This window comes from Pan troglodytes, chromosome X (assembly GCF_028858775.2).
Source record: "Pan troglodytes isolate AG18354 chromosome X, NHGRI_mPanTro3-v2.0_pri, whole genome shotgun sequence".
In the NCBI taxonomy this organism is placed as follows: domain Eukaryota; kingdom Metazoa; phylum Chordata; class Mammalia; order Primates; family Hominidae; genus Pan; species Pan troglodytes.
In genome coordinates this window covers 55039093-55160903 of record NC_072421.2, presented here as the reverse complement: position 1 = coordinate 55160903, position 121811 = coordinate 55039093, and the positions used below count along the sequence as shown (strand labels likewise).

General features: G+C 40.9%; 4 protein-coding genes across 12 annotated transcripts; 1 reads left to right on the top strand and 3 right to left on the bottom strand.

Moving 5' to 3' along the window:
* Positions 1–27807: 27807 nt before the first annotated feature.
* On the bottom strand, positions 27808–31800 carry LOC107966361 (putative G antigen family E member 3). Of its 3 annotated transcripts, none has more exons than XM_001152656.6 (5): positions 31696–31800; positions 30686–30777; positions 30058–30166; positions 29185–29310; positions 27808–27929 (listed from the first exon to the last, which is right to left on the bottom strand). In XM_001152656.6, the coding sequence occupies exons 2-5, from the start codon at positions 30767–30769 to the stop codon at positions 27913–27915; spliced, it is 336 nt and encodes a 111-aa protein (XP_001152656.2). In that variant the 5' UTR covers positions 30770–30777; positions 31696–31800; the 3' UTR covers positions 27808–27912. The 3 variants fall into 3 exon arrangements, with proteins under 3 accessions (XP_001152656.2, XP_009437418.1, XP_016799822.1); XM_009439143.4 differs by having other exon boundaries at positions 30686–30791; positions 31696–31782; XM_016944333.4 differs by lacking the exon at positions 31696–31800 and adding an exon at positions 31554–31657.
* Positions 31801–41917: 10117 nt separating this feature from the next.
* Positions 41918–92853, bottom strand: PAGE2B (PAGE family member 2B). 4 transcript variants are annotated; one of them, XM_024353330.3, is made up of 5 exons: positions 91207–92853; positions 44797–44888; positions 44169–44277; positions 43296–43421; positions 41918–42039 (listed from the first exon to the last, which is right to left on the bottom strand). In XM_024353330.3, the coding sequence occupies exons 1-5, from the start codon at positions 91265–91267 to the stop codon at positions 42023–42025; spliced, it is 405 nt and encodes a 134-aa protein (XP_024209098.1). In that variant the 5' UTR covers positions 91268–92853; the 3' UTR covers positions 41918–42022. The 4 variants fall into 4 exon arrangements, with proteins under 4 accessions (XP_024209098.1, XP_016803074.1, XP_016803075.1 ...); XM_016947585.3 differs by lacking the exon at positions 91207–92853 and adding an exon at positions 45807–45914; XM_016947586.4 differs by lacking the exon at positions 91207–92853 and adding an exon at positions 45807–45899 and having other exon boundaries at positions 44797–44902.
* On the top strand, positions 89830–111775 carry ALAS2 (5'-aminolevulinate synthase 2). 3 transcript variants are annotated; one of them, XM_016943646.3, is made up of 11 exons: positions 89830–89937; positions 94837–95032; positions 96002–96124; positions 96975–97085; positions 99571–99793; positions 100342–100526; positions 103187–103366; positions 105086–105250; positions 105814–106082; positions 107179–107341; positions 111490–111775. In XM_016943646.3, the coding sequence occupies exons 2-11, from the start codon at positions 94852–94854 to the stop codon at positions 111651–111653; spliced, it is 1764 nt and encodes a 587-aa protein (XP_016799135.1). In that variant the 5' UTR covers positions 89830–89937; positions 94837–94851; the 3' UTR covers positions 111654–111775. The 3 variants fall into 3 exon arrangements, with proteins under 3 accessions (XP_016799135.1, XP_016799136.1, XP_063660325.1); XM_016943647.3 differs by lacking the exon at positions 96975–97085; XM_063804255.1 differs by lacking the exons at positions 89830–89937; positions 96975–97085 and adding an exon at positions 92987–93093.
* Positions 111776–113070: 1295 nt separating this feature from the next.
* On the bottom strand, positions 113071–120880 carry APEX2 (apurinic/apyrimidinic endodeoxyribonuclease 2). 2 transcript variants are annotated; one of them, XM_016943637.4, is made up of 6 exons: positions 120303–120880; positions 119252–119335; positions 118414–118594; positions 117733–117879; positions 116973–117042; positions 113071–114324 (listed from the first exon to the last, which is right to left on the bottom strand). In XM_016943637.4, exons 1-6 carry the CDS (start codon positions 120457–120459, stop codon positions 113407–113409), a joined length of 1557 nt encoding a protein of 518 aa, XP_016799126.1. In that variant the 5' UTR covers positions 120460–120880; the 3' UTR covers positions 113071–113406. The 2 variants fall into 2 exon arrangements, with proteins under 2 accessions (XP_016799126.1, XP_063660326.1); XM_063804256.1 differs by lacking the exon at positions 118414–118594 and having other exon boundaries at positions 120303–120567.
* Between the last annotated feature and the right edge of the window lie 931 nt (positions 120881–121811).

Here is a 121811-nt window from a genome sequence, read left to right as displayed (position 1 = left end):
GGCCTATGGTGTGCTGGGCACTGTGCTAGCTGCTGTGCATACAACAGTGATCAAAAGAGGCAGAGGAATCCACCCTGGAGGAGTCTACGTTCTCTGAGGAGTGACTTTAGGGGAGTGACTGACAATTTAAAAGCACTGAAAGACATTAATAAGCAATGGCTCTACTAATCCAAACTTGATTCTGTCTCTGTAAGTAGCTTTGAAAAGTCCCATATGCTACAAATTCTGTATCACATGCTATATTTCCATTATTCCCTATTCTTACATGCCCACACCAGAGTCACTGAGCTGAGTAGGGCGCACCATGATGCGATTGTGATTACATATCCACCAAAAAACACCCCTGATGGGCCAAGAAAATACAACAGCTCTGTACATGTTACATGAAGAGGCTAGGATGTGGAGAATTTGTTACCTAGGGGAGCCCTTGTGGTAGCTTCCTCCAGTGGACAGCAAACCCCCACGACTATACTTAAGCTATACTAGCTTGTCTCTCTATTCATTCTCATTTTCTTTGAAAACTCCCAGGAATGTTTTATTCTTCTCTAACTGCATTTAAGCTGTAAACAGGAAACCTACAATAATCATATAATAATAACCACAAAACCCACATATCTGAAATTTTTTTTAAAACACTAAGTATCTCATGACTCAGAGGATAGATTTTGCTGAAAGATATGAAATACTTTATTTGGGAGGATATCTGTGGAGTAATGCTCCAAGTAGTAGAGTCTACTGCTGAGACTCTGTGGGGACAACATGTTCCTAATATGTAACTTCCAGACTCTTCAAACACTACTCTGGCCCCAGATAAAATAGCAAAAGGGTGAGCTTCCAATTAGTAGGAGTGCAGAAACAGATAATTATGCAAGCAATTACAACAAACTGATGTGCTCTACCTAACACTTTAAGAGAATGAAGGTAGGCTAAAAGAGGATTTGGCAGGGAAAACTAACCTAATGGAGGGGTGACAGAGAAAGCTTGCCTGAGGAAGTGCTCTGCAAGCTGAAATAACCAGAAGATCCCCAGAGGAAGGCAGAGTGTGTGTTTGGGGGGAATATTAAACAAAGATGGGAAAACATGGCTAAGGTTCTGTGAGCCAAAGACAATACAGATAACCTGGTGGCCTTGATTGTCTCAACCCCTTCTCTACAGGGGCCACATTTTATTTCCTGGATTTGACCTGAAGATCTCATGGCCCACCTAGCGTTTTCAATACATTCCAGTGTTTGGATGTGTATCAATGTTTTCAAGCAACTTCCTTCTGATGGGCATTTAGATCATTTGAAGTTTTCTGCTCCTGCCAAGAAAACTAGAGTGATAACATTGTTCAAAAATCTTTGTATGCCTGTGTTGTTATTTCCTAGGAATAAACAATTTTTTTTTTTGAGACAGGGTCTTCCTCTGTCGCCTAGGCTGGAGTGCAGTGGCACTAACTCTGCTCACTGCAACCTCCACCTCCCAGGTTTAAATGATCCTTTCACCTCAGCCTCCTGAGTAGCTGGGACTACAGGCACACGCCACCATGCCAAGTTAATTTTTATATTTTTTGTAGAGATGGGGTTTCGCCATGTTGCCCAGGCTGGTCTCAAATTCCTGGACCCAGGCAATCCTCCCGCCTCAGCCTCCCAAAGTACTGGGATTATGGGATGACCCACTGCCCCTGGTTGGAATAAATAATTTGAAGGGAAGTTACCGTATCTGAGGGTTTTTGTGCTTATACCATTGGTGCTTATTCCCAGGCTGTACGGTCCTACCTGCAAGGGTGCTAATGCTGATTCACCACATCCTCACTGTGGTAGGTATTCTCTAAATATGGCCACCATCAAGAACTTCCTTCCCTGTCTGCACTCATTGATTGTCATGCTATGAGATGGAGTCTAACTCCCTTCCCCTTGAATATGGGCTGTGTTGGAGCAATAGAACGTGGCAGAAGTGATGCATGTTTCTTCCAAGTCTAGGTCATAAGGAGACTTAATTCCACCCATGTCTCCTAAAACTCTCACTCTTGGAGTGTTCCTTCTGAGAACACAAACATCATGCTAAGAGAACCCCAAGAGATAGGGAAAGGCCAGGTGGAGGATACAAAGTTGTAAACCTCAAATAAGCCAACAGTCAGCATGAAAATCCAGTCATGTGAGTGAGTCTACTTGGAAGTCCAGGCCAGTAGAGCCTTGGGAACACCACAGTTGCCATTCATAACTGACTACAACTGCACAAGAGACCCCAAGTAAGCTGATACCCGCCAACCCATAGAACTATGTGGGACACAGATACATTTTTTGCTTGAAGCCGCCAAGTGGTGGAGCATTTTTTAAAATGTAGCAACAGATAACTGGATCATTCGCCATCACTTTTTCTCTTTTATTTAATTATCTTACCCTGTGAGTAGGTATAAGGAGGATGATCAGATTTTAGCCCATATATAGAATATCTCTTATGCCCTTGTTTAATTAAAGAAATGAGATCCAGGCAATCCTACTGATTAGATATTAGGTGACTGGTATAATGATGAGTCAGAAGTTGTCATCGCCCAGGACCCCAGGACCAAACACTAGAACTTCTAACATATTTTACTATTTCTTGATGTAAGACATTATAGGACAGGGTTTAATAAAACTGGCTTTGGAATGAAGCAGATCTGAGTTAGAATCTGAGCTCCAGCACTTACTACTTCTGTGAACTTAGGCAGTTACTATGATTCTGTGGACCTCCATTTCCTGATTGGCTAACTGGGATGATGGAAACAGTTAAAAGATAAGTGAAGGCACATCTTTTGATGCTGTGTCTGATACATTAGAAGGAGTAAGTAAATGAGAACTGTTATTGTTATTATTAGTAGTAGTAGTAGTAGTAGCAGCAGCAGCAGTAACAATAGCAGTAGCAGCAACAGTATTGTGATTTATTAAATGCCCAATATATTCTAGGTATTGTTATCATTATATAAGGGTTTTTTAGTCAAAAGCAGTTTGAATCTCTTCTTGTCTGCCTGGAACATGGCATCAATTCTAGATCCATATCACCCTCTTCCACGCTTCCTTGATCAGGGAAGATATAGCTTTTCTCTGCAGGATAACTTGTAGGAGGCCAGCCCTGGTTATAGCCTCCATGAGTCTTGTCTGGGTGAGGCCTTGAGACCTAATTCCATTTCTCCTGCTCTCCTGGAGGTGGGAAACATGGAGACCCAAATAGCCCAGCCATGGCCTGGGAAAAGTCATGCACACTGTGCCTGGGTAAGCCACACATCAGCATGGAGGACTATGCCAGGACAGCTGGGCTTCTAGTCTATCCTTGGTCCAGAAAAAGGGCATTGAGTGTAGGGGCAAGATTTATGTCATTTTTTCATTTCCTTTTTTTCTGCAGACCGTACTACTCTTAGTTGTTCTGTGCTAAGAGGAATTAAAATGACAAACTGTAAATGAGTGAAGACCTCACAGACAGATTTCACAGATGTGTCTGGAGAAAATGGTACCATTTCCTCCCTGGGTTTGTGGGACCTTTTGTAAGTGCCAATGGGATGGGTGAGACCTCTTTGAAGTCTCTGAATGGGATCTGAGATTCCTGCCGGACAAACGTACAGAAAGTCTGAGCCCTGAACAAAGGGCTTTTCCTACTTTTAAACATCTTAAGGCGGGAACTACGTGAGGCAGGAAGCAAGTTACAGAAGCAAGAAACAAAGGCAGCATTACAACATTTCTTACATCTTGAGAGAAACATGTCTTGCAACCTAAACTTATCGGTCTTGCGACCCTGCAGCCGTGCAGGAACTCGCTGGGCCTGTAATAAACTTTGAGGAATGTGGGGTTGGGGAGTATAGATAAGGTCCACTGTCCACAGAGAGAAGACAGGCTGTTAATATTCTCTTTTAACTTGACTGTAAGGTCGGCGGGGGGGCGTCATATTTTGCAGCAACTTTAAGAGGATTTTAAAATATCTATTACTACTATTAGGTTATAGTTGATTTCATTAATTCCTTCTTCAATTTAAAGCTATGGAGTTTGTGACAAATTGTTATGGCAGCAATGGAAGGTTAATTCAATAGGGAAACACATTTCTCATATTGAAGTAATCAGAGAATCTCATTCTAGGATATATGAGGTATCATTAGACATGTTTCAATATTTTTGGTCTCCTTCATTAGCTTATACTTCTTTAAACAAGTTTGTCAGGAATATCTAGTGAGTGAATGACTCCTTGGATAACCAGTTTGCCTGTGTGGAGCAGATATTGGGCATCAGAGTTGCACTGTTATTGGAAATTTGGTCATATGATAATATGTCAAACAATCAAGTGCTCATGGCTTTGCTTGGCTCCATGGCTTTGTTTGGCTCCATTGCTCCAAGAAAAATAAGAAAGGATTTCCATATGGCAATGAGCAGTATTTATTAACAATGCTCAATAACTGGTGTGTGTGAATATGGAAAATCAAACAGGTGTTATCTCCTGCAAGGGAACTCCTGACATTTGATAAAATCCACTATTGTAGGGTGTTGTGAATAGATTTAAAGGGGAGCAGTGGGTTTCCAATTGATCACTGCATATGGATAGCATTTTTAATTTGTGTTTGATACTCAGTGTAACAGGCTGGTTAACACTTTGGCAGCAGTGATCCATTCATTTCTCATTAACCCACTCTGTGGATGGAGAATGGATTAAAGCTTAACGTTTTAGTAGCAATCCAGCCTATAAAAGAAGAAAGGCCTCATGTATTTATTATACTTAGCAGATTTGAAGAATGTAAAGGAGTGAACCAAGATAAGGAGGAAGTATGGGTGACGAATGTGAATCAAAACAGATGACCATATCATGATGGGTAACATTCACAAGATTAGTAACATTCACAATGCAAAGGACTTTGCATTTCAAGAGACATAGGTTGAAAATGTGTTCCACCACTTAAGTTGCTTAACCTCTCTGATCCTCAGTTACCTCATCTGCAAGTGGGGATTATAATATTATACATCATAGCATGTCCTGAAAGAAGCTGTTCCCGACCACTTGGGCTAAGGGGCCCCCCTTTGTGTTTCAAGCCTCCCCTTTCTCATGCCCACCATGGTTTTCATCTGTTGTTTTGTCATTATCTTCAATATGGCTCCCCGTCCCCACCAACTGTGAGCTCTTTGAGGTCTATTAACCTGCAGAAAACATGGATGTGTGAGAAAAGTCCACCAAAGCACAGATCCTGGAGCCTGGTGCTCACTGATGCTCTGACACATTTATGTATGAGTGATGATGACCCATGCCACTCAGTACAGTGTAGCTATTTTTTTGTGGGGGGTAGGGGGATGGAGTCTCGCCCTGTCACCCAGGCTGGAGTGCAATGGTGCTATCTCAGCTCACTGCAACCTCTGCCTCCTGCGTTCAAGCGATTTTCCTGCCTCAGCCTCCTGAGTAGCTGGGATTACAGGTGTGTGCCACCACTCCAGGCTATTTTGTTTTTTGTTTTTTTTGTTTTTTTTTTGTATCTTTAGTAGAGGTGGGGTTTCACCATGTTGGCCAGGATGGTCCCGAACCCCTGACTTCGTGATCCACTTGCCTCGGCCTCCCAAAGCGCTGGGATTACAGGCGTGAGCCACCGCACCTGGCCCACTGTAGCTATTTTTATACAACTAATAAACATCAGTTAGTGTGTTGGAAATAATATACCGTAAATGACTGACTACAGCAAATCTTTCAGCTCAATTTTCTATTAATATAGAGGGTTTATGTGTTTTTTATCCCCACACCTTGTTCAGAACCTTATCATACCACTATAAAACACACATTTTCCCTTTCACAGTGCATCTTGGACAATGCAGTTTGGAGCTGCTATGAGTACTTCTTTGGAGCCTTCCTGTATACAATGAATTGATATAGCAGAGTAGGACTGCAATAAATACTATTGGAAGAATGCAACATTCCTGTCTGTTATTTTTACTTTGTAGATGGGAGGCATATATGCCATTTAGGCTTATCTCAGCAGGTTCAAGAACGTGAACCCAGTGATTATGGGACTTGGAAAGTCCAGGTAACATTTTTCACTTCTACAGAAAGGCCACTCTGCTTACTTTCCTCCTGCCTCTTTTGGTCACTCCTTCTCAGTCTGTTTCCTTGAACCCCTCCCCTTGCCATTACATATATATATATATATATATATATATATATACACACACACACACATATATATATATACATATATATATAAATAATTTGAGTATATATATATTTGACTATGTTACAGTATTCTCTAGGGGTCTTACCTTACAGTGTATCAATTGGGTCATGCTCCTGATGATCACCAGTGATGCCAAAAATACAAAAGTGCCACATAACATAATCATTCTAGCAATGGTTTTCAGAAATGTCCTGTTCCCATGCCACCTGGATGTGGAATCCAGATGGTGGCCTGAGAAGAGGCTCTAGTCTTTGGCTCCAGGCATAAGTCTCAGAACATGCCAGAATAGAGATTTACCTTTGAATCATAATTATACTGCAAAATAAGGAAGAGGAACCTTAGACCTGAGAAGTTATGGGCAATTCCTGAATCAGATTGACTGAGAAAACCCCAAGCAAACACTAAAGAGGCATAGGAAAAGAGAGCTGTAAAAGTACACAGTAACTCAAGGGGGAATTACAAATGTGAACTGAGTTCACAGATCAGAAGTTGGGATACTGAAGAAGGGACAGTATTGGGGGCAGGCAGTGGGGCCCCACTCCCCACTATGGAAAGCAGTTGGAAGCATAGGCTCCTGCCTGCAGGTGCAAGTACCTTCCACCTTCACATTAGTGCTGGTGTCCTTTGCTTAGATGTTCCATGTTTCTTTCTTTGTTCTCCAGTGTCTACTATGGATGACTATGAACAGCACTGTTATGACTCTAGTATGGGGCCCAGAGCACCACTGCGCCATTTCAAAATGGTATGAAGGTTAAGATGTGTGTCCTGCTTTTTATGACATGTAAAGGATTAAATCTGTTTTCCTCATACAGCCCTCTGGAAAGTACCCAGCCAGTCACAAGGACAGTCTCCTCATGAGAAAATAAGTACTACTCTGGGAAAATCTGTTTTTGATGACATATATCCAGGGGTCTGTTGTAGCAAAAAAATAACTTCTTGTGTACCCAGAAAAGATTTCTGAACAGGTAAGTTCATGTGAACTCAGTTCCTCTGGTGGGATCTCAACAGAGAGTTTGAGAATTAAAGTGACCCTGAATGGTTCTTCCCCTGTCTCAGGGAAAGATGGGGAAGGATAATAATATATTTACTCCTAATTCAAAGGCCTAAACTTGAACAGAGGACTCAGGCTGCAGGTATGTTGTGGGGAGATGTTATTAATCACGATATGTTGCCCTAAACTGAAGTGTAGCAATTGTGTCCTGTGTGCCAGGCACTTTGCAGAGTATTTCACATGCTTTACCTCATTTAATCATCTCCAATAATTCTATAAGGTAGGTACAATCATTATCCCCAGTTGACAAATGAGCTTCCAAGGCCCAGAGAGGTCACACAACTTGCTCAAAGACACAGCTTGTGAATGTGTGATCTGGGATATAAACCCAGGCTGTGGCTCCAGAGCTTGCATTCCAGATGGCTTTCCCCACTGCCTCTAAGGAATGGATGTTAAGGGCTAAGAGACAGTCCCACGAGTCAGGGTTACACTTGCAAGCACCAACATTTATATTCCTTATATCATATAATCCTCAACACAAGAGGTGTGAGTGTATAAATATGCTTACTTTTTAGAGAGATCTCAAGATAGAATTGTGGGGGAGCTGAGACTGAGGCTCTGGATTGTATGGGTGTTTTCCCTAACATCAGGCGGCTCTGAAGGGATCTACTGCCTCGTTCTAGAAGCCACATTGTGTTAGCCAGTCATCCTTCTTTTATTCCTTCTCTTCGACAAGCTCAAACACTTTTGTACCTATTCTGCTAGATATTTGTTGGGGGCAAAGCCAGAACCAGAAGACAACACAATCCCTGTCTTTGAAGCATAGACATTCTATTCAGGGTCAGAAAATCAATGCACAAAATAATTAATAAACACTTAATTGATTCCTTATGGGTCAAATTCCAGTAGGTCAGAGAAGATATATGAAGTGCTTAGAATACTTCAAACCATTAGATGTGTTACTACTTCTGCAATGGTGTTCGATGCCAACTGTTGCTTATAAATTATAAATAATTTTCCTTGGCATCATTCTCCTCACATCACTCCGCCACTATCACTCCACCCAAGAAATTATTTAAACTTAAATATCCAGTATTGATATCATCAGAACATCTTGTTTTGCTGTTTTTCAAAAATTATTTATATATTTTAATGCACACATAAAAATTGTATATATTTATCAAGTACAACATGATTTTTTTTTTTGAGATGGAGTATCACTATGTTGTCCAGGCTGGTCTCAAACTCTTGGGCTCAAGCAATTCTCCCACCGCAGCCTCCTGAGTGAGGCAGTGCTCCTTTTGCGGGGGCACTAGCTGCAGGGAGTCTGTCCCTTGCAGACCCCTGGCCCAGCAACAGATGAATCAAGTATATTGACACACAGATATTCTGCTTCGCCAGTGCAGCTGAGGGTCCGAGGCCACTCACAGACTCCAAGGAGAGTCCTGTAAACAATGGCAGCCGTGGCCCTGAGCAGCTCGCACTTCAGGCATTTATTTGGAATAGAATTAACAGAAGAAGCTTGGAGTAAACACACTAGTGGATAATTAACATGATTAAGAGAGAAGTTTTATGAATGATTAAAGCTCAGGTACTGTGATCTAAAGTAAATACCACTAGGGTGCAATTTCCCTGGTCGACCTTCCCTCTCCCCGCCCATAGGGCCATCTGGCTCAAAGGTTAGTTAATGGAGGTAGGATAAACAGACTTAACTGGGGAAGCCTCTATTGTCCCTAGTATTTACCCTATGACCTAATGCCCTAAGGTAAGAACAAGCCGCCTTCAGCCTGTTCAATTATTATAAGCTATGTAACCTTTCGGCCTTCCAAAAAGGTTTGTGGCTATTCCCTATAACTTTCCCTAATATTTCTGCCACCATCCTGAGCAAATTCCAACACCTGAGTAGCTAGGATTACAGGGGAACACTACTGTGCCTGGTTTACATGATGTTTTGAGATACATCTTCATTGTTGAATGACTCAATCAAGCTAACTAACACAGGCATTACTTCACATACTTAGCATTTTTTGTGTGTGGAGGGAACACAAAATCTTCTAGCTATTTTCAAGAATACAATACATTGTCATTATTATAGTCAACATGATGTACAATAGATTTTTTTTCAAAGTGAAAGCAAGTTTATTAAGAAAGTAAAAGAAAATGAAAATGGCTACTCCATAAACAGAGCAGCCCCAAGGGCTGCTGGTTGCCCATTTTTATGGTTATTTCTTGATGATATGCCAAACAAGGGGTGGATTATTCACGCTTCCCCTTTTTAGGCCATATAGGGTAACTTCCTGATGTTGCCATGGCATTTGTAAACTGTCATGGCACTGGTGGGAGTGTAGCAGTGAGGACAACCAGAGGTCACTCTTGTTGCCATTTTGGTTTTGGTGGGTTTAAGCCAGCTCCTTTACTGCAACCTGTTTGATCAGCAAGGTCTTTATGACGTGTATTTTGTGCCGACCTCCTATCTCACCCTGTGACTTAGAATGCCTTAACCATCTGGGAATGGAGCCCAGTAGATTTCAGCCTCATTTTACCCAGCTCCAATTCAAGATGGGGTAGTTCTGGTTCACATGCCTCTGACATTTCCCCCCTCCCTTTTATAAGTGAACCCTTAATCCTAAGGGTTGTAGAGGGATGAAGATCCATCTTCTGTAACATCTTCAGGTTGAGCAGGGGCGATGATATTCCTGCCTAACTATTAGGGTCTCTTGTGTTCAGGGTAGAAAGGAACTCAGTTAGAAAGCATCAGTATATTGAGGGCCATTTACGATTCTTGAGTTTTGACAAGAGGTGATATCTGGAAGATTAATACGTGTTTAGTTTAAGAAAACATTCAGTAAGCTTGTCCTGTATTCCTACACAAAGAGTATAACAGCAATATATTCCACAAGAGTAAAGCAAAATAGGTAAAGTTATTCCAAGTAAACTAAATTAGAAAGTTTTTCATGAACTGAGCAACTATTGGAATTAAGCTGATATGGGTTTGTTAGCTGATTGTAATGTGCCCAGAATTAGAATACTGATCCAGATTTTTACATCACCCATCATCCCTCTTGTTTCTTCTGAGCAGCAGTCAGAGATCACTGGTTGGTTTACAGGCATAAGCAGGGTTAGCCTAAATTGCAGAAACAAACTTAAAAACAACTGATGAGATTAGAATTTAATAACAAGTGTGCCACAGTTCTTGAAACATAACTAAAAGGCAGTACACTTTTTACTTTCCTGAAAAAATATTTGATTTAAGCTCTTATTTTCAAACTAACTAAAGCTCTTTCATATATAAACATCACACACATAATACATATAAATACATAGACAGATAGAAGATAAAGGATCATCCCCTAAGCTGGGAATTGAACCCTGAACCCAGGCTGCCATTGTGAAAAGAGAAAGCATGGCCACATCGTTACAAGGTCAAGCTCCCAAGGGCATAACTGACCAGAGGGAAACATCCAGTTTACACACACACATACACACACAGAGAGAGAGAGAGAAAGTGCCAGAAATCTGACTGGTAAGAAATTCTTATCCTTTTGCTGGCATGCCACGCTTCTGAGTTCCCTTTCCCTGAGCAGGCCTAGTGACCCGGCTGGCTACACCATAGCCCTAGGCACCAAGCAACAACACAAAGGAAAATTATCTTTTTCTGTTCTGGCTAGAGCAAAATACATGTGAAAAAATATAGACATTACCCACTCTGGTTAGCACCCACAATTAAACTCGCAAGGTTTAAACTTTTCCCTGGTTGGGCCCTGTCATTGTTAATCCAGCCTCCGGCCAGGAGTTTCAACATGTGGTTTCTGGGCAAGATTGTTGCCCTGAGTAATAGAAAAGAAAGAGAAAGGAGAGAAAGAAAAGCATTGCCTGTGGCAGGGTGGGGAAGGCGAAATGATCAGGGAAGCCAGAGAAAGACCCACCCATTGCAGTGACACTGAAAAGTTCAGGCGGCTGCTGCCAGTTGAGCAGGGATCTTTTCCAGCAATCCTATCAGCTCTCGAGTTTCCCCTTTTAGGGAGGAAAAAGCTTCCCATGTCCCACAATCCTGTACATGCCTAATCCTATCACCCATAGCCATCAGTAAAGAATGCAAGGCAGATTAATCCAAAGAGAATAGCAGTTCACATTCCACAGTGCCGAACCCGTTCTTAGCTGAGAGGGACTTTACCGCCAGGAGCCTCTAACCCCCTGAATCTTAGAAGGGACCCTAACCCTCCTAAGTCAGGCCTCTAACCCAAGGTCAGTCAAGCATCCTTGCCTTTTATTAAGAGGGGCCTCTAACCCACTCTGTCTTAGGAGAGACTCTAACTCCCCTAAGTTGGGCCTCTAACCCAATCCCATTCTTTACTCAAGTACCCCACCACTTACCCAAAGTCATCCAATCAGTGCTGCACTCTGTTTCCTTTGGGTTGGTGGGGGTGGTTTCTTCACTATTGTCCCTTCAGGATTCACCAGAAAGATGTTACAGGACCCCGACACTTACCCAAAGGTAGCCGCTGAGTCAGGGTTTCTGCACTATAGTCCCTTCTGTGGTTGCCAGAAATATGTTACAGGACAGGGGTCTGGATCCAGACCCCAAGAGAGGGTTCTTGGATCTCATGCAAGAAAGAATTTAGGGCGAGTCCACAGTGCAAAGTGAAAGCAAGTTTATTAAGAAAGTAAAAGAATAAAAGAACAGCTACTCCATAGACAGAGCAGCATACAATAAACCTCTTGAATTTATTCCTCCTATCTGAAACTTTGCATTCTTTAACCAATATCTCCCCACTCACTCCCCAGCCCTGGTAACCCCATTCTACTCTTTGCTTCTAGGTTCAACTTTCTAGATTCACATGTAAGTGAGATCATGCAATGTTTTTCTTTCTGTGCCTAGCTTATTTAACTTAAATAATGGCCACCAGGTTAATCCATGTTGTTGCATGTAACAAGATTTCTGTCTTTCCTTCTTTTTAAAGGCTGAATACTATTCCACTGTGTACATATGCCACCACAATGTTCTCCAACTAACTGGCTCTTTAGCCTTGCCACTATTTCTTGCTGAGCTTCATTTTCCCCCTGTATACATTAGGGTTCATAGTTTATATTACAGTGTTGATGTGTTCAACACATCGTGATTGGAAATAATAATCATTGTCATTACTCTTGATAGTCATTTAATAGGAGGGAATGATCAGATTGCACTGGAATTGCATTCATATTTAGAGGGGTAATATTAATATTAATATCTGTTATAAATACTGACAACAGAACAGGGAGTGACTGGGAATTTGAAGCACTTATAAACTTGAGGCTTGATGAGGTGGCATAAAGGAAACTACAAAGGAATCCGGCTCCTACTTCCTGCCTCAGGGCTCCTCTCCATGCTGGGTGTGGACCATTTGACTAATAAGGGTGGCACCTGCTCAATCAAGAACGACTGCTAGGGTGCTGGTCTAGGCAACTAGGTGGATGTTGGTGACCACATCCAAGCAATTTCCTTCCTCAGTGTCTTGGCAACTTGTACTGTTCTCTCATTGACTATCTCCTCTCCTCTTAGCTTCAATCAACCAGGAAAGCAGCAATAATAAAGGCTGTAATTCACTCAGCACCCTCTCTGTGCCAAGCACTTCATTCATTCCAGATATAAACATTAATTGAGGGCCTTTCTTTTCGGTGTATACACAGTAGTGGAATTGCTGTATCATATGATAGTTCTATTTTTTTTTTAGTTTTTTAAGGCACTTCCATACTGTTTAAAAATCAAAATAAAATATTTTACAAATATTTTCAAGCAGACAGACATATCAAGTATAATAAATAGATTCTACTTTTAAGTACCCTTTTCTGAGCCAGAATTAAATCTTGGTCCATTCAGAAAATTTTAAATCCACCTTCTTCATATTCTTTCTAGTAAAATTTAAGTGTTTCTGCTTATAATTTGCAAGTAACAGGAAACTGGCCCAGCATCTAAATCTGTCTACTAACTTCACCCCAGTAACTGACCTTTCACTGTGACCTTCCACAGTTGTTCCCAGCAATGTCAATATCTTTACTTGAAACATGTGATGGAAAGTTCACAGGCTCTAGAGCCATACATTGTCCATTATTACAAAAAAAAAAGGCTACTGTAAACATCTTCGATCATAAGTCTTTTTACATTCAGTCAGTTATTTCTTAGAATCAATTTTAGAAGGGAAAATGTGGCTATTTCTAAAAAGCCTAAAATGGACAGGCCCTGTGCTAATCACTCATACACAATGCAACAAGAAATAGTGGATTTTATTCTTTTTTAATTGAAGTAAAAATATACATATAAAATTTATCATCTTTATCATTTTTACCTGTACAATTCAGTGGTAATGACTACATTTATTTTCTTTTTTCCCTTCATCCCTCTCTCCCTTTAACCTTCCTGGCCTCTCATAATCACCATTCTCCTCTCTACCTTCAGGCCACCACCCACTTTTTTAGCTTTCACATGAGGACATGAAATATTGTCTTTCTGTGTTTTATTTCACTCAACATAAACGGTTCCAACCATGTTGCAGGAAATGACAGAATTTCATTCTTTTTTACAATGAAATGATATTCCATTGTATATATATACCACATTTTCTTTCCATTTATCTGTTGATGAAAACTTGGGTTGATTCCATGTCTTTGCTATTGTGAATAGTGCTGCAATAAACATGGGACTGCAAATGTCATTTTTATATATTGATTTATGTGAATAATGTCATTGGTATTTTGATAGGAATTGCACTGAATTTGTCAATTACTTTGAGTAATGTGGTCATTTTAACAATATTAATTCTTTCAATTCATGAGCACGGAATATATTTCCATGTTTAAGTCTCAATTACATTTATGTATGTTCTGATCTTTATTGTTTATTTTCTTCTACTAATTTGTGGTTTGGTTTGTTCTTTCTTTTCCAGTTCCTGGAGATGCATCATTAGGTTGTTTATTTGAAGCCTTTCTACTTTTTTGACAGGAGCATTTATTGGTATAAACTTCCCTCTTAGTGCTTTTGCCATATCCCATAGATTTTGGTATTTGCTTCAAGAAATTGTAAACAATTTGGAGCATGTTTGTATAAGGTGTAAGGAAGGGATCCAGTTTCAGCTTTCTACATATGGCTAGCCAGTTTTCCCAGCACCATTTATTAAATAGGGAATCATTTCCCCATTTCTTGTTTTTGTCAGGTTTGTCAAAGATCAGATGGTTGTAGATGTGTGGTATTATTTCTGAGGGCTCTGTTCTGTTCCATTGGTCTATATCTCTGTTTTGGTACCAGTACCATGCTGTTTTGGTTACTGTAGCCTTGTAATACAGTTTGAAGTCAGGTAGCTTGATGCCTCCAGCTTTGTTCTTTTTGCTTAGGATTGTCTTGGCAATGCGGGCTCTTTTTTGGTTCCATATGAACTTTAAAGTAGTTTTTTCCAATTAACAAATGGGATCTAATTAAACTAAAGAGCTTCTGCACAGCAAAAGAAACTACCATCAGAGTGAACAGGCAACCTACAGAATGGGAGAAAATTTTTACTATCTACCCATCTGACAAAGGGCTAATATCCAGAATCTACAAAGAACATAAACAAATTTACAAGAAAAAATCAAACAACCCCATCAAAAAATGGGCAAAGAATGTGAACAGACACTTCTCAAAAGAAGACATTTATGCAGCCAACAGACACATGAAAAAATGCTCATCATCACTGGCCATCAGAGAAATGCAAATCAAAACCACAATGAGATATCATCTCACACCAGTTAGAATGGCGATCATTAAAAAGTCAGGAAACAACAGGTGCTGGAGAGGATGTGGAGAAATAGGAACATTTTTACACTGTTGGTGGGACTGAAAACTAGTTCAACCATTGTGGAAGACAGTGGGGCGATTCCTCAAGGATCTACAACTAGAAATACCATTCGACCCAGCCATCCCATTACTGGGTATATACCCAAAGGATTACAAATCATGCTGCTATAAAGACACATGCACACGTATGTTTATTGCAGCACTATTCACAATAGCAAAGGCTTGGAACCAACCCAAATGCCCATCAATGATAGACTGGATTAAGAAAATGTGGCACATATACACCATGGAATACTATGCAGCCATAAGAAATGATGAGTTCATGTCCTTTGTAGGGACATGGATGAAGCTGGAAACCATCATTCTCAGAAAACCATCACAAGGACAGAAAACCAAACACCGCAATGTTCTCACTCATAGGTGGGAATTGAACAATGAGAACACATGGACACAGGAATGGGAACATCACACACTGGGGCCTGTCGTGGGGTGGGGGGAGTGGGGAGGGATAGCATTAGGAGATAAACCTAATGTAAATGATGAGTTAATGGGTGCAGCACACCAACATGGCACAAGGATACACATGTAACAAACCTGCACGTTGTGCACATGTACCCTAGAACTTAAAGTATGTAAAAAAAAACCCATAAAGTTTTTAAAAAAACAATTAGGAGCATGTTGTTTAATTTCCATGTGTTTGTGTATTTTCCAAGGTTCCTCTTGTTATTGATTGCTAGTTTTATTCCATTATGGTCAGAAAAGATCCTTGATATAATTTCTGTTTTTAAAAATTCATTTAGACTTCTTTTGTGGCCTAAGATATGATGTATTCTGGAGAATATTTCATGTGCTGATGAAAAGAATGTGTCTTCTTCAGTAATTGGATGAAATGTTCTATAAATGTCAGTTAGGCCTATTAAATCTAGTGTGTAGTTTAACTCTGATATTGTTGTTATTGTTGATTTTCCATCTAGATCATTTGTCCATTACTGATGGTGGAGTGTTAAAGTCCCCCACTAATATTGTATTGCAGTATATCTCTCCCTTTGGATTTATTAATGTGTGCTTTGTAGACTTGGGAGCTCGCGTGTTGGGTGCATAGAAACTTGTAATTGTTATATCCTCTTGCTGAGTTGACCCCCCTTTATCATTATATAGTGATCTTTTTTGTCTCTCTTTAAAATCTTACATTTGTAGTCTATTTTATCTGATAAAAGTATAGCTTATCCTGACCTTTTTTGGCTTCCAGTTGCATGGAATATCTTTTTCCACCCCTTCACTTTCAGGCTATGTGTGTTTTTATAGGTGAACTAAGTCTCCTGAAGGCAGCATATAGTTGGGTTAACACCCCAACTACTTCTTTATCCATTCAGCCACTCTGTGCCTTTTAATTGGAGAATTAAGACCATTTACATTCAGTGTTATTATTGTTCAGTAAGGACTTACTACTGGCATTTTGTTGCCTGTTTTCTGGTTGTTTTGACTTCTCTCTTCCTTTCTTCCCTTATTACTTTCTACCTTTGTGGTTAAGTGATTTCTCTGGTAGTACGTTTTAATTTGTTGCTTTTAATTTTTAGTGAATCTATTATAGATTTTTGTGCCATTGTTGTCATGAGGCTTACACAAAATTGTACAGATATAACAAGTTATTTTAACGATACAACTTATATCACAAATAAAAATAATAGAAACCAATGAAGGCAAAAACACACAAAATTTCTATACTTTAACTCCACCTCCTCCCCATTTTGCTGAGGTTGGGGGAAGTGAATTCAGCTTGCTTCTATACCACCATGTTAAGACCAGAAGTTATTATTCTTTAGTTACAGGGAGAAAACAGGTTCAGAGAGTTAGAGGGTCTTGCCAAGAGCCACTTCTTCCTCTAATGCAGTGTTCTCAGCTTTTCTTCCATTCATCACCCACTTCATTGGGATCCTGAACACGAACCACCCACTCCCAATGCATGTGTCCATGCCTAGCAATTATAAATATATAACCCATATATTGTCTGGATCAGTTGAGCTTATGCCCAATTCTGTCCCCAGAGATATTGCAGCTTCATGCTGGATGGAGTTTGTTCCAGGCTGTCATATGGTCTGTGCCTTTTTTGCTACTGTTACCACAGCATTCGATGCTTTCCATGACCTAATCCTGACTACATTTTCATTCCCAGCCCCCTTTACTCTTGGATTCACAATTATTATTGACATTGGTTTTGGTATAATATAGAACACAAATGAATTCCAATCCTGGCCCTGACACTTAAGTCATTCTGCCATTAAGCCTCAGTTTCTTCATCTGCAAAATAACAATAATCTTACCTACTTTGTAAGTTGCAGGGAGGATTAGTAAGTTAATGGATCTAAAACTCCCAACTCTCAGTACCTGGCCCACAGGCTACACTAAATAAGTGGTTTTTATTATCTGTCACATATCTCTGTATCACTGACACAGGGGAGGTCATGAGACAGGCACTCAGTAAGTGTGTGTAAGACTGAATTAGAGGGAAATCTTGCAAAAGACTGGAAGAGTAAAATGTAGGAAATCACCCACCAAATGGAATCTGTGGCCAGTGACTTTCTCTTTCGGTTCATTTTCCTTTTTTCAAGTCTTTTGCTTGTCTTAAGAAAGGATGTGGGCTGGTGAAGGAAACTCTAGGTAATGAGCAATTTGAGCACATATTTGTTCCAAGGAATATTGAATATTTAAGCCTCTAGAGTGAGTAACTGTAGCTGAGGGAGAGAGGAGTCATAAGGAACTGAATTAGCTGGGGCTTGCTTTTATTGCTTTCATTCTTCCAGTCCAAATAAATGAAAATGTAAATGCATCACTGTCCCTAGTATCTTACCTCCTAGGATCAGGAATACATTTATTCGTGGGGCCTAAGAATCTCGAGGTGCCCAATGAGATAGGACTGCCTCGTATTACATGCAACTAATGGAGGGAGTCTGAGGTGTTTTTCTTTTTTTTTTTTTTTTCCGAGTCTTGCTCTGTCACCAGGCTGGAGTACAGTGATGCGATCTCAGCTCACTGAAACCTCCACCTCCCAGGTTCAAGCAATTCCCCTACCTCAGCCTCCCGAGTAGGTGGGACTACAGGTGCATGACACTACACCGGATAATTTTTTGTATTTTAGTAGAGACGGGGTTTCACCATGTTGGCCAGGATGATCTCGATCTCCTGACCTCGTGATCTGCCCACCTTGGCCGCCCAAAGTGCTGGGATTACAGGCGTGAGCCACCGTGCCTGGCCTGAGATTTTTTTGTAAGCCAAAGAGTAGGCTTTTTGAGGAGCAGTGCTGCAAAAGATCTCAGTATTTGTAACTTTAGAAATTGTGATATGTACTCTCCACTTGAAGATGTGTGATCCTGAGGTTTCTTGTGGCATGTGTAATCCAGTGGGGATAAAATAGGGTTAAAGCCAATATTTCCCATTTTTGGACTACATTATTTGCTTATGTTGGTGCTTACCAAAAGAAATTACTAAATAAATTTATTAGATTTCAGTTGCTGAAATTATCAGGGATTCTTCCTGAAATGTGTGTAGGTGTTTTTATAGGCATTCCAGGAATAATATGCAACATAACATGTTTTAAACACAATCTTTGTGTTTCTAATATGTTTTTTTCTTTGAGCGGCTGGAAGAAGATCAGCAGTGGGAAAGTTCAAGGTTACCCCAGAAGAAAAAAAAGTTAGTAGAATGCATGAGACAGAGATATATCAAGCCCATGGCACCTTATCAGGTTGACAGAAAAGCAAAAGCCTCCTTCTCATGTGATACACATCAGAAGAGATTCAAATGTGAATGCCACTGCTGCCAGGGGTATATGGGAAACACTTCTGGGATCTCAACCAGGAAGAAAGTAACCTCCCATTCTTCCTGGGATAACCTAACACAAGAACTCAATAACTTGATGCTCAATCCTGGAACTACCCAGCCTACTCTCCTACAAGAAAGGGCACAGGAAAGAAAGAAGAAGAACCCAAAACAGAAGCCCGAAACAGAAGCATCATTTCAGAGGCTCCTATAAACATAAGCAGAAAAACTCTTGAGACTACCATCCTCAGGTAAAGGAAGATCAAAATAAATGGGGTCATGAACGTCAACATTACCAACTGCTTGAGTGGAATCCTTTTGAAAACATGGTCAGGAGGAGTAACAGCATCCAGTCTTATGACAAAGAATCACATCAGCTGGCAATTCAATCCAATTGTGGCATCAGCATCTGTCCTCCAGTATTTTAGCATCACCCTGGCACATACTGGAAGCAGTTGCTTTTTGGCAATGGCAACCGGGTAGCAATGATTCTATACTCTTGGTAATATTGTTTTCATGGTGCAAGCTGTCATTTTCCCTCCTTAGGTTTCAGTCTTTCCTCCCTTACCATGTTGACAATAAGGTATAAAGCATCTATGCAGTGTTTCTGATTTCCTGTTTTTTAAATGGTTTCATTTCACTTTATTGATTGGATCCCAGAAGTACTAGGTCTGTTGAAATATACTTGTGTGTGTGTGTTTGTGTTCACTTTTTATTTTGAAATTATAGATGCACAAGAAGTTGCAAAGATAATACACCCTTCACCTTGTTTCCCCCAAGACAGTTTATAGCTTACATAACTATAGTATAGTATCAAAATCAGGAAATTGACATTGGAACAATGTGTATGTAGTTGTGTCATTTTATCATATGTGGAGATATGTGTAATCACCAATCCAATCAAATTACAAAACTGTTTCATCACCATAAAGATCTTTCTCATGCTATCCCTTTGTAGTCACACTCACCACCATCCCAGCACCATCTCTAAGCTCAGGTAACAACTCAACTGTTCTCCATCTCTCTAATCATTTCATTTTAAGACTGTTACTTAAAAAAGAATCATGCAATATGTGTCCTTTTGGGGTTGGCCTTTTCCATTCAGCATAATGCCCTCAAGGTCCATACAGTTTGTTGTGTGTATCAAAAGTTGCTGATTAGCATTCCATGGTATGGATATGCCATGGTTTCTTTATCCATTCACCTCTTGGTGGACATGTTGGCTCTAAGATTTGGGCTATTACAAACAAAGCTTCTATGAACAAGTCTTTTTGTGGACATTTGCTCTCATTTATAATAGCCAATTCAGCTGCTGTAATAGATATCTACTGATATCTCATTGGAACTCTTTGTAGGCCCCTCCAATACCTGTACCATCAAAACCCACTCTTTTTCAACTCTACTCATTTTTTGTTAATGAATAGGAATTGCTTCATGGCTTGAAACAGTTTAGGTAGGAATATCCTGTTACTTTCATTCAGAATCATCCCTACTAACACAATGAGCAAGGTAGATTTTTTTTAAGGATGCATTTTATTATACTCCAAAATAACCTCCATGAATTCTAATCCCTTGTATGCTATTTTAAAACTCTGCAATCACTTGCAAATTACACAAGCTCTTTGTGTTTCAGCGTTCTGATCTGAGAAAAAGGAATTGTAATATTACCAAACACAGAGGACTTCAGCTATATGAACTAAATGCAATTATGTCAGTAAAGTGTAAGAAATGCTTCCTAGTATGTTAGTTAAATTAGTTATATATCTCTTAATCCTCTTACTAAAGATATCATGGAGGCGATATCTTTATCGGTGGCTCACGCCTGTAATCCCAGCACTTTGGAAGGCCGAGGCGGGCGGATCATGAGGTCAGGAGATCGAGACCATCCTGGCTAACACGGTGAAACCCCGTCTCTAGTAAAAATACAAAAAAAAAAAAATTAGCAGGGCGTGTTGGCAGGCGCCTGTAGTCCCAGCTACTCGGGAGGCTGAGGCAGGAGAATGGCGTGAACCCAGGAGGCGGAGCTTGCAGTGAGCCAAGATCACGCCACTGCACTCCAGCCTGGGTGACAGAGCGAGACTCCGTCTCAAAAAAAAAAAAAAAAAAAAGATATCATGGATGTACAGATGGTATTTTTGGAAGGTCTGACATGATGATCAAATGAAACAAAATAGAAAAAAGTTCTTAGAATAGTACAAACTATTAGATGTACCATTACACCTACTGTGATATTTAAGATATCCCATAGTATGGTTTTCACAATAGTTTATCATTGCATTTATCAAATGATACTTTTTGAATCAAAAATATATATTAAATGAAAAATACTTTTATGCATCAGAAACATAAACTCTAAAGATGTCATTTACTGTTTGAGACTTGGGAAATGGTACTTAAATTTCACACTATATTGAGAACTGTGCCAGCTACTATGTGGAATTTCATAGAAAAATTTCTCATGTTCTAGCCATTGAACACCTCATAGCTGACTAGACAGATTTGCAATGTATGCAATTTTTTTTAAAGTCACACATATTGTGCCTACGAAGGTAAATTCCATCTTATCTCCTGACAGGAATGGAAATGATGTTCCTATTTATGCTACTTCCAAAAGATCAATTAGTTCAACAAACATTCATTGACACCTGCCAGCTTTCAGGCAATGTCTTAGATTCTGAAGGTGGTGACATTGAGAAAGACTGTAACCAGTCAGTGTGCTAAATTCACAAATTGCACGGTATTTTAGAAAGTGTTAAGTGCTGTAGAAAAGGGGAGAGTCAAGCAAGGCAAGGGAAATTTGGAGTTTGACAAGGAACTGGGTGAGCTGCAGATTAAATTATTACACAGAGTGACCAGGGTAGGCTGCATTGAGAAAGTGACATTTTGATGAAGATGTGAAAGGGCAGAGGAGTCAGCCAAGCAGATACATGGGGTCAGAACTTTCCAGACAGATGAAACAGTTTGGAAAAAGTGTCAGAGGCAGAGCCTGCCTGACAAAGCACAGACACTGCAAGGACACCAGTGCAGCTGGGAGCAGGAATAAGGCCTGAACAGAAGGCAGAAGATGACAGGGTGACAACGACAGGATCCTGTTGGACCTGGTAAACTTCTACTCAGTAAGTTAGTCTGAAAAGAACAACCAAGGGGCATAAATATTGAAGGCAAGTCTGTGTGGGGTAGTCGAGTTCAGGCAAAGGAGGGCCATGGGAAGAACAGTCAGAGAAGAGGACATAGGGATAATCTGCATGTCTTTTATATATGTGTGTGTGTTTATATGTATATATATAATATACATATACACACACATAATTTAACCTGCAGCTCACCCAGTTCCTTGTCAAAATCCAATACATATAATACATATATACACACACACATAAAAGATATATAGTGTGTGTGTGTGTGTGTGTGTATATATATATATATATATAATCTGCATGTCTTATAGCTATACACATATATGTGACAGGCAGATTATCCCTTATATATGTATATATACACATATCCCTTATATATGTATATATACATATATACACATATAAAAGATCTATATACACACACATACACACATACAAACACACATAATGCGGAGTATCTTTCAGAAAAAGGTAAACGATTAATGAGTGATTATCAATTATTTGTCATGAAAAACAAAGCTAAATACCTACACCCTCAACAATTTTTAATTAACCCAATGATTCCATGAGATCCATGCAGCAGGCATGAGCATGCTATTAGCACTCCCACACACGAGATACCAGACCAAATGGAAAGCTCCTGTATCTATTAAGCTGAGGCACTAGCACCAACATGCAGAAATTCGTGCTGTAGGTGGAGGAATCTGCTTCCTTCTGCTTCATGCCCTGAATGTTCTTACTGCCTTATATATTCCACAATGGAAACTGGAGAAGCAGGCAATCCAGAGAACCCAATGGTTGCAGAAAAAAGAAAGCCCCAAGAAAAGCCTGCTGTGTTTAGCCAAAGAACCAATCAATGCATGAGACATGTAATTGAGTAGCCCCAATTCTACATGTACCTTGAGATTCTCAGTCCTTACACACAAAACTATTCATGGTCCCTGAAGGGAAAAAGTTACAGAAAACAAGCCCATTAGGTTTCCATCATGTTTATATTTGTCTATTAGTATACACTCTCTCTTCTATGAAGGAACATGGGGTCCAGTAAAGCAGATGTGCTATCTGTTGTGGCCACTGCTTTATCCCCTATTCCTAGAGCAGGCCATGGTGCAGCACAGGCCCTCACTGCCTGCTTATTTCATTAAATGAATGAATGAATATGTAAATATGAAAGAGGATGGAGAGACAAGGCTAGAGGATGAAGCCAGTCATGAAGGCTGTGAGTGGCAAAGGAGCTGGCTGTTCCTTTTTCCAAGAAGAATTGCAGGTCTTATGCTCATTATTTCACTCGAGCCTCCCAACAGATCTTCAAGCTAAGTACTCTAATCCTCCTTTGACATTTCAAGGGACTAAAGATGTCGTCATGTACCCAAGTTCTTTCATATGTGCTCTACCCTTTTACATGCTGGGTTAAACCTCAAGGTGGTCTCAAGATAGCTATAATTTTTCCAGGCCTCATGGATTAAAATGTTTATATCCCTAAGCAAAAGAGGAATTTGTGTGTCTGCTATTTCCTAGGAGCAAAAAATTATTTCACAGGAGTCCCCAGGATATATTTTCTTCTTTCACCTAGGCCAACACTGGGTCACATACCCATTTCTGAAGATAGAAAGGATGACCATTAAAGTCTGAGATGGAAAGATTTTGGAATACAATGGATGTTGCGGAGTCAAGCACAGTATTCCCTACACCAGCATACACACTGTTGTGAGAGGCTTGTGTATGTAGGGGGAAGGCAGGGAGAGTGAGATAAAGAGAACCTGCAGCAGGATAGATTTCAAAGCGCAACATTGTGCACTGAGCAAAAACAGACTGAATGTTTTGATGTGCTGCTTATTCCCACTTTATAGGTGAAGAAATTGAAGCTTAGATATTAAGTGATTAGCTCCAGATCACATAGCTCTTCTAAGAAGAAGAGCCAGGTATTCCACCCAGGAGTCCACTTTCCTAATCTCCAAGCTCTACAGGTTCTACAGGCTGTGAGAATGTTGTCTCCCTTAACCATGCTGAGCCTCAGATTCCTCATCTGTATAAAAGAGATAAGGGAAATACTTACTCTACATGGACATTGTGAGATCTAAGTGAGATAATACATGTAAAACACTTGGGAACCCAGTAGATTAAGTAAACAGTAGCTCTTCCCATCATTGAATCTATTATACAACACCCACCACTTGGATGACACACAGACACTCACCTAAATGAGCAAACAATTACTGAGGGCTGGAGGTAGGATCATCTGGGGGAGGGGACATTGTCAGGACAGGAAAGAGCACTGATGCTGCAGACCCCACAGCAAAAAGTCACAAAATCTCCTGTGAAAACTTCTACCATTTCCCTAAGGATGCTGTGTGGGCATCAGCCTCCTCCTCCATAACATTTTCTTCAGCAACATCCTTCATTCAGCCTCACCATCAGATCTCACCTCCGCAGCTCCCTGGTCCCAGCCCCAGCCACAATCTCTATTCAGGACTGTAACAAGGTATCTCTTCAGTGAATTATGGAATGCAGGCCCATTCTGATGGCAGATTTGAGGTTGAGGGAGTAAGAGTCTATCAAACCTTTGTTATGAATGAAAATCATGTGAAGAATGCACAACCACTAGATGCTTCTGGTCAAAGTGTAGAACAACAGTCACAAACCCTAGTGAATTCATGCAGAGGGATTTGCTATGGTCACTCATTACTATTATTTTTTATTATTAATAACAGGTATAGTAGTTACACTTTGTTGAGTATCAAGTACTATCACACTGCAAGGAGCTGGACGGCCTCCCTTTCCCAGGCAAGGGAAGCCGTGAGCTTGGAACCACAGCATGACAGAACCCTTCACTCCACTGGAAAGTGGGCTGAAGCCAGAGAACCAGTGGTCTCGTTCAGTGGATCCCACTCCCATGGAGCCCAGCAAGATAAGAACCACTGGCTTGAAATTCTCACTGCCAGCACAGCAGGCTGAAGTCGACCTGGGATGATCGAACTTGGTGGGAGGAGGGGCGTCTGCCATTACTAAGGCTTGAGTAGGCAGTTTTCCCCTGACAGTGTTAAGGAGGCCAGGAAGTTCGGATTGAGCAGAACTTACCACAGCTTGGCAAAGCAGGTGTGGCCAGACTGCCTCTCTAGATTCCTCCTCACTGGGCAGGGCATCTCTGAAAGAAAAGCAGCAGCCCCTTATAGATAATACTCCCATCTACCTGGGACAGAGCACCTGTGGGAAGGGGCAGCTGTGGGCGCAGCCGCAGCAGACAAATGTTACTGCCTGCTGGCTCTGAAGGGAGTAGCAGATTCTGACAAGGAGGTTTCTCCCAGCACAGCGCTCGAGCTCCGCTAAGGGACAGACTGCCTCCTCAAGTGGGTCCCTGACCCCTGTGCCTCCTGAATGGGAGAGACCTCCCAGCAGGGGTCGACAGATACCTCATACAGGACAGCGCTGACTGGCATCAGGGTGGTACCCCTCTGGGAAAAAGCTTCCAGAGCAAGGAGCAGGAAGCAATCTTTGCTGTTCTGTAGCCTCCACTGGTGATACCCAGGAAAACGGTCTGGAGAGAACTTCCAGCAACTGCAGCAGACCTGCAGAAGACGGGCCTCACTATTAGAAGAAAAACTAAAAAACAGAAAGCAGTAACATCAACAAAAGGACCCCCACACAAAAACCTCATCCAAAGGTCATCAGCCTAAAAGATCAAAGGTAGATAAATCCACCAAGATGAGGAAAAACCAGTGCAAAAATCCTGAAAATTCCAAAAACCAGAATGCCTCTTCTCCAAATGATGGTAACTCCTCTCCAGCAAGGGCACAAAACCGGATGAAGAATGAGTTTGACAAACTGTCAGAAGTAGGCTTCAGAAGATGGGTAACAACAAACTCCTCAGAGCTAAAGGAGCATGTTCTAACCCAATGCAAGGAAGCTAAGAACCTTGATAAAAGGCTACATGAACTGATAACTAGAATAACCAGTTTAGAGAAGAACATAAATGACCTGATGGAGCTTAACAACACAGGACGAGAACTTCGTGAAGCATACACAAGTATCAATAGCTGAAATAATCAAGCAGAAGAAAGGATATCAGAGATTGAAGATCGACTTACTAAAATAAGGCATGAAGACAAGATCAGAGAAAGAAAAGTGACAAGAAATGAACAAAGCCTCCAAGAGATATAGGACTATGTGAAAAGACCAAACCTATGATTGATTGGGGTCCCTGAAAGTGACGAGCAGAATGGAATCAAGTTGGAAAACACACTTAGGATATTATCCAGGAGAACTTCCCCAACCTACCAAGACAGGCCAACATTCAAATTCATGAAATACAGAAAACACCACTCTATTACTCCTTGGGAAGAGCAACCTCAAGACAAATAATCGTCAGATTCTCCAAGGTTGTAACAAAGGAAAAAATGTTAAGGGCAGCCCGAGAATAAGATCAGGTTACCTACAAAGGGAAGCACATCAGACTAATAGCGGATCTCTCTACAGAAACCCTACAATCCAGAAGAGAGTGGGGGCCAATATTCAGCAGTCATAAAGAAAAGAATTTTCAACCCAGAATTTCACATCCAGCCAAAATAAGCTTCATAAGGGAAGGAGAAATAAAATCCTTTCCAGAAAAGCAAATGCTGAGGGATTTTGTCACCATCAGGCCTGCCTTACAAGACCTCCTGAAGGAAGTACTAAATATGAAAAGGAAAAACCAGTACATAACCTGAACAGACCAATAACAAGTAACAAGATCAAAGCCATAATAAAAGTCTTCTAGTAAAGAAACGCCAGACCTGATGGCTTCACTAATGAATTCTACCCAACATTTAAAGAAGGACTAATACCAGTCCTACTCAAACTATTTTGAAAAATAGAGAAGGAGGGAATACTTCCAAACTCATTTTATGAGGCCCGTATTACCCTGATACCAAAATCAGACAAAGACACATCAAAAAAAGAAAACTACAGGGCAAAACCGCTGATGAATATTGATGCAGAAATCCTCAACAGAATACTAGCAAATCAAATTCAACAATACGCTAGAAAGAATCATCATCATGACCAAGTGAGATTTATCCCCAGGATGGAAGGATGGTTCAACATATGCAAATTAATGTATGTGATAAATCATTATCAACAGAATGAAGGATACAAACCATATAGTCATTTCGATCGATGCTGAAAAGCATTTAATAAAACTCAATATTTCATCATGATACAAACCCTCAAAACACCGGGGAAAGAAGGAACATACTTCAATGTAATAAAAGCCATATACCACAGACCCACAGCTAGTATTGAAGTGGCCTCACTGTCTGGGGTAACATCCAGGGTTCTTGGTCTCACAGCCAAGGAAATCAAGGACATGGGCACACCAAGAGTGAGGTGTAGAGCAGAAAGTTAATAGGAGAAACAAAGGGAACAGCTTTCTACTACAGAGAGGGGTCCCAGAAAAAACGGTTGCCATCGGGCAGTGAAAGGCAGTGGTTTTTATAGATGAGCTAGTGGGGAGGTAGTATCTGATCACCTACATAGGGTACAAACAACCAGTTAGGACCAGGTGTACCATCTGCATAGGGTGTGAATCTCTGGCAGCCCCCAACCTAATCTTTTATTATGCAGGCGGGTCCTCAGCCTGAGCTACTCCATGTTGCTCATTTCATTCTTACTGTGCATGTGCTAAAAACGAGGAGGTGGAAAGCCCATGGTGGACATGCCTGGCCCCAGGTGGCCTTTTCCATCTGTGCAGCTGTTGGCATCCCCCTATGAAAGCGTCCAGGTTCCTATCTATCTATGATAGAAAATCAATGTACCAACATTTTATCTCTATGTACCATCTCAAATACAGGATTTAAACTTTCAAAAAAGATACAATTCTCAAGAGTATTAAAGATCCAGAAATAAATTTAACAAAACTGTGCAAGGATTCTTTGCAGAAAACTTAAAACTTTATTAAGAGAATATTATCGGTCAAATTTCCAGATTAAGAATAACGTTCTTGGTTTCAGTCTTCATTTGTCTTGCTTGAAACCTATGGTTGCACATCACCTATAAAATAAATATTAAATTAGGGCCCGTTACTCAGCAGATTTTTATTCATATGACACTAGAGGTATACAACTACCGTTGTTGATGAACTAATATCAGAACCCTGAGGGTGAGTGACCCTTTAGCTTACAGCCAGTTAGCCTCTGAATAAACTCTGAAGGTAGACTTCCAGGCATATTAACAATATTTTTAATTCATGCCACTTTTTCTAGTAGAATAAGGAAACGAAGAGACTGTTCAAGTTCAGAATGAATTAAATCAAGTGAATCTATTTTGTATGTATAAGTGGAAAGTAAAAAAAAACACATATACTTTCAATGAAAATTCAACGAAATAAAATCCTAAGGGAAAAAGATATTTTAAAGTATCATTTAAATAGTCTGATATGAAATGACACTCTGAATATAGAATATGCTTAGAACGGCCTAAGTGAAGGAAACAGAAAAGTCAGTATTACATTTGTTTTGTGTCTCTTGTGGAAAAGTGTAAAAACGTTACTTTGGACTAGTGTAGCCATCATGTAGTTGCTTTAAGTAGGGCGAACATTTGTCACTATTTTCACCGGTACTCCTGCCTCTTTACATGCCTAAAAGCAGTTCAGTTTATATGGTAAACTGAATACCCATGCTAGCTTTAAGCCATTAACATCACAGTTAACATCGAAATATAAACTAATGCTTATTATAAACATGTTACATATTTGTTAAAAACAGGCCTCTATAAAAATATTTGAAAATCATTGACTGTTGCTTAAATGACTTACATTCAAAAGTCAGAACACGTTTTCGTATCTTTTTTTAAAAATGACACATAAAACCGTATATATTTATCATGTATAACATGATGCTTTAAAATATATATACACATTGTGAAATGGCTACATCAAGCTAATTAATATATGCTTCACATAGCTGTGAAGACACTCGAAATCTACTGTCTTAGCATGTTTCATATCTTTCATATCGTAATCCAATTAGCTTTGACCCAATTTTTCTCCATCTCTGGAAGTCCTGGCCTCAAGTGATCTTTCTGTCTCGGCCTCCCAAAGTGCTGGAATTAACAGCATGAGCCACCACACCTGGCCCTCTATCTCTGATAGTGTGTAAGGCAGCCATCTGGGGCCTGAACTACCTTCAAAGAATCTTTAGACATGAGTATGATATTAAAGTAGTAGTAATTTTACCTCTGTGTCATGCACAATATAATATTGTGAAAACAGAAACCATATAGTTTGCATCTTAAATGAATAACAAACCTGCTTCCAGCACTTTAGTGGGATCAAAAGTGGGCAGAGTCCCCTCCCTGACATCAGGACCATCTCCAGGCTCATCCTCTATCTTAAGCAGAGCCAGTTCCTGTTGAAAAGCTTCCATGTCAGGCTCTTAAAAGATAAAAAGGTCATCAGTTTACAAATTAAAACATGAACTATGAACGAGGAAATGATAATATTTATTCCCTCATCATTATGAAGTTAAAAACCTGTAGGCTAATTATTTCAGGAATCTGCTGCCAGGAAAACAGGAAAGCAGAGATGTTCAAACATTGCCCTTTCCTTTCCCAAGGCTGGCCCTAGACAACTTACTTGTCCCTTTTGTACTCATTTGTTCTTATTCTTATCACATTAAATCAGTGATTTGTTTGAGTCAATCTGAATAGACTATGAGCTTTAGGCAAAAATTTGGCACTGACTTCTCCAGCACTTAGTATATTATGTGGCATGAGGAAGCATTAATAAATGTGTGTTAAAAAGTTTCTTAAAAAATACATGAGATGTCCGCAGATGGCAGACTAGGAAACTGCAAGCTGCCATTCTTCCACAGAAACATAAAACAAAACAAAACAAAAAAACAGAAAATGGCTGAACAAACCATACGGGAGCTGTGGAAAACACTCAAAGGTTTATGGCAACCATGCAAATACCCAATCAATAAAAAGCCTCCGTCAAAATGGTAGGAAAGTTTAGTGGCTTTTTATGTGTCCTTGTTCCACCCCTCTCCACAGCAGCAGTAGGAAATGTTTAAGATTCCTTCCTAATGTTTTCTGTCCTCCTGTAACTGGTATGTCATAAAACATAATGCATAAATATACCTCCGCCACCCATAAGCATTATTCTCCACTCTCCCTTCACCTTGAACGGCAGGTGCTCCTTCATTTTCAATCTCCCCACTAGGTGCAATACCCTGATTATCAGTTGGTGGTTGCTCTTCTTGACGTTTTTCCTCAGTGGGCTGCTGGACCTAAGGGTGTAAGTGTGTGTGTGAATAAAAAGTCAATAATATGAATACACAAATGCATATGTGCATCAAATCATAAATCTAAAGACATTTTTCCAACATATATATATACATATATGTATATACATACATGTATATATACATACATACATATGTATATACATACATGTATATATACATGCATACATACATACATATATACACACATACATACATACATACATATACATATATACATACATACATATGTACATATATACATACATACATATATACATATATATACATATATACATATACACACACACATATATATATATAGAGAGAGAGAGAGAGAGAAATATCCATATCCATACAGGTAACACCAGAATATAATATTCCTGAACCAACGTTTCCTTCATGAGATGCCATCATTATTTTTTATCAGCATGGAACACCTGTATCAGTGCGTGTACACTAGCTCAAAAATATTTCTTAAAATAAATTGTGTTAATAGGAAACATCAAATGTTAAAGGACTCACAATCACAGATCCAACTGGCTGGGAAGACTCTTGGTCATTTCCTCTTTCTGAGGATTGGGATCTTGTTCTCACATGCTCACTCATATTTCCCACTGAAAATAGAATACTGTTATTTGGAAAAAGTGTATAAGAACTTAGCTATATATATGAACATTCCATGGCAAAATGGTGATTTGTATTTTTTTAATTTTGAAAATATTTTCAACGTAATTCACAGAGCATTGATAAGTACCCACGCTTTCCAATCAAACTAAGGACAGATTTGTTTGTATCATAGTCGAAGAGGCATAGAAATCCCCTTAACGCCATAGCAAGACAGAGGACATTTCTGCGTTTTGGTTTCACAATTAGACTCTCCATCATGAAGACATTTGGGGGAAAAAAGGGCAGAGAATTGAAACTGAAATGACTACTGCTTTTGTCCCACTCTGATTTGCTAGGCCCGTTTCACCCCCACACCCCTCTCAAAATCAAGTCTTGTTGGAAAGCACAGCCTCGCCCATTCCTTCCATGGCGTCCATGGCGGAGGTGAGAAATTGTGAAACACAGTGAACGTTATGCTCCTCACGGGACACCTCTGCCAGGCATTCTACAGACCTCGGGGCCACAGTCACCAGCCCACAGCGTTCCCAGTTCCCAGGCCCCTTCCTTACTGACCACACGGTCCCTTCCCCGCGTCCCTACCGAGGAGTCTGGAAACTGTCCTCTCTCAGAGGGTTCCAGGAGTTTTCGAGACTCAGACACCTCTAACAGCACCCCCAGCACTCGCCCCATCTTCACGCGATCCCTCCCCTCTGCGGCCCACCTTCCTCCCTCGTCCCTCGTCCCAGCCCAGCCACGACGACAAGTCCCACGGTGGCATCCCGACCTGGGAGGGGCCGGACGACGACCGCGAGGCCCTTTTCCCTCGGAAGCCACGGACTGTGCCGCAGGACCTGTCCAAAGCCAGCTGGCTCCTCCACACATTCACCCACAACTAAATTCCCAGGAAGACCGCTCTGCGGACCTACCGGCTGAGTCTCGGTCAGTGACAAAGAATCAAGATGGCGGAAAGAATGAAGACACTCTCCTTGCAGAGCTGTGTGTGGACAGAAGGCGGGCAGCAAGGCGCATGCGCAACAACAGACACGTGTAGCAACAGACATGCGTAACAACAGACAAGTGCAGCAACAGGTCTGTGCAGCATGCACACTGACTGGGACATTCGCCTCGTGACTGATGTTTTCCTGCGTCTGTGGAGAACCTAAACCACCAGCGCTCCTGACAACGAAAATGAACTTGCAAAGCACTTTTCTTTTTCCCCCGCCCACCCTTTCTTTCACTTCCAGTGGCTTTGGAGAATATGAGCCACAGGTTACTCTAATAATGTGTTTCAGAAAACTTCACCATCATAGAAATAAATCTTAAATATTTTAATATCTGTTTTATATACGCTTCCATAAATCATTTTCTTGCCTCCTTCACGAGTTTGCTGTCATGCTTGCAATTGTCTTACCCATTCCAATATAAGACATTCATAGTTTTTGGTTGCATTATTGTACGTTCAAAATCTTTGATCCATCTGGACAAAATTAAAGTGGTAGGAACTCAACATTATTTGTTGAATCCCTGTTTCACCCACTGTTTTGAAATGGCTCTTTTATCATCACCTACATCCCCACTCAATTTTGTATGTAACTCTCTTCTTTTAATTTTCTTCCATTGAGTTGTTTATACCTGTACCACTACTACACTATTTTAATTGCTGTAGCTTAAATTATATTTGAAATGTGAAATAATGCTTGCCCTCCCTCATTGATTTCCCCTTTTCTATCAATTCTGACACGTTGGTCTTTCAGATGAACTTCAGAATCATTTGATCAGGTGCTAAAATATTCCTGTTGAGACACTAGTTATTATTTTTATATTACATGTTAACTCTGGGACAATAGCCATCTTTCTATTTTAGAATCTCTCTATCAAAAAAAAAAGCCACTCCTCAATTCCTCAAGTCTTTTAACATATCCCACACAATGATTGTGTTATTTGCTTCATATTAGTTCTTCACATTCAAATTAAATTTATTCATGGGCACTTTTATTTTTCCATTCCATTGCTGACACGTGTTTGCTTTTACTCCACTATGTTTTTCACACAAGTCAAACAATCTGTTTGGAAACCATGTGATTCTATACCTAGAAAATCCCAGAATCTCTGCCCAAAAGCTCCTTGATCTTATAAACAACTTCAGGAAAGCTTCAAGATACAAAATTAATGTATAAAAACCAGAAGTGTTTCTGTACACCAACTACCTTCAAGCGCACAGCCAAATCAGAAACACAATCCCATTCACAATTGCCACAAAAAAAAAAATACCTAGGAATACAGCTAACGAGGGAGGAGAACAATCTCTACTATGAGAACTACAAAACACTGCTCAAAGAAATCAGAGATGACACAAACAAATGGAAAAACATTTCATGCTCGTGAACAGGAATAAGCAATACTGGCAAAATAGCCTAATTGACCAAAGCAATTCATACATTCAATGATATTCCTATTGAAGTACCAATGACATTCCTCACAGAATTAGAAAAAAAGTACTTTAAAATTCATATGGAACCAAAAAAGAGCCCAAATAGCCAAGGCAATCCTAAGCAATAAGAATGAAGCCAAAAGCATCATATTACCTGACTTCAGACTATAATACAAGGCCACGGTAATCCAAATAGCATGGTACCGGTACCAAAACAGTCACAGAGACCAATGAAGTAGAATACACAGCCCAGAAATAATGCTGCACACCTCACACCTATTACCACCTGATCTTCAACAAAGTTGACAAAAACAAGCAACGTAGACAGGAATCCCTATTCAATAAATGGTGCTGAGATAACTGGCTAGCTGTATGTAAAAGACTGAAACTGGACCACTTCTTATTAAAAAAATTAACTAAAGGTGGATTAAGAACTTAAATGTAAAACCCAAATCTGTAAAAACCCTGGAAGACAACGTAGGCAACGTCACTCCGGACACAGGAAAAGGCAAAGGTTTCATAACGAAGATGCCAAAAGCAATGGCAACAAAAGCAAACATTGACAAATGGGATCTAATTAAACTAAAGAGCTCCTGCACAGCAAAAAAAAAAAAAAAAAAAAAAAAAAAAAAAAAAAAAAAAACTATCCACAGAGACAACAACCAACACACAGAATGGAAGAAAATGTTTGCAAACTATGCATCTGTCTAAGGTTTTGTATCCAGCATCCATAAAGAACTTAAAGAAATTTACCAAAAAACAAACAAACAAACAAAAAACACTAAAATGACACGCCATGCGTGGTGCCTCACACCTGTAATTCCAGCACTTTGTGAGGCCAAGATGGGCAGATCACTGGAGGCCAGGATTTCAAGACCATCCTGGCCAAGATGGAAAACCCTGGCTCTACCATAAAATACAAAAATTAGCTGTGCGAGGTGGTGCACACCTGTAATCCCAGCACTTTGTGAGGCCAAGATGCGCAGATCACTGGAGGCCAGGATTTCAAGACCAGCCTGGCCAAGATGGAAAACCCTGGCTCTATCATAAAATACAAAAATTAGCTGTGCGAGGTGGTGCACACCTGTAATCCCAGATACTAGCATAGCTGAGGCAGCAGAATAGCTTGAACCTGGGAAGTGGAGGTTATAGTGAGTGGAGATCGTGCCACTGCACTCCAGCCTGGGCAACAGACCGAGACTGCATGTCAATAAACAAAACAAAACAAAACAATCCATACCATTAAAAAGTGCGCCAAGGACATGAACAGACACTTTCAAAGGAAGACGTGCACGCGGCCAACAAGCACATGAAATAAAGTTCAAAGTCACTGATCATTGGAGAAATGCAATTCAAACCACAATGAGATATCATCTCACACCAGTCAGGACGGCTATTATTAAAAAGTAAAAAAATACAATAAAATAACAGATGCTGGTGACATAGTAGAGGAAAAAAACACTTATTCACTGTTGGTGGAAGTGTAAATTAGTTCAACCATTGTAGGAAACTGTGTGCTCATTTCCCAGAGACCCAGGATATTATCCAGGAGAACTTCCTCAACCGCGCAAGACAGGCCAACATTCAAATTCAAGAAATACAGAAAACACCACTCTGCTACTCCTTGGGAAGAGCAATCTCAAGACAATAATCATCAGATTCTCCAAGGTTGAAACGAAGGAAAAAATGTTAATGGCCACCACAGAGAAAGGTCAGGTTACCTACAAAGGGAAGCTCATCAGACTAACAGCGGATCTCTCTACAGAAACCCTACAAGCCAGAAGAGAGTGGGGGCCACTATTCAGCATCCATAAAGAAAGAATTTTCTTTTATTTTTATTTATTTATTTATTTATTTTTATTTTTTACTATTATTATACTTTAAGTTTTAGGGTATATGTGCACAATGTGCAGGTTAGTTACATATGTATACATGTGCCATGCTGGTGTGCTGCACCCATTAACTCGTCATTTAGCATTAAGCATATCTCCTAATGCTATCCCTCCCCCGTCCCCACACCCAACAGTCCCCAGAGTGTGATGTTCCCCTTCCTGTGTCCATGTGTTGTCATTGTTCAATTCCCATCTGTGAGTGAGAACATGCAGTGTTTGGTTTTTTGTCCTTGTGATAGTTTACTGAGAATGATGATTTCCAATTTCATCCATGTCCCTACAAAGGACATGAACTCATCATTTTTTATGGCTGCATAGTATTCCATGGTGTATATGTGCCACATTTTCTTCATCCAGTCTATCATTGTTGGACATTTGGGTTGGTTCCAAGTCTTTGCTATTGTGAATAGTGCCGCAATAAACATACGTGTGCATGTGTCTTTATAGCAGCATGATTTATAGTCCTTTGGGCATATACCCAGTAATGGGATGGCTGAGTCAAATGTATTTCTAGTTCTAGATCCCTGAGGAATCGCCACACTGACTTCCACAATGGCTGAACTAGTTTACAGTCCCACCAACAATGTAAAAGTGTTCCTATTTCTCCGCATTCTCTCCAGCACCTGTTGTTTCCTGACTTTTTAATGACTGCCATTCTAACTGGTGTGAGGCACAACCAGTACCAGCCGCTGCAAAATCATGCCAAAATGTAAAGGCCATCGAGACTAGGAAGAAACTGCATCAACTAACGAGCAAAATAACCAGCTAACATCATAATGACAGGATCAAATTCACACATAACAATATTAACTTTAAATGTAAATGGACTACATGCTCCAATTAAAAGACACAGACTGGCAAATTGGATAAAGAGTCAAGACCTATCAGTGTGCTGTATTCAGGAAACGCAACTCACATGCAGAGACACACATAGGCTCCAAATAAAAGGATGGAGGAAGATCTACCAAGCAAATGGAAAACAAAAAAAGGCAGGGGTTGCAATCCTAGTCTCTGATAAAACACACTTTAAACCAACAAAGATCAAAAGAGACAAAGAAGGCCATTACATAATGGTAAAGGGATCAATACAACAAGAAGAGCTAACTATCCTAAATATATATGCACCCAATACAGGAGCACCCAGATTCATAAAGCAAGTCCTGAGTGACCTATAAAGAGACTTAAGACTCCCACACAATAATGGGAGACTTTAACACCCCACTGTCAACATTACACAGATCAATGAGACAGAAAGTTAACAAGGATACCCAGGAATTCAACTCAGCTCTGCACCAAGCGGACCTAATAGACATCTACAGAACTCTCCACCCCAAATCAACAGAATATACATTTTTTTCAGCACCACACCACACCTATTCCAAAATTGACCACATACTTGGAAGTAAAGCTCTCCTCAGCAAATGTAAAAGAACAGAAATTGTAACAAACTGTCTCTCAGACCGCAGTGCAATCAAACTAGAACTCAGGATTAAGAAACTCACTCAAAACCGCTCACCTACATGGAAACTGAACAACCTGCTCCTAAATGACTACTGGGTACATAACGAAATGAAGGCAGAAATAAAGATGTTCTTTGAAACCAACGAGAACAAAGACACAACATACCAGAATCTCTGGGACACATTCAAAGCAGTGTGTAGAGGGAAATTTATAGCACTAAATGCCCACAACAGAAAGCAGGAAAGATCCAAAATGGACACCCTAACATCACAATTAAAAGAACTAGAAAAGCAAGAGCAAACACATTCAAAAGCTAGCAGAAGGCAAGAAATAACAAAAATCAGAGCAGAACTGAAGGAAATAGAGACCAAAAAAACCCTTCAAAAAATTAATGAATCCAGGAGCTGGTTTTTTGAAAGGATCAACAAAATTGACAGACCGCTAGCAAGACTAATAAAGAAAAAAAGAGAGAAGAATCAAATAGACGCAATAAAAAATGATAAAGGGGATATCACCACCAATCCCACAGAAATACAAACTACCATCAGAGAATACTACAAACACCTCTGCGCAAATAAACTAGAAAATCTAGAAGAAATGGATAAATTCCTCGACACATACACTCTCCCAAGACTAAACCAGGAAGAAGTTGAATCTCTGAATAGACCAATAACAGGCTCTGAAATTGTGGCAATAATCAATAGCTTACCAACCAAAAAGAGTCCAGGACCAGATGGATTCACAGCCGAATTCTACCAGAGGTACAAGGAGGAACTGGTACCATCCCTTCTGAAACTATTCCAATCAATAGAAAAAGAGGGAATCCTCCCTAACTCATTTTATGAGGCCAGCATCATCCTGATACCAAAGCCTGGCAGAGACACAACCAAAAAAGAGAATTTTAGACCAATATCCTTGATGAACATTGATGCAAAAATCCTCAAGAAAATACTGGCAAACCAAATCCAGCAGCACATCAAAAAGCTTATCCAGCATGATCAAGTGGGCTTCATCCCTGGGATGCAAGGCTGGGTCAATATATGCAAATCAATAAATGTAATCCAGCATATAAACAGAACCAACAACAAAAACCACATGATTATCTCAATAGATGCAGAAAAGGCCTTTGACAAAATTCAACAACGCTTCATGCTAAAAACTCTCAATAAATTAGGTGTTGATGGGACGTATCTCAAAATAATAAGAGCTATCTATGACAAACCCACAGCCAATATCATACTGAATGGGCAAAAACTGGAAGCATTCCCTTTGAAAACTGGCACAAGACAGGGATGCCCTCTCTCACCACTCCTATTCAACACAGTGTTGGAAGTTCTGGCCAGGGCAATTAGGCAGGAGAAGGAAATAAAGGGTATTCAATTAGGAAAAGAGGAAGTCAACTTGTCCCTGTTTGCAGACGACATGATTGCATATCTAGAAAACTCCATTGTCTCAGCCTAAAGACAGAATTTTCAACCCAGAATTTCATATCCGGCCAAACTAAGCTTCGTAAGGGAAGGAGAAACAAAATCCTTTCCAGAACAGCAAATGCTGAGGGATTTTGTCACCGTCAGGCCTGCCTTACAAGAGCTCCTGAAGAAAGCACTAAATATGAAAAGGAGAAAGCAGCACCAGCCACTGCAAAAACAAACAAAAAAATGAAGACAAACGACACTATGAAGATACTGCATCAACTAATGTGCAAAATAACCAGCTAGCATCATGATGACAGAATCAAATTCACACATAACAATATTAATCTTAAATGTAAGTGGGATAAACGCCCAATTAAAACACACAGACTGGCACATTGGATAAAAAGTCAAGACCCATCGGTGTGACAGATACAGAAGACCCATCACACGTGCAAAGGACACACAGGCTCAAAATAAAGGGATGGAGGAATACTGACCAAGTAAATGAAAAGCAGAAAAAAAAAAAAAGCTGGAGTTGCAATCCTAGTCTCTGATAAAACAGACTTTAAACCAACAAAATACAAAATTAGCTTTCAAAGCCACTGATCATTGGAGAAGTGCAATTCAAATCACAATGACATATCTCACACCAGTCAGAATGGCTATTATTAAAAAGTAAAAAAACTAAAATAGAACAAAATAACAGATGCTGGTGACATTGTGGAGAAAAACACTTATTCACTGTTGGTAGAAGTTAAATTAGTTCAACCATTGTAGGAAACAGTGTGCTGATTCCCCAGAGACCTAAAAGCAAAACTACCATTCCATCCAAGCAATCCCATTACTGGGTATACAGCCAAAGGGATATAAACTGTTCTATCATAAAGACCCATGTACGCATATGTTCACTGCAGCACTATTCACAATACCAAAGATATGGAATCAACCAAAAAGCCCATCGATGGTAGACTGGATAAAGAAAATGGAGTACACATATACCATGGAATAGGATGCAGCCATAAAAACGAAATGACATTATCTCCGTGGCCAGAACATGGATGGAGCTGGAGGTCATTATACTTAGCAAAGTAATGCATGAACAGAAAACTAAATACTGCATGTTCTCACTTATAAGTGGAAGCTATAAATGGGAAAAAATAAACACAGAGAGGAGAACAACAGACACTGGGGCCCACCAAAGAGTGGAGGATGGGAGGAGGGAGAGGATCAGGAAAAATAGCTCATGAGTACCAGGCTTAATACCTGGGCGACAAAATAATCTGTACAACAAACCCCCATGACACAAGTTCACCTGTATAACAAACCTGCACCACATGTATGCCTGAACTTAAAAGATACAAAAAGAATAACAAAAAAATAGATTTCAAAACAAAATCTTTGAGAAGAGACTAAAGGTCACTATATAATAATAAAGGGGTCAATTCATCCAAAGGATATTAACAATTTTAAATATATATGCACCCAACACTTGAGCACGCAGATATATAAAACAAATTCTATAAGAGCTAAAGAGAGAGATAGCCCCCAATAAAATAATAGATGGAGACTTCAGCAACCCACATTCAGTATTGGACAGATCTGCCAGACAGAAACTCAACAACAACAACAACAACAACAAAAATAGAGTTAATCTGCACTACACACACATGGATCTAATAGATATTTACAGAACATTTAATCCAACGACTACAGAATACACGTTCTTTTCCTCAGCACGTGGATCATTCTTAAGGACAAGACCATATGTTAGGTCTCAAAACATTCAAAAAAAAAACCTGAAATAATATCATGGATCTTATCAGACCACAATGCCATAAAACTAGAAATTAATAACAAGAGGAATTTTGGAAACTATACAAATACATGAAAACTGAATAATCTGCTCCTGAATGAATAATGGGTCAATGAAGAAGCTAAGAAGGAAATTTGAAATGTTGTTGAAACAAATGATAATGGAGACACAACATACCAAAACGATGGGATACAGCAAAAGCAGTACTCGGAAAGAGGTTTATAGCTATAAGTGCCTACAACAAAACAGGTAAAAACTTCAAATAAACAATTTAATGATGCATCTTAAAGAGCTGCAAAGAAAGAGCAAACCAAACCAAAAATTAGAAGAAATAATAAAGATCCCAGCAGAAATAAACGAAATTGAAATGAAAAACCCCTACAAAAGAGCAGTAACACAAAAAGTTGTTTTTTTAATAAGTTAACCAAAATTGACAAACCATTAGCCAAACTAAGAAAAAAAGAGAGAAACCCAAATAAATAAAATCAGAAATGAAAAAGGATTTGAGAGGCTGAGGCAGGTGGATCACTTGAGGCCAGGACCTCAAGACCAACCTGGCCAACATGGCAAAACTCCAACTCTACTAAAAATACAAAAAATTAACCACGCGTGGTGGTAGGCGCCTGTAATCCCAGCTACTAGGGTGGCTGAGGCAAGAGAATTGCTTGAACCCTGGAGGTGGAGGTTCTAGTGAGCTGAGACTGTGCCATTGCATTCCAGTCTGGCGATAAAAGGAGACTGTCTCGAGAAAAAAAAAAAAGAAAAAGAAATAAAAAAGGACACATTACGAAACTGATGCTGCAAAAATTCAAAGGATCATAACTGGCTCCTATGAGAAACTCCATGCCTATAAATTGGAAAATCTAGAAAAAAATGGACTAAATCCTAAATACATACAACCTCCCAAGATTGAACCAGGAAGAAATCCATAAACTGAACAGACCAGTAACAAGCAACAAGATCAAAGCCATAATAAAAGTCTTCCAGTAAAGAAACGCCAGACCTGATGGCTTCACTAATGAATTCTACCCAACATTTAAAGAAGGACTAATACCAATCCTACTCAAACTATTTTGAAAAATAGAGAAGGAGGGAATACTTCCAAACTAATTCTATGAGGCCAGTATTACCCTGATACCAAAACCAGACAAAGACACATCAGAAAAAGAAAACTACAGGGCAAAACCGCTGATGAATATTGATGCAGAAATCCTCAACAGAATACTAGCAAATCAAATTCAACAATACGCTAGAAAGAATCATCATCATGACCAAGTGAGATTTATCCCCGGGATGGAAGGATGGTTCAACATATGCAAATTAATGTATGTGATAAATCATTATCAACAGAATGAAGGATACAAACCATATAGTCATTTTGATCGATGCTGAAAAGCATTTAATAAAACTCAATATTTCATCATGATACAAACCCTCAAAACACCGGGGAAAGAAGGAACATACTTCAATGTAATAAAAGCCATATACCACAGACCCACAGCTAGTATTGAAGTGGCCTCGCTGTCCGGGGTAACATCCAGGGTTCTTGGTCTCACAGCCAAGGAAATCAAGGACATGGGCACACCAAGAGTGAGGTGTAGAGCAGAAAGTTAATAGGAGAAACAAAGAGAACAGCTTTCTACTACAGAGAGGGGTCCCAGAAAAAACGGTTGCCATCGGGCAGTGAAAGGCAGTGGTTTTTATAGATGAGCTAGTGGGGAGGTAGTATCTGATCACCTACATAGGGTACAAACAACCAGTTAGGACCAGGTGTACCATCTGCATAGGGTGTGAATCTCTGGCAGCCCCCAACCTAATCTTTTATTATGCAGGCGGGTCCTCAGCCTGAGCTACTCCATGTTGCTCATTTCATTCTTACTGTGCACGTGCTAAAAACGAGGAGGTGGAAAGCCCATGGTGGACATGCCTGGCCCCAGGTGGCCTTTTCCATCTGTGCAGCTGTTGGCATCCCCCTATGAAAGCGTCCAGGTTCCTATCTATCTATGATAGAAAATCAATGTACCAACATTTTATCTCTATGTACCATCTCAAATACAGGATTTAAACTTTCAAAAAAGATACAATTCTCAAGAGTATTAAAGATCCAGAAATAAATTTAACAAAACTGTGCAAGGATTCTTTGCAGAAAACTTAAAACTTTATTAAGAGAATATTATCGGTCAAATTTCCAGATTAAGAATAACGTTCTTGGTTTCAGTCTTCATTTGTCTTGCTTGAAACCTATGGTTGCACATCACCTATAAAATAAATATTAAATTAGGGCCCGTTACTCAGCAGATTTTTATTCATATGACACTAGAGGTATACAACTACCGTTGTTGATGAACTAATATCAGAACCCTGAGGGTGAGTGACCCTTTAGCTTACAGCCAGTTAGCCTCTGAATAAACTCTGAAGGTAGACTTCCAGGCATATTAACAATATTTTTAATTCATGCCACTTTTTCTAGTAGAATAAGGAAACGAAGAGACTGTTCAAGTTCAGAATGAATTAAATCAAGTGAATCTATTTTGTATGTATAAGTGGAAAGCAAAAAAAAAACACATATACTTTCAATGAAAATTCAACGAAATAAAATCCTAAGGGAAAAAGATATTTTAAAGTATCATTTAAATAGTCTGATATGAAATGACACTCTGAATATAGAATATGCTTAGAACGGCCTAAGTGAAGGAAATAGAAAAGTCAGTATTACATTTGTTTTGTGTCTCTTGTGGAAAAGTGTAAAAACGTTACTTTGGACTAGTGTAGCCATCATGTAGTTGCTTTAAGTAGGGCGAACATTTGTCACTATTTTCACCGGTACTCCTGCCTCTTTACATGCCTAAAAGCAGTTCAGTTTATATGGTAAACTGAATACCCATGCTAGCTTTAAGCCATTAACATCACAGTTAACATCGAAATATAAACTAATGCTTATTATAAACATGTTACATATTTGTTAAAAACAGGCCTCTATAAAAATATTTGAAAATCATTGACTGTTGCTTAAATGACTTACATTCAAAAGTCAGAACACGTTTTCGTATCTTTTTTTAAAAATGACACATAAAACCGTATATATTTATCATGTATAACATGATGCTTTAAAATATATATACACATTGTGAAATGGCTACATCAAGCTAATTAATATATGCTTCACATAGCTGTGAAGACACTCGAAATCTACTGTCTTAGCATGTTTCATATCTTTCATATCGTAATCCAATTAGCTTTGACCCAATTTTTCTCCATCTCTGGAAGTCCTGGCCTCAAGTGATCTTTCTGTCTCGGCCTCCCAAAGTGCTGGAATTAACAGCATGAGCCACCACACCTGGCCCTCTATCTCTGATAGTGTGTAAGGCAGCCATCTGGGGCCTGAACTACCTTCAAAGAATCTTTAGACATGAGTATGATATTAAAGTAGTAGTAATTTTACCTCTGTGTCACGCACAATATAATATTGTGAAAACAGAAACCATATAGTTTGCATCTTAAATGAATAACAAACCTGCTTCCAGCACTTTAGTGGGATCAAAAGTGGGCAGAGTCCCCTCCCTGACATCAGGACCATCTCCAGGCTCATCCTCTATCTTAAGCAGAGCCAGTTCCTGTTGAAAAGCTTCCATGTCAGGCTCTTAAAAGATAAAAAGGTCATCAGTTTACAAATTAAAACATGAACTATGAACGAGGAAATGATAATATTTATTCCCTCATCATTATGAAGTAAAAACCTGTAGGCTAATTATTTCAGGAATCTGCTGCCAGGAAAACAGGAAAGCAGAGATGTTCAAACATTGCCCTTTCCTTTCCCAAGGCTGGCCCTAGACAACTTACTTGTCCCTTTTGTACTCATTTGTTCTTATTCTTATCACATTAAATCAGTGATTTGTTTGAGTCAATCTGAATAGACTATGAGCTTTAGGCAAAAATTTGGCACTGACTTCTCCAGCACTTAGTATATTACGTGGCATGAGGAAGCATTAATAAATGTGTGTTAAAAAGTTTCTTAAAAAATACATGAGATGTCCGCAGATGGCAGACTAGGAAACTGCAAGCTGCCATTCTTCCACAGAAACATAAAACAAAACAAAACAAAAAAAACAGAAAATGGCTGAACAAACCATACGGGAGCTGTGGAAAACACTCAAAGGTTTATGGCAACCATGCAAATACCCAATCAATAAAAAGCCTCCGTCAAAATGGTAGGAAAGTTTAGTGGCTTTTTATGTGTCCTTGTTCCACCCCTCTCCACAGCAGCAGTAGGAAATGTTTAAGATTCCTTCCTAATGTTTTCTGTCCTCCTGTAACTGGTATGTCATAAAACATAATGCATAAATATACCTCCGCCACCCATAAGCATTATTCTCCACTCTCCCTTCACCTTGAACGGCAGGTGCTCCTTCATTTTCAATCTCCCCACTAGGTGCAATACCCTGATTATCAGTTGGTGGTTGCTCTTCTTGACGTTTTTCCTCAGTGGGCTGCTGGACCTAAGGGTGTAAGTGTGTGTGTGAATAAAAAGTCAATAATATGAATACACAAATGCATATGTGCATCAAATCATAAATCTAAAGACATTTTTCCAACATATATATATACATATATGTATATACATACATGTATATATACATACATACATATGTATATACATACATGTATATATACATGCATACATACATACATATATACACACATACATACATACATACATATACATATATACATACATACATATGTACATATATACATACATACATATATACATATATATACATATATACATATACACACACACATATATATATATAGAGAGAGAGAGAGAGAGAAATATCCATATCCATACAGGTAACACCAGAATATAATATTCCTGAACCAACGTTTCCTTCATGAGATGCCATCATTATTTTTTATCAGCATGGAACACCTGTATCAGTGCGTGTACACTAGCTCAAAAATATTTCTTAAAATAAATTGTGTTAATAGGAAACATCAAATGTTAAAGGACTCACAATCACAGATCCAACTGGCTGGGAAGACTCTTGGTCATTTCCTCTTTCTGAGGATTGGGATCTTGTTCTCACATGCTCACTCATATTTCCCACTGAAAATAGAATACTGTTATTTGGAAAAAGTGTATAAGAACTTAGCTATATATATGAACATTCCATGGCAAAATGGTGATTTGTATTTTTTTAATTTTGAAAATATTTTCAACGTAATTCACAGAGCATTGATAAGTACCCACGCTTTCCAATCAAACTAAGGACAGATTTGTTTGTATCATAGTCGAAGAGGCATAGAAATCCCCTTAACGCCATAGCAAGACAGAGGACATTTCTGCGTTTTGGTTTCACAATTAGACTCTCCATCATGAAGACATTTGGGGGAAAAAAGGGCAGAGAATTGAAACTGAAATGACTACTGCTTTTGTCCCACTCTGATTTGCTAGGCCCGTTTCACCCCCACACCCCTCTCAAAATCAAGTCTTGTTGGAAAGCACAGCCTCGCCCATTCCTTCCATGGCGTCCATGGCGGAGGTGAGAAATTGTGAAACACAGTGAACGTTATGCTCCTCACGGGACACCTCTGCCAGGCATTCTACAGACCTCGGGGCCACAGTCACCAGCCCACAGCGTTCCCAGTTCCCAGGCCCCTTCCTTACTGACCACACGGTCCCTTCCCCGCGTCCCTACCGAGGAGTCTGGAAACTGTCCTCTCTCAGAGGGTTCCAGGAGTTTTCGAGACTCAGACACCTCTAACAGCACCCCCAGCACTCGCCCCATCTTCACGCGATCCCTCCCCTCTGCGGCCCACCTTCCTCCCTCGTCCCTCGTCCCAGCCCAGCCACGACGACAAGTCCCACGGTGGCATCCCGACCTGGGAGGGGCCGGACGACGACCGCGAGGCCCTTTTCCCTCGGAAGCCACGGACTGTGCCGCAGGACCTGTCCAAAGCCAGCTGGCTCCTCCACACATTCACCCACAACTAAATTCCCAGGAAGACCGCTCTGCGGACCTACCGGCTGAGTCTCGGTCAGTGACAAAGAATCAAGATGGCGGAAAGAATGAAGACACTCTCCTTGCAGAGCTGTGTGTGGACAGAAGGCGGGCAGCAAGGCGCATGCGCAACAACAGACACGTGTAGCAACAGACATGCGTAACAACAGACAAGTGCAGCAACAGGTCTGTGCAGCATGCACACTGACTGGGACATTCGCCTCGTGACTGATGTTTTCCTGCGTCTGTGGAGAACCTAAACCACCAGCGCTCCTGACAACGAAAATGAACTTGCAAAGCACTTTTCTTTTTCCCCCGCCCACCCTTTCTTTCACTTCCAGTGGCTTTGGAGAATATGAGCCACAGGTTACTCTAATAATGTGTTTCAGAAAACTTCACCATCATAGAAATAAATCTTAAATATTTTAATATCTGTTTTATATACGCTTCCATAAATCATTTTCTTGCCTCCTTCACGAGTTTGCTGTCATGCTTGCAATTGTCTTACCCATTCCAATATAAGACATTCATAGTTTTTGGTTGCATTATTGTACGTTCAAAATCTTTGATCCATCTGGACAAAATTAAAGTGGTAGGAACTCAACATTATTTGTTGAATCCCTGTTTCACCCACTGTTTTGAAATGGCTCTTTTATCATCACCTACATCCCCACTCAATTTTGTATGTAACTCTCTTCTTTTAATTTTCTTCCATTGAGTTGTTTATACCTGTACCACTACTACACTATTTTAATTGCTGTAGCTTAAATTATATTTGAAATGTGAAATAATGCTTGCCCTCCCTCATTGATTTCCCCTTTTCTATCAATTCTGACACGTTGGTCTTTCAGATGAACTTCAGAATCATTTGATCAGGTGCTAAAATATTCCTGTTGAGACACTAGTTATTATTTTTATATTACATGTTAACTCTGGGACAATAGCCATCTTTCTATTTTAGAATCTCTCTATCAAAAAAAAAAGCCACTCCTCAATTCCTCAAGTCTTTTAACATATCCCACACAATGATTGTGTTATTTGCTTCATATTAGTTCTTCACATTCAAATTAAATTTATTCATGGGCACTTTTATTTTTCCATTCCATTGCTGACACGTGTTTGCTTTTACTCCACTATGTTTTTCACACAAGTCAAACAATCTGTTTGGAAACCATGTGATTCTATACCTAGAAAATCCCAGAATCTCTGCCCAAAAGCTCCTTGATCTTATAAACAACTTCAGGAAAGCTTCAAGATACAAAATTAATGTACAAAAACCAGGAGTGTTTCTGTACACCAACTACCTTCAAGCACAGAGCCAAATCAGAAACACAATCCCATTCACAATTGCCACAAAAAGAATAAAATACCTAGGAATACAGCTAACTAGGGAGGAGAACAATCTCCACTATGAGAACTACAAAACACTGCCCAAAGAAATCAGAGATGACACAAATGGAAAAACATTCCATGCTCGTGAACAGGAAGAAGCAATATTTTCAAAATGGCCAAACTGACCAGGGCAATTTATAGATTCAGTGATGTTGCTATTAAACTACCAATGACATTCTTCACGGAATTAGAAGAAAACTATTTTAAAATTCATATGGGATGGTTGCGGGGATCTGATAAGATGGCGTAATAGGAAAAGCTTTGGTCTGCAACTCCCAGTGAGACCAACACAGAAGGCAAGCGCTTTCTGCATTTCCAACTGAGGTACCCAGTTCATCTTATTGGGACTGGTTAGGCAGTGGGTGCAGCCCATGGAGGGTGAGCAAAAGCAGGGTGGGGCATCGCCTACCCGTGAAGTGTAAGGAGTTAGGAATCTCCATCCCCCAGCCAAGGGAAGCTGTCAGGTACTGTACTATCTGGCCCAGATACTACGCTTCTCCCACAGTTTTTGCAATCTGCAGACCAAGAGATTCCCTCTTGTGCCAACATCAGCAGGGCCCTGGGTTTCAAGCACAAAACTGGGCAGTTGTTCGGGCAGACACTGAGCTAGTTGCAGGAGTTTTATGTTTTTTTGGTACCCCAGTAGCACCTGGAACCTTGTGTGACACAACTGTTCACTCTCCTGGAAAGGGAGCTGAATCCGGGGAACCAGGTGGTCTTGCTCATCAGGTCGCAGTCCTATGGAGCCCAGCAAGCTAAGAATCACTGGCTTGAAATTCTCATTGCCAGCCCAGCAGTCTGATATCTACCTGGGACTATCGGAGCTTGGTGGGAGGAGGGGCATCCACTATTACTGAGGCTTGAGAAGGTGGTTTTCCCCTGACAGTGTTAAGGAGGCCTGGAAGCTCGGAATGGGTGAAACTCATCACAGCTTGGCAAAGTGGCTGTGGCCAGATTGCTTCTCTAGATTCCTCCTCACTGGGCAGGGCATCTCTGAAGGAAAGGCAGAGGCCCAGTCAGGGGCATATAGATAAAACTGCCATCTCCCTGGGATAGAGCAACTGGGGGAAGAGGTGGCTGTGGGTGCAGCTGCAGTGTACTTAAATGTTCCTGCCCGCCGTCTCTGAAGAGACGATAGATCCTGACAAGGAGGTTTCTCCCAGCACAGTGCTTGAGCTCTGGTAAGGGACAGACTGCCTCCTCAAGTGGGTCCCTGACCCCTGTGCCTCCTGACTTGGAGAGACCTCCCAGCAGGGGTCCACAGACACCTCATACAGGACAGCTCTGGCTGGCATCAGGCCAGTGCCCCTCTGGGACAAAGCTTCCAGAGGAAGAAGCAGGAAGCAATCTTTGCTGTTCTGCAGCATCCACTGGTGATGCCCAGGCGAACAGGGTATGGAGTGGACCTCCAGCAAACTGCAGCAGACCTGAAGAAGATGGGCCTGGCTGTTAGAAGAAAAACTAACAAACAGAAAGCAATAACATCAACATCAACAAAAAGGACCCCCAGACGGAAACCACATCCAAAGATCATCAGCCTCTAAGATCAAAGGTAGATAAATCCATGAAGATGAGGAAAAACCAGTGCAAAAATCCGGAAAATTCCAAATGATCGCAACTTCTCCTCCAAATGATGCCTCTTCTCCTCCAAATGATTGCAACTCCTCTCCAGCAAGGGCACAAAACTGGACAGAGAATGAGTTTGACAAACTGACAGAAGTAGGCTTCAGAATGTGGGTAACAACAAACTCTTCTGAGCTAAGGAGCATGTTCTAACCCAATGCAAGGAAGCTAAGAACCTTGACAAAAGGTTACAGGAACTGCGAACTAGAAGAACCCATTTTAGGGAAGAACATAAATGACCTGAGAGAGCGGAAAAACAGAGGACTACATCTTCATGAAGCATACATAAGAATTAATACCTGAATCGATGAAGTGATTGAAGTGATTGAATCAGAGATTGAAGATCAACTCAGTGAAATAAAGCGAGAAAACAAGGTTAGAGAAAAAAGAGAGAAAAGAAATGAACAAGGCCTCCAAGAAGTATAAGACTATGTGAAAAGACCAAATCTATGTTTGATCAGTGTACGTGAAAGTAACAGGGAGAATGGAATCATGTTGGAAAACACTCTTCAGGATAATATTCAGGAGAACTTCCCCAACCTAGCAAGGCAAGCCAACATTCAAATTCAGGAAATACAGAGGACACCACAAAGATACTCCTCGAGAAGAGCAACTCCAAGACACACAATTGTCAGATTCACCAAGGTTGAAATGCAGGAAAAAATGTTAAGGTCAGCCAGAGAGAAAGGTCAGGTTACCCACAAAGGGAAGCCCATCAGACTAACAGTGGATCTCTCAGCAGAAACCCTATAAGCCAGAAGAGAGTGGGGGCCAATATTCAACATTCTTAAAGAAAAGAATTTTCAAGCCAGAATTTCATACCCAGCCAAACGAAGCCTCATAAGAGAAGGAGAAACGAAATCCTTTACAGACAAGCAAATGCCGAGAGATTTTGTCACCACCAGGCCTTCCCTAAAAGAGCTCCTGAAGGAAGCACTAAACATGGAAAGGAACAACCGGTACCAGCTACTGCAAAAAAAAAACAACAACAAAAAAAAACTAATCGTAAAGACCAACAACGCTATGAAGAAACTGCATAAACTAATGGGCAAAATAACTAGCTAGCATAATAATGGCAGGATCAAATGCACGTATAACAATATTGACCTTAAATGTAAATGGGCTAAATGCTGCAATTAAAAGACACAGACTGGCAAATTGGATAAAGAGTCAAGACCCATCAGTGTGCTGTGTTCAGGGGACCCATCTCACGTGCAAAGACACACATAGGCTCAAAATAAAGGGATGGAGGAATATTTACCAAGCAAATGGAGAGCAAAAAAAGGCAGGGGTTGCAATCCTAGTCTCTGATAAAACAGACTTCAAACCAACAAAGATCAAAAGAGACAAAGAAGGGCATTACATAATGCTAAAGGGATCAATGCAACAAGAAAAGCTAACTATTCTAAATATATATGCACCCAATACAGAAGCACCCAGATCCATAAAGCAAGTTCTTAGAGACCTACAAAGAGACTTAGACTCCCACACAATAATAATGGGAGACTTTAACACCCCACTGTCAATATTGGACAGATCAAGGAGACAGAAAATTAACAAGGATATCCAGGACTTTAACTCAGCTCTGGACCAAGCAGACCTAACAGACATCTACAGAACTCTCCACCCCAAATCAACAGAATATACATTCTTCTCAGCACCACATCACACTTATTCTAAAATTGACCACATAATTGGAAGTAAAACACTCCTCAGCAAATGCAAAAGAACAGATATAACAAACAGTCTCTCAGACCACAGTGCAATCAAATTAGAACTCAGGATTAAGAAACTCACTCAAAACCTCACAACTACATGGAAACTGAACAAGCTGCTCCTGAATGACTACTGGGTACATAATGAAATGAAGGCAGAAATAAAAATGTTCTTTGAAACCAATGAGAACAAAGACACAACATACCAGATTACTGGGACACATTTAAAGCAGTGTGTAGAGAAAAATTTATAGCAGTAATTGCCCACAAGAGAAAGCAGGAAACATCTAAAGTCAACATCCTAACATCACAATTAAAAGAACTAGAGAAGCAAGAGCAAACACATTCAAAAGCTAGCAGAAGACAGAAATAGCTAAGATCAGAGCAGAACTGAAGGAGATACAAACACGAAAAACCCTTAAAAAAAATAAATCCTGAGCTGGCTTCTTGAAAAAATCAATAAAATATATAGACCACCAGCCAGACTGATAAAGAAGAAAAGAGAGAAGAATCAAATAGATGCAATAAAAAATGACAAAGGGGATATCACCACCGATCCCACAGAAATACAAACTACCATCAGTGAATACTATAAACACCTCTACGCAAATAAACTAGAAAATCTAGAAGAAACGGATAAATTCCTGGACACATACACCCTCCCAAGACTAAACCAGGAAGAGGTAGAATCCCTGAATAGACCAATAACAGGCTCTGAAATTGAGGCAGCAATTAATAGCCTACCAACCAAAAAAGTCCAGGACCAGATGGATTCACAGCCGAATTCTACCAGAGGTACAAAGAGGAGCTGGTACCATTCCTTCTGAAACTACTCCAAATAATAGAAAAAGAGGGTATCCTCCCTAACTCATTTTATGAGGCCAGCATCATCCTGATACCAAAGCCTGGCAGAGAAACAAAAAAAAAAAAAAGAGAGAATTTTAGATCAATATCCCTGATGAACATTGATCCAAAAATCCTCAATAAAATGCTGGCAAACCAAATCCAGCAGCACATCAAAAAGCTCATCCAGCACGATCAAGTTGGCTTCATCCCTGGGATGCAAGGCTAGTTCAACATATGCAAATCAATAAACGTAATCCATCACATAAACAGAAGCAATGACAAAAACCACATGATTATCTCAGTAGATGCAGAAAAGGCCTTTGACAAAATTCAACAGCCCTGCATGCTAAAAACTCTCAATAAACTAGGCATAGAAGGAAGGTATCTCAAAATAATAACAGCTGTTCATGGCAAACCTACAGCCAATATCATACTGAATGGGCAAAAACTGGAAGCATTCCCTTTGAAAACTGGCACAAGACAAGGATGCCCTCTCTCATCACTCCTATTCAACATAGTATTGGAAGTTCTGGCCAGGGCAATCAGGTAAGAGAGAGAAATAAAGGGTATGCAGGTAGGAAAAGAGGAAGTCAAATTATCTCTCTTTGCAGATGACATGATTGGACATTTAGAAAACCCCATCATCTCAGCCCAAAATCTCCTTAAGCTGATAAGCAACTTCAGCAAAGTCTCAGGATATAAAATCAATGTGCAAAAATCACAAGCATTCCTATACACCAATAACAGACAAACAGAGAGCCAAATCATGGGTGAATTCCCATTCACCATTGCTACTAAGAGAATAAAATACCTAGGAATCCAACTTACAAGGGATGTGAAGGACCTCTTCAAGAAGAACTACAAACCACTGCTCAATGAAATAAGAGAGGACACAAACAAATGGAAAAACATTCCATGCTCATGGATAGGAAGAATCAATATTGTCAAAATGGCCATACTGCCCAAAGTAATTTATAGATTTAATGCTATCCCGATCAAGCTACCACTGACTTTCTTCACAGAATTGGAAAAAACTACTTTAAATTTCGTATGGAACCAAAAAAGAGCCCTCATAGCCAAGACAATCCTAAGCAGAAAGAACAAAGCTGGAGACATCATGCTACCTGACTTCAAACTGTACTACAAGGTACAGTAACAAAAACAGCATGGTACCGGTACCAAAACAGATATATAGACCAATGCAACAGAACAGAGGCCTCAGAAATAATGCCACATATCTACAACCATCTGATCTTTCACAAACCTGACAAAAACAAGCAATGGGGAAAGGATTCCCTATTTAATAAATGGTGTTTGGAAAACTGGCTAGCCGCTGAAACTGGATCCCTTCCTTACACCTTATACAACTCAAGATGGATTAAAGACTTAAACGTAAGACCTAAAACCATAAAAACCCTAGAAGAAAGCCTAGGCAATACCATTCAGGACATTGGCATGGGCAAAGACTTCATGACTAAAACATCAAAAGCAATGGCAACAAAAGCCAAAATAGACAAATGGAATCTGATTAAACTAAAGAGCTTCTGCACAGCAAAAGAAACTGTCATCAGAGTGAACAGGCAACCTACAGAATGGGAGAAAAATTTTGCAATCTATCCATCTGACAAAGGGCTAATATCCAGACTCTACAGAGAACTTAAACAGATTTATAAGGAAAAAAGAAACAAACAAACCCACCCAAAAGTGAGCGAAGGATATGATCAGACACTTCTCAAAAGAAGACATTTATGCAGCCAACAAACGTATGAAAAGAAGTTCATCATCACTGGTCATTAGAAATGCAAATCAAAACCACAATGAGATACCATTTCATGCCAGTTAGCATGGTGATCATTAAAAACTCAAGAAACAACAGATGCTGGAGAGGATGTGGAGAAATAGGAATGCTTTTACACTGTTGGTGGGAATGTAAATTAGTTCAACCACTGTGGAAGACAGTGTGGTGATTCCTCAAGGTCCTAGAGCTAGAAGTACCATTTGACCCAGCAATCTTATTACTGGGTATATACCCAAAGGATTATAAATCATTCTACTATAAAGACACATGCACACATATGTTTATTGCAGCACTGTTCACAATAGCAAAGACTTGGAACTAGCCCAAATTCCCATCAGTGATAGACTGGATAAAGAAAATGTGGCACATATACACCATGGAATACTATGCTGCCATAAAAAAGGATGAGTTCATGTCCTTTCCAGGGACATTGATGATGCTGAAAACCATCATTCTCAGCAAACTAACACAAGGACACAAACAAACACTGCATGTTCTCACTTATAAGTGGGAGTTGAACAATGAGAACACATGGACACAGGGAGGGGAACATCACACACCGGGGCCTGTCAGGGGTGGGGGGCTAGGGGAGTGATAGCATTAGGAGAAATGCCTAATGTAGATGATGGGTTGATGGGTACAGCAAACCACCATGGCACGTGTATACCTATGTAACAAACATACATATTCTGCACGCATACCCCAGAACTTAAAGTATAATAAAAACAAAGCATAATAGAACCTAAAAAAAAGGAAGAAAGAATTAGTCAGCTTGAAAATAGGTTATTTGAAAATACACCATCAGAGGAGGCAAAAAAAATTTTAAGCATGCCTAAAAGATTTAGAAAATAGTCTCAAAAGAGCAAATCTAAGAGTTATTGACCTTAAAGAAGAGGTAAAGAAAGTGATAAATATGAAAAGCATATTAAAAGGGATAATATCAAAGAACTTCCCAAACCTAGAGAAAGATATCAACATTCAAGTACAAGAAGGTTATAGAACACCAAGCAGATTTAACCCAAAGAAGAGTACCTCAAGGCATTTAATAATCAAACTTCCAAAGGTCAAGGAAAAATAACAGGTCTTAAAAGCAGCAAGAGAAAAGAAACAAATAACACACAATGGAGCTCCAATACATCTGGCAGCAGACCTTTCAGAGGAAACCTTACAGGCCAGGATAGAGTGGCATGATATATTTAAAGTGCTGAAGGAAAAAAATTTTTTATCCTGGAAGAGTATATCTGGTGAAAATATCATTCAAGCATGAATGAGAAAGACCTTCCCAGACAAACAAACGCTGAGGGATTTCATCAACTCCAGACATGTCCTACAAGAAATCCTAAAGGGCATTCTTCAATATGAAAGAAAAGGATGTTAATCAGCAATAAGAAATCATCTGAGGCTGGGCATGGTGGCTCACACCTGTAATCCCAGCACTTTGGGAGGCCGAGGTGGGTGGATCACCTGAGGTCAGGAGTTTGAGACCAGCCTGACCAACAAGGTGGAACTCTGTCTTTACTAAAAATACAAAAATTAGCTGCACGTGGTGGCACACGCCTGTAATCCCAGATACTTGGGAGGCTGAGGCAGGACAATTGCTTGAATCTGGGAGGTGGAGGTTGCAGTGAGCCGAGATCATGCCATTGCACTCCAGCCTGGGCAACAAGAGTGAAACTCTGTCTCAAAAAGAAAAAGAAAAAAGAAAAAAAAGAAAGAAAGAAAAAAGAAATCATCTGAAGGTACAGAACTCACTGGTAATAAGCATACAGAAAAACACAAAATGTAACACTGTAGTTGTGGTGTGTAAACTACTCTTATCTTCAGTAGAAAGACTAAATGATAAACCAATCAAAAATAATAACTCCACCAACTTTTCAAAACAGAAACAGTAAAATAAAACATAAAGATAAACTACAAAGAGTTACAAAGTGATGGGATGAAGTTAAAGTGTACATTGTTTATTAGTTTTCCTTGTACATGTTTGTTGGGTTTTTTATGCAATCAGTGGTAAGTTGTCAACAGTTTAAAATAATTGTTATAAGATAGTATTTGCAAACCTCATGATAGCCTCAAATTGAAAAACATATAATGGATACACAAAAAATAAAAAGGAAAAATTAAAGCATACCACCACAGAAAATCACCTTCACTAAGAGGAAAACAGGAAGGTACAAAAGAAGAAAGAGAAGACACACAAAACAACCAGAAAACCAAAAACAAAATGGCAGGAGTAAGACCTTACTTATCAATAATAACATTGAATGTAAATGAACCAAACTTTCTAATCAAAAGGCACAGAGTGGTTGAAAGAATGAAAAAACAAGACCCAATGATCTGGTGCCCACTTTACCTATAAAGACACACGTAAAGTGAAAATAATGGGATGGGAAAAGATATTCTATGCCAATGGAAACCAAAAAAGAGCAGGAGTAGCTATCTTAATATCGTACAAAATACATTTCAAGACAAAGACTATGAGAAGAGACAAAGAAGGTCACTATATAATGCTAAAGGAGTCAATTAAGCAATAGGATATAGCAATTATAAATATATATGCACCCAACACAGGAGCACCCAGATATATAAAGCAAATATTGTTAGCGCTAAAGAAAGAGATAGACCACAATACAATAATAGCTGGAAACTTCAACACCCTATTTTCAGCATTGGACAGATCTCCTGGACAGAAAATCAGCAAAGATACATCAGCTTTAATCTGCACTATGGACCAAGTGGACCTAACAGATATTTACAGAACATTTTATCCAACAGCTGCAGAATACACATTTTTTTTTCCTTAGCGCATGGATCATTCTCAAGGATAGACCATATGTTAGGCCACAAAAGAAGTCTTCAAACACGCAAAAAATTGAAATAATATCAAGCATCTTCTCTGACCAAAATGGAATAAAACTAGAAATCAATAGCAACAGGAACTTTGGAAACTATAGAAGTACATGGAAATCAAACAATATGCTTCTGAATGACCAGTGGGTCAATGAAGAAATTAAGAAGAAAATTGATAAATGTCTTGAAACAAATGATAATGTAAACACAGCACGCCAAAACCTATGGCATACAGCAAAAGAAGTACCAAGAGGGAAGTTTATAACTGTAAGTGCCTATATCAAAAAACAACAAATACATCGAATAAAAAAAAACCAACATTGCATCCAAAAGTACTAGAAAAGCAAGAGTAAACCTAACCAAAAATTAGAAGAAAAGAAATAATAAAGATCAGAGGAGAAATAAATGAATTTAAAATGAAGAAAATATACAAAAGATCAATGAAACAGAAAGTTGGTTTTTGAAGAGATAAACAAAATGGACAAACCTTTAGCCAGACTAACAAAAAAAGAGACAAGACCCAAATAAGTAAAATCAGAGACGAAAAGGGAGACATTACAACTGATACTACAGAAATTCAACGGATCGTTAGTGAATACTATGAGCAACTATATGCCAATATTTTGGAAAATCTAGAAGAAATGGAAAAATTCCTAGACACATTCATTCTGCCAAGATTGAACCATGAAGAAATCCAAAACCTGAACAAACCAATAACAAGGAAGGAGATCCATAATGAAAAGTCTCCCAGCAAAGGAAACTCAGGATCCAATGGCTACACTGCTGAATTCTACCAAGCTGTTAAAGAAGAACTAATACTAAACCTACTCAAACTATTCCAAAAAATAGAGGAGAGAATACTTCTAAACTCATTCTACAAGGACAATATTACCCTGATACCAAAACCAGACAAAGACACATCACAAAAAGGAAACTATAGGCCAATATCACTGATGAATATTGATATAAAAATCCTCAACAAAATATTAGCAAACCAAATGCAACAACACATTAAAAAAAATTCATTCATCATGACCAAGTGGGATTTAACCCAGGGATGCAAGGATGGTTCAACATATACAAATCAATTAATGTGATAAATCATATCAACAGAATGAAGGCCAAAAACCATATGATCATTTCAATTGATGCTGAAAAAGCATTTGGTAAAATTCAACATCCCTTCATGATAAAAACCCTCAAAAAACTGGATATAGAAGGAACATATCACAAGATAATAAAACTATACACAACAGGTCCATAGCTAGTATCATATTGAATGGGGAAAAACTGAAATCCTTTCCTCTAAGAACTGGAACAAGGATTCTCATTTTCACCACTGTTATTCAACATAGTACTGGAAGTCCTACCTAGAGCAATCAGACAAGAGAGAAATAAAGGACCTCTAAAAGGGGAAGGAAGGAGTCGAATCATCCTTGTTTGCAGAGATGTGATTTTATGTTTGGAAAAACCTAAAGGCTCCACGAGAAAACTAATAAACTGATAAACAAATTCAGGAAAATTTCAGGATAAAAAATCAACATACAAAAATCATAGCATTTCTATATGCTAACAGCGAACAATCAGAAAAAGAAATTTTAAAAAGTAATCCCATTTACAATATACACAAAATACAATACTAGGAATTTGCTTAACCAAAGAAGTAAAAGATCTCTACAATAAAAACTATAAAACATTGATGCAAGAAATTAAATGTTAATGGATTGGGAAAATCAATATTTTTAAATGTCCATACCCAAAACAATCTACAGATTTGATGCAATCCCTATCAAAATACCAATGATATTCTTCATATAAATAGAAAAAAACTCTAAAATTTATATGGAACCACAAAAGACACAGAATAGCCAAAGCTATACTGAGCAAAAAGAACAAACATGGAAGAATCATATTACCTGACTTTAAATTATACTACAGAGCTATAGTAACCAAAACAACACAGTACTGGCATAAAAACAGACACACAGACCAATGGAACAGTATAGAAAACCCAGAGATAAATTCACACATCTACAGCAAACTCACTTTTGACTAAGTTCTCAAGAACATACACTAGGGAAAGGACAGTCTCTTTAATACATAGTGCTGTGAAAACTGGATATCCACATGCAAAAGAATGAAACTACACCCCTATCTCTCACCATATATAAAAATCAAATCAAAATGTATTAAAGACTTAAATTATAAGACCTCAGACTATGAAACCATCAAAGGAAAACATTGGGGAACCTCTCTAGGACACTGGACTGCACAAAGATTTCGTGAGCAATATCCCACAAGCACAGGCAACCAAAGCAAAAATGGACAAATTGAATTACATCAAGTTTAAAAGCTTCTGCACAGCAAAGGAAACAATCAGCAAAGTGAAGCGGCAACCCACATAATGGGACAAACATTTGCAAATTACCCATCTGACAAGGAATTAATAATCAGAATACATAAGGAGCTCAAAGAACTCTATAGGAAAAAAATCTAATCGTCTCATTTAAAAATGGGCAAAAGACCTGAATGGACATTTCTCAAAAGAAGACATACAAATAGCAAACAGGTATATGAAAAGATGCTCAATATAATTGATCATCAGAGAAATGCATATTAAAGCTACAATGAGATATCTTCTCAACCCAGTTAAAATGGCTTTTACCTGAAAGTCAGGCAATGATAAATGCTAGTGAGGATGTGGAGAAAAGGGAACTCCCCTGCACTGTTGGTGGCTATGTAAATTAGTACAACCATTATGGAGAACAGTTTGGAGGTTCCTCAAGAAAACTAAAAATAGAGCTACCATACGATTCAGCAATCCTATTCCCAGGTATATACCCAAAAGAAAGAAAATCAGGATAACGAAGAGATATGTGCATTCCCATGTTTACAGCAGCACTATTCTCAATATCCAAGATTTGGAAGCAACCTAAGTGTCCATCAACATATGAATGGATAAGGAAAACGTGGTACTTATACACAATGGAGTACTATTCAGCCATAAAACGAATGAGATCCAGTCATTTGCAGCAACATGGATGGAACTGGAGGTCATTATGTTAAGTGAAATAAGCCAGTTACAGAAAGACAAACTTCACATGGTCTCACTTATTTGTGACAGCTAAAAATTAAAATAATTGAACTCATGGAGATAGAGTAGAAGGGTGGTAACCAGAGGCTGAGAAGTGTAGTGGTGAAGTGGCAGGGAACTGGGGATGGTTAATGGGCGCAAAAATATAGTTAGAAAGAATGAATAAGACCTAATATTTGCTAGCACAACAGGGTGACTACAGTCAATAATAATTTAATCATACATTTTAAAATAACTAAAAGAGTATAATTAGATTGTTTGTAACACAAAGGATAAATGCTTGAAGTGATGGATACCCCATTTACCCTGATGTGATTATTACACTTTGCATGCCTGTAACGAAATATCTCATGTAACCCACAAATACATATACCTACTATATACTCACAAAATTAAAAATAAAAAATATTTAAAAAGAAGAGAACAATGGGCACTAGGGTCTGTTTGAGAGTAGAGAGCAGGAGGAGGGTGAGGATTGAAAAACTACCTATCAGGTACTATGCTGATTACCTGGGTGACAAAATTATCTGTACGCCAACCCCTACGACGCATAACTTACCCATGTAACAAACCTACAAATGTACCCCTTGAACCTGAAATAGAAGTTGCAAAGAATAAGAAAAGAGAAACAGGTGTTACAAATCACTATTTTAAAAGAAATCATATGAAAATAAAGTAGCTCATTCCTTTATTCTTCTTTCTCTTATACATTATATTGTGATTTTATAGAATAATTGGAGCCCACTGGACTTTCACTAGCAGTTACCCTCTGTACACCCTTACCATCCCACAGTTCCTCTCTTTCAAATAAGAAGACCATGTGATTTACTAAATAATTTTAAAGTAATAATATAATATTTTGAGATGTTAATTTACATTTCTTTTTCTGTCTGAGTTTCCTTGTGTTCATTGCCTCCCTACTCCCAACAGTTGAACAGTAGTGATATATTTCTACATGTCTTAGCCTAGTCAGGAATAAATAGACACACTTTTCAATTTGGTTATTGAAAACTTACTGAAAATATAATTTACTAAAACAAAAAAAAATACACACAAAAAAACCAGAGATCAACTTAAAATGGATTAATGACTTAAATATAAGACCTAAAACTGTAAAAGTACTGGAAGAAAACATAGAGGAAAGCTTATTAGCATCTGTCCTGGCAAAGATTTTTGGGATATTACCCCAAAAGCATAGGCAACAAAAGCAAAAATAGACAAATGGATTGCATCAAAGTAAAAAGCTTTTGCATGGAAAAAGAAACAATCGAGTGAAGATGCAACCTGCACAATGAGAGAAAATATTTGCAAACTACATATCTGATAACGGGTTAATATCCAAAATATATAAGGAAATCAGACAACTCAATAGCAAGAAAATAAATAACCTGATTTAAAAATGGGCAAAGGACCTGAATAGATATTTTTCCAAAGGAGACATCCAAATTGCTGACAGTTACATAAAAATGTGCTCAATATCACTAATCATCAGAGAAACACAAATTAAAGCCACAATGATATATCACCTCACACCCATTAGAATATCTACCATCATTAAAAAACAAAAGATATCAAGTGTTGGGGGGATATTGAGCACTATTAGTGGGAATGTAAACCAGTTCAGCTATTATGAAAAACAGTAAGGAGATTCCTCAAAAAATTAAAAATAGAGTTATTGTATGATTCAGCCATTTCACTTTTAGCTATATACCCAAAGGAAGTAAAGTCACTATGTCAAAGACATACCTGCACTTCCATGTTCATTGCAGTATTATTCACAATAGCCAAGATATGGAATCAGCCTAAGTGTCCATCAATGAATCAATAGATAGGGAAAATGTGGAGTATACACACACAGAGACGGGCACACACAATGGAATACTATTCAGCTTTAAGAAGGAAGAAAATCCTTTCATTTGCAACAATCCACATAAACCTGGAGGACATTATGCTAAGCGAAGTAAACCAGACACAGAAAGGCAAATGCTGCATGATCTCATTTATATGTGGACTCTAAAAAAATCTAATTGATAGAAACTGAGAGTAGAATGGTGGTTACCAGGGGTTGGCAGGAGGTTGTAGGAAATGGGGAAATGTTGGTCAAAGGGTTCAAAGTTTCAGTTAGGAAGGAGAAATAAGTTATAGAGCTCTATTGTACAGTATGGTGACTGATTATAGCAAATTATAATGTATCATATACTTGAAATTGCTAAAGAAGTAGATTTTAAATGTTCTTACTGCAATAGATATTATATGAGGCAATGGCTACATTAGTTAGCTTGATTTAATCATTCCACACTGTACACATATGTCAAAACATCAAGTTACACCTCATATATATATAATTTGTATTTTTCAATTAAAAATTAATTAGCTAATTAATTAATTGAAGTGCTACTTGAGAAGCTGTAACTTCTATTACTCCAGAATATGACTGTAATTGGATATCAAGCCTATAAAGATGTGATTAAGTAAAAATGAAACCTTTAGGTGGCCCTAATCCAATCTAACTGATGCTTTTATAAGAAGAGGAAATTTGTATGCACAGAGAAACAGCAGGGGTGCATAGGTATAGAAGAAAGACTATGTAAGGACACAGTGAGAAGGTGACTATCTGAAAGCCAAAGAGAGAGAGACCTCAGAAGAAACTAAGCCTATATATACCTCGATCTTGGACTTCCAGGCTCCAGAACTGTGAGAAAATGAATGTCTGTTGTTTAAGCCACCCATTCTGTGGTATTTTGTTATTGCAGCACTAGCAAACTAATATACCATGCTAATGTCCCACGCTAATTTCATCAGATTTAGCTTCTCAATCCTGAAGGCATTCAATATTTCTCCTTTTTTTTTGTGAAGAGAGGACTGAATGGAGAAATGAGTGCTCAATTAGTGGGTGGAGGGCAGTTAATTTATATATATATAATGGTCCTTTTTGAGGAAGAATTGAGATATGTCAGGGTCTCCCTGGTGTTTCAGGAAATGTTTGTGCATAGCATCAATAAAATTTTCGAAGACTAACACTCCAGACTGTTCTCCGGTTTTACTACATAAGGGAGGCAGAAAAACACAGTCCTCAGAAACAGGAAGACCTGGGTTTGGGCCCTTCTCATCTCCAAGTACCTCAACTGTAAATTCAAGATAGTAATAGTATCTACATCAAAGTGTTTGTAGGAAGGGTTAAACGAAGTATTGCATGGAAAGCAAGCCTAGCCTGTGAGAATTAATTTCCTTATCAGAAGTTTCTCTAAACTACAAAGGGCTATGGCAACTAAAAGTGACAGAAAGATCTCAGTACCAATAACATTTCTGTTCACCCTGCTATCCACAAGGAATTAGCCTCATACAATTTAAAAAATGGCATGTGAAAGGTTCAATGACTGCACCAAAACCCAACTTATTGCTTGTATGTAATACTCAGATAAAATAATGCAAATTATATCACACCTAGTAGTGCTCAATAAATATTGGTGCTTGTCAATTCTTATCACTCTACCTTTATGCCCCATCTACAAACACACACACACACACACACACACACACACACACACACACACACACACACCACTACTCAAATACAAGTTTTTTGTTTTTTAGGGAAAGTTTTCCAGTCGTAGAAGAGAGTACACACAGATATGAACACCCCCGACACTTTTTACTCCATAATTAAACTTTAAATGCAGGTTCACATTAACTTCTAAGGTCTCAGTGGAGATCAATTATTACAACCCAGTTGACATCAGCATAAATATTCTGAAATCATATGGGAGTATACAAGCAGAGGATGATTTTTATTAAAATGCAACAATAGAGACTGCATCAGAAAGCAGTTGCCACAGAGCAGAATGTATTTTCCCATCAGAAAAATATTATGGCCAGTGGTAGGCTATCTGTTTCATTTCTCTATAATCAAAAAGATTAACAGAAATATTCAACTGCATATCTTAAAAAATACAGATACAAGTCTAAAACCCGTCATACAGCAGTGAAATGGAAAAAATGGCTACAACTGTCAAGAGAGTGCAATCCACATGTGTTACACTAGGGGCAGCAGCGTATAAGGAATGGTGATGTATTCTAATTGCATTTTCGTAGAACTCTTTGATACTGGACCCAAAACAAATACATATTAATTAGACATTGAAAGACCAGTACTTTGGTTAGATTTTCTGGGATTTTTAGGTGGAATTCTAGGGAAAGATTTTGATGGTTGAGGTTTATCTCTCTGTTGCTTTTAAAGCTAGGTGAATTGATGCTTCCTTTTTCCCTTAGTTTCTTTCCCTGTAACTGACAGAGCCATGTACAGAGGCAATATCATTAGGACTCCATCATACTCAGACATAAGGCATGTTGGGAGACTGACAGCATGGGGCCAGCAGAGAGAATGGAAGGCGGCAGGGGCAGGATTCAAGGCCATTCCATAGACTGATTCTCAACTAAACATTTAGGAAAAGCTATTCATCTTTGTGGATTTATATATCTATGTACAATAATTATAAGGATGAATAAATCTTTGCTTATTTGGCTAATACCCATCCTCCATACAGTCTTGCATTTTGAGTAGCAATTTTGCTTTTATCTCACAAGCTCGTAAATCAAGCATACTCAGCTTCAGTTTCCCTGGTAACCGACCTCTGCTTCCTGTCTAGACTTCTGGTCATGAGAGGAGAGAAAAGGAAAAACACAAAACGGGGGAGGAAGGGCTAGAAAATGTTATACCTTATCCCCTCTCCCCTTTCCCACCACAGTCTATTTCTCTACCACTACAGCCATCCCCCACCAGAAATGAACAAAGTCTGTTGGTGAAGTTGAGTAAAATTAATCCCACCTGTGTATGCTCCTACCCCCTTGTCTTCCTTCCTCTCTGCATCAGTTTGGTACTAACTAGTCAATTCAGCCATATGCGAGTAAATATAAGGTTATCTTGACAAGAGATCCAGAGACTGAGAATCTTCGGCAGAACAGGTATCTTTCTTTGTACCTCATCCTGCCTCTCTCTGTTTCTAGAATACAGTGGTTTTATTATTAATCATAGGCAAAAGGCTCCATCTTTTCTTGCTCTCCTGCCTCTACCCTATTGAAATAAATGAGGACAGGGAAGAAATTCACTACTACAAGGAAGAAATCTGGCACTACTTCTAGAATCCATAGTGGCAGGTATTCCAAAACTCAGGCTCTCGGGCACTGCAGCTGCTGCCTCCACATTGCACTCTGAAGGGAGGCTTTCTTGCTGGAACCCTTCCCCATCTTCTTCAGTCCAGTATTGTGTTCTTACTTTAAATCACCCCCAGGCCATCACTCCAATCCCCAACCTCCACCAGGAACCCTCCCACAATTGCCCACTCTGTGACCCTTATCCCATCTTAAGGGGCTTTCTAGAAATCCAACTCTAAGATAAGCCCCATATTTGTCCCTCAGATGGGCTCTCTGCAACTATCTGGCTTGCCTCAAGATTCTCCATTGCTGTAGTCTAATCCTTGGTTGCTACAAAGTTCAAGGAAATACTTGGGTCCTCTTTTCTTTGGCCTAAAAGACTCCTACCTCTTCTACTGACCTGGACTTCAGGGTTTCCATGTTCTCTCCCATTCCTCTCTTATCCTTTCTCTCCCACCACTCTCCCAACCTCAGGACCACAGGGCCTTGGGGGAAATGTAGAAGAAGGATATTGCTACTAATATCTTCTCTGTGGAAAACAGAGTAATTGAAAGGAGGGGACTCGTGGGTAAATTTTGAGGAAAGAGCTTGAAGAGCTAAGGATATGCCCCCCAACTTCCTCTGCACTCCCAAATGATCGAGGTGTCTCTACTCATACTCATCCACACCTGCTCTCTCTTTCAGAGGCCCAGCTATCCACATTACTACACTGGTACTGGAACCCTGCAGCGCACTCCACATCAGCTAACATCACTCATATCCACAGATTAAAAACAACGAACTTCTCCTAAATTATCTTGAGGTAAAGCTGAAGTTTTTTTTTTTTTTTTGGCTCCCATGACTGCATTTCTAGTTTCCAAAGACCTTTTCCCATATAAGAAATACAAAGACAGTTAGAAAGTCAAACAAATAGAAAGGATTTAATGAAGGATTGTGGGAAATAGAAAACAACCCAGGAATAAAGTTTACTGGATGCCAGGCAATTCAGCAACAATAGTCTTCAGAAACTGAGGTAGAAGACACTGCCAGGGCAAGCAATGAGGAAGAAGGTGATAGAGTAGAAGAAGACGGAAAAAGCAAAAGAAAGAATGAAAAAGCAGTCTCAAAAGAAAAAATAAAGTCATACACTTCAAAGAAGCCCTCTAAACATTTCCAGAAATCTCCTGGAGATGAAGATGACAAAGAATGCAAAGAAGAGATAAAAGCAGATCTGAAGATGGAAATGCCTGCAATGACACAAGAAACACAGCTTCAAACTTGCAGAAAACCAGTGAAGGGACCTACCTACCATAATCAATGCTGCATATTAAAAGAAATCATAAGAAAATTAAATGTTTGGTTGTCTTATGTTTATATATATATACTTTTTTTTTTTTCTGAGGCGGAGTCTTACTCTGTCGCCCAGGCTGGAGTGTAGTGGCATGATCTCGGCTCACTGCAACCTTCACCTCCCCCGTTCAAAAGATTCTCCTGCCTCAGCCTCCGAGTAGCTGGGACTACAGGTATGCAGCACCATGCCCGGCTAATTTTTGTATTTTTAGTAGGTATGAGGTTTTGTCATGTTGACCAGGCTGGTCTCGAACTCCTGACCTCAGGCAATCCACCCACCTTGGCCTCTCAAAGTGCTGGGATTACAGGCGTGAGCCACCGTGCCTGGCCGATGTTCTTAGATTTTATATGAACCAACACATAGTCCTTGTTATTATCGACAGAACCCCAGTTTTTATGTACATTATTCATATTCCTCTCTGTTGTGGTTGAAAAAAATACATTATCCTTTTTAAAGGTTATTGATTTAATTTCATGTCATTTGGTTGCATGAAGTTGCCCTTAACCATAAAGGATTATCAAGATTTTTGCACAGATTTGTGCATATCGAAGATCCTTTTATCAAGGCAGTTTATCTACCATTCTCTGGCCCCCATCATCACCAAATACTTAGTTAAAAATAAGTTTTTCTTTTAAATGACCACTCAACTTAAGAATGGGGTTTTCTGTCTATGACAGAACTTAGGAAGTAATTCTTAAATATATAATGCGGCATACTGAAGATGAAATTATAATTCGATTTCAGTTTTGAGGCCATGTGTAAAGTTTATGTTGTAAAATATCTATTCAGTATTAGAAATAGTTAGCTGAAAGCTTTACTTCCCAAACTCATGTTGTTATGTACAACACAGACTCAGTTTCTATATGTGAAGTGAGTCTTTCTGTGTTATTCCAAAATAAAAGCAATGATTTATTTTTTCCCAATGCCAACACAATTTGAGCTAATCACTCGAAGTGGATACTTTACATTTTAATGCTGGAATTAGCAGCAGTCCTCTGGAAAACCAGACAAAACACTGACATGTAAATAGACTTTTAAAATGAACTGCTGTTTTCTTTGCAAAGTAGAATTAGAATAGTTAACATTGATCCATAAGTCACTATTATGTATGCATTATTGTCACTACTGTGATAATAGATAATTTTTGTTGTTGTTGTTGTTTTGTCTTGGTTTTTTTTGTTTTTGTTTTTTGTTTTTTTTAAGATGGAGTCTCACTCTGTCGCCCAGGCTGGAGTGCAGTGGCATGATTTCGGCTCACTGCAACCTTCGCCTCCCAGGTTCAAGCAACTGCCTCAGCCTCCCAAGTAGCTGGGACTACAGGTGTGTGCCACCACACCTGGCTAATTTTTGTATTTTTAGTAGAGACAGGGTTTCACTGTGTTAGCCAGGATGGTATTGATCTCTTGACCTTGTGATCCACCTGCCTTGGCCTCCCAAAGTGCTGGGATTACAGGCATGAGCCACCGCACCTGGCTGAAAATAGATAAATTTATTTATTTTTATGCCAGCTTATATTGTGAGAACCCATTTAGTCAATTTGGGTTTTATTAATCTCATTCTGCTTATTCTTGGAACATCTTTCAAGTAAGTATATGAGGTTTGTAGTATAAAATTTTACTGTGAAAAAATAAGAAATAGATGTATTGTTTTTGCAGAATCAATGCATTGGAATGTAGAAAAAATATGTCAGGATAGGGGACAGGGTAATAATTTAAAATGGACATGGGAAGAATTCCTGGGATGGTGACCATGTTGTTATTTCCTCTGTATGCTGATTATACAAGTATACTGAAATTGTGAAAATATATACTGACCTGTACATGTATGACTTATGCACCTCTCTGTATATGTGCTACATTTCAATAGAGTTTTTTAAAATTTTATTTTAAGTTCCAGGATACATGTGCAGGATGTGCAAGTTTGTCACATAGGTAAATGGGTGCCATGGTGGTTTGCTGCACCTATTAACCCATCACCTGGGTATTAAGCCCTGCATGCATTAGCTATTTATTCTGATGCTCTCCCTCCCCTCACCCCCTTGACAGGCCCCAGTGTGTGTTGTTCCCCTCCCTGTGTCCATGTGTTCTCATTGTTCAGTGCCCACTTATGAGTGAGAACATGCGGTGCTTGGTTTTTTGTTCCTGTGTTAGTTTGCTGAGGATGATGGCTTCCAGCTTCACCTGTGTTCCTGCAAAGGACATGATCTCATTCCTTTTTATGGCTGCATAGAATTCCATGGTGTATATGTATGATATTTTCTTTATCCAGTCTATCACTGATGGGCATTTGGGTTGATTCCTTGTCTTTGCTAATTAACAGAGATTTTAAAGAACATAAACATATGTAAAATGCAAACAACAACCTCAAAAATATTTGCCACATTGTAGAAGTACAAAAGATAAAAATTATGAAGTTTTAAAATAACTACTAATAATCAATAAGCAAAAAACATCTCAGAAGAAAACTGTGGTGGAGCCAAGATGGCCGAATAGGAACAGCTCCAGTCTACAGCTCCCAGCGTGAGCAACACAGAAGATGGGTGATTTCTGCATTTCCAACTGAGGTACTGGGTTCATCTCACTGGGGAGTGTCGGACAGTGGGTGCAGTGCACCGTGTGTGAGCCGAAGCAGGGTGAGGCATCGCCTCATCCGGGAAGTGCAAGGGGTCAGGGAATTCCCATTCCTAGTCAAAGAAAGGGGTGACAGATGGCACCTGGAAAATCGGGTCACTCCCACCCTAATACTGCACTTTTCCAACGGGCTTAACAAATGGCACACCAGGAGATTATATCCCGCACATGAGTTGGAGGGTCCTATGCCCAAGGAGCCTCGCTCATTGCTAGCAAAGCAGTCTGAGATCAAACTGCAAGGTGGCAGCCAGGCTGGGGGAGGGGTGCCTGCCATTGCCCAGGCTTGAGTAGGTAAACAAAACAGCCCGGAAGCTCGAACTGGGTGGGGCCCACCACAGCTCAAGAAGGCCTGCCTGCCTCTGTAGGCTCCACCTCTGGGGGCAGGGAACAGACAAATAAAAGACAGCAATAACCTCTGCAGACTTAAATGTCCCTGTCAGACAGCTTTGAAGAGAGTAGTGGTTCTCCCAGCACGCAGCTTAAGATCTGAGAATGGGCAGACTGCCTCCTCAAGTGGGTCCCTCACCCATGAGTAGCCTAACTGGGAGGCACCCCCCAGTAGGGGCAGACTGACACCTCACATGGCTGGGTACTCCTCTGAGACAAAACTTACAGAGGAACAATCAGGCAGCAGCATTTGTGGTTCACCAATATCCACTGTTCTGCAGCCACCACTGCTGATACCAGGCAAACAGGGTCTGGAGTGGACCTCCAGTAAACTCCAACAGACCTGCAGCTGAGGGTCCTGACTGTTAGAAGGAAAACTAACAAACAGAAAGGACATCCACACCAAAAACCCATCTGTACGTCACCATCATCAAAGACCAAAGGTAGATAAAACCACAAAGATGTGGAAAAAACAGAGCAGAGAAACCGGAAACTCTAAAATCAGAGCACCTCTCCTCCTCCAAAGGAACGCAGCTCATCACCAGCAATGGAACAAAGCTGGATGGAGAATGACTTTGACGAGTTGAGAGAAGAAGGCTTCAGAAGACCAAACTACTCCGAGCTAAAGGAGGAAGTTCGAACAAATGACAAAGAAGATAAAAACTTTGAAAAAAAATTAGATGACTGGATAACTAGAATAACCAATGCAGAGAAGTCCTTAAAGGACCTGATGGAGCTGAAAACCACAGCATGAGAACTACGTGACGAATGCACAAGCCTCAGTAACTGATGCAATCAACTGGAAGAAAGGGTATCAGTGATGGAAGATGAAATGAATGAAATGAAGCGTGAATAGAAGTTTAGAGAAAAAAGAATAAAAAGAAATGAACAAAGCCTCCAAGAAATATGGGACTATGTGAAAAGACCAAATCTACGTCTAACTGGTGTACCTGAAAGTGACAGGGAGAGTGGAACCAACTTGGAAAACACTCTGCAGGATATTATCCAGGAGAACTTCCCCAATCTAGCAAGGCAGGCCAACATTCAAATTCAGGAAATACAGAGAATGCCACAAAGATACTCCTCGAGAAGAGCAACTCCAAGACACATAATTGTCAGATTCACCAAAGTTGAAATGAAGGAAAAAATGTTAAGGGCAGCCAGAGAGAAAGGTCGGGTGACCCACAAAGGGAAGCCCATCAGACTAATTGTGGATCTCTCGGCAGAAACTCTACAAGCCAGAAGTGAGTGGGGGCTGATATTCAACATTCTTAAAGAAAAGAATTTTCAATCCAGAATTTCATATCCAGCCAAACTAAGCTTCATAAGTGAAGGAGAAATAAAATCCTTTACAGACAAGCAAAAGTGGACAGATTTTGTCACCACCAGGCCTGCCCTAAAAGAGCTCCTGAAGGAAGCACTAAACATGGAAAGGAACAACCGGTACCAGCCAATGCAAAAACATGCCAAATTGTAAAGACCATCAAGGCTAAGAAGAAACTGCATCAACTAATGAGCAAAATAACCAGCTAACATCATAATGAAAGGATCAAATTCACACATAACAATACTAACCTTAAACGTAAATGGGCTAAATGCTCCAATTAAAAGGCACAGACTGGCAAACTGGATAAAGAGCCAAGACCTATCAGTGTGCTATATTCAGGAAACCCACCTCACATGCAGAGACACACACAGGCTCAAAATAAAGGGATGGAGGAAGATCTACTAAGCAAATGGAAAACAAAAAAAGGCAGGGGTTGCAATCCTAGTCTCTGATAAAACAGATTTTAAACCAACAAAGATCAAAAGAGACAAAGAAGGCCATTACATAATGGTAAAGGGATCAATTCAACAAGAAGAACTAACTATCCTAAATATATATGCACCCAATACAGGAGCACCCAGATTCATAAAGCAAGTCCTGAGTGACCTACAAAGAGACTTAGACTCCCACACAACAATAATGGGAGACTTTAAAACCCCACTGTCAACATTAGACAGATCAACGAGACAGAAAGTTAACAAGGATATCCAGGAATTGAACTCAGCTCTGCACCAAGCGGACCTAATAGACATCTACAGAACTCTCCACCCCAAATCAACAGAATATACATTCTTTTCAGCACCACACCACACCTATTCCAAAATTGACCACATACTTGGAAGTAAAGCTCTCCTCAGCAAATGTAAAAGAACAGAAATTGTAACAAACTGTCTCTCAGACCGCAGTGCAATCAAACTAGAACTCAGGATTAAGAAACTCACTCAAAACCGCTCAACTACACGGAAACTGAACAACCTGCTCCTGAATGACTACTGGGTACATAACGAAATGAAGGCAGAAATAAAGATGTTCTTTGAAACCAATGAGAACAAAGACACAACATACCAGAATCTCTGGGACACATTCAAAGCAGTATGTAGAGGAAAATTTATAGCACTAAATGCCCACAAGAGAAAGCAGGAAAGATCTAAAATTGACATCCTAACATCACAATTAAAAGAACTAGGAAAGCAAGAGCAAACACATCCAAAAGCTAGCAGAAGGCAAGAAATAACTAAGATCAGAGCAGAACTGAAGGAGATAGAGACACAGAAAACCCTTCATAAAAATCAATGAATCTAGGAGCTGGTTTTTTGAAAAGATCAACAAAATTGATAGACCGCTAGCAAGAATAATAAAGAAGAAAAGGGAGAAGAAGCAAACAGACGCAATGAAAAATGATAAAGGGGATATCACCACCGATCCCACAGAAATACAAACTACCATCAGAGAATACTATAAACACCTCTACGCAAATAAACTAGAAAATCTAGAAGAAATGGATAAATTCCTCGACACATACACTCTCCCAAGACTAAACCAGGAAGAAGTTGAATCTCTGAATAGACCAAAAACAGGCTCTGAAATTGAGGCAATAATTAATAGCCTACCAACCAAAAAAAGTCCAGGACCAGATGGATTCACAGCTGAATTCTACCAGAGGTACAAGGAGGAGCTGGTACCATTCCTTCTGAAACTATTCCAATCAATAGAAAAAGAGAGAATCCTCCCTAACTCATTTTATGAGGCCAGCATCATCCTGATACCAAAGCCTGGCAGAGACACAACAAAAAAAGAGAATTTTAGATCAATATCCCTGATGAACACTGATGCAAAAATCCTCAATAAAATACTGGCAAACCGAATCCAGCAGCACATCAAAAAGCTTATCCACCATGATCAAGTGGCCTTCATCCCTGGGATGCAAGGCTGGTTCAACATATGCAAATCAATAAACGTAATCCAGCATATAAACAGAACCAAAGACAAAAACCACATGATTATCTCAATAGATGCAGAAAAGGCCTTTGACAAAATTCAACAACACTTCATGCTAAAAACTCTCAATAAATTAGGTATTGATGGGACTTATCTCAAAAGAGTAAGAGCTATCTATGACAATCCCACAGCCAGTATCATACTGAATGGACAAAAACTGGAAGCATTCCCTTTGAAAACTGGCACAAGACAGGGATGCCCTCTCTCACCACTCCTATTCAACATAGTGTTGGAAGTTCTGGCCAGGGCAATCAGGCAGGAAAAGGAAATAAAGGGCATTCAATTAGGAAAAGAGGAAGTCAAGTTGTCCTTGTTTGCAGATGACATGATTGTATATCTAGAAAACCCCATCATCTCAGCCCAAAATCTCCTTAAGCTGATAGGCAACTTCAGCAAAGTCTCAGGATACACAATCAATGTGCAAAAATCACAAGCATTCCTATACACCAATAACAGACAAACAGAGAGCCAAATCATGAGTGAACTCCCATTCACAATTGCTTCAAAGAGAATAAAATACCTAGGAATCCAGCTTACACGGGATGTGAAGGACTTCTTCAAAGAGAACTACAAACCACTGCTCAATGAAATAAAAGAGGATAAAAACAAATGGAAGAACATTCCATGCTCATGGGTAGGAAGAATCAATATTGTGAAAATGGCCATACCGCCCAAGGTAATTTATAGATTCAATGCCATCCCCATCAAGCTACCAATGACTTTCTTCAAAGAATTGGAAAAAACTCCTTTAAAGTTCATATGGAACCAAAAAAGAGCCCACATCACCAAGTCAATCCTAAGCCAAAAGAAGCATCACGCTACCTGACTTCAAACTATACTACAAGGCTACAGTAACCAAAACAGCATGGTGCTGGTACCAAAACAGAGATAAAGACCAATGGAACAGAACAGAGCCCTCAGAAATAATGCCGCATATCTACAGCTATCTGATCTTTGACAAACCTGAGAAAAACAAGCAATGGGGAAAGGATTCCCTATCTAATAAATGGTGCTGAGAAAACTGGCTAGCCATATGTAGAAAGCTGAAACTGGATCCCTTCCTTACACCTTATACAAAAATTAATTCAAGATGGATTAAAGACTTACATGTTAGACCTAAAACCATAAAAATCCTAGAAGAAAACCTAGGCAATACCATTCAGGACATACGCATGGGCAAGGACTTCATGTCTAAAACACCAAAAGCAATGGCAACAAAAGCCAAAATTGACAAATGGGATCTAATTCAACTAAAGAGCTTCTGCACAGCAAAAGAAACTACCATCAGAGTGAACAGGCAACCTACAAAATGGGAGAAAATTTTTGCAATCTACTCATCTGACAAAGGGCTAATATCCAGAATCTACAATGAACTCCAACAAATTGACAAGAAAAAAACAAACAACCCCATCAAAAAGTGGGCAAGGGATATGAAGAGACACTTCTCAAAAGAAGACATTTATGCAGCCAAAAGACACATGAAAAAATGCTCATCATCACTGGCCATCAGAGAAATGCAAATCAAAACCACAATGAGATACCATCTCACACCAGTTAGAATGGCAATCATTAAAAAGTCAGGAAACTACAGGTGCTGGAGAGGATGTGGAGAAATAGGAACACTTTTACACTGTTGGTGGGACTGGAAACTAGTTCAACCATTGTGGAAGTCAGTGTGGCGATTCCTCAGGGATCTAGAACTAGAAATACCATTTGACCCAGCAATCCGATTACTGGGTATATACCCAAAGGATTATAAATGATGCTGCTATAAAGACACATGCACATGTATGTTTATTGCGGCACTATTCACAATAGCAAAGACTTGGAACCAACCCAAATGTCCAACAATGATAGACTGGATGAAGAAAATGTGGCACATATACACTATGGAATACTATGCAGCCATAAAAAAGGATGAGTTCATTTCTTTGGAGGGACATGGATGAAGCTGGAAACCATCATTCTTGGCAAACTATCACAAGGACAAAAAACCAAACACCGCATGTTCTCACTCATAGGTGGGAATTGAACAATGAGAACACATGGACACAGGAAGGGGAACATCACACACCGGGGCCTGTTGTGGGGTGGGGGGAGGGGGGAGGGATAGCATTAGGAGATATACTTAATGCTAAATGACGAGTTAATGGGTGCAGCACACCAACATGGCACATGTATACATATGTAACAAACCTGCACGTTGTGCACATGTACCCTAAAACTTAAAGTATAATAATAAAAAATGAAAATAAAAAAAAGAAAAACTGCAAGATGAAAACTGTCAACAAATTCCATCCACATCCTCCCCTATCCCCAGCAAATCCCTCCCTGCCCCACCACCCAAGAAAACCTGGAAAGAAAAAAGCTTATCCAATTCTGCTCTCTACCCATATAATTCACATATTCATAATATGTAAAAAAAATTTTGCCTTTCCCCATTTAATAAATGATGCGTGATATTTACTTTATGCCTAAAAAAGCATCATTTGTCAATAAAGAAATTTTTAAAGCACCCATCCTATATGAGTTGGCAGCTGATTAGGTTAAACTGGCTGGATTAAAAACATCACTGGACTCAACAAGTTATAAAATGTGAATATGTTCGTTATATTTACTCTCAATAAAATGATAGGCTCAACACTGTTAGACCTAGCATATATTTACTGAGATACTATGTTTTTGGAAATAATCAAATTGTCAACTTACACTTGTTGATAACTTTTAAATGGGGAAGTTTAAATAGGGACTTGTATGAATGCCACATGAGGGTTTAGCTGTCTCTTACTTTCAATCCGTGAAATTGACCTATCCTTGAAGAGGCAGGTATAAATAAATAAGATGATGGAGTCGAATTTTCTGAAGTTTTTGTAATTTCATAATTTACTAGGTATGATGCTTCAAATGCATTTAGATCCAATATTAGATATTTAATATTCTTATATTTAGTATTTTAAAATTAGATATTTTATGGTTAGAAGTTTGTTGTACTAGTTCATGTGTGAGTTGATGGTAACCTGGAATAAGGAGGTAGCACTGACGTCAAATAAAATATAGAGACAAATCTCTGAGATTAAAACTTTTAATTTGGGAAGAAAGAATTGCAATTTGGAGTATACAGGCAGACCAGGTGTTCTTCAGTATGTCCAAAGAACAAAGAGAAATTTAGAGGTTTTATTTAAAAATAGAAATATTACACATTGCTCTTTGAGACAGTACATTGGCACTAGTAAGATTTTTGGGGAGGTGGCAAGCTCTTATTGTTGAGTGGTCATAGTAGGTAAAAGTTGCAGCAGGCTGTTTCAGTAGCCATGAGATAAAACTGCTTTCAGGTTACAGCAGGCAGTTTCAGCAGCCAGGCTTGCAGAGAATTATATTTTTGGAGCAATGTTATGTGCCCTGAGTGATTTTTCCCCCCTGGCTTCTTGACTCTGTTTTAGTTGGGTATGACAAGAATGACCCAATTCATATAATCAGCTTTCACAGTAGCGATGAAGATGGACAGAAGTGAATGGAACTGAGATATATTTAAAAGTAATGTCTGCAGCATTAGTCAAAATAGCCAAAAGGTGGAAACAACCCAAGTGTCCATTGAAGGATAAATGGATAAACAAAATGTGGTATATACATACCAAAGAATACTGTTCAGCCTTGAAAAGGAAGAAAATTCTTTTTTTTTTTTTTTTTAAACCACAGGCCTCCAGATTGGGCCACTAAAATTACTAGTTTATTTAGTGAAGAAACCCTAATGGTATTTTTTTAACCCTGAAAACAAGCATTTCCAGTTCTTTGCTGATGCCACATTTTTCTGAGATGAATGTTATTGTTACATGCTACTGTTACTATTTATGGTGCCCGGAGCAGTGTGGATTCTTTGCAAATATTATTATCTTGTCGATTTCTCATGGGATTTTGCAAATACTGCTTTTTCAGAAGAGGAAACCTGGTCTTAGAGAACTGAGTCACTGCCTAAGGTCACATAGACAGTGTGGGCCAGGCTGGGATTCAGCCCGGGGCTGGCCCATGTCCTTGTTCTTTTCAATAGCTTCTTCACTGTCACTTGCTTATTGCTTTCCATTTGCCAATGGACCATGCTTTATGACGTAGGAATTTGTGTTTTTGTTTAAAAGCATCAGGAAAATAATAAAAAAATTGAAAATATAGCTTAAGTATATTATGTATTAAACAAAACACCACTACTGTCAATTCACTTAAAGGAACTCAATATTTTCTTTTTTTTTTTTTGAAGAGATCATAAACCAGAGGTGGATTTTAATCTATTTTTAAAATTTTGGATCAGGATATGTCTACTTTAGCTACTTCTCTCTTTTTTTAAAAATTATTATTATACTTTAAGTTCTAGGGTACATGTGCACAACGTGCAGCTTTGTTACATATGTATACATGTGCCATGTTGGTGTGCTGCACCATTAACTCGTCATTTACATTAGGAATATCTCCTAATGCTATCCCTCCCCCCTCCCCCACCCCACGACAGGCCCCGGGGTGTGATGTTCCCCACCCTGTGTCCAAGTGTTCTCATTGTTCAATCCCCACCTATGAGTGAGAACATGCAGTCTTTGGTTTTCTGTCCTTGTGATAGTTTGCTCAGAATGATGGTTTCCAGCTTCATCCATGTCCCTACAAAGGACATGAACTCATCCAAAAAGGAAGAAAATTCTGACACATGCTACAACATGGATGAATCTTAAAAGCATTATGCTATGTGAAATAAGCCAGTCACAAAGGATGAACATTGTATGATTCCACTTACATAAGTTAGGTACTTAAAGCAATCAGATTCATAGAGATAGAAAGAATGGTGGTTGTCAGGGGCGGGGCGGCGGGGAGAATGGAAGTTACTGTTTAAGGATACAGAGTTTCCATTTGGGAAGATGAAAAAGTTCTAGAGATAGATGATTATGATAGTTGTACAACAATGTGATTGTTCTTAACCACTCAACTAACTATATTTAAATATGGTAAATTTTATGTTAAGTATATTTTACCATGACTAAAAAGAATAATCAACAAAACCTATATAAAATGCTGTAAGGTTTGCTTGCGTTCTTCCCCCAAATCTGAACCTGATCTCTGATAGGTCTGACCTTCTATAGTACTTTAGCTGTATCTATTCAACTACCTTTAGTTTCTACATTGTGAAATGGTATTTAATGCTATTTACCTGTTCAGACTGGCAGCATCTCTGGTAGAACTTAATCTCCCATACAGTGTTACACTTAGCATTAGTAGGTGTTCAATAATTCTTTTTTTTTTTTTTTTTTTTTTGAGACGGAGTCTTGCTCTGTCGCCCAGGCTGGAGTGCAGTGGTGTGATCTCGGCTCACTGCAGTCTCCACCTCCCGGGTTCATGCCATTCTCCTGCCTCAGCCTCCTGAGTAGCTGGGACTACAGGCGCCTGCCACCATGCCTGGCTAATTTTTTATGTTTTTAGCAGAGACGGGATTTCACCATGTTAGCCAGGATGGTCTCGATCTCCTGACCTCGTGATCCGCCCCCATCAGCCTCCCAAAGTGCTGGGATTACAGGCGTGAGCCACCGTGCCCGGCCTCAATAATTCTTATTGAAATACAAAGACTAAAAATACTGGTTTATTTTTATAATTTCCAATTTTTTCCTAATAATATACAAGTTAAAAGGTTAAGCTGGTATTTTATTTCTTTGTTTCGTTGTTGTTGTTGCTGTTGTTTGACAGTTGGCAGAGCTAGCTGAGGTTTTATTTTGGAAAAAACCCAACTGAATTGTTTTGTAGCTGAAGGCATGGGCAAGGCAAGTACCCCAGGCAGTAAACTGCCCCTACATGTGGGCTGAGGGCTAGGGCTGAGCCTCTGGTGGGTCTCCTGTCCCCTATGCTCCCCCACACAGTGGTCTCCCCCACAGGCTCTGGGGCAGCCACAGTAGGGGTAGGCTGGGAGCGGCTGCCGTGGCGGTTCACATCGGCAGGACATCAGAGGACTCAGACACCAGCTTCCCATCACGGGTTTCAATCTTCTTCACAACCATGGCCCTGGAGGAGCAGGTGCAGCTGAAGGAGCTCAGACCCAGCAGCAAAATTGGTATAGAAGGGATGTAACTTAAGGTAATAAAAGCCATCTATGATAGATCCACAGCCAACATTATACTGAATGGGGAAAAGTTGAAAACATTACCCTGAGAACTGGAACAAGACAAGGATGCCCACTTTCACCACTTCTATTCAACATAGTACTGGAAGTCCTAGCCAGAGCAATCAAATAAGAAAAAGAAATAAACGGCATCAAAATCAGTAAAGAGGACATCAAACAGTCACTGTTTGCTGATGATATGATCCTATACCTAGAAAACCCTACTAACTCCTCCAAAAATCTCCTAGGATTGATAAATGAATTCAGCAAAGTTTCAGGATACAAAATTAATGTACACAAATCAGTAGCTCTGCTATACACCAACAGCGACCAAGCTGAGAATCAAATCAAGAATGCAACCCCTTTTACAACAGTTGCAAAAAATAAAATAAAATAATTAGGAATATACCTAATCAAGAAGGTAAAATACCTCTACAAGGAAAACTATAAAACACTGCTGAAAGAAATCATAGAAACACAAACAAATGGAAACACATCACATGCTTATGAATGGGTAGAATCAATATTGTGAAAATTTCCATACTGCCAAATGCAATCTACAAATTTAATGCAATTCCCATAAAAATACCATCATCATTCTTCACAGAACTAGAAAAAACAATCCTAAAATTCATATGGAACAAAAAGGAGTCCACATAGCCAAGGCAAGATTAAGCAAAAAGAACAAATCTGGAGGCATTATATTACCTGACTTCAAACTATCCTATAAGGCCATGGTCATCAAAACATGGTACTGGTATAAAAATAGGCATATATATCAATGGAACAGAACAGAGAACCCAGAAATAAAGCCAAATACTTAGAGTCAACTGACCTTTAACAAAGCAAACAAAAACATAAAGTAGGGAAAGGACATCCTATTCAATAAATGGTGCTGGAATAATTGGCTAGCCACATGTAGGAGAATAAAACTGGGTCCTCATCTCTCACCTTATACAAAAATCAACTCAAGATAGGACTTAAATCTAAGACCTGAAACCATAAAAATTGTACAAGATAACATGAGGAAAACTCTTCTAGACATTGGCTTAGGCAAAGACTTCATGACCAAGTACCCAAAAGCAAACACGACAAAAACAAAGATAAATAGATGCAACTTAATTAAACTAAAAAGTTTCTGCTCAGCAAAGGAAATAATCAGCAGAGTAAATAGACAATCCACAGAGTGGGAGAAAATCTTCACAATCTACACATTCGACAAAGGACTAATATCCAGAATCTACAGGGTCCTCAAACAAATCAGCAAGAAAAAAAAAATCCCATCCGAAAGTATTGTCCATAAATAGAAAATTCTCAAAAGAAGATATATAAATGGCCAACAAACATATGAAGAAATGCTCAACATCACTAATTATCAGATAAATGCAAATCAAAACCACAATGTGATACCACCTTACTCCTGCAGAATGGCCATAATTTTAAAAATCAAAAAATAATAGGGCTGGGCACAGTGGCTCTTGCCTGCAATCCCAGCTCTTTGGGAGGCTGAGGTGGGCGGATCACCTGAGGTCGGCAGTTTGAGACAGACTGACCAACCTGGAGAAACGCCCACTCTACTAAAAATACAAAATCGGGCGAGTGTGGTGGTGCATGCCTGTAATCCCAGCTACTTGGGAGGCTGAGGCAGGAGAATCACTTGAACCCGGGAGGCAGAGGTTGTGGTGAGCCATTGCACTCCAGCCTGGGCAACAAGAGCGAAACTCTGTCTCTAAATAATAATAATAATAATAATAATAATAATAGATGTTGGCATGGATGTGGTAAAAAGGGAACACTTTTACTCTGTTGGTGGAAATGTAAACTATTATAACCACTATGGAAAACAGTGTGGAGATTCCTTAAAGAACTAAAAGTAGATCTACCATTTGATCAAATGAAAAAAAAAAAGTCATTATATGAAAAGGACACTTGCACATGAATGTTTATAGCAGCACAATCACAAAAGCAAAACTGTGGAACCAGCCTAAATGCTCACCGTCCAATGAGTGGATAAAGAAAATGTGGTGTATACACACCATGGAATACTACTCAGCCATAAAAAGGAATGAGATAATGGCATTCACAGCAACCATTATTCTAAGTAAAGTAACTCAGGAATGGAAAACCAAATATTGTATGTTCTTACTTATAAGTGGGATCTAAGCTATGAGGATGCAAAGGCATAAGAATGATACAATGGACTTTGGGGACTTGGGGGGAAGGGTGGATGGGGTGAGGGATAAAATACTACACATTGAGTACAGCGTACACTGCTTGGGTGATGCATGCACCATAATCTCAGAAATCACCACTAAGGAACTTATCCATGTAATGAAATATCACCTATTCCCCAAAAACCTATTAAAATAAAAAAAAAAGTTCTGGTGTAACAAGGAGTAAGAATTGGAGGTAAACAGACCAGTGAAGAGATTAGTCCAGGCAAGACACCAGGCTTGAATTAGGAGGAATCAATAGTCATAGTATCTACTACAATGACTTCTGTCATGAATTTTCTGGTGATTAATAAGGTTGTCCTGGTTAAGGCTTGTCATATGCATGACATTCATAAAGTTTTTCTCTGCTATAGATTGCTGATGCATAATCAGGCCTGAGGCCTAAGTTAAGGCCTTGATGCATAGATGACACTCAAAGGGCTTCTCTCTACTGTGAATAATCTTGAAGTTAACACAGTTTGAGCTCCAAGTAAAAGTTTTTCCCATAGACATTATATCCCTAGGATTTGTCTCTACTATTGATTCTTTTATGTTTAGAGCTCCTGATGATTATCCTTGCATATTCACTGCATTTATAGGACTTTTTCCTACTGTGAATTCTCTGGCGGAGAATAAGAATTGAATTCTGCCTAAAAGCTTTTAAACACTAGTTATACTTTTAATGTATTTCCTTAAGACTAATTATCTGACTACCTAAAAAATTCAGAGTTCGGTATGATGATAAAATTTTGTGAATTTCTACTCCAGACTCTCTAGCCGATAGCTGCTCTCCTTTGGGTCATAAGGCTTCAGTTCTTCTCGTGGATATTATTTCAGGAACTCTCCCCCAGGAAGAACTGGCTGTTCAGTGATAGAACCAAAACAGTTTTCTTGGAAGGAAACACATATCACGCTATGTTCAACCTAGCACTCTGACTTGCCTTAATACTCAGAAGTTGTTCCAGAGTTGGGGGCCTAAGGAATGACCCTGCTTGTAACATCTCTAGAAATTTTTCTATGACTAACATGTCTTGCTTTGGAATAGAATTCTTGCTGTCAGTCTTATCATCTGAAAAAAAAATAGGTATATGTGGTAATTGGCTTTGGCATGCTGAGCCCTCTTAAAACCCATCCCTAGCCATACAGGAGAATTTGCAGGAAAAATTTAGACAGGACCTTCTGAGAACTCAGAAATAGGTTCCCAGGAACCTAAGAGGATGGAAATCCTCAGATACAGGAACACATGTATGGAGGCTGAAGATAGAGGCCCAAGTCTGAGACATCTAAGCAGTGTCACCTCCAGAAAACCCTGTAAATTTTGCTAAGCCACAGCTAGCTAACCAGTACCCCCACTGTTTGAAAACAAGAAACAGAAAAACACTACATGTTCCTTTCAATATACATTCCTTCAACAAGTATTTGTGGAATGGCTGCTACGTTGCACGGTCTATTTTAGGTTACTGGGGATACAAAGAAGTCAAATAACATAAGAAGTCTGTCCTTGAAGGGCTCAAGGTCTTGTAGGAGAAACAGGCACATAAACAGGAAATCATAGAGGCACGGAGGAGAAACATCTGCCACTATCACAAGAGAGCAACTTAAGGAAGATTTCTGGAATAGGTGATATTTGAATTGAATCTCTTTTATTTTTATTTTTTTTATTTTATTTTATTATTTTTTAGACAGAGTCTCACACTGTCGCCTGGGCTGGAGTGCAGTGGCACGATGTTGGCTCACTGCAACCTCCACTTCCCGGGTTCAAGCAATTCTCCTGCCTCAGCCTCCTGAGTAGCTGGGATTACAGGCACCTGTCACCACGCCCAGCTAAATTTTATATTTTTAGTAGAGACGGAGTTTCACCATGTTAGCCAGGCTGGTCTCAAACTCCTTACCTCAGGTGATCTGCCCGCCTCGGCCTCTCAAAGTGCTGGGATTACAGGCGTGAGCCACTACACCTGGCCCTGAATTGAGTCTTAAAGGACAAGCAGGAGTTAGTAAGCTAGACCAAAACAACAACAACAACAACAAAGATGGATTCTGTGAACCTACGGATTATATAAGGGAAAAAAGAGAGGGATTGGAGAAGATAATTCTAGCCAGAGAAAAGAATGTAAAGACCAGGAAGAAAGCAAGCATAGGTGCACTAAAGGAAGCTTACAGAAAAGTGTGAACAGGTAAGACACAGGACATAAGCAGAAGACAGTTTATGACCAACTTTATAGATCTTGTAAAATACTTTGTTGTTGTTCCTGGCAACGTTGAGGAGCCACTGAAGGAGTATAAACAGCAGAGTGACATGGCCATATTTCTGGGATAGAAAGGTCATGCCAACATCCAGTGGGGAGGATGCAGATGATGAAGCCTGAACTGCAACAATGGCCTTGGAGACACAGAAAAGGAATTCATAAAGAGAATTGAAATTAAATGAACAGAATATTTGCTAGTTGCTTCCTATGTGTCAGACAGTATAACTTTTGCAGAGATTCACTTTTTTTTTATACTTTAAGTTTTAGGGTACATGTGCACAACGTGCAGGTTTGTTACATATGTATACATGTGCCATGTTGGTGTGCTGCACCCATTAACTCGTCATTTAACATTAGGTATATCTCCTAATGCTACACCTCCCCCCTCCCCCCATCCCACAACAGGCCCCATTGTGTGATGTTCCCCTTCCTGTGTCCGTGTGTTCTCATTGTTCAATTCCCACCTATGAGTGGGAACATGCGGTGTTTGGATTTTTGTCCTTGCGATAGTTTGCTGAGAATGATGGTTTCCAGCTTCATCCATGTCCCTACAAAGGACATGAACTCATCATTTTTTATGGCTGCATAGTATTCCATAGTGCATATGTGCCACATTTTCTTAATCCAGTCTATCATTGTTGGACATTTGGGTTGGTTCCAAGTCTTTGCTATTGTGAATAAACATACGTGTGCATGTGTCTTTATAGCAGCATGATTTATAATCCTTTGGGTATATACCCAGTAATGGGATTGCTGGGTCATATGGTATTTCTAGTTCTAGATCCCTGAGGAATCGCCACACTGACTTCCACAATGGTTGAACTAGTTTACAGTCCCACCAACGGTGTAAAAGTGTTCCTATTTCTCCACATCCTCTCCAGCACCTGTTGTTTCCTGACTTTCTAACGATCGCCATTCTAACTGGTGTGAGATGGTATCTCATTGTGGTTTTGATTTGCATTTCTCTGATGGTCAGTGATGATGAGCATTTTTTCACGTGTCTTTTGGCTGCATAAATGTCTTCTTTTGAGAAGTGTCTGTTCATGTCCTTTGCCCACTTTTTGATGGGGTTGTTTGTTTTTTTCTTGTCAATTTGTTGGAGTTCATTGTAGATTCTGGATATTAGCCCTTTGTCAGATGAGTAGATTGCAAAAATTTTCTCCCATTCTGTAGGTTGCCTGTTCGCCCTGATGGTAGTTTCTTTTGCTGTGCAGAAGCTCTTTAGTTTAATTAGATCCCATTTGTCTGTTTTGGCTTTTGTTGCCATTGCTTTTGGTGTTTTAGACATGAAGTCCTTGCCCAAGCCTATGTCCTGAATGGTATTGCCTAGGTTTTCTTCTAGGGTTTTTATGGTTTTAGGTCTAACATGTAAGTCTTTAATCCATCTTGAATTAATTTTTGTATAAGGTGTAAGGAAGGGATCCAGTTTCAGCTTTCTACATATGGCTAGCCAGTTTTCCCAGCACCACTTATTAAATAGGGAATCCTTTCCCCATTGCTTGTTTTTGTCAGGTTTGTCAAAGATCAGATGGTTGTAGATATACAGCATTATTTCTGAGGGCTCTGTTCTGTTCCATTGGTCTATATCTCTGTTTTGGTACCAGTACCATGCTCTTTTGGTTACTGTAGCCTTGTAGTATAGTTTGAAGTCAGGTAGCGTGATGCTTCCAGTTTTGTTCTTTTGGCTTAGGATTGACTTGGCAATGCGGGCTGTTTTTTGGTTCCATATGAACTTTCTCAATAGATGCAGAAAAGGCCTTTGACAAAATTCAACAACCCTTCATGCTAAAAACTCTCAATAAATTAGGTATTGATGGGATGTATCTCAAAATAATAAGAGCTATCTATGACAAACCCACAGCCAGTATCATACTGAATGGACAAAAACTGGAAGCATTCCCTTTGAAAACTGGCACAAGACGGGGATGCCCTCTCTCACCACCCCTATTCAACATAGTGTTGGAAGTTCTGGCCAGGGCAATCAGGAAGGAGAAGGAAATAAAGGGCATTCAATTAGGAAAAGAGGAAGTCAAATTGACCCTGTTTGCAGATGATATGATTGTATATCTAGAAAACCCCATTGTCTCAGCCCAAAATCTCCTTAAGCTGATAGGCAACTTCAGCAAAGTCTCAGGATACAAAAGCAATGTGTAAAAATCACAAGCATTCTTATACACCAATAACAGACAAACAGAGAGCCAAATCATGAGTGAACTCCCATTCACAATTGCTTCAAAGAGAATAAAATACCTAGGAATCCAGCTTACAAGGGATGTGAAGGACTTCTTCAAGGAGAACTACAAGCCACTGCTCAAGGAAATAAAAGAGGATAAAAACAAATGGAAGAACATTCCATGCTCATGGGTAGGAAGAATCAATATCGTCAAAATGGCCATACTGCCCAAGGTAATTTATAGATTCAATGCCATCCCCATCAAGCTACCAATGACTTTCTTCACAGAATTGGAAAAAACTACTTTAAAGAGATTCACTCTTTTACACTTCATAAAAACACTATGAAGTAGATATTATCAGTATCTTCATATTACAGACAAGGAAACTGAAATTCAGACAGGTGAAATAACCTCCCAAAGTTCACACAGTTAATAAATGGCAGAACCCAGTTAATCTGGCTCGAGGGCTGATGTTCTTAATCACTGTTCATTCTTGCAGTAACATTTAGAAGAACCAAGTACCAGGATGAGATCTCATCTTCCATAAAGTGACGGAGCAAGTAATTCCAGCCTCTTCCTCCTCCCTCAACATCTACAAAACTCACTGTTCCTGAAATGCAGTAAACATCTTAAGACCTCCCTGATTTTGTTGATATTGTACCCTCTGCCTGGATTGCCCCTTTCCCTGTGCTTTATCCAGTAAACTCATGCTTCATAACCCATTTAAAATATCATCTGTGCTCTGTAGTGTTTCCTGAAATACCTTAGGGACTTTTAAACTTTTTTCCTTTTGCTCATATTGCTGTCTCTGCCTGCTGAATAGGGGATTGAGAAAGAAAACACATTCTTCTTTACCAAAAGACAAAAACTATAAATAGTTACTAGCTGTATTAAGATATATGCCAGGTGTGATGGTTAATATCGAGTGTCAACTTGATTGGATTGAAGGATGCAAAGTATTGATTTTGGGTATGTCTGTGAGGGTGTTGCCCAAAGGAGATTAACATTTGAGTAAGTGGGCTGGGGAAGGCAAACCCACCCTTAACCTGGGTGGGTATCATCTAATTGGCTGCCAGCAAATATAAAGCAGGCAGAAAAACATGAAAAGGCTAGACTGGCTTAGCCTCCCAGCCTACATCCTTCTCCCATGCTGCGTGCTTCCTGCCCTTGAACATTGGACTCCAAGTTCTTCAGCTTTGGGACTCAGACTGGCTTCGTTGCTCCTCGGCTTGCAGCTGGCCTATTGTGGGACCTTGTGATCATGTGAATTAATACTACTTAATAACTCCCATATATATATACATGTATATATATACATAAATATATATATGTATGTGTATATATACATGTATATATACACATACATATATATGTATGTATATATATACATAAATATATATATGTATGTATATGAGAGTTATATATAAACTCACGTGTGTGTGTGTGTGTGTGTGTGTGTGTGTCTCCTATTAGTTCTGTCCCTCTAGAGAACCCTGACTAATATACCAGGACCTTTTTTAATTCTCCTAATAGGAAGATATTCCTACTAAGCATATAGATTACTTATAAAAGGAAGAGTATGAGCCTGACATTGAACATTTTAGCTCTAATTATAAGTGTTATTAAACAATGAAATAATATTTATAACACTCTGAGGGGTGAAAAACTGGACTTTGGAATTTTATACCTAACCAAAAATGATAAGAGAATTCTCTGTATTACTCTATGATATTTTGAAAAATATTGATTACTAAAATTGATATGGGAAGAAGTTTTTTAAAAAACGTATAAACAAATTATCATGGAAACCATTGGAAAAGCTGTCTAAGAACAACCCAGCTACCATCACCAAATGGTATTAGGGAAAATAATTATATTGGCTGGTATTACCAAAACTTACAAGAACAGATGTGTTATTTAAATTAAAATGGAAACTATAGACCAATCTTACATGAAGAAGAAACCACAGCACGTCTGGGACATAGCTATCATGCTACTCTCTGAGTTTCATTCCAGAATGTGGGTAAGGGATATAGCTAATGAAGGAGAGAGATGCTGATAGTGAGACCAACCCTTCAGGAAGTAACCCAACAAAGCCTGTATGTCTTCCTTAATCCCCACTCATCACAAGTGGTTGAGACTATCATTAACTGGGACAACCTTTTACAGAGATATTGGATAAAATGTAGGAAAAAATCTTTAAAAGATCCATATCCTTTGGTCGAATAATCCCATTACTAAAAATCAATACTAATATTTGTGGTGATGGTTGCACAATTCTGTAAATATACTAATAATCATTGAATTACACATTTAAAATAGGTGAATTTTATGGTTTATAAATAAACTTTTAGAAAATCTATGCTAAGAAAATAACCTAAGATGCAGAGAAAACTTTAAGTACCATGATGTTTACTGCAGTGCAACTGCAAAGTAAAAAGTTGAAACTCCTAAGTCACCGAAGTCTATTCAATCAAACATTGTCTGAATACCTACTTATTGTCAGGTTGACACTGGGGTTGCAGAAATGAATCAGACCTAGACTCTGATTCCAGAGGAATTCCCACATGGGTAGGAAGTCAGCCAAGACACAGAACAAATCAATGCAGAGAGAGAGAGGGGACTATGTAGAGAAGGGCCAGGAAAGTGTTTCCTTTGGACACGCTACATGAGCATATGGGACTGAAACTTACTTCCCCCTCCAGACTACATTGCCTCATAAAAAGGTGAGAATCACACAACCACCACCCAAAGAGAAAATGAGACATTTTCCTCTAAAGGAGAGGAGATATCAGGCACAACCACAGCCACCTACACTCACGGGCTCAGCTGGACCAGGAATAGTACAGAGAGGCACCACCTAAGTATCCTTCCCAATGACCTGGGAAGTCCCACACACTTTCCTCCATTAGGGCACTTCGAGTTTTTCTCTACGTCACCTCAGAGGTTTGTTAACCTCAGCAGATTTTATTCTTCCAGTTCCTTTTCTGGGTACAGGCAGAACAGAGTAGAAAGAACAGAGGAAATGCATCTGAATGCAACAGGCATTTCTGACAGCCCCCCTAGTCAATGGTTCCAGATTCCTGTCAGCAAGTTGCTCAAGGTCTGATGTGGGAGGAAGACATAAGACAAGGTGCCAGTAGTACAGTGTGATAAATTCTGAGAGAGAAGATGTGGGGGCCCAGAAGAGGGAACAAGATCCAGTGTGGGGGTTTAAAAGGGCCTCCCAGAAGTGATGACCTTTGAGCTCAGTTTTCAAAGTGACAAACGGTTAGCCAGCTAAAGAGTTGGAGGTCAAGGTTATTGCAGCTGCATTTGAAATACCTTCTAGAAGAACTGGAATTAATCTTTAGTTTTAAAAATGGTTAAATACACCATGCTATACCCATACTCTCCAATTTACATGCCACTGCATCTCCACTACCTAGCACCACACCTGACATGCTATAGGCACTCAATAAACATTTGTTGAATTAATAAATTAATCCAGATGAAGCAGCAAATATCACAGAAAAGGAGTTAATATTCATATTATTCAAAGTTCTTCTCATCTCATCCTCACAATAATCCAATAGGGTAGGTTCTATGACTGTCCCATTTTATATATGAGAGATCTGGAGATAAGTGAACCAAATAGCTAAGGTGTTTTGGTGACTTGGTGACTTGGGTGAGTCTGACTCCAGAGTGCATGCTTTTAGTCCACTATATTTTACTGCCAACCCACCCCCAAAATGGGCAAAAAGTAGACCACTCAGAAGAGAAATAGACAACTGATAAAGAAACATGAAAAGACACCCAATCTCATTAATAATGAAAGAAAAGCAAATCAAAGCAACACTGATATACCATTTTTAGCGCCTATAAGATTAACAAATATTTTAAAAATTGAAAATAACAAATGGTATTGGTGAGTTTGTGAGAAAATAGATACACATTTACTCTTATACACCACTGGGTGGGGAGGGGTGTATAACACATGTATAGGACAAATTGGCAGTATCAAAAACTTTAAATGTCTATTACCTTTAGATCCAGGAATGCTTATATTTTAGGATGCCACCCTCTAAAAAAAATGCTCTCACAAATGCCAAAAGATGTTCATTGCAACATTAATCATAATGGAGGGGGGAAAATCCTTGGGAATAACCTAAATTTATATCAATAAGGGAGTGTTTAAATAAATTACAGTGCATTCAGATTTTGTAACCTCCATGGTATATTGGCATATGGTTGAATGAAAACAAACAAAAAAAAAGAAATTGCAAATCAATATGTAGACTATGGTCTTATTTATGTAAATATAATATTAATGATGACAATCTGCTCTAAAGATGAAATTGTCTGGTTATAACATGGTCCTGCTGCCTTAGGATTGATAAGGGAAGGGGAAAAAGAGAGTGACAAAAGGGGAAGAAAATGAAAAAGGGAGGAGAAGGTAATAGAAAAGATAAGACAGAGAACTTCACATTTTTAATTGTATATTATGAGAGGAAGAGAAGAGTGTGGGTTCTGTAACTAGATTGCCTAGGTTCATAGGCAGGCTCTGTACTTTCTAGTTGGGTAATTATCAACAAGTTACCTCACCTCTCTGAGCCTCAGTTTCTTCATCTGTAACATAGGGATAATAGTACCTATCTTTTAAGGTCCTTATGTGGCTAAATTAATTCATGTAAAGCACTTAGTGAAGGGTCTGGTGCATTGTAAGCACTCAGTCAATAGTAGCTGTTATTTATTTGGGCCAGGCACTGTGGTATGCGTTTTCCATACATGATATTACCAAATTGTTACAACAACCGGGGATCTAGTCTGTGGAAGCTGACTGTTAGAGCTCATAAGCACAACACTGTATTCTAGGTCTGACTCCAGACCCCTCCCAACTTGTGCCACAGTCACTTCTGGGTTTTATTGCCCTCCTTTTATAGTTGAGGAGATCTATAGTCAGAGAGGTGGTTTTGCTCAAGGTATCCCAGCTCTATGTGGATGGTCTGATTCCAAAGCCCAAATGAGCTAATTTTACTGTCCTATAGAGAGAAGAAAATAGGGAAGAGCCAGAGCTGGGGGAGGGGGTACACTAGAGGGAGGGGCTACTTTGGGTTTTATCTCTAGCAAGGAAGGGACTGAGATACCTTTGGGGCCAATGCAGGGCCAGGCCGGCAGAAGGCAGGGTGGGTGGGGCTGAGTCAGAGGAGAAGGGATAAATGCCAGGTCCTAACCCAAGTACCCACCCGTCATTCGTTCGTCCTCAGTGCAGGGCAACAGGTAAGAGCTGCTTTCAGCCTGGCACCCTATCTCTGGTCTGCCAGCTGGTCTCTCAGGGCTGTACACACTGACTCTCTGGTCTGACTAGATCTGACTTTTTCCTTTGTTTGTTTCTTAGAATCTGTCTCTTTTTCATTTTCTTTTTATCTCCCATGTCTCTTTCTGTCTTTCCTCATTTTCAGCTTTCTTCTCTCTTTTTCCCTTCGTTACTTTCTTTTGTTAGTTTTCAAGATCATTCATTTCATTTCATCATTCTCTGACACTCTTGCTTTCTCTTATTTTTCCCTCTGAATTCTAACTATCTTTTTCTCTAAATTTCTTTCTCTCCCCCTTTTTGTCTCTTTCCTCGGCTTTGTATCTCTCCGTCTCTGTGTTTCTGTCTCTCTCTTCCTCTCTATCAAGAATGATGGCTTAATATTTCTTCCTGCAATTCCCCATTCCTCTCTCCCTTTGACTCCCTCTACCTGCTGGGCTGACAGCAGAGCTCAGTGGGTCAGAGCCCATGGGGAGCCTAGGGGTGGGGGAAGAGCTAGGGAGGGAAACTAAGAGGATGTGGGGGTGATGGGAATGATGAATTGGGTAAGGAGAGATTTGGGGAATTAAGAGATGAATAATTAGCAGAAATAAGTGAAGAAAGTGGAAGAGGAATGTAGTGTCACTATACAGAAAGTAAACAGATTTCTATTCTCATCCTAATTCACTGTGAGACCCTAGCCAAGTCATTCACTCTCTGAAAAAAAGGCTTGGCCTGTAATTTCCACCACCCTTTCTAGTTTTGATTTTGTGATCTTCTAAATTTTCCTGTTTCTAAGAATTTCTGATTCTCTGATTACAGTTATCTAAAGTTCTGTATGATTCTTCCATGGTGGGAAAGGGGTACTAGGAAGAGAAGTAAGGCCTGATGTTTCCAACTCCTGAAGAGAAATTACCACTTCCCTTCCAGACCTAATTGACTTTTGCAAAGCAGGCCACAAAAGGGGTGGGGGGGTGGGGGACAAGGAATGCTGCAATGAGTGTTTTCTGGCTATCTGCTGGGGTAGAGTTGCAGTTGGCCCTTTTGACCTCTGGGAGTACAGATTGGGTGCTGACACAAGAGAGGATTTTAAAGTCGTAGGGAAAAACTTTCAGTAATGATCTGTTACTTGGTCTCAAATTTCACCATCATCTCTTTGGTTAAAAGTATTGTTTTAAGAAGATGCCTGGCAAGCATTATCACACATTAGGTACGTAAGTTATTGAATGGTAGAGTAAATGAATATTCAACAGTACCTGAAATTCCACTGTAGTTACAGATCTGTTCCTTTGGTAAGGCATTGGTGACAAATGGCATATGACCTGGAAAGAGGCCTATGTTAGTGCAGCAGAGGAGATAAATGTCTAGAGTCAGGCCCTCAGTCAAGAAAAAAAGGTAGTAATATTTGAATCACAGATCCATAATGGTTAAGTTAGGAATCTCTGGAAACAGATTGCCTAGGTTCAAATCCTGCTTCTCCTATGTACTAGCTTTCTGATCTAGACAGGTGACTTAATCTTTTTGGGATTCAGTTTCCCTATCATCACAGGGTTGACATGAGAACATGGCCTGGCACAGAGGGCTCTGTAAGTGTTTGACTATCAGAACTAGGCGGAATCTATGAAATTATCTAGTCCAATGTCAGTGGAGAAACGGAAGCCCAGAGAGGGGAATTACAGAGCCCAAGTTCACACAATAAATTGTAACAGGATTGGGACAAGAATCAATTCTCTAGCTTCCCAAACCCAGCCTGGTATATTCATGTGACTTCCCTTGGCTGTACGTTCATTTTTTCTACATGGGAAATGGAGAAAATAAAAATAATAAAGTCTATCAATTAAATATAATATTTAACACTTTTTTACTGTTTACTCTAGGATAGGTACTCTGCTAAATGCTTTATATGGATTATCTTACTGAATCTTCACAACATTCCTGTGATGCAGATTGTCCTTGTTATTACCAACATTTTCCAGATATAAGATGTACAGCAGGGAAGTGACTTTTCTAAGGTCCCAAAGCTAGTGAGTGGTGGAGCCAGGATTCAAACCCAAGTAGTTTGGCTAAATGCTTCCTTGATTCAATTTTACTCACTCTAGTCTCTTGGTAGGTAATGAGATGGAATAGAAACAGAGCCCATGGTAACTAGACTACAAGGTCATGGGTATAATGATGGCCAGGCAGAGTGAGGCAGAGCAAATTTCAGGAAAGGAGTAACAGAACAAGAGAAATGAGAACAGGAGCTTGAAAGAACTTGAGAATTCAACAAATTCCAAGAAGTGGTCTATATTTTCCCAGGACCCTGAGCATATCATGGCCAAAAGCCCCCTAGTAATGATGTGTGTTAATTTCTCCTGTTTTTATATACAGGAGGTAGGTCTTCTCCACCATCCCAAGGCAGGACTGGACTTTGCCTCCAATATTGGGGGCTTTCCTTCCCACTACATACCCCAATGTTGTTGGCATTATTGTTGACAGTATTGATGTTAGGGGAGTTTACAGGAGCCTGGAGCCTTGTCATCTGCCTTGCCTGCACTTCTGGGCCATCCACTTCTTACCACCAATAGCCAGGGCCAGCTCTAGCCAGATGCTCAGACGTGATTCCAGGAAGGGGCTCCTCTTCTCTCCCACGCCCTGGTCTCAGCTTGAGGAGTGGTCAGACCGCAATGGCGATAAACTCTGGCAACTTTATCTGTGGTCTGCAGGCTCAGCCCCAAGTGCTTTAGCTTTCACAAGCAGGCAGGGGAAGGGAAACACATATCTCCAGATATGAGGTAGGCACTGGATCCAATTCCTTACCTACCATGTGAAGTGGCCATAATTACCTCACGTTTGACAGCTGATGAAGGCCAAGATCCAGAGAGGGGAAGTGATTTGAACAAGAACATCCAACAATGAAATTGGAGAGCTGGAATTTTAATAAGAAAAGCTAACATTTATTGAAGATTTACTATGTGCCAAACACTATACTAAAGGCTTAACTTGGATTGTTTCATTTAGTCCCTCCAACAACCCTTCTGTCTTTTCCAATTTCAGGGCCCACATGCCTTGGCCCCACATACCAACCCAGGCTGCTGTGACAGCCCATGAGAGGGGGAGAGGTTGCTCTGGGATGGAACAGGAAAAAGAGGTTGTTTTGTGAGGTATGGGGAGGGTGCTTGTTCTATGAGATCAGGAAGGGAGGGAGATGAAGGAGGTTGCCATATGAGGGCAGGGCCATGAGCTGACCTGTCCCTCAAAACATAAGGCTGAGGGTGCTAGTAGATTCTACTCAGTAACTTTCTTCACAGTGTCAGTGCTTTAGTCTTCTCACATTCTCCCATGTCTCTCCCATTGTACTGTCCCTTATCTTGTCTCACTTTTTGACTCTGTCTTTCCAATTTGCCCTTTTTCTTTACATCTGTCTCTCCTTCTTGCTCTCTCTAGCTGTCTTTCTCTTGGTGTCTCTCAGCTCTCACCCCTCTTAACCCTCATCCCCCTGCTTTAGTCACCTCTCTGTCTCTATCCTTTGATCTTGTCATTTTCTCTACTCTCTTCTCTCTGTCCCTCGGTCTCTCTCTCATCTCCCTCAATTAGGGCCATGATTCTCTTCCCTAAACTCACTTAGCCTTTTGCAATTTCTGGCAGCATTTTTTTATCTTTGTGTCTGACTGACTCTCTACCCCTGCTGGATCCTCTCCACTCCTGTTCTCACTTCTATGAATCTTTGTATAATCCTCTAGACTCATTGATCCCTCCTCATGTCCCTTTCGTGTCCCTTGGTCTATCTGTCTCTGCCTTTATCCCTGTGTGCACTATCCCCACCCCCTTTTTCTTTTTTCATTTTCTCTTTCTCTCGACTCAATCTCTGTTTTCATCTCTACCCTGCTCCCTTTCCCTCTACCTTTGATCTCTTTTTCCCCCTCAATTTCTGTTCTTTTAACTCTACCACCACCACCACATCTTTGTTCTCTCTCTACTTTCCTCCTTTTATCTTTCCTAAATTTTCTTTTCTTCTGGCTTTTCTCCTAGTCCCTTCTCCTTCCTCAATTTCAGACTCTGTTCATTCATCAATTTACCCCAAAATTCAACAAATATTTATTGAGTGCCTGTGTGTCATTTGCTTTCTCTTTTTCTGATCTCTTTGCCCCCTTTCTCTTCTCTGTCTTGGCCTCTGCCTGTTTCACTAATCCATAGACTATGTCTTTGTCCCTGTTTTCCAGCCCCACTGGGACTTGCTTTCACCTCTTCCTATATCTGTGCTTATCCAAGAGACAGGAGCAAATTCAAAGACAGCATAATATCAGGCTGGTGGTACACATTCTGTAGGACCTAGGGCCTACCCTTCCTTCCTGTTCCCTTGATTTCCTTAAACCGATACATGTGACCTCAAGCTCCTTCTCCCTCTCTGGCTGATCCTGCTTAGGAAACACCCTGGGCCAAGCCTCAGGAGCTCTACTCAATGACATATGTTTGCATTAGCAGGCTGAATCTTCACTTGGCTAAGACCAACATTCTTAGAAAGATTCTTGGCCTTAAGTATTGATCTTGGCCTTAAGGGTTAGTGGGTTGGCAGTTCTCATCCTGCCACACAAAAACACATTTCAGTGATCCTCATCATCACAGAGGTAGTCAGTGCCAGAATGTGAGTCAGAATCCAGGCTTTCTGACCTCCAGTTAGAACTGTTTCCTTCACCCCTTTGCCCAGTAGTCAGTTTCCTATTTCTTCCTCTCTCATGTTTTATTGGTACATGTTAACATTGGGAAAGAAGTTCTTTCCCTGGAAGGGCAATAAGAGCATCTCGGAGGCAGCAAGTTTTGGGTGGGAAGCTGAAGACGAGGATCAAAGGCTTGGCTTTTTGCCAGGCCCTCATGATGGAACCTCATCTCTTCCATGTCTTCTGCAGGACTTTGGGTTCAAGATGGTGACTGCAGCCATGCTGCTACAGTGCTGCCCAGTGCTTGCCCGGGGCCCCACAAGCCTCCTAGGCAAGGTGGTTAAGACTCACCAGTTCCTGTTTGGTATTGGACGCTGTCCCATCCTGGCTACCCAAGGACCAAACTGTTCTCAAATCCACCTTAAGGCAACAAAGGCTGGAGGAGGTAAGAAGAGGCTGCTAGCAAAAGGGGAGAATGTTAGGGTCCTGGGGTAAAAGTTCCAAGTTATACTGGCCATCTTTGCCTAATAATTAGGACGGTTCATGTGAAAAGTGTCAAGATAGCATGAACTGGCCCCAAAATATACCCAGAATCTGTCTTCTGCCAGGTTCTCTAGAAAGAGTCTCATTCTCGGCCAGGCACAGTGGCTCATGCCTGTAATCCCAGCACTTTGGGAGGCCGAGGCGAGTGGATCACGAGGTCAGGAGTTCAAGACCACCCTGGCCAAGATGGTGAAATCCCGTATCTACTAAAAATAAAAAAATTAGCCGGGAGTGGTGGTGGGCGCCTGTAATCCCAGCTGCTTGGGAGGCTGAGGCAGAGAATTGCTTGAACCCAGGAGGCGGAGGTTGCAGTGAGCCAAGATCGTGCCACTGCACTCCAGCCTGGGCAACAGAGCGAGAATCTGTCAAAGAAAAGAAAAGAAACAGTCTCACTGTCATGTCCCTCACACACTATACTCCAGACATGCTGAAACTACTTAAAATTGCCTAAATCAACTATTCTGTCAAGAGTTTCTGCCTTTGCTCCTGTCAGATTACCCTCTCCTAGACCCTGTACTGGAGAATCTCATACTTCTCATTTGACACTAAGCTTGGCCATCATCTCCTCTGCAAAGCCTGCTTAGACCTCCAAACTGTCTAATTCCAATTCTGGCTCATTTCCCCTCCCTCTTCTGGACTTCTGTAGCCCATGTACTTCCTCTATCCCAGCACTGTTCACAACGTGTCTTCAGTGTATGCCATTCCCACCAGTTTAGTAGCTCCCCTAGCACAGGGACCAGACTCATCTATCTCTGTGTCTCTACAATAGCCTGAGATAGGGCTTTAGGGGTACATTAGATCTCAGCAATTATTGTTGAGCTGAACTTATGACTAGAAATGCACCCCAAATTACTCTCTTACCTTTGCATAGATTCTCCATCTTGGGTGAAGGGCCACTGTCCCTTCATGCTGTCGGAACTCCAGGATGGGAAGAGCAAGATTGTGCAGAAGGCAGCCCCAGAAGTCCAGGAGGATGTGAAGGCTTTCAAGACAGGTTGGAGTCAAGTTCCACCTTATGCAACCTTTACTCCTAATGCTTGAACACACTACGTCACAGTCCTGAGCTAGGCTAATACAAAAGCAGCCAGTACACATCCCATGATGAGAAGTCCAGTCTTTCCAGGGGAGCCATGGTAGGCAACAGTTTAGGCTGTATGCTGAAGCACACCATACCTGACAAACACATATGTACGGGCTCCTGAAACTTTTAGTCATTATTCTAAGATGAGCCCTCTAGAATTTTGACTCCTCTTTTTCAGGTAGCTAAACTGATCCCAACAGGCTGGGGTCCCACATTTCAGCAAGACCACTCTATGAGAATATGGATTTGCATGAAAGAGAAAGAGCTGGGAGTAGGTACCTCCTTTAACCAGGGTGCAGATCCCCAGGTCAACTTAATTAGTGCAGACCACCCAAGATAATCACCCTTGAGATATGGCCACACTGTTGACATCTTTCATAGGCCCCTTTGGGATATCATTAAGGACAAAAACTTCAAAATTGAAATTTAATGATGTTTAGAAAAGAAGAGTAAGGTACATTATCCTGCATCTACTTTCTAAATGCAGGACCCAGGGTGGCTGCTCCAGTTACCTGACCCAAGGGAAAATCCTAGTGGAGAGAAGTATGATTCACCTTATAGAAGGTTTCCTAACAATGTAATAGTCTCCATTCGGGGGGATAAATAGAAGCTCACCTTGGAGAAGATTTCTTCTCGCTGTAGAAGCTGCCCTTACCTTATAAACTTGAATTTTCATGTGTTGCATTGAGCTTAAAGAGGACAACACGTGCTTTCTTTTTCCCCCATTCTTTTCACGGCCAATGAATCTCACATTCCGTCTCAGATCTGCCTAGCTCCCTGGTCTCAGTCAGCCTAAGGAAGCCATTTTCCGGTCCCCAGGAGCAGGAGCAGATCTCTGGGAAGGTCACACACCTGATTCAGAACAATATGCCTGGTGAGTTTGCTGAGGTGGAAAAAAAGGGGACCGGAATAGGGAAGGCATTCTGAAAGGGCCTCTGTCACAGTAGGGGAAACAGTACAGAAGGGCCTTGGAACCAAAGGAAATTTGAGTTTAAAATTTAATGCTGGCACTTGCTGGATCTAGGTGTTTTGGCAAGTAAGACACTTTCCTTCAGTGGCATTTAATACCTACCTCAATAGGTTACCATGAGAAGAAAGTGAAATTACATTTATGGAAGTGTTTCTAATGAGGCTTCATTAAATATTAGGCTTATTTCCATTATTTCTTCTCTATGCTTCCCTCAAAAACTTTCACCCTTCATAGAGCACCTTTTCCCCATTCTTATATGTGTTTATATTCCTTTCCATAATGACATTTACATTATTTTCTAATGTAAAAGGAATATGATTCATGGTAAAATATTTTTCAACATATACAGGAAAGTATAAGGAGGGAAATTTAAGTCATGCAGAGTTCCACCATTAAGTTTTTGTTATATTTTCTCCCAGATATTTTTCTATGGCTACACACACACACACACACACACACACACACACACCCTCTGCTCTCTTCACCACACCCTTGCTTTTGTTAGAAGTGTGATCTTATTTTACCTGGAGTTCGTTATGCTGTTTTGTTCACTTAAAAATATGTCATGGGTATAGTATGGATTCAATATCATTCAGTTAATCAAGCATCTATAATTTAAGTTGTTGTTTCCAATTTTTTGTATTCTCTCAGTTTAGATTGTAGGTTGGTTTTACATACATACAAATGTACTCAAAGAAAATGTATAGTATTACTTTTTTCAATTTTTATTTTTACCTAATAATATCTTGCTATATATTTTACTCTGTGCCCTTTTTTCACTCAACAATATACTGTGGAAATGCTTCCACTTTAACACATATGTATCTACCTTATTTTTCAATGCTTCAAAATATTTTGTAGTATAGATATAATAGAGATTATTTGGCTACTCCTCTATTTGGTTGCTTCCAATTTTTTCTATTACAAACAGTGGTGCAACAAACATCCTTGAATGTATCTCCTTGTGTACACAGGCAAGTGTTTCTCCAGGATGGACACTCAGTGGTGGAAATTCTTGGGATGTAAGGATGTGTACATTTTTGATATTAATACATTTTGTCAATTAGCCCTCCAACATGGCTGTACCAGTTATCAAGGAGGGTATCCATAGTCTCATACCCTTACCAGCCCTTGATATTATCAAACTTTAAATCTTTATCAATTGATAGGTGAAATTTTGTTTTCCCAGTTTTATTTTTCCTGATTAAGAATCTTTTTCTACATTTATTGAATTGTCTGTTCATATTCTATGCCCATTTTTCTACTGAGTTGAAATTTTTCATGTTAATTTTTCAGAGATTATATAATAAATTCTGAGTATCAATCATTTGTCTGTTAAGTATGCTGCAAATATTTCTCTAGATATGTCAGTATGTGCATTTAAAAAACTTTTGATATGTATTTCCAAACATCTCTGCAGCAAGGATGTTACCAGTTTGCACCTCCAGCAGCCATATAAATTGCTGTCTGCAACATGATTTCTGTCTCACGTAAAGAGTTCTAGAGTTTAACAAGCTCTTTGGCAAACGTTATTTAAATTTATCCTAGAAATAAAGTTACCCCATTTTGTAGTGGTAATGGTTAAAGAAGTGGGCTCTGAGTTACTTACTTGATGAACACTTACTTGCTGCATGACCCTGGTCAAGTTGTCTAACACTTAATGCCCCAGTTCCCTCATCTGTAAAATGGAGATACTAATAGAACTGTCCATGGAGCATTGTTGTGAGGAATAAATTAAATATTTATAAAGTTCCTAGGAAAGAACTTACATGTACTAGGCATTCATTAAATGTTAGCTATAATAATATAATTGAATATTAGCTATCTTTATTAGTATTATTATGACTACTAATACTATAGCAGTAATAATACTACTATTACCATGTGCCATTTATTAGTCTGAATATATTACATGTTGTTGGTTGTCAGATGCTCACAACTCTCCAAGGAAAGTATTATTAGCCTCATTCTACAAATAAAGAAATTTAAAGTAAGAAAGAAGATTCATGACTTGTTCAAGGCCACACAGCTAGGAAGTGGCAAAGAGATTGCTAGAAACAAGATCTGTTGATACTCCTTCCAGTGAGACTGAAAGCAGTGATTCTAGTAAGGAGGCTGCCACACCAACCCGGGAAGAGAGAAGAGGCCATAAGAAAGTCTAAATGAATGTGTGAATGAACTACTGAGTGAATGAGTGAATGAGTAAGCAAAAGGATGGCTGAATGAAGTAGTAGAGAGTTAATGTGGTCCATAAGTCAATGACTGAGCAAATAAATGAATATGTGGAAAAAGAGTTGGAGAACTCAAAATCAGCAACATGGGTAAAATACAGACTAGCCAGGGAGAGACTTAAAATGAATTCTTTTCATCCTCATATCTGCTCCTGCAGGAAACTATGTCTTCAGTTATGACCAGTTTTTCAGGGACAAGATCATGGAGAAGAAACAGGATCACACCTACCGTGTGTTCAAGACTGTGAACCGCTGGGCTGATGCATATCCCTTTGCCCAACATTTCTCTGAGGCATCTGTGGCCTCAAAGGATGTGTCCGTCTGGTGTAGTAATGATTACCTGGGCATGAGCCGACACCCTCAGGTCTTGCAAGCCACACAGTGAGTAGTAGGCTTTCAGCCATCAGCAGTGGCCAGAGGAGATGAAAAACCACACATGGAAAAAAAAAAAAAGGCAGAGCTGGCAGTGGAAACCTGGGTTCTATCACCACTTCTTTTGTCCAAGGTCCTCCATCATATCTATTCCTTGGATATGAAATAAGTCAACACACCATGTTTCCCAAACTCTTCAGTGTCCAATGCTATGGAGGGGAAGGATGGGAGACCAAGCAAGGCCCACTCTGCCTGAGTTTTTAATCTAGCTGCAGAATTAGCATTGCCAGAGATGGAGTGTGACTTCCTCTAGGTCTTCCAAACTACTCAAGCTCAACCTAGCTTCTCCCTCTCTCCCTGAGTACCTCCAGTCCTAGAAGGAAGGCACATGTCTCCCTATCCTCCCCATCCTTCCCTCTACTTTGTCTCATAGGACACAGTTTATATAGGATCACTAACTCAACATTGACTCCCATCAAGGAAGAGAAACCTACCCAGTTCCTTGATGCCTGACGAGAGTTTCTTTTTCTCCTTTTCTCCTGTTTTCTCCTGGCCAGGGAGACCCTGCAGCGTCATGGTGCTGGAGCTGGTGGCACCCGCAACATCTCAGGCACCAGTAAGTTTCATGTGGAGCTTGAGCAGGAGCTGGCTGAGCTGCACCAGAAGGACTCAGCCCTGCTCTTCTCCTCCTGCTTTGTTGCCAATGACTCTACTCTCTTCACCTTGGCCAAGATCCTGCCAGGTAAGCCTGAGGCCTGAGCTTTGTTCAGGGCTGGTATCCTGCAATACAGCATCCAGTTTCACTGGTTCCATCACTCCTTCCCTGTATTTGGAGTTCCCTCACTCCCATTGTTCTTCCTTCTTATCCACCTTGCATATCCTCAACACTGGATAATTATATCCCTCTGCTTTCTCTCCTTCTGCACGTAGAGAGGACCATTACCGGGGAACATTACCCCACCTCACAGAAAGGAAACACTATAAATTCATCACCTCCCAACTCAACTGAGCTCTTAACACACATACATAGTTATTTTATGTCTCCACAGGAGCTTTTTCAAACTTTTTCTCCTCTTCGAAAACCTCTGACTACCTTCTCCTCCACACTCAGCAAATAACGTCACATCTTACTTCACAATAAAAACAGAAGCCCCAGACAGAGAATCCTTATTTATTGCCACCAAACCTACGAACTTATCTAATTGTTCATCTAGCCTTGCCTCATTCTTTCCTTTTACAATGGAAGGCATATCTCTCCTTCTGCCTAAAGCCAATCCCTTCACTTGTACACTGGTTCCCATATTCCCAGTCTCCTACTCTCTAGTCTGTAATGTCCTCACCTCATACGCCTTGTTGTCCTTCCGCCAAGGCCCAATCCAGAATGAATACAACTCTCCATCTTCACTATATCAATTCTGGGCTCATACAGTTGCTCAGACAGGAGTCACTAAAAATTCATACTCTTAACCTCTACTGGGTTCTCCATGGTCTCTGACAATCCCATTTCCCTGGTCAGTTCTCGAAGTTTATGGGGCAGTTTTGCCAAACCACCATTATCCTCAGCCTTCCCGCACCCCCTCCTCCCCATCTCCCTCAGCAGACAACTTCATGTTCTACTACATTCAAAATAGAAGATACCAGACAGCAATGTCGTTGACTCCCAGCCACAAAGCACCTACAAACTCATAAGCATCTTCAAATGTCCTCTCCTCACTCCTTCTCTTCTGTCATAGTGGAAGAAGTATCCTTTATCTTGTGACTAATCCTTCCACTGTTGCTCTGTGCCCCATTCCCCTCTACCACCTTAGGAATCTTGACCTATTGGCTCTCTCCTCCTCTCCTGTATCTTCAGCCTCTCCCTCTCTTTAAACATGTTTTCAAGTCTCTTGTATCTTATAAAAAAACATTGCCTCAACCCCTGATCACTCTCTAGCTACTGCCCTCTTTCCTCCCTATAACAGGCAAACTGCTTGAGAGAAGTCTTCGCTCTTACTATCTACTTCCTCACCTCCTGCTGATTCTTCAGCACAGCAAAAATATTACCACCACTTCTCAGAAACTTTTTTTGAGTCCACCCATAAGCCCCAACTAAACTCAACATCTTTAAGTTGTTTTTAGTCCATCCCCTCCTCAACCATTAGAATTAAACTTCTTTCCATCTCTACTGCCAGCATCCTAGCCTGATCCAACATCATTTTTTAAAGAAAATTTTACCTTTGCCCTCCGATAATCTATTCTTTACAACAGTCAGAATTTTTTTTAATGCAAAACTATCTTTGTCACCCCACCCTCAGCCCTGGTCAAAACCCTTTAGTGGACCCCCATTCCCCCAGGACCAAATCCAAATTTCTTATCACAGCTTCTAAAGTTCTCAATAATCTGGCTTCTATGTATCTCTTCGGTCTCACCTTTTTGCATCCCTCCTCTCACTATTTCATTCAGTAATACATTCATTCATATACTCATTCACTTACTTATAAATCTGTCATCAGTTTATTTATCCATTCATTTAATAAATGTTTACTTAGCATCTACTGTGTGCTTACTCTTATACTGGACACCAGAGACAGAGAGATAATAAGATGTTTTTGCTCCCATGCAACTCCCAGTCTGCTTGTCTTTCAAGCCATTTTCTCCAGAAAGCCATAACTCGTTTTCTCAGGTGGAAGTTATCCCTTAATCTTATAAAAAGGCCACAGTTCCCTGATGGCAGTGCAGTTGGTGGCAGGGGTTGGGGAGGTCCAGGAATCAACTCCCTCTACCAATTTCACATGCCCACCTGCCCCACCAGGATTGCCCAGTAAAAAGCCCTGCATTCTTCAAATCTTTCTGGACCTTAGCTTTCTCACTTGTATAGTAAAGGGATGAATCCCATGATCACTAACAGCCCTGCCAGCTCTGACATGCCATAAGCTTATGATTCCAACAGTAAAAGCCTGATAAATATCCATCCCTGTAACCACAAGCAGATGCTACCTGGAATGGATGGAATTTCATCTAGACTAGGAACAATCTAGCATCAGTCTGAGTCAACAAACATTCCCTGGGGTAATCCCTTTTTCAAGTCTTGATCTTATATATTGGGGAGAAGGAAAATAGGTCCTGTCCTCAAAAAACTCTGAAGCTTCTTGGGAAATTAAATGTTCTTCCACCCCAAGGCAGTCAGAGGCTAGACCAGGGTTACAAATGACTGGAGGGAAGGATGTAGGGGTCAGAATTTGGGAACAGTGAAGTCCTTCCAAGGGAGAAAGAAGTGTCACAAAAGTTCCCAGAGAAGGAAGAAGCAGAGCAAGGTCTTCAAAGGGAAGAAAGGGTTGGCCCTTTTCTTTGCCAGGTCAAACCTGAAGGTTGAAGTGGGAGTACTGGGAAAGAAGCTTAAGGATTATACATCTGCTTCCTCAGGGTGCGAGATTTACTCAGACGCAGGCAACCATGCTTCCATGATCCAAGGTATCCGTAACAGTGGAGCAGCCAAGTTTGTCTTCAGGCACAATGACCCTGACCACCTAAAGAAACTTCTAGAGAAGTCCAACCCTAAGATACCCAAAATTGTGGCCTTTGAGACTGTCCACTCCATGGATGGTATGTATATGAGTGAGTGTATGTTTACTAGTGTTGGTCTCACAAAAACCATGATGATCATGATGATGATGATGATGATAACATTATAACAGCTAATATTTATAGTGTTTATTATGTGCCAAGCAAAATTATTAGTATTTTACATGTATTAATTCACTTAATTTTCTGAACAATTCTATGTGATAGGTGTTATTATTATTTTGATTTTTTACATGAGGAAACTGAGACATAAGAGTAATTTGTCCAAGGTCACACAGCTAGTAAATGCCAAAGAATGGAGGCAGCTATTACATTCATCTTATAGGTAAAGAAACTAAAGTTCAGAGTTGGCATCCAATTCATCTTGAGTGGCTCAGCAAGTTGGTGCTAAAGTGAGTATCTGCACCCTAACACATATAACTCCAATTCCTCGAGTAACACTTCTCTTGTTAGAAATGATATGTAAATCAATAATCCCAGTGTTTGGTTTTTATGAAGGAAATTTCAAAAACCATTGCCTAGGATTTTTTTCAAGGTCCAGTATGAAGCATTGGGGTCAAAACAGGTTTTCAAGTCAGAGAGACCTGGGTTCAAATCCCACCTTTGACAGTTACTGGCTATGACCATTGGTAACTCTTTAACTGTCTAAGCCTCAATTTTCCCAAAGGTAAAATATCTGGTTGTAAGAATTAGAGATGATAGAAACCATTCTAGTTATTATGCTTTAGTAGAATTAAATGATCTTCACACTCCTACCTCCTTTCTTTGCTCAATTGAAACAATGTCCGAAGCTTTCTATTGCTGGCCCTGTTGTGTAGAAATCATGTGTTTTAGGCATCCTCTTATGGATTTATTTAAGGGAAGAGGTCCTCAACTCATTTCAGTTTGTCCCTTTTCCAACTGAAACAAAAGAGTCCATAGTATTCCCTGATTTAGGTATCTTAAGTGGCATGTAATGACTATACACACAGGCTCTAAAACCAGACTATCCATGTTCAAATCCTAGCATGACCATTTACTAGCTTGGGCAAGCTTCTTAATTGCTCTGTGTCTCAGTTCTCAGTTGCTTATTTGAAAAATGTAAGTGATAATAATTAAATAGGTATGCAAATTAAATGAGTTAATATATGTAAGAAACTTACTATTATGCCCACTCCCACATTTCTAACACTAGCAATAAAGTAAAACTATCCTATCCCTTTTGTATATTTCTACCACTGAGACTATTCAAATTCATTATTTCTCTAGTGGAAACTATGTTGGTACCATTCTACCTCGTTACATTTGCAAATAAATAGTTATTTACCTATTTTTGGGGTGCAAACTCTGCCCAAACTGTTGATCCTTAGGCTGAATCTCTCCCATTGAAATGATGCTAGGCTGAACACAGCAGAAACAGGAAAATAGACATTGTCAGAATGAAGTAAAAATAGAAAGACAAAGAGTCAAGCCTTGATCCCAGGCTGGGGAACACACACACATGTGCACACACACGTACACACACACACACACACACACACACACAGAGACAGAGAGAGAGAGAGAGAAGGCAGGGATGAGATACAGGCAATCGATCCATACACAGAGGTTTGTAATAGTTCTAAATGAAGGCGCACATCCTCCTTCCTCTCTACAACACCCTTTTCCAACTCAAAGTAGGCATGGATGGGAAATTCCACATTGGAGATGGAGCTGGGGAAGGGTTATGATGTCCTACCTCTATCCCTTGGCTTTGCTCAGGTGCCATCTGTCCCCTCGAGGAGTTGTGTGATGTGTCCCACCAGTATGGGGCCCTGACCTTCGTGGATGAGGTCCATGCTGTAGGACTGTATGGGTCCCGGGGCGCTGGGATTGGGGAGCGTGATGGAATTATGCATAAGATTGACATCATCTCTGGAACTCTTGGTAAGTGAATGCTTTGGGCCTTCTTATATACCCTCCAGAGAGGAGGCCCTTACAAAATTCTTTTCTGCCTCCTCCCCAAAGCTATAGGGGTTGTTTGGACAGAATTCACAGCCCCAGGCTGCTGCCATCCTGGACTCCCTCTCTCCACTCGCATCCCACTGCAGAGTTGATGAGAAAGTCTGGTAGAATTTTTTTGAAAAGACCTTGAACTAGGCCAAATAGTTAGATTCAACTTGAGTATGTGAAGAGCTGTGTTTCTAAACCCCTCCCCCACCCTAGCCCCAAGCTTCATCTTACCTCCACTCCTGACCCTATCCAGCTAAAGGTCCCCACCCAGCTCCTGCCTATCTAGTCATTGCATATGGCAAGACTTGAAAGTCCTATCTCAAAGCAGCAGAATTATCAGCTACGACTGCCTTGTCATGGACAGATGAGCAGAGGCCTGGGAAGACAGCCTGGAGCCCCAACTTCTGGTGCACCCCCTTGTGTTATCTGGCACATGATCCTGTTGCTCTGGGACTGATTATGGGATCTGTGTATATCTTATTCCTTTCTGTCTCCAGGCAAGGCCTTTGGCTGTGTGGGCGGCTACATCGCCAGCACCCGTGACTTGGTGGACATGGTGCGCTCCTATGCTGCAGGCTTCATCTTTACCACTTCTCTGCCCCCCATGGTGCTCTCTGGAGCTCTAGAATCTGTGCGGCTGCTCAAGGGAGAGGAGGGCCAAGCCCTGAGGCGAGCCCACCAGCGCAATGTCAAGCACATGCGCCAGCTACTCATGGACAGGGGCCTTCCTGTCATCCCCTGCCCCAGCCACATCATCCCCATCCGGGTGAGAGCCCCACCATGCCCATTGCCCTCTCCACCTATTTCTTCTGGGAGCCTCACGCTCCCAACAAACCTACATCTGTTGCTGTCTTCAATTATTTGCTTTCCTGCTAACCATTCCCCTTATCGCCAGCTTTGTTTCCCTTTTTGAAAAATTATCAGCCATTCTGGATTAACCAGTCTTTTCCTTGCATCAGCCATTACCTCATGCTTATTAGATTATCCTAACCCTAACAATAGCGAGTGCTCACAGCCTATAATTCAGAGTTTTTCAAACTGGATCAAGACAATTAATGGGTCACAAAATCAGCTTAGTGGGTTATCATTAGCATTAAAAAAAGAAAAGAAATAGAAAATGTTGGAGTACATCACATACTAAGGGTATCAATTTGTGAAAAATTTGTATGCATTTTGGGTATTTGCATATATACATGTATGTGTATGTGTGCGTTTATGGTCACGGTGTAAAACGTACTTCTTATTGAGAATTGAGGGCAGAAAAATAAAATCAAAAGCCATAGGATTAGCTGCTACTTTGGATCCTCAATATGAGCATTTACTGCCTTTAAAAATGAACTGCTACTTCTTTCTTAAATAACACGTATTTGTGTGAGTCAGTAACCCAGGGCAGGGAAAGGACACTTATTTGTGACAATTTTGTGGATGAGAAATAGTCACTGCTCTTTAGACTAACCTAGTATTTCCTTTAAACACTCATTTTATGAATTAATTTAGTGACAGCACCCCAGAATTGGCTTGGGGGGGGGTTCCAGAATTGGCTTGGTGGGGGGTATCTTCTCACCCAGAACCATCCCAAACTAAGATATTAGCTAAGTAAAATCAGTGTGCTTGCTCTGCAAACAGCTTCCAAACAGGGCTCCTGGTACCACCTCTGCTCCATCCTTTTCAAACCAAATTGCTAGCTCTGAGCTCCTCCTTGATAGAAATTCTGGAGCTGCCACTAAGCCCCTAATGGAAAAAAAAAATCTATCCCAAAATTCAGTGATGTTCCCTCATCTAGTTCCCTCCATCTGCTTAATGGAGCTAGTGATGGTGGAGCCAGAGTGGCAGGTACTGATTAGCCTTTCTCCTGAGTCCAGGTGGGCAATGCAGCACTCAACAGCAAGCTCTGTGATCTCCTGCTCTCCAAGCATGGCATCTATGTGCAGGCCATCAACTACCCAACTGTCCCCCGGGGTGAAGAGCTCCTGCGCTTGGCACCCTCCCCCCACCACAGCCCTCAGATGATGGAAGATTTTGTGGGTAAGTTCTCAACATGGGTGCCTACAGGACCTCCCTCCCCTCAGCCCCAGGATCTGAAAGAGAAGCTGAGAGGACAGAGACCATCGAGTTTACAAAATATTTCTGGAACATCTAATGTGTGCCAGCACCTATACTAGGGTCACAAATAAATGAGAAGCAGCCCCTACACTTGTAGGGCTCCAGTTTGGTTGGGGATACCATAGTGAACACAAACAATGACACTAAGGGATGATCAAAGCTCCACAAGGCAGTGCATGATAGAGTTGTCAGAGCAGAGAGGAGGGGCCTGACTCAGCCTGAGGGATGCAAGACCCGCTTCCTAGTAGAGGTGACACCTGAGCTGAGTCTTGCAAAGTGAGTGGTATTAAAAGAAAGAGGGCATGGAAGAAGTATTCCTACCAGAGGGAAGAGCATGAAGATAGGTGAGGAGAATGAGAAGCAGCCAGGGATATATCAAGAACAATAAGCAGGTGGTATTGGAATGTAGGGTCATAGGAATGGAGTGGGGCAGGGGAGTATCAATCTATGAGTCTACAAAGACAACATGAGATAGAGACTGGATTGAGAGGCTTGTAGAGCTGAGTAGTTTGAGATTTACCCTGAAAATGCCAGTTTAGTCAATTCACCTAATGTTTGTTGGATTTCTGTTGGGTAGTTTTGTTTTTGTTTGTTTGTTTGTTTGTTTTTGTTTTTGTTTTTTTGAGACAGAGTCTGGCTCTGTAGCCCAGGCTGGAGTGCAGTGGCACGATCTTGGCTCACTGCTACCTCTGCCTCCCAGGTCCTGGCTCAAGCAATTCTCCTGCCTCAGCCTCCCAAGTAGCTGGGATTACAGGCACGTGCCACCATGCCTAGCTAATTTTTGTATTTTTAGTAGAGATGGGGTTTCACCATGTTGGCCAGGCTAGTCTCGAACTCCTGACCTCGTAATCCACCTGCCTAGGCCTCCCGAAGTGCTGGGATTACAGGCGTGAGCCACCATGCCCGGCCTGGGTAGTTTTTAATGCAGGGCCTGACATTGAATAGGTGCTCATTCCAGGCCTGTTGGATGAAAGACATGTAGGCAGTTGATGGTCTAGCAGAGGAGCCAGATATAGATGGTACTGGTCCAGTATGATGAGCTCCAGTATTCTGGGAGCTAGAGGGAGTGGACACATTATGGAGAGAGAGGGTGGGAAGGATGAAATTGGAGAGGCTTTGTGAGTAAGGAAGTTTTTATGATGCATGTTGAAGTACATGTGAATATGTTGTAAGAATATTCCAGAATAAGGGAATTCCACGAGCAATGACCTAGAGATAGGAAAGCAGTGGGTATGTATTGACAACATAATTCTGTTTGTCTGAAGCATGGGCAGTATGAGAATTCAAGGAAGACAAGCTAGGTAGGCGCCATTCATTCATTCAAAAGCATTAAATAATGCTGGCTAACATTAAGTACTTACCATGTGCCAAGCACTGTTCTAAACACTTTACACGTATTAACTCATCTAATCCCCACAACAACCTCAAGAGTTAGAGATCCTCTTATCATTTCCATTTTGTACATGTGGAAATTGAGGCACAAAAATATATAGTCGCTGATCCAAGGTCACACAGCTTCTAAGTTGCAACTGGGAGGTCTGTCTCTACCTCCATGGTCATAACTGCTAGGTCTACCACCTCTCTGAGCTGATGACCCAGACTCCTGGGCCTTTTGTTCAGTATTCTCTATTGCTCTGGGCTTCAATTGTAGAGCTCTCAGTATTCTTGGTTCTCTGAATGTCCACCTAGGCTAGGCTTTTGTAAGAATATATGAGGCATCCACGATGGCTCCACCAGTCCCTAAGTTCCATAGCCAATCCATCCTGAAATCCTACAAAAGTTATCTATAATCTCTCTCAAACCTATTTGCTTTTCTCCCCTGCCACTTCTTTAATCCATGTCAACATGATTTTTTTCCTAATTTCTCTGCTTCTCTCTTGCTCCTCTCAAATCCTTTCTCGATGATGACCACTAGAGGGATTTTTCTAAAATTCTGACTATATTGCTCCCTTGCTTAAACCCCTTCATGTTTCCCTCTAGACTCTAAAGCAGTGACCTCCAAGGGGTATGCAAAACGATTACAGGGTGAAGGAGCAGAATATGTGTTAGAATTTTATGTTTTTTTATCTTAAAAATAGGAAATCAAGCATCACTGATACTGATCTTTAATATACAGACTGATAGTTATACATGTATATAATATATAAACAAATATAGAGATTGGAGGCACATGCTAAAACATTTGTACTGATAGGGATGTATAGTCCAAAATTTGGAAACCATTGACATATAGGACAGAGTTGAAGCTCTTCAGCATAGCATTCAATGCCTTCCACATGGTGATCTCTATGCCCTCACCTCCTCCCCACATGCATTTTGTTTTTTCAGCTACACTGAAGGACTTGTCGTTCCCTCATTTTTTTCTGCTCTCTTACCTCTGGGACTTTGCTCATGCTGCTCTCTTTTGATTGGAATGCCCTCCCTCACACTTTCCTCTGGCTTACTTTCCTTCATCTTGTAGACTTAACTTAGGCATTCTTTCAACAAATATTTATTGAGTACCAACTGTGTACTAGATATGTTCTAGGCACTGGGGATGCAGTAGCAAACAAATCAGACACAAAATTCCTACCCTCTGGAGCTTACATTCTAGTGGAAGGGGATAGTAAAAAAAAAATTACCAAAAATAAGCAAATTAAGTAGCACATTAGTTCTAAGTTCTATGGGAAAAAATAAAGCAGGATAAGGAGAATGGGATAAGGGGCCAGGGGCAAGTTCAGAGAAGGGTTGTAGTATTAGAGTGGCAAGGGTAGAAGACGCTGAGGTGAAACTTGAGCAAAAATTTGAAGGAGGTGAAGTTAGTGAGGCAGATATCTAAGGGAATGGCATCGCAGGCAGAGGGAACATCCTAAGGCAGGGAAGACACAGGAGTATTCCTTTTATATTTGAGGAACAGTAAGAAGATGGGTGTGGGTGGAATGGTATAAGCAAGTGGGAGACAGAAAAATTGAGTACATAGAGGCAATGTGGGACCAGATTGTATAGGGTATGGTAGGCCATTAGAAGGATTTTGGCTTTTACTCTGAGAGCCCTTGAAAGGATTTGAGCACAGGACTGATATTTCTGACTTGGGTTTTAACAAAATTACTCCAACTTCTATGTAGAGAATACACTAAAAGAGAGCAAGGGTGGAAGCAGGGAGACCCAAGAGTGGGCTACAGTAATATCCCAGGTGAGAGATGATGGTGGCTCAGACTTGATCATAATGAAGGCAATAAGAAGTGGTCAGATTTTGAAGGTAGAGCCGAGGGTCTTTGCTGATAGATGGGATATAGGGTAAGAGAGAAAGAGAAAAATAAAGGATAGCTCTGAAATTTTTGGACTGAGCAACTGGAATTGCCATCCACTGAGATGGGAAAAGCTAAAAGAATAGCTTGGTGGAGGGTAGGGACATGAGTAGCTCAGTTGTACTCATAAGTTAGAAATGCATATTAGACATCTAGGTGGAGATGGAGAAAAGCCATTGGATATACAAGATTGGAAACCAGTAGAGTGGCGTGAGCTGGAGATTAAAATTTCTGAACCATCAGCATATAGATGGTCTTTAAAGTCATGTGACTAGACAAGATCAACAAGGGCATGAACACAGAAAAGGCCAAGAACAGAGCCCTGGAACGTACCTGGGGTACTTCCTCCAGCTAGGTCAGGTTCCCTTCTCTGGGTTTTCACACCCCCAAGTGGACCCCCTACCCCAGGTTTCCTGGTCATAGCACCAATGACACAGTATAGTTACTGTCATTATCATTGTCCTCATAGGGCTTGGAGCCCAAGCAGACAGTCATTCTTGGACCACAGCACATCCTATACTTAGGGAGTGGTCCAGGCCAGGACAGTATGGCTTCAAATTGTGTCAAAGGAGAGCTTCCAAATCTTTTATAATATATATCCCAGCATCCAGATACAAATGGTAATATTCACGGCACACACAGAAGCAAACAGTAGGCTACTTCTGGCCCTGAGGTATCTTGAAGGGTTGAGGGGGATCAATATCTTGGCTCATCTGTACTGTGACAGATTTGGAAGATCTAGTCTAACCCATTTTTTCCCTCCCCTCCCCCTACCACCTTCAGAGAAGCTGCTGCTGGCTTGGACTGCGGTGGGGCTGCCCCTCCAGGATGTGTCTGTGGCTGCCTGCAATTTCTGTCGCCGTCCTGTACACTTTGAGCTCATGAGTGAGTGGGAACGTTCCTACTTCGGGAACATGGGGCCCCAGTATGTCACCACCTATGCCTGAGAAGCCAGCTGCCTAGGATTCACACCCCACCTGCGCTTCACTTGGGTCCAGGCCTCCTCCTGTCTTCTGCTTTGTTGTGTGCCTCTAGCTGAATTGAGCCTAAAAATAAAGCACAAACTGCAGCATGTGTAGCCTTTTATTGGACAGGGAACAGACAAGTGCATTCTGACTCCCTCAGACAAGTGGCAGATCTATGAGGTAACCACAGGTCACTTGTTGGTCACCATTCCATTTTACCAACAGGGAAACAGAATGAGAAAGAGGAAGGAAATGCCCAAAAACTACACAGTGAGTTGCAAAGAGCTAGGATACTTGGCAGATTTATTTGAAATGGCTCTTCTCCAATGGTTTCAATAAAAATCCAGGGATTGACTCTTCACTGGTAATCCGGGCCCTGGAAATCTGGGCCCAGGGTAGCCCCTGAAGCCAGGAAATGAGTCAGCCCTAACCAAATTCCCTAGAAAGGAGTGGTTCCCCAAAACCAAAGAGGTATTTTCCATAAGGGGATATGGATGTCTTCCTCAATCCATTATCCTCTCTCCCTCCCACGGCATCCCACAGAACAGGATTTACCAGTCCCATTCTTTTTCTTTTCTTTTTTTTTTTTTTGGAGACTGAATTTCACTCTTGTTGCCCAGGCTGGAGTGCAATGGCGTGATCTCAGCTCACTGCAACCTCCGCCTCCCAGGTACAAGCTATTCTCCTGTCTCAGCCACCTAAGTAGCTTGGATTACAGGCACGCGCCACTACGCCCAGTTAATTTTTTTGTATTTAGTAGAGACGGGGTCTCACCATGTTAGGCTGGTTGCGAACTCCTGACCTCAGGTGATCCACCCATCTCAGCCTCCCAAAGTGCTGGGATTACAGGCGTGCACCACTGTGCCTGGTCTACCAGTCCCATTTTCAAAGGTGAGAAGAGGCTTGGCTAGAGCAAGCACTGTGTTCAAAGCAATGCTCCCACTTTCCAGGTCACAGTATACAGGAAACATTTCCATGGCACACTTAGGGGTACTAATGATACTACTTGCTAAGGAGGCAATCGTCCCTGAGACTTGTGTGGTGCCAGGCCCTGCCTGGCAACTCTGAGGGCTGAGGACCGTTTCTTTCAACCCTGTAACCCACTGTGGCAGCTGTGGGACGCACTAGCTGGAAAGCTCTGGTTTAAGGCTACACAGCCCACCTTCCTTGCTGATTTAACCTTAGCCGTACAGGAAACTCCTACAACTGAGCAGAGAATCCTTTATGGTGAGCACTGCTGCTCACTCCTCACTATTCCCTCCTCCCTCCTCCCCCCTCCCTCCTCCCCTTTCCCTGGGAATTATATCATTGGGCTACAGCCAGCCGGCAAACCAAGTATTGAGATAGCTTCTCTGACTCAACTTTATGGAGTACCTCCACAATGTCCAAAGTGCAACCCTGAAACAAATACACAGACTTTATTTATGCACAAATACACTTTCCAGCAAAGACAGAAGTGATTTAAAATCACACAACTTCCCGGGGCAGCTAGTGTCCGTGTACTTCGGACAGGAAGGTGGAAAGTGGTGTAAGGGGCTGGGTCACAGGATTAAGGCACAAGAAGCTCACCAACAAGGAGCTAGGTAGGAAGGAAAGCGAGGAAGAGAGGGCTTAAAAGAGGAAGAGAAGGGTAGGAGACTTTGAGGGAGAAGCAGGAGGCAGCTCAGGGAAGGGGAGCTGGCCTCAGATCATGTGCAGGGGTGACCATGCCAGATGTCCCCAGGCCTCCATTGGTTCAGCTGGGCCTGCTCCAGAGGAAGAAGTTGCACCGGGAGGAGGGGTCAGTGGGAGGACCCCGGGGCCTTGCACACATGTAGAAGCGGCGGCCCAAGTTGGGTCCTGGCTTCTTCACAGTACGCATCACACATGGCTCCCTGTGGCCCCCACAGAGGGGTGTGCGCAAGGGCCCCGCCAGCACAGACTTCCAGAATGAGGTCCGTAACTCCTTCTCATCTTTGGCTTCTGAAGTCTTGGCCTGCCCCTTCACCACTTTGGCCACTGCCTTCTCTTCTGGAGTCTTCGGGGTCATGAGGGTGCTCATCAGTGGTAGGCTAGGCAGCTCTATGTCAGGAGAGGCTTGGGGACAGCTAGGGGAGGGCTGAAAGTAGCTCTTCAGGTTTTTTTGGCCTCTGCTAGAGCCAACCTGACTGGGCCGAGGCCTGGTTGAGCGCACTTGGGCTTTGTTTTGGCATGTCTGTACCCGGGTTTGATTGTTGTGCTGCAGCGTCGACTGCTCCAACACAGGACTTTGTTCGAGAGGAACTAGGAAGCGAAGGATCTTGAGCTGGGTGCCTGCAAACTCAGGGAGGAAGCGGGTGCACAGAGGTGGGCACTGTTTTGCAGGCACAGAGGACACACTCAAGACTGCACCCACAGGGCAGTGGTCAGAGCCCATCACCTCAGGCAGCAGGAAAGAGGCCTGAAAGGTGTCTATGACCAGGGTCCTGTCCCCCAGCACATAGTCAAGCCGGGAGCCATAGTTGAGATGGCGGGCGCCAGTGACTGCTGACCAGCAGGTGAAGGCCCCCTCCTGCTTTGGTTGGAAGCAGCGGTAGCTATCGATGAAGGGCCCTACATGAGAGGCAGACTGGCACCCCAAGTTACTGAGCAAGCTGTCCATCCACTTGCGCCCTGGGTCCTCTTCAAAGCATTCCTAGGTGAGGAGGAAAGGGGGTTGGAAGAGAGAGAGACAGAACTAGATACCTAGAACTGGAAGGGACTTAGACTAACTGCTGCATTTTGCAAATAAGAAAATTTGGTTGTCCCAAGAGGACTACTGCTCAAGGTCACACAGTCCGGAATTGGCAGAGCTGGGATTCTGATTTTCATCCTTACTGATTTAAAAGACCATGCTTGTTTTTCCCTCTGCACGAGCTTGCATTTGTCTTGCATTGGTCCGTCAATGGCAAATCTGAAAGTCTGCTTACTCAAAGCAATTCCCGGAACTGCTTTTCAAAAGGATGGAAAACAGGAAGTTAAAAGTGTTTGCCTCTAGGAAGCAGGGCTGGGGTTAAGAGTTAGGAAGACTGTCAACTTCTTCCTTTAAACCCTCTGGCACTATTTGGTTTATCTAGTGTGTCAAAGCCCTCAATGACCATTCCTACCTCCTGAGCTGAGGACCTGCAAGGATCCAGGTCTGAATACTTCCTTAGGCTCTGATCCCCAATCCATCATCCATCAGTCCATCCATTCAATCCACCTACCCACCCACTCATTCAATGCAAGAAATGTTCATGGAATACCTATTATGTGCCATGCATGATGCCAGGGACAAAGTAGGAACCTGATCTACTCCTGGGGACCAAGGAGGCTTCCTTTCGAGAAGTGATCTGGAGCTGAGGTGTGGGGGCTGAGTAAGAGTAACCTAGGTGGAGGGTGCTCCTAACTTTAAGAACAGTCTCTGTGCTGGGCCTGTGGAGGGAGTGTGCTGCGTACCCAAAAGACTTGAGGAAAGACCAGACTGGAGACCAGAATACCAGCAGGAAATGGCTGCCATAGTCACACAAGCAAGATGATGGTCACTTGGACTAGGGTGGGTGCCAGAGGAGACAGAAACATGAAATTATGAGATGATTTGTAGCTAGAATCAACAGTACTTGCTGACTAACTGAATGTGGGAAGTGGAGTAAGAAAGAAAGACAATACTAGCACAATTCCCAGGCTTTAAGTTGAAGCAATCAAGGGGATGATGGTGCCATTTACAGAAATGACAAGACTAAAAGAGCAAGCCTGGTAGAAAGTGGGTATGTTCTGCTATTTTGGAAAGACTGTGTAAGTCACCTGAGCTGGCACTATTAGTTCACTTTTCCTGGAGGAGAAAATGAAAGAGGTATACATAAGAGATCTAGGATACCTCTGAACTAAGTAGAAAAGGCACAAAGATGTATGATGCTATCACAGGAATCTGAAAGAACACACTGAATGAATGCATAAGAGGAATGAGGCAGGGAGGGACTGAAGGCTCACACTTTGTAGCATTCTCTCCGCTCCCCACCACACCACCACCACCATTCTCTCATTCTCTCACTTCTGCTCATTTTCCCAGCTGGGAGCCATATCTACATTTATGTAGCTCTTCTGCGAATTAATCAAGGAATATTCCCACGGTCCCTTCTCTAAGCCAAGCCCAGTGCTGAGTAGGACTGTACCAGCATAAATCACTGATCCTCCATCGTGAGACATAAGGCAAGAAAAGATGAGAGCTGGCTTGTAGATTCTAGGGCAGTGGTTCTCAAGCCTGGCTGCACAATAAAGTCACACTGGGGGCTTTTAGAACGTGCCACTACCCTGGCCCCACACTCGAGAGTTCTGAGTTCATTGATCTGGAGTAGTGCTAAGATATTGATATTTTTGTTCTAATATGCAGTTAGGGGCTGAAAACCATGGGCCTAGGGGAACTTAGAGATAAGAGGTTCATATAACAAAAAGACAGGGAGGGGGTCATGTCCACCAATTCAGGGCACAGTGAGAAAAGCCAGAATGAGAATAACTTTTACAACGGGCCGACAGGAGACAACTTGTCTAGAGAGGACAAAATGTGTAGGGACACTGAAGGTGGAAATAAGAGACAGGTCACAGACCAAGGAGAGCCTTGAATGCTAGGTCTCCATGTTTTCTCTGCATCACAGAGGTAACAGGGAGGTACTGAAAGTTCATAAACAAGAAATACAGTGTATTAAGGAAATGACCAAGGCAATGTGGAATTCACAGTCCTTGAAATCTGACCCCCAACAACTCTCCAGCCCCACATTCTGCCACTCACCTCCCTTCCTGTGTCACTAAGAAGAAAGGGACTTGTGGTTCCCCATGCACACAATGCAATTCTCACCTTGAAACTTTTGCCCATGCTAGAATGCTTTCTACTTCAAAGCTCTGTTCTACTCATCTGTTAAGATTCAGCCATTTTCAGCTGCTTGTCCTGATGTCCGAGCTCACCTAGGAATCCCATCTCTGAGCTCCTGTAGCTTTCTGGGATGCCATCTGTGCCTCTGCCCTGAGAATACCATCCTATAATTGGCTAGCCATGTGTCTGTAGCCCACCACCATGCTGGAGAGCTCCTAGGAGCCAAAGGCTGGATCTGACTCCTGAGTCCTCAGTATGTGGCTCAGGGCCAGGCCATGGGCAGAGTCAGTATTGTCTATTGAATGAATGACCAATCCTCAGTACTATAAGAATAGTATTGCAAGCCAAGCTCCGCTTTCCCATAAAGGAAGCTGTCCCTGGGCCAAAAACTCAGCGTTGGTTGGCTGGACAAACAGAATCAGTCAGGAGTGGGGCCAGGCACCTAGAGGGAGCCTTACCAGGTTGACTGCATCCCAGTGGTCAATGGGGCGGTGGGCTGTATTCAGGTCACCCAGAATGATCACATGGCTGAAAAACACAATGTGGGATTGTTAGAAAGGGGTGCAGCAGTCCTGGCCCATATACTTTTTCCTGGGCCCAAGAGCTCAGACAGGCCCTCTCCCATATTGAGGCTTCCTAGCCAACAGCAACTCATAACAGCCTACCTCTCCAATCTTACCACAAACTTGCTGCCTTTCATATCTGACCAACCCAATTCTGATCTCCAAAGGTGACAGTGTTCCATGTTTGACATGACTGCCTCACTAATCAGTAGCCAATGGGCATTTTTCTTGTCCTTCAAAGCTGAGCTCAGATACCACCTCCCCTTGATTGCTCTAACCCAACCTCACTTTCCTGTCCTTCCCTGGAACAAGACTTTCCTTTGCTCCCACGCACTTTACCATTCTCATCTCATTTTACCCTTAAAACTATTGTGTAGGGTAGAGATTCATATATTCATTTGACAAAAGAGAAAACAGAGGCAAGACTAGCCCTAGGGCTCACAATGAGTAAGAGCAGGAGCCTGAATAGGTGCTCAGAGTACAAAACCCATGTTTGTTTTGAGCAGAGCCTATTCAGGTGGGCATATTGGTGTTTGCAACTATGCTGTGAAAGAACTCAGAGACAAAGGGTCCATATCCCTTTCAATGGAGCTTGACACAGGGCTGGGCACCCAGGACCAACTCAAGGAAGCCTTACTGCCCAGGCTTGCAGTACCTGCCTGCCGCCAGGAGGGCTTCTGCTCGGATTTGCAGCAAACGATAGAAGCGCATCTTAAAGACTAGCCGCTCAGGCCTCCCAGGGTCCGCATGGGGGCAGTACACGTTGATTAGGGTCAAGGTCTTCTCCTTCCCTTCCCATGTGCTGGAGAAAAGAGAAACCCCCAAAAGGGGTCAGTTTCAAACCTCCCCTTCTGTCCCTTCCCCATACCACATGGCTTCCATTTTGTGACTGTCTGGGATGGAAAAGAAAGGGGTTAAAGAGACACAAATGATCTGGCATGCACAGGACTTGGGGACTGACTACTGATAAGGCAGGGAGAGGGATATCTAAGGATCACCACCAGGTAATGGTGCTGCTATTCACAAAGACAGAACACCCAGAAAGACAGCAACCTGGGGCAGTGAGTTCAGCACTAAGTTGCTTTTGAGATGTCTATGGTAATAAGAGCTGGATCACTAGGCCAGCCCCACATTGTAGAGATGGAGACTCAAGCTTCAGAGGGGGGAAAAATTTGCCAGGGTCACACACTGAGTAGCCCAGCCAGGACTAAACCAGGAAAGGCAAATTTGGGAACTTCTCCACGGTGCATGTATGTTTACATGGCAAGCCTTAGAATCTTCACACTCAAAGAGTAGCACCAGCAGTGCTCAGTAGCAGGGAGATATGAGCTATTACCAGATCTTATGCTGTGTGAGGAGGGCCCGGCCCTCACTATCCAGAGCCCGGAGTTCCTCTTGGGTAAACTCATCCATGTTTCCATAGCAACCAACATCCCCATTCTGGGTGGCAAACAGGCCAGTCAGGCCTTCTTCAGCAGCCACTGGGGTAGCATTGTCCTTACAGAAGGTGGCTACACCTGGGAACAGACAGGGCACTCTGAGCAGACCTGGCAGTCAATAGCCTGTTGCACAGCCTGTCCCACTCCAATTGTCCCCACACAAGTCACCTAAGTCATCTTCATAAAGTGTGGTTCTTGGGCAACCTTATTCAAACCCTGGAGTCTCAGTTCCTACATCTAAAAAAGCCACAGAATGTTCTAAGTGTCTTACATTGATACATGGTGAGTGCTCAAGACGTATTAGCAATTATTATTATCACATGGATTAATTCATTTAATCCTTGTAACAGCCCTGGAAGGTAAACATTACCCTCATTTTCTAGCTGAGGAACCTGAGGCACCAAGAGGTAATGTAACTTGCCAGAGGGTGCACAGCTAGGAAATGAGCCATGATTCAAACCCAGGCTGTCTGGCTCCACAGTTCACACAATTAAGCACCACACTACTACTGTACTTCTGAGGTCCAGTAGGATAATTCTATCCATAAAAATTATATTTCCAGTAGGATAATTCTATCCATAAAAATTATATTTCATGTAATTTACTATTATGCAGCTTTAGCTCTGTAAACTAAATGTCTAAGATTTCTTATTACCCTCTCATCAAATATTGGAAACCCTTTTCCCCTATCTGCCTCCCTCACTAATTTAAAAGTCCACAGAAAGCCCCATTTACCAGAATAGCCGCTACGGTTGCGGCTGAAGCTGAAATAGGAGTTATAACCCTCAACGATAGCCAGGGGCTCTGTCAGTGCATCCCCTGGAAAAAAAAAAAATGTAAGATTAAGTCAGAGGTAAAACTAGCATCCGAGAAACACAAAGGCCTGGAATTACAGTTGTAGGCTAATTCCTTGCACACATCAGAGCCAGAGTTGGGGGTGACGGGAATGAAATATCCATGATTAGAGGAGGACCTAGAAAGATGGGAAATGTCAGAGAGGAAATTGATATCAGAATTAGAAGGCTTGGGGGGGGCGGTTAGAGACTATGAAGTGGAGGTGGAGAATTAGGTGGGAAGGGGAAAGAATCAGAGCTAAGCCTGGGGGTCTGAACGATAGGAGGAAGCTGGGGATGGGGATGGACATACGAGAGGACAGTGGGAATCTGAGCTAAGGGTGAGAGGTAAGAGAGAGGGAATTAGGGGATCTGAACTGGGGGTGGAGGGAAAAGGAATTAGGGGATTCTGAGGGGAGATAGGAGGGTGAAGAAATAAGAGGACATCTAAGCTTGGGGTGGGAAATGAGGTGGGAATTAGGGACTTTCCGCTGGGAGGAGAGATGGGAATAGATAAGGGGTACTGGGGTTCTGAGGTGGAAATGTGAAAAAGAGGAAATTAGACTGAGCTGGGGTCAAAGATGGGGTGGGAATTAGAGGATCTGAGCTTGGGGCAGGGATGAAGAATTCGGGGGTTTGACTTGGCGGCGGGGAGATGGACAGCGTATGGAAGGAGGAAATTCAGGGGACTGAGTTTGGGGCCGGAGAATGAGTGGGAATCTGACTAGATATGGGGTTTCGAGAAGGAGCTAAAGTTTGCTGAAGACAGGAGATGGAGTGCAATTAGGGGATCTAGCTAGGGTGGGAAATGGAAGTTTAAGAGGGAAGGCACCTGGGTCTAAGGACAGGACTCCAAGAATAGGAAACTGGGAAAGTAAAATTACATGGGACAGGGGACAAAAGTTAGCGGGAAAGAAAAAGTATGTAGGGATCCTGGAATCCAGAGCGCTCACTGGTCACTTTGGTTTCCTGGAGACAGACGATATCCGCATCCAGCTCGTCCAAAATGCGCCCCACGGCCACGGCGGCACAGTTGCTGGGTTCCTGATTTGCCACCCCTTGCAGGGGTCTCCGAATCCCATTGATGTTCCAGCTCACCACGCGCAACATCTTAACGGGCTGGAACGCCTCCCAGCCCGCGCCAACCTAGGCGCGAGCGAACTGCTTCCTGTTCAGAAGTTGGCCAGGCCCGCCTCCCACGCGCGTTTGCGCAGGCGTTCTCGTGCGTACCACCAAAGCGCCTGACGCACGTCGGGCGGGGGCTTCAACTTCCTCAGCTCTCATTGGCGGGAGGAGGAACTGGGTGGACGCTGAAGGAAGCAGAGCGGAAGCCTAGGGGCAATGAATGGCGAGAGGAGTTTCCAGTTGGGCTCCCGCTCCTTCCGCTCGGACACCTGAGTCTCAGTGCGTTTTTCCTGTACTCAGAAGTCCAAGTGGTGCGTCCGGTTACTTACAAACGGCATTTTGCCACTTTTTAAGCGACGGAACCCTGAGCGGAACTGCTCAGCCGCCAAAGCCCCGCCCTCAGTGCGGCGGACCGCCCACCTAAGTTCACAGATGGCTGCAGCGCTTGCGCCCCAGGAATAGCTGGCGCTAAGTGCTCGCGTTGGACTGGGCAAAGGGAAGTTCATGGTTGGAGGAGGGAGCAGTAAGAGTCGCTCCACTGAGATAAGACTTAGGAGGAGGGCCTTTGGCTTTATTGGGGCAGAGGGGAGGAGGAGGAGGCTGTCTCAAGCCTGCCCTGTAGCTTTTGTCTTGGCTCTTAACATTCTGAAGGATGTAGCCGGACACATCCTTACTCTTGGTTCTGTTTCTCAGATAAGTGAAATCGAGGCCCAGGAAATGTAAGCTCGTGAGCAGCATTGTCTCCGGATGCATCCATGGCTCTTCTGTATATGTTATCTCATTTCATTCTCAAGACAACCCAGTTCGGGACATGGAGGCTAAGTTAGAGACGTCGAATGAATTCACTTCATTCTCACAGTTCACTCTCTCTTACACTGAAGTAGTAGAGCCAGGATTCACACCCTGTCTTAATTAGCTCAATAATTACTTGTCTGAGTGTTTTTACTGACCACACACCTCCCCAGTTAAGTCTTTTCCTCTGGGGCCCCACGGCACCCTATGGTCCATTCTGTCACAGTACTTATAATACACAGCTATCATTGACTTCTATTTCTGCTGCCACTAGAATGCCAGCAACTTGAGAGCAATGACCATGTCTGGTTCATCTTGTTAGCCCCATCCCCTAATACTGGACACAGCATATGTTGGGAAGCAATAGATATTTGTCAGGTGAATGAATGAACAAAGGATAATAGCAAGAGCATCGACAGGTTCATGGCTTGTTTTTGAGAGCACAAAAATTAGAAGTAATGGATATGCCCAATGTCCAGGGAAAAGCATAACGATGCATCTTTAGGTTCCTCACCCAGAATTGCAGCATAATTATTTGTTCCCCA

Excerpts from the sequence above, each read along its gene's own strand:
- LOC107966361 (XM_001152656.6), bottom strand. The coding sequence starts at position 30,769 with ATGAGTGAGCATGTGAGAACAAGATCCCAATCCTCAGAAAGAGGAAAT. Across the intron at positions 30,167-30,685 it reads AGCCAGTTGGATCTGTGATT|GTCCAGCAGCCCACTGAGGA; the intron begins GTGAGTCCTTTA and ends TTACACCCTTAG. Across the intron at positions 29,311-30,057 it reads AGGAGCACCTGCCGTTCAAG|AGCCTGACATGGAAGCTTTT; the intron begins GTGAAGGGAGAG and ends TTATCTTTTAAG.
- ALAS2 (XM_016943646.3), top strand. The coding sequence starts at position 94,852 with ATGGTGACTGCAGCCATGCTGCTACAGTGCTGCCCAGTGCTTGCCCGG. Across the intron at positions 99,794-100,341 it reads CAGGTCTTGCAAGCCACACA|GGAGACCCTGCAGCGTCATG; the intron begins GTGAGTAGTAGG and ends TCTCCTGGCCAG. Across the intron at positions 106,083-107,178 it reads GCCACATCATCCCCATCCGG|GTGGGCAATGCAGCACTCAA; the intron begins GTGAGAGCCCCA and ends TCCTGAGTCCAG.
- APEX2 (XM_016943637.4), bottom strand. The coding sequence starts at position 120,459 with ATGTTGCGCGTGGTGAGCTGGAACATCAATGGGATTCGGAGACCCCTG. Across the intron at positions 117,880-118,413 it reads CTCACACAGCATAAGATCTG|CACATGGGAAGGGAAGGAGA; the intron begins GTAATAGCTCAT and ends TCTTTTCTCCAG. Across the intron at positions 114,325-116,972 it reads ACTGGGATGCAGTCAACCTG|GAATGCTTTGAAGAGGACCC; the intron begins GTAAGGCTCCCT and ends CTCCTCACCTAG.
- PAGE2B (XM_024353330.3), bottom strand. The coding sequence starts at position 91,267 with ATGCCATTTGTCACCAATGCCTTACCAAAGGAACAGATCTGTAACTAC. Across the intron at positions 44,889-91,206 it reads TAACTACAGTGGAATTTCAG|TGGGAAATATGAGTGAGCAT; the intron begins GTACTGTTGAAT and ends TTCTATTTTCAG. Across the intron at positions 44,278-44,796 it reads AGCCAGTTGGATCTGTGATT|GTCCAGCAGCCCACTGAGGA; the intron begins GTGAGTCCTTTA and ends TTACACCCTTAG.